This window comes from Gossypium hirsutum, chromosome D11 (assembly GCF_007990345.1).
Source record: "Gossypium hirsutum isolate 1008001.06 chromosome D11, Gossypium_hirsutum_v2.1, whole genome shotgun sequence".
Lineage (NCBI taxonomy): Eukaryota > Viridiplantae > Streptophyta > Magnoliopsida > Malvales > Malvaceae > Gossypium > Gossypium hirsutum.
This window is the reverse complement of record NC_053447.1, coordinates 12,598,611-12,742,789: the sequence shown is the minus strand read 5'-3', so window position 1 is coordinate 12,742,789 and position 144,179 is coordinate 12,598,611. Positions and strand designations below refer to the sequence as shown.

The window sequence follows — 144,179 nt, the reverse complement described above, 5'->3', positions numbered from 1 at the left end:
GTCAGAACTTCAACCGAGGCAACACCTGTCTCTTTGGTTTATGGGATGGAAGCAGTTTTACCTATTGAGGTGGAAATTCATTCTCTCCGGGTATTAGCTGAGTTGAAATTGGATGAGGCAGAATGAGTTCAATCTCGTTATGATCAGTCGAACTTAATAGAAGGAAAAAAGGCTAAAGGCTATTCAGCACGATCAGATGTATCAAAGGCAAATGATGCGAGCCTACAATAAAAAAAGTTCGTCCTAGAGAATCCCACGAGGGGGATCTAGTGTTGAAAAAGATCATTCCTATACAAAGAGATTTTAGAGGAAAATGGATGCCGAATTGGGAAGGTCCATATGTAGTAAAGAAAGCCTTTTCAGGGGGAGCCGTGATCTTGAGGGAGATGGATGGCAAAGATTTGCCAAACCCTGTAAACTCAGATTTGCCAAAAAATGGGGAGAGGCTAAGGCGAAAACCCACAAAGGGCGCTTTGAGACCAAAGGAAAGGGCGCTTTGAGACCAAAGGAGATTTGAGTTGAAAACCCTAAAAATGTGGCTTTGTAACACCTCTTACCCGAGACCGTTTTCGGAGTCGAGCACGAGGCATTACTTAGCTTATCTTACTAATTCGAAGCATAAAAACTTGGTTTGAAAATTTATTTCACTAATTACAGCAAATCTGTCCACCTGCGCAATAGTCACTTATTTAATTATAACTCGAGTTACAAAACTTGAAATTTAGATCCGTAAATTTTCCCTAAAACTAGACTCATATATCCTTTCACCATAAATTTTTCAGAATTTTTGGTTCAGCAAATTAGTACAGTTTATTAGTTAAAGTCTCCCCTGTTTCAGTGACCGACCATCCTGACCTCTTGTCACTAAAATTAAATTATCTCTTTGTACAGACTTCATATGGTGCTTCCACTTATTTCTCCTAAAAATAGACTCATCAAGGAATATATACATATAAATTATAACTCATAATTCCTTCTGTGAAATTTTTAATGAATTTCTAAAGTCAGAACAGGGGACCTCAAAATCATTCTGCCCTGTCTCACTAAAATTCAAATATCTAAAAATATACAACTCTTTTTCTTACTATATTTTGTTCATGTGAAAGTAGACTCATTTAGCTTTAATTTAGTATCTCACTCAGATTCTAATTCAATTTCCACCCTTTTTTATGATTTTTAAAAGTTACCTCAATGCATATATCCAAAAACCGTTCCATTGCAAATTTTTTAAAAAAATTCAATATAACCCCTTTATAATTATCTAACCTTCCCTGCAAATTTAAATCACAACCAATTCCAGTATTTCAACTACTTCATTTAAATACTAATGAAGTTCAGCCAATCAACCATTTCAAACTAAAAGCATGTATATATTTCGATATCTAACACAACCATAACATTCAAATTTATTTTGCATACTTAGTCATTCATACTAATACTTTTTTACTTCAATTCCCTATACATGCAATATAAATCCAAAAAGTTGTTTAACAAAATCTACCGGAGTAAATCTGGATAGTGTGATCGTTGTTGTAGATCCGATCCTCCGAAATATATATATACACGTCAATCTACAAGAAACAGTAGGCACACACCAGTAAGCTTACAGAAAGCTTAGTAAGTTCACAGGCTCATAATAAAATCTTACCAGAATTTCACTAACAACATTAACAAACAAATAAAAATTCAACATTTCCTGCCAACCACAATCTCAAATAATAAATATATCCAATCGAGCTCAATATCAGAAGTCAACTTCTATTCCGACATTTAGCTTCAATTGCACTTACAAATACCTGTCAAATTAAGGATAGTCTTACGGAATTGAGTACATCGTTTGCCCGGTGCCACAATTTACTTGAATATTTCACATTGCTATAACTCAGTATGGCTTTCTTCACGGAATTACCATACCTACTTTTCACAACTCAGTATGGTTTTCTTCACTGAAACACCATACCTACTTTTCATAACTCAGTATGGTTTTCTTCACCGAAACACCATACTTACTTTTCACACTTTGCCATGGATCCACCATGGACTTATCCGTCAATTCGTCGTTGGTTGCCAAACATGTGTACTCAATCCTGCGTATCCCTTAATTTGAACTAACAGTCTCATCTTCTTCTCATTTTTACCGTAATCATAATTCAGTAACAATATACGAATTTATACAATATATCATTTCCACATTAACAATTAATTATAAAAATTCAGCCATATGAATTTACCTGGGCCGATTTGTAAAAGTTGTAAAAGTTCAGAAACTAGTTCGATACTTTCTCTTTTCCGCGTTTATCTTCGGATTCCCGATATATAAATTTTTCCATTCATTAGCATCTAATTCAATACTAATTTACTTCACAATTTATGCCTTTCAATTTTCAAAATTACACTTTTACCTCCAAAATTTACAATTTTTACAATTTGGTCCCTACTCAATTAACCCTTCAATTGATCAAAATTTTCTCAATTAAAATCTTATCCAACCATTTTAGACTACTGAACAGCCTTTGATATTCATAATTTTAGTACAAAACCCCAATTCCTAACTTTTTCACAATTAAGTCCTAAAAATCATTTTCTACTAAAATCACTTAATAAAATCATAATATAATGAAATTAAAACTTTCAATATATATTAATTCATCATAAAATTCCAGAACTTATTCATAGTAACTTACAAAATCACCCATGGAATAAAAAACTAATGAATTCAATAGTTGGACCTAGTTGTAAAAGTCACAAAATATGAAAATTTCAAAGAAAAAGCAAGAATTGAACTCACATGGTGTAAAAATATGAAAAACCAGCTTGTTTCAGACCTCCTATGGCGTTTTTGCTGATAAATTATGAAGAGATCTCTAGATTTTTCACTTTTATCTTTGTTTTATATATTTAATTTGTAAAATTTCTAATTTTGCCCTTATTTCTCCTTACTTTCTGCTTGATTTTTCTTGCCCAACCGTCCAGCCCATATAATTTGGGCCTAATTGCCTTTTAAACCCCTCCTTATTAGTCACTTAAGCTATTTAATCACAATTTTAACAATTTTGCACTATTCTCAATTTAGTCCTTTTTAATTAATTGACTATCCAAATGTTATAATTTTCTAACGAAACTTTTATACAAACTCAATGACACTCCATAAATATTTTTAAAAATATTTATGGCTTGCTTATGAATTCGAGGTCTCGAAACCTCGTTTTAGACCCAGTTTACCTATTAAATTCTTTTTAAATCGCAAAAATTCACTAAATCACAAAATTCACTAATTCAAAAATTCTTCTAAATTCACACTTGACCCGTAATTATTAATTTATTAATTTTTAAGACTCACTATTCAGATTTAGTGGTCTCAAATCACTGTTTCCGACACCACTGAAAATTAGGCTGTTACAGGCTCAAATGTAGATCAAGTGGGGCATCCGGTGATTTTACTATGATTGAATCAGTGAGAAAGGGGACGCGACATCTTGGGGCATCAACAGAGTTCTGTTGGTCTTCTAAGCACATGTCAAACTCAGAATGGTCTTCAGAAAGTCTGCACAGAGAAGTTCAAGCTGCGATATCTGGGGCGCCTAGCCTTCCCACTATTTATATTAAATTTACTGTCTTGGAATATTTTATCCTTTTTTCAAGATACGTGTTTCCAGTCAATTTTTATTTTATTCTTATTATTCTTGATAATTTATTTATCTCGTATTTTATTCTCAATAAATTTCATCTTGTCCATTTTGATAGTCTTGTTCAAGCATTTTCCATTGAAACAACGATTAATGGGCTAATAATACTTTTACAAAGGAAGTTTTGCACATTACTCTGGAAGTTTCTAAATAATATAGGGACCTAAAACAGGGCCATTGTTTAGAATACACCAAGTGCAAGGGTTGAAATGTCTAAAAAGAAAAATTCTAAAGTAAGATTACCCTTTCAGATTTTGTTGTCTAAACACTGACTGAACAAAACAACAAGATGAGGTGTTGGTGACAAAGCTTCATTGAACAAATAAGCAGTGATCACCTTGCGATAAGAAGAGGTTTCCTTGGAGAAGGAAATCTTTCATTTGTGCATAGGCATTTGATATGACACACTGAGAATGGTATAAAGGACCAAAGTGCTTCACATTGTGATAAGAGAAGATTGAGAAAAGTCATGTTTTTCTACCCTTGCGTTGCAGTGAATAGATGATACAAATTTTGTGTCCCAGTGGATTAAACTCTGAAGTTTACAGTGGGGGCAGTCTGATTAAGTGTTTCATTGAAGATGCCAGCCAAGCAAGAAGGTGTTGTAGTATGTCAGTGATAAAATCTTAATAAACTTTGAGTAATGATAACCTAAGCGGGATCATTCTCAGAAAAAATAATATTCTACATTCATTCAAATGTCATTCATACACGTCTAGTTAGGAGCATTTGATTCATTCTGATCATGACATCTTAATCACTAGGCATAATTAGGTTCATAGATTGAATTATACAAGTCATGTTCCCCAGAGAACAAACCAGTGAAACTTCAGCCTTATCTCCCTGAGCAGCAGTGGAGTAGGTTGAAAATAGCAGATCTTGTCTTCCTGTATTGGCAGCGAAGTAGATCGAAGATACCAGCCTTGTCCACCTGAGCAGCAGTGGAGTAGGTTAAAAATGACAGATTTTGCCTTCCTGCACTGGCAGCGAAGCAGATCGAAGACACCGGTCTTATCGCCTTGACGTTGCAATGGAATAGATTGAAGCCACGACGGCGAATCTTATCTCCCTGGCGTTAAGACTTACTCGTGTTCTAGGCCGTGTGAGTATACTGGCTTGCACAATTTAAAAGATACAAGGGTCACACGCTCGTGTCTCTACCCGTGTGGACAAAAATAGGTCATTTTCCAAGCCACATTTCTCACCCAATTTGTCATTAACCTAACTCAACATTTTTGCACATCAATAAGTCATAACAAGGCATTCAAGTAAAGCTAAAATCAAGTCTTAAACATGTATTATCATAACATACAACCAATACACCCATAGGTAATTCAAATGACAATTTGAAAACATGTCAATCAAATTCCAAAATTTACTTAGATAGCCAAATACATATATGCATAATTTTACTAAATTTACCAAATCAACCAATTCTCAATATACTTATAATTTTCCATCATTCAACAATTCCAAACACATTCCAAACATGATAAGGCTACTTCTATACACACCAAAATATACCAAACACAAGTCATTCAAATGACTAGTTTCAACAAAACATTTATATACCAACATTGCCCAAAATAACATATACATGTCATTATAACCGGAATTAATTTACTGAAAATACCAAAAGAGTCGATGGATAGTGTGATTCAACTCCGACTAGTTTTCAACCCAAATGAGCTTCCGAATTACTATAAAATATGGAAAAATAACACGAAGTAAGCTTTTAAGCTTAGTAAGTTCGTACAACATAGAATTTAACTTACCATTTAATCACATTTAAGGTAAGCATACAAGACATATTCAAACCAATTTGGCCAAAAGCCTAAACACATAACCTCAACATGTTAGCCATTTAAACACATATAATAGCTCATAATCATGGATGAACATAGTCATTAAGCAAGTTCTACATACATGTATCAACCAAATCATGTTTCAATATATCAACTAATATCATTTCCATGTATATACCGGTAATAGTTTGTACCAAACTCATTTTGTCTCATAGCAGAACATTGCTCGTTGAACTGTTTAAAATATCGTTGGATACATGGGTAGTACACACGAAGTGTACAAAACTGTAATCCATCAATTCATATACATGTATGCTCATATGACCATGTAAACGGGAAGTTCTTCCGAGCTATATAACGGGAAGCTCATGTAAGCTAAATAACAGAAAGCTTATGCAAGCTGTATATTGAGAAGCTCATAAGAGCTGAAATTGGGAAGCTCATGCGAGCTAAATATCGGGAAGCTCATGAGAGCTATGGTGTGTCCGCTACACATGCGGGACTACAACCAAAATGGTAACCCTAAGGACATGTCATTTGTATCCTTCGAATTTCTAAGGTTCAAACGAGACTCAGAAATTATCGGATATGTGATTGATAATTATACATGACAATTGTACAAATCACACACAATAATATTCAATTTTAAAACATATAAATATACAATTTAGTTACACGAACTTACCTCGACAAGTGTATGTAGATATAAAGGCTACTAATCCGTTACTTTTCTTTTGCCTCGATCTAACTCCGTACTAGGTCTATCCAGATCTATACGAATGAATTTGACTTAATTTAATATAATTCATATTCAATTCTGTCCAACACACATTTTTGGCAAAATTACTATTTTGCCCTTATAGTTTTAATTTATTACAATTTAGTCTCTAGGCTCGAAAAATGAAATTCATATAATTTAAATCTTATTCAAACCTAGCTAATTTTTATACATATTAATAGCAGCCACAAAATTCAGAATTTTACCATAAATTTATCATCTTTTCAATTTAGTCCCTAATTGATAATTTCATCAAAATTCTCTTTACAAAAGTTGTTTATCTAACAAAAAAATTTCATTTTCTATTATAAAACTTCAAAGTTCAAGCATACTCATCCATGGCAAAATCCTAATACTTTAACGATTTTGCAAATTAATCCCTGAGATAGTTAGATTAAGCTATTACGATCTTGGAAATATAAAAATTATTAAAAAACAGAACAAAAATACATACCTAAATGAGTAAAAATAAGCTTGCTAACTTCAAGCTTCCATGGCTAGGGTTTCCATTTTTTTTCTTTTATTTGGTAAAAGATGATGATATTAGATTATTTTATTTATTTATTTATCATCATTTATCATTTTTTTTTTCTAAAATTAACCTTAATAATTTATTAAATTTCCAATGATGAATAATCATTCTTATCCACTAACTACTCTAAATGGTTTATTTATTATATTAGGACCTCCAATTTAAAATTTCATAGCTATTTAATACCTTTAGCTATTAGAATTTAATTTTTGCACTTTATGCAATTTAGTCGTTTTTATCAGATTAGACATGTAAACGGTAAAATTTCTTAACAAATTTTTTTTACGATATTTCTATCATACGATAGACCATAAAATAATATTAAAATGAATGTTCTTCTGACCTCGTATTTGTGGTCCCAAAATTACTGTTCCAATTTCACTGAAAACGGGTTGTTACATTTACCATAACATGAAAAGTCACCAGTAACCAAAGAGTCCATAGTGTAAAGATCTTTATAAAAATCCACAACATGATTCTTCGACACCTCATCATCGAAACACCAATCATCTTCAATAATAAAACCCTCAATTCTATTTTTTCTCCGCCTAGTCAATGTTTGACTATGAAAATAGCTCGTGTTTCTGTCACCATTCATAAGCCACATAGATCGAGATTTCTGAAACCACAATAACTCCTCGTGCTTTAGAACTTCCTCAATTTCTTGACGAAGTGTCAATTCCCGATATCGGAGCCCAGAAGAACTTCTCCACTCCAAAATTCTTTGTAGTTGACTTAACTCGGAAATCAATTTTCATTTATGCACAAAAATATTTCCATAAACCTGTTTATTCCACTCCTAAACTACTTCCTAAAAATGCTACAAATTTATACTAATATCCCCTTCATTACTCCAACTTTCTTGAAATGTTAATTAATAATTTCACAATGTAACAAATATTGTAATGTTACAATCTTGATAATCACATCCTATTACCATGATAATGTGCCAATCCCACCAATAAAGTGGATGACATGGGAGTTTGAAGGTTGTAATGAAGCCCAAGGTCCGACAAAGCAAAGATTTAGTCCAAAACGATGAAACGATGAAACTATACAAAGAAACGCAAAGGGACCATTCGGCATCCATTAAAGATGGAGGAGAAGACTCGTACTTGCAAAAATATTGGTTTTGGAAAAAGAAATTATATGAAGGATCCCTATGATTACAATTAGGCAAGACCCCCGAAAGTTTGGTCGATAAGGTGATCAATACCTAAATTTTGAAATTTTGCATTTTAAGTTAGTAACAAAATACAAAGGCTGAAGGTAATCCTAATTAATGATTAGTATTTTAATAGTAATTTTTATTTATCGCTGTACTTAAAACAAATAATCGAAAGAGAGCGAAAATAAAGCCATTTTTTGCGTAAAGATGCGTTAGTGACTGCGTCCTGTTCGTTTCCATCTCTTCTCTTTTACTCTCAGGCCAGTCTCCTTCAATTAATTAAATGTTTTGGATTGAACAAAGTTCTATATTGGTTGTAAATTTTAATTTGGGTCAGTCTGTTTTTATTTTAGCATATACTTTATAAGATTTTAAATTCTGGGTAAGTATTATTTCCTTTTCTTTTTCTCTTCTTGAACTGATGCCTTTTTCTAATAAAGAAATTCTTTTTAAAATTAAATAAAGAAAACAAATACATTTTCTGGGTATCTTTGGGGATTGCTAAAACATGAGTTGATTTATGTACCCAACTGTCAATGAAAAACCTGGTTTCCATGAGTTCATCTGAGTTTGGTGTAGAATATGATGAATGGTATCGCTGTTTGTTGAATCAATTTTATTTCTAAGTTCCCAGAATAACCTATTATCAAGGTTGGGATACTTGTTTCTAATGAATTGATTTAGATTTTTTTCCTTTTTGTGGAGAAATGAATTGATTTAGATTTGATTATACCTCTGTTGGCTAGTTTTCTTATATAAGTAATTCTTCAGGATTATTGGTTTCATGTCTTATAGCTGAATTAAGCCGTGAAGTTCCAGAATTTTACACCTTTCCAACACTTTTAATGAGTCACCCCCTTGATCTGGTACGTCTAGCTGCAACTCTCACACCATAGATTTTCAAGCATCTATCTTGATCTTTGTAATAAAACCTTCAGATATTATAGTTCTCACATTTATGATATTAATTCTATTTTCTTTTTACTATTTTTATCCAGGATTAAGCCTGGACAATATGAAGTTCAAACAAGGGAACTTGGTGGAGGTGTTAAGAAGAGAACATGATCCATACGGCTCCTGGTTTACTGGTAATATAATTTCAGCAGATGGTGACAACTATATTGTTAGGTACAAACTGCTCGTGGACCACGAAGAAAAACGAGTCGCAGAGAAGGTGCGAGGGATGGATGTTAGACCCCTGCCTCCAAGTGTAAATGGTAAGCGTTGGGCAGTTGGGGATATAGCTGAGGTGTTTGATACTCAGTGTTGGAGGGTTGCAAAGGTCGCAAAAGTGTTAAACAACAGCAGCCGATTTGTCATTAAGTTCTTTGGGTCCATACAACTTAAGGAATTTCATGCATCAAGTTTAAGGATTAGGCAGGCTTGGCATGACAACAAGTGGATAGTAATAGGGAAGGTAGATGACTTACATCATCATGCTTTTTCCTATATTCTTGTCTAAATGTGTATACTTGATTCTTGCTTGCGGTTTATCTTTACTCTTATTTCTTATAATAATCATAGTAGTTCTTAAGATTTGGTATTATGAGAGGGTTTAAAGAACAAACTTCATATGATAAGTCCTACCTAATGTGTTGAACCAACCAGAATATCTAAACCAGACTACATACATTGCAGGTTGCTGAGAATTTTACACCAAAAACTCCATACCGAGCTGGTGGCTTGCGTTTTAGGACATCATTGCATTTTAACACAACCATGCAATCTAAAGCAAGATATAAAGAGGGAGAACATAACAACGGTGAGGCTCATAATATCACCAAGTGGCTGTCTATGAGAGCAAAGAGTAAAGGCTCTGCCCATCAATATGAAGAATACAATATGGACCCCCTCTTTGGTAGAACCTTCAAGAAAAGGAAACCATCTCTATATTCTAGAGGCTGTGATGGAAAGAGAACTCTTCCTTCGTATAAGCAGGTAGATATTTCTTGCTCACATGTAGCGGTTGATGAAAACTTCATTAAGCAATCAACTAACAGGAATAGCAGAATGGAAGGCAAAATTCCTCGCTGTTTATATGATTCTTCTAGGCCTGTTTGGTCTACTGAAGATAATGATCAATGCTCCGTTGCTAGCTGTAGTTTTAACGGTGACTGTGTCATCCCATTCTCTCATAAATTGATGGACAACACACCTAATAATTCCGATGCTGAGTCAGCTTTCCCTTCTTTGTGTGGCAAAAGAGACTTGCCCTTGCCTCCTGTGAACAAAGTATACTATATCCATGAACTAGAGCTTCGTGCTTACAAGTCAACAATGGAGGCATTGTTTGCTTCAGGTCCTTTATCTTGGGAGCAGGAAACCCTGTTAACAAATCTCCGCCTCAGCCTTAAGATTTCAGATGAGGAACACCTACTCCAGCTGAGACACCTTTTGTCTGCTCAAGTTCTTTGATCTTGCATGTGTCTGTATCTTGCCTATGGAACTGCGCAACCATTGACAGTTTAGAGATGTGAGAGCTATTGCATCTAAATCTCTTGCAGGCAGAGCTTAACCTTCATGGGCCAATAACGGGAACTCATGCCTTTAAAAAATTGATTTGACTGAATAACTTGAATGTCACTTTGCTTTCGTAATATCGGTCGTATGTGGAAATAACTTTCTCCAATTCTTAGTTCCTGTTAATTCATCGCCATGTCTCATTCTCTGATGCTTTCTTAACTTTGAAATGACTGCATGAACATGAGCTGAAATTGTGCACGTTAATACCATGGATTTTCATTTCATGAATCAGAGTTACTGTCCTGAAACAAGTTCATAGAATCAGGTAATATATGGAACAACTTCGGGAAGAGGCAAAACAAAGAGAAGAATGATCTGTTTGGAAGCTCATATCTGCAGGAGATGCATCTGATATACAAATTTCTGAATCAGAAAAGTAAATTATACAATTTAATCTGAGTCATCCATAACTTTTTGGTATTGCACACTGTTGAAAGAGTCAATTGAAACATTTGTTAACATAAACAAATCAGCTGTAACATTTTAACATGTCTTGGGAACAAATGTTAGATTGCCTCAAATCAGAGAATCTGGCATCTGCAACCTTTGGCGTCTTGGGGCCCTTCAAACCATCTATCCCAAGATGGGTTTATAGGACCATTTGTTCTGTGATCAGAATAAACCCACGAATTAGAGGGAAATGCAACTTTATCTAAAACAAAAGATACAAGAACAAAACAAGTTGTAATTACAATGGGAGTAGTGGATCAGGTATTGTCTCCATGATAAGCAGCAACCTGAGAAGGAAACAAGAGATAGATATTAATTCCAATCAAACTGGTTAGCATACAACTTTTTGTGTGTTAAAATGATAACCGTTTAGATCCCAATATCCCATCCCTCTCCCTCCTACTTGTGCAACTTCCTTGGAAAGAAAATTATTATACTTACTCCTCAGACAATGTTGATACATTGTCAGTTCTCTCAAGCTCTTCCATCTCTTCCTGGAAAAAATGAAAAATACATGAAAGAATAAGACATACTAAACTGTAATGTGGTACCTTTTCAGCACACAGCAAAATTTTGAGTCACTAAAGTTTGACATTGCTCAAAGTAAGACATGTCAATTAGAAATCATCATCTGCCTAAGAAAGCAGTAAAGATGCGCAAAAATGGGCACGACAAAAGCTAAATTTATGAGCCTATGATCAGCAACTTCATACAAATTAGGCTAGTCTATGGGGTGCTAATGTACTAGATAATACAAGGCAAATTGAGGTACTCTATATAGGTTTTATTACGTGGTGCAAGTGCATAACATTGCTAAAAGCATGACCAATCAAAGTGACGGTTAGCAAGAACAGCAAGTCAAAGTCAAAGTCAAATAATAATTCCAAAAGCTCTTAGTCATGACACGGATTCATCCAGCCCTTTTTACACTGAATATCACCTTAATTCTTCAAATACGGGAAGCAATCAAGACCGACAAAGTTCAGAATTCAGATTATGGTGTTTTAAGAACTAAAGATTATTTCATTAGGTAAAAAAGGACAAAAAGAAAGAAAGTTTAGCACATCCCATATAGAGCGGCCATAACATGACTGATCTGGAACTTCATCCCGCCTCCAATTGGGACTTCCTAAACATCAGTATAACCTGATGAAGAGCATATCTGCAACATCCCTGGCAGATTTTTGCAAGTCCAAGAATTACTATTTTGCAAAAATAAATTACAGTACTCCAGCACAACATCTAAAATTTTTATCAAAAGCCTATTAAATTGGACCTCACGTAAGTGGTAAGAAAACTATTAACCACTCATGATACTAATTGCTAGGTAGGATACCTGAATTCCACAATGACAGTAGTGAGAGTTTTGTATGGAGCCGAGGTCTTTCACCCTGGAAGCTAGTTTTTAGGGCGTGGTTCTAAATTGCAAAGCCAACCCATAGGGGCGCTTGGATTCCAGTGGATAGTTGACTTGAATACCACATTGAATTTATAGTATTTTATAGGAAGTTTATTTGGACTTTTGACTCTCCTATCGAAAGCTAGCTTTTGGATGTGGTTGTCTCGTGTTCCCAGCCCAATGCTAAGATCTACCATGAATAGTTTTCCTCCTCAACTCAAGCATAAAGATCTTGGTTTCCAACTAAAACTATTACCCAAATGATACCACTGAACAAAATTTCATTCGGATATGAGAATTATGGAAAAAAAAAAGTTTACAAGAGGCAGCAAAATATAACTGAAGCAAAATCCAGAAATAAGAGGAAAAAGGGAAAAAAGAGGGAGAAGGAAAGCAAAAATAGAAACATGAAAAAGAAAAAGAAAAGGATAACCTCGAGGAACTTGGATTCTTGTTCGACACGCTTAAGTTCAGCAAGAATCCGATGCTTGCCTCTGGTATCAGCTGCAGAACCGGACAGTTGCTGTTCATCCGCCGACGACGCCGTTTCCGACTCCATTACTACTCTCGCCTGCCCTGCCTGGCTTCAAAGATCCAAAAACTCAATGCGGCTTGCTCATTCTAAAACGACAGCGGATCATTCCAGTTCTTTTCAGAATTTCGAAATTTTTTCACAGCACACCGTCAAAAGGCAACCAACTCTTTTAAAAACCTGCAGATCTGAAGTTATTACAAAGCTTTGATCTTTTATTTATTTTCCTTTCTATTTACTCACTCCGAAACGACTTTTTTTCTTCCTCACTGTTTTCTTCGAAAGCTGTTCTGCTTTTGCTGGTTTCCTAAAAAATGAACACACACAAAAATAAAATAATAATATTTGTAAACAATGGACAACCTTTTCTTCCTTTCCTTTCCTTATTCCTAATCAACCCATTTTGATAATCTTTTGGCATTTAATATCAAATGTCCCGAACTTGAAGTAAACTAATAATTGAAATTATTTTATGAGAAAAAGTGGAGAAATTGTAGCAGGCGGCCAGCGGAGAAAAATTCCCTTTTCGTTGTTGATAGGGAAAATCGGTCCACCTGTTTGGCAAATTCTCCTATCACTGCTGTCTATTTCTATTATACCATCATCTGCATTTAGACACTTTAGTCATTCCTTTCGGCTCTTGTTTGTCTCAATCCATTGCATTTCTTTTTTTCCTCTTTTCCCCCAGCCATCTCCATTGGGAATTTTTTGAGCACTGATACTAATGCAGAAGCTTTCACAATCACAAGAGTGCTATGCAAAATAACAAATTTCATTTTAAAGGACAAGCTTCTCTAACTGTTATTTTTCTTTTCACAATATTCAAATTGAATTGACTTTGGGTTAATTGGTATAAATTGGTTTGGTGTCATAGACATTATAAGACAATGTCAAAGATGTATTTATTAAGAGTGTCTCCAATAGGAAAAATAAATTCACAAAATAGGAAAAGCTGAACGGAAAATGCAAAGTTGAAATAGCACCAAAACATATGATTGTATTCAACAAGAAATACAAGAGTGAAAGCTTGGTAGGGTTCTTATTTCTATCGATGGGCACCTTAATTTCTCACTTTTTGCTTTCCTGGTTCAACCGACTTATGTGGAATCTAATCATTAGAAATGAAAAACGACAATCAAACAGACAATACAGTAAGAAAGTGGGAACAAACATTCAGAGGAAGTTATGGGACCAATTCCCCACAATGTGTGACTGTGAAGCACACATGATCAAATCAAGCCATTTGATTCATTTGAACCTCACCACCTTTTGATGGTGGTGGGAATTCTTCATAAATCGAATTCAGCTTAGATTCATATTTCTCCCCATCACCCCACAGTGCATAAGCTTCCTCTCCATGGATTGCGTCATCCCCGGTTTGCAATTCGTCCTCAGCTAATCTCAGTGGAATGATCAGCCTGATCAACAGACATATCACGCTAGTGGTGAATATGTTGAGGAGCACTACGAATACGATTCCTAGCAATTGAATACCGAGTTGCTTGAACCCGGCTGTGGTGTGACCTGTATGGAGTCCGTAGAAAAAACCAATGTAGTGTTGCCAGTTATCTACCAAGTAGAAAAGTCGGTTGAGCTTAGGCACCGCAAACAGGCCAGTCAGGATGCCTCCTAGGCTACCTGCTACGGCATGCGTGTGGAACACCGCCATGGTGTCATCGACTTGCTTGAGGAGCCCTATCTTCTTGTGGAGGACCATCATGGTGTACCATGGGATGCTACCAGACATCATCCCCATCAATATTGCTGCCCAACCTTGCACCACTCCTAACCAAAGCACGATGACAAAAATCTTTGGTTACTATCGATATATAAATGCATTGTCATGTCATGCATCTATAGGTAATATCGTGCACGTTATTATCATAGCTCATGGTCTTTTACCTGCTGCAGGGGTGATGCAAACTAAGCCAGTGATCATTCCCTGTGTGGCTCCAATCACTGATGGCTTTCCAAAGAAAATAATGTCAAGCATGAGCCATGTCAATAAGCTTGTGGCAGTGCAGACGTGGGTGTTAAGGACGGCTAACGATGCATCAGTGCTGACTGTATAGGGATCACCACCGTTGAAACCAGTCCATCCCATCCAAAGTAGTCCTGCCCCTGCCAGCATCAGCAGGATATTGTTTGGTGGGAACCTCTCCTTGTCCTTGGTGGTTCTTGGTCCAACCTTCACCAGTTTATACAACAATTGACTCAATTAAAAACCATTTTTTCTTATAAAAAATAGAATAACATTGATTGTGTAATATAATATTCTGGTCATTACCCAGTAAGCTGCAGTGAAACCAGCTACACCAGAAGACAAATGAATAACATATCCTCCAGAGTAATCGATAATGCCTTTCTTAGATAGCCACCCTTCAGGGCACCAGATACTGTAGGCAGTTATAGTGTAGGAAAATGTCAACCAAAGTGGCACAAACAACATCCATGCAAGGAAATTCATCCTTCCAAGCAATGCCCCAGCCACCAGAATCAAAGTGATAGCTGCAAACACAAACTGGAAGTAGATCATGGTTGCATTTGGCAAATATCCAAGAAAAGCCTGCTCGATGAGGTACTGAGCGTCCAAGGAAACATTGGGCATTCCTAGGAAATGAATGAACTTGTCCCCAAATGACATCCGGTAACCCCACCCAACCCAACATACAAGAACCGCTGCAAAGGCGTAAAGTGCCATGAAGGCTGAGTTCACAGCCCATTTCTTTTTCACTATGCTACCGTATAGGATTACGAGACCCGGCACACTTTGGAGACCCACCAGGGTAGCTGCAGTTAGCTGCCAAGAATTATCACCTTTGTTCAGCCAGGGTGGACTAGCCTCATCAGGGTTCAAGTTAGACGGCAGAGACATTTTGTGTTGGACCTGGTGTGTTTGTGTGTGAGGCTTAACAATTAAGACGTCGGAGTCCGGTATGTATGACAATAAATGATGTAGGCTCGGATGTGCTTATATAGAGCCAAGTACATTGGCAAAAAAGGTTTCAAAAATTGTTGTAACATGTCTGGATCATGTCGTCTTTGTAAATTTTTCTGTCTAAGCCGGCGCAGGTATAAAAATATATCAATGACCTTGTTGTATTTCATGTCTTTTGGTGGGTAGACTGGTGTTGTCTTAAGGGCTAAATGTGCCATTTCGAGAGTGATTTAAGGGAACAAGAAATATAAACGTCAGAATAAGAAGTTAAGATCTGAGGTGTTTTTTTCTTGTTTTATCATCGTATGGCGGGGAATCCAAAAGCTGTTAGTGTCAGGGAATGGATTCCAAATCAAAATTTACTGGAACCTTTTTCCCTTTTGATATTGTCGAAGCTTTTTATTTTTTATCGAAGATATTGTCCAAGAGTTTATTATATGATAAAATAATAATTCATTTACACCTTACACCTTCTTTCCCTTTTATCTGAATTTCTCATCTAAATTTATTTTAGTCTTTAAATTTGAAATTTTTAAATGTTTCACGATTCAAACCATTGATTCCCGATTCAATCGATTTGATCGATTCAATTACTAAACTAACAACAATTAAATAATTAATTAAAAATTCATAATTTTTTTAAAAAAATAAAAATTTTATGATTTTTATCCCAATTTTTTAAACTTTTATTAATTTTGAGCAGTTTTCAATTCAATCAGTTTAACCAACCAATTTAATTATATTTCAAGAATAAATCTAGTGCATTCATTTTTCTTGGACTAATGATTGTTGGACTACGTCCAGGCTCAAATTAATAAATTTAATGGGACAAGGCAATAGGCCTATGGCCCTAGAGTTTTTCTCTTCAAAGACCCAAACTCTTCATTTTACTTTTCTAATTTTTAATTACAATTTGAGATTCATTCTACTTAAAAGTTTCATGTATCAGGTTAGATCAAAGTCGAGCTCAGATTAAATTTAATCAAAATTTTAGATCTGATTAATAAGCTTAAATTCGACGTGAAAATGAATTTAAACTTTGTTTAAACCCAACCTATTTTATATGTGCTGAACTCGGATCCGACCCTTATTATTATATATTTTTAATATATATAAAATAAATTTAAAAAATATATTATATAACCAATCAACTTAGCAATATTTGGATGATCAACATGAACTACAATTCTGAGCTCAGATAAGAAATCGATGGTTATCTCTTCCGACGGACCATGGTTCAGCCGCTTAATCGCAACGAGGTTTCCAGTTTTCAATTTCCCTTCTGCATACCCTCCTTCACCTATCCGAAAAATGACACCAACATGTTTTTAGCAAAGATCATTGATGTTTTCTTATATAAAACAAATGAATGATTTGATTACCACAAGTTGCAGTCGTGTCGGAGAAAGCGTTTCGATGTTGCCGTCTCCGTGTATTGCGAAACCGAAAAGGTTCCCATCTCTTCTTTCAGAGGCTTTCTTGGTTAGTTTGATGTCAATTGGTGTTTCACCACTACAAGTGGAAAATTTTAACAAACAGATAGTGTGAACAAATTGAATGAAAAGCAATTAAAGAACAACATGGCAAGAAACAGCAATGGTTACAAATGCATCATATATATATATATGAAAAGAGGCCTAGAAAGATCAAACATGAGAATAAATACATAAACCCAAAGCTGCAAAACATAAACAAACGAGGGACTCAAAGGCTAAATGTCCAAAAAGGATGCATTCAAAAGTACCATAACGAGCAGAATCTTTGGTACCTGAGAAGCCATAAAAAAAGAAGAAGAAAATTATTCAAATCATCAAATGCTAATTATTTTATGAAAATAAACCTTAAAATTAAACTCAAAGCATCCACACAATATACATATATACACATATAACATCAAAGCATAAAAACATATGAATATTCTAAAATTCTTTGAGAATCCAATGCTGCAAAAACACAAACAAAATGAAAAAGAAAAAGAGAAGCAATATGCAAGAATATACCATAAATGAGCAGAAGGTTCTTGGGTACCTCCCATGGTTTTTTTTTTGTTTTAAACCAGGGAGACCAGAGAAGCAAAAAAAAAAAGCGCTAAAGAAATATGAAGATACTTTAAAAACAATAGCCAAAGAAATTAGAAAGGGGAATTAGGAATAGGGAGGAGTCTGGGAATAAGGTTAAAAAAAATCTAGGCAGGCCAAGGAAAAAATTTTACTTCGGTTTATATTTTTAAGTATAAACTTAGTTTTTGAGTTTACATTTTTGTCCAATTTCTTTTGATCTTTAGCAGTTTGACATATGGACAGATATATTTTATTACTTTTGTCAAAAATTTTTTTAAAAGGAAATTGCTAACTGAAATATTAGACAAGAAGTTGATTTGTTCAATTGTGGAAATGAAGTTAAACTTAAAATGAAAAAGAAAGGAATGAAAGATTATAAAAGAGGAAGGTTACCATAAATCATCTCTTTCGAAGAATTTTCATGTATATGTCATTCTCATTTCTCATTAGAAAGGAAGAAAAGTAGTTGGAGAAATGAAACAAAAAGAAGGAAATATAAGTTGGATTAGAAACATGAGGAGAGTAAAGAGTCCACGAACCACGATTGACAAATAAGCGTATTGTATAGCCAACATCAGCTGATTTACTGCTCTTACTTCACTACATTTGAACCATTAATTCCTAATCACAAACATAAGCACAATAATTGATTCAAGCTAGAGTAACAAACAATTTCTAACTACAGTGAATAAATAAATAAACCTGCAGACTGAAACCGCCAGAGAGCAGAGTCCTGTCCAAAAGCTGTGGTGTCCGTTTCCTTTAAGTCTCAACCAAAGTTGCAGAAAGCCAGACGCTAAAATACTAAACCTAGCTAGCCCAAAACGGTACCGTTTTTTGCTCCAATCTCGTTTACCTTAAGGTGTTTATCTTGGTAATTGATATTTTGCTCAAATCTTTCAGCAAGTAAATATTGCAGCTTTTAAAATTGTGGGTTTTTTTTTTCTTGCTTAATCCATGGCTTCTTCCATGCTTAATGGAGCAGAAAGCTTCACTCTCATTAGGGGGGTAACCCCAAGAAGGGTTGATTTTTTTGGGTCAGGTTTTCATGGGAAACACTTATCTAATTTGGGTTTAGCCTTTAGTGTGAGGATCTCCAGGCCAGGAACAACAATGGCTCCAAAGTGCGGCTTATCAGCATCAAGGCCAGCTTCACAACCACGATTCATACAACACAAAAAAGAGGCTTTTTGGTTCTACAGGTTCCTCTCAATTATATATGACCATGTGATAAACCCTGGTCACTGGACTGAAGACATGAGGAATGATGCACTTGAGCCAGCCGATCTCAACAACAGGAACATGATTGTTGTAGATGTTGGTGGTGGAACTGGTTTCACTACTTTGGGTATCGTTAAGCATGTGGATGCTAAGAATGTTACAATTCTCGACCAATCTCCGCACCAGCTTGCCAAGGCTAAGCAAAAGGAGCCTTTGAAGGAGTGCAGGATAATTGAAGGTGATGCAGAAGATCTCCACTTCCGTACTGATTATGCCGACAGATATGTGTCTGCTGGCAGGTACATTTTTCCAACTCTTTTGGTGTTACTGGAATTTGTTTGCTTGAAATGCACTGACTATATCTTTTCACAATAAGATGTAAAATTTTGGGGGTTTGTGGTTGGATGGTGCTCTTTGTAATTGTTATGCACGATGGCTTAATTGGCCTTGTCATTATAGATTGGTTTTATTGTTCTTGTCTCAACGATATGGTTTTGTAGAAGATATTGTCAATTGGGGCATCTCGGAGTATATAATCTATAATCATAAAATATGGTAATTTGCTAGCTGGTTTGCATGGATGATTTATTTTGAATTTAAGGGAGGGGAGATGGTAACTTGGTGAAGTTTTATTGGGATCATGCTGTTATGTTTTTCAGCATAGAGTACTGGCCAGACCCACAACGGGGCATCAAGGAAGCATATAGGGTATTGAAACTAGGAGGAAAAGCTTGTCTGATTGGTCCTGTGTACCCGACATTCTGGTTGTCACGCTTCTTTGCGGATGTTTGGATGCTTTTCCCTAAGGAGGAAGAGTACATTGACTGGTTTGAAAAGGCTGGATTTAAGGATGTCCAACTCAAAAGGATTGGCCCTAAGTGGTATCGTGGAGTTCGCAGACATGGTTTGATCATGGGGTGCTCTGTAACTGGTGTCAAACCTGCATCTGGGGACTCTCCTTTGCAGGTAATCACTTTTTGATGTGGTCAATGGCTCGCTGCATCATTTAGTTGAACTTTTTCTCTATTGTTGACCATGCATGTATTGTATATCTTGTACATCCCGTATTATGAGCAAAGGATTTGATATCTGAGGTAAGGGTATTGTTCATAGTTCCCCTATGTTAGCCTCCAGTTTAAGGACTCATAATCATAAGCTATAATTACTCTGTTGGAACTGCCTCAATCTCCTTGTCTCCAATATTGTTGAAATTCTGGTTCTGCTTTTGCTGTTTGCTCAGCATCAACTCTCAATCACCGGTTTATAAATATTAAATTTTCTTCCCCTTTGTAACTAGTAACTAAACATAAGTCACTCCCCTTCCCTCTTTCTTTCATAATATGAAGTCATTGTATCGAGTACATTCTACATGGGTACTTTGTGTGTGTGGTGCAAAACAATATCCTTCGATATTGCAGGTTACTTAATCCTTTTTTCTATGAGGCCTCCGCTTGTTGGTTAAGGCAGAAGTCTTGGGTCTTTGAATATCTAAGTTCGAGTTCACCATACGCAATTGCGATATGTGGGTTTCCAGTCCTACCATGTGTGAATTTTGTCCGGTTTGGTCTGAATCTTTCCAGTTCTTCATCCACGTACTAGTTTGATTCTACATTGTAATTGGGTGGACTTTTATTTGTACTTGTATTGTATTTGTAATAGTGAAACTTTCAGAAAATAGCATTTCATGTAGACGTGAGGCCTATTTTATCGTGTTACTAAACTCTCTTGGCTTTCATTTATCATTCTTTTTCAGCTTGGCCCGAAGGCAGAGGATGTATCGAAACCAATAAACCCATTAACATTCCTGTTGCGCTTTATACTGGGTACCATGGCAGCTACGTATTATGTATTGGTCCCTATCTATATGTGGTTGAAGGATCAAATTGTGCCGGAAGGTCAACCAATCTAAACAGCGGCCGTACCTGCTGCTGCCCTTCCAAGTTGCCTATATTTCTTTAGTCATAGCGTATGTAATGCAAGACATCTTCTAGCTATGTGTTTTATCATCTAATATTATCCTGTTCTTAATTCAGATCTTCAAGCCTGTTTTCGTGTAACATATTAGCTTTCTGTTTTCTTTGTTCAAAGCTGAATTATCATAGATAAACAAGAGATTAGAAAATAAAAAAGTCCAGAGATCAGCCTAGGGATCAATTCAGCAGATCAGCCTCTATGAACAAGTTTACCACAATAGCTTTCTGAAACATACTAGAGGCAGAGGGGGTAATTGGCAAATGTTTGTGGTAGCATTTTCATTACCCATTTCGTTTCTTACTTTTTAAGTGAAGCTTGTTGCCCTTGTTTAATTTGCATCTCCCAAAGCCGTCTGGTTTTTTACTACATGGCAGCGAAATATGAGCCTCTGATACGCAAGTTCAGTACATCCGTTAAAATTGTCAATAAACAATGCGGTAATCAGTTTTCATAAAATTAAAAAAAAAATCATAAATACAAATAAATAATAACAATTAGTTCAAACAATTTTGTAATGGATCTTTTACCCTGTCTAGTCAGTCTTGTTTACTAGTTCAACAATTTTTCTCTTACGTTTTTGGGTTTTATGGTATGAGTTAAATAGATTGGATATTTGATTTTCGGTTCAATCGGTTGGTTCGATTTGAATATGATAATCATAATTAATATCGATATAGAAATTGTAAAGTAAGGAATTATTCTTGTTGATATAAAACCAATTAAAATCCTTTTCTAGTATTATTAAATAATGAATAGTTTTTGTTTTTGGAATGACCGAAGTATTTTTCATTCGAGATTTATGATTTTCATCTCACAATAAAAGCGCAATGTGTTGATCACTACACTCTAATCAATAATTTTTGATTTCACATAAATTGATTTTGTCCATCATTTAAAATTCGTTTAATTTTTCTATATCTACAAAATAAAAGCAAATAGTCTTAAATCAAATTCCTTTAAGTTATAAAGCCAAAACTATAGGTTTTCTTCTTTGAAACGCGTAAGATGTTCAGAACCCCAAAAAAAAAAAAAGACGCGTAAGAAGGAAACATATGAGAGGGGGAAAAAGTGATTAAATGAATGTTTGCTGAATATGGTTGCCAATATTTGCTCCAATTACCATTATTTTTGGTGAAGGAAAGAAATTGCATCCGTGTGAAACCTGAATCCTATGCTAGAAAATTCTTCATGCTACAATAACCACTCTGACCAGAATTAGTTGAATGTAGCATTTTTTATTCCTTCCTTTTTAAAATAAAGGAGGAGAAGGGAGAGTCAAAATTTATATGATTATATAATTTTTAAACACGATTATGATTATGATATGAGAAGAAATAGAGAGATATAAGATCTACTTCATCGAAGATTATGATGTGAACCCAAAAAAAAGGGTAGTAATTAAAGATAAAAAGTCATGGTGTAGCTGAATTTGGGTTGGAATGCCAAGTCCAAGACACAGAATTTGATGGAAATTCTAAACCTTTTTCCTGGGAGTTGATTCAAGGCTTCAATACTTTTCTGAAAAAATTAATGCTTTGAATGGAATTCAAACTCAAGCGTGTTTGAATATTTCCAATTCCTTTTGGCTGAAGTATACCAACTCCCCTATTTATATTCTATTCTTCCATTCAAGGAGGCAACTAACTTATTCCTCTACCTTTCATTTCTTTCCTATTTCATCGCTAAATCCAGAATGGCAGATACATTGACAGAAGATCAAATTTCTGAGTTTCGTGAAGCCTTTTGCTTGATCGATAAAGATTCAGATGGTACGCACATACTGCCGTTTTCTGTCTTAATCAGTATTAGTGAAGATTAAGTTTACCCTTCACACCTATATTTTGAACATTAATGCAGGGTTCATTACCATGGGAGAGTTGGCAGCAGTGATCCGGACATTAGATGTAAACCCTACAAAGGATGTTCAAGGCATGTTCAGTGAGGCTAATGTTGAAGGAAATGGGACGACCATCGATTTCAAAGATTTCTTAAATATTATGGCAAGTAAAATGAAGGTAAATTTTAAACAATTTTTATTTGCAAGTGATGCTCTTTTTTTCTTTTTAAGCTTAACAAAGTGGAGAATGAAGCATGGACATAAATGTGACAGGAAAACTTGATGGATGAACTACAAGAAGCTTTCAAAGTATTTGACAGAGATGAAGATGGATTCATATCAGCAAACGAGGTAAAAACATTGCTTACCCATCACTTATCTAATTTGACAAGTGGAGGGAATTCATATTGAATTAAATGCCATGCAGTTGAGACAAGTGATGATGAATCTGGGAGAAAGACTAACAATGGAAGAAGCAGAGCAGATGATAAGAGAAGCCGACGTGGATGGAGATGGAGTAGTCAGCTATGAGGAGTTTGCAAGGATGATGATGATGGCCTTCTAAATACCTCTAACTCATTTTCCAGTTATTCTTTTAACCTTTTTTTTTTTGTTGGAGAATGGAATTACTTCTCCTATATCCTCACCTTGTACCATACTGCAAATAACTGTCCTTTTTTTATCCTCATTAAATTTAAATTTAAGTTAAATTAAACCTTTAAATGAAGTCAAGTTTTTTTAATTTTGTTTTCTTTGTCCACGTTAGTCCAATTCTAAAAGTCAAGTTTTTTTTTCTCTTTCCCTTTTACAACATGTTTAATTTGGGGAAAAAGAAAACACTTTCGCTTATTTATTAAATGGTAAATTATTATTTTTGTTTGGTTGAATGTAATACCTATTTAATAGGACGGTTATTATTTTCCTATTCCTTATCTTCCCGAAATAGCAATTCTTTAGTATCATCCTAGTCCATGCAACATTAAATAACAAAACAAAATTAATTTTTAAGTTAATCCTTTAAAATTTGGACTCAAAAAATATAAAAAATAAAATATTTGAATTGCTTTAATATAATTTAATATAAAAATAAGTATATTAAGTAATTATTAAACATGTTGTTAAATTATATTTAATAAAAATCCTATTAAAATTTAACAATAATAACAATTATCATCTACCTAACAAAAAATTATGCTAAGGATACTCTTATCATTTCAGTTTTTTTCCTTACACTATTACAACATCTATTTATTCAATTAAATACAAGAATACTATTACAGTTCTATTCCATTCTATTCAACTAAACAATTGAATTTCTAATTAACTCTATTACATTACAGTGCTATCTATTCTACTGAGCCAAACGTGTCGTTAATGTTTAAACATTGGGATTATTATTTTTTTGGCAAAAAAAAAAGGTTAAGAGTGCAAAAAGCCCTCAAACTTTTTCAAAAAAATAAGTAAGCCCCTGGTTTTTTTTTGCACTCAATTTGGTCTTGGAACTTTCAAAATGCATAAAAAAGACCTTCAAACTTTTTCAACAAAAGTAATTAAGCCCTTGATTTTTCTTTTTGCATTCAATTGGATACTTGAACTGTTAAACGCATCAAAAAGGCTCTTTGACCGTTAACTTTAACAGTCAACTGCCCCTTTTTTCAATTAAAGTTATCCTGTGTCATAACCACAGCGTGACATGTGGCAAAAATTATAAAAAAAAATAAAAATTATAAAATTTTAATAAAAAAGTATTTAAAATTTATGAAAAATTAAAAAAAATTATAAAAATTGTAAAAAAATTATAAAATTTTATCAAAATCATAAATAATTATAAAATACATCAAAAAGACCCTTTAACCATTAACTTTAACTGTTGTTTGTTAAAGCTAACAACCCCAAATTTTTTTTCAGTTAAATCCATCATGTGATGCAACACAACATGACATATGACGAAAAATAATAAAAAATAAAAATCAATAAAAGTTATAGAAAAATTATAAAATGTTTCTTTTAGTATGATAGTTTTTATAATTTTTTTACGAATTTTATAATTTTTTACATTTTTTTATAATTTTCTTACGACTTTATAAAAATTTATATTTTTTTTCTATATTTGCATATATTTTATTTTTTTACGATTTTTATCATTTTTCCTAATTTTTATATTTTTTAAAATTTTTAAAAAAATTTAAAATTTAATCATTTTTACAACTTTTATTTATTTTTATTTTTTATCTTTTTTTTTCCATATGTCACGTTGTGGTTGTGGCACAAGTGGGTTTAATAGAAAAAAGTTAAGGGCAGTTCAAGTATTCAATTGGATGCAAAAAAAATAGGGACTTAATTACTTTTTTTGAAAAAATTTAGGGTATTTTTATTATATTGTGAAAATTCAAATACACAAGTAAGTGTAAAAAAAATAGGGGTTTAAAATTTTTTTTAATTTGAGAGCTTTTTACTAAGCCCAAAAAAAAATTGAAGTTAATAGAAGTAGTGATATAATAACCATTTCATTACAATTTAAAAAAAGTATATAACATGTATAAAAATAATATATAACACGACAAATAAATTGTTTTATAAAGTTTAAGGTATAAAACTCACAATATTTAAAAATTCCGAATATTAAATTTCCATTTTGGCCAGAGGAATATTAATTACTTACTAAAAGAAATTAATTAACATATAAGTATATTAGATTTATATCCGTATAAGACCTACTTGATTAAAGTTTTTTTTTCTTTTCGGTATTTTTTAAGTGTTCGATTAACGATTTATATTCAGGATTCATGATTGTTTCTCTTAAAAATATCGTTTACAAAGTTCGAACTGATGTTTTCTTTTGAATGTGCAATCTGCCATACTACTGCTTCTAATACTTGTTACTTAAGGATTATTTTGTTCTTAAATCTAGAATAAATTACAAATTCAATTATTTATGTATGATCTAAATTATATTTTGATTATTAAATTTTAAAAAATTACGATATAATCACTAATGTTATCTATTTATTTTGATATAGTAACTGAATTGTTGCCCGATATTAACGGTATGGCCATAAAATTAACATTTGAAGTCCACAATCTTTTCATATAGGTTATTTAATTTAATTAAAAATAATCTTCTCTATTCAACTATTTAACATTTTTTTAACCACTTAAATTTCTTTTAACCCTTAAAAACCTATTTTGTTGAAGGAATCTAATTTTTCATTAATTAAACATATTTACCTTAATTACTCTACTACATTGAAATTTAAATCAATCATTGAATTCTTCTCTTTTTTTTTTTTTCTTTTTTTTTTCTCGAGAAAAGAAGAGGAAAAAAATTTCCAAACATGTTTTCCAACCAAACCGTCCGTCTTCGAGTTTCAATACACCTTCCTCCTTGAAACATTAATGTCCCAATCTTCACCTCCAACTCCAACTTACCTTCCCCCAAATTCACACATTTAGCTTCCATTTCTCCTTCCATATAACTTCTTCGACTAATTTGTCAATTCCTTATAATTTTTGTAACATAAAAGATCAAATTCTTTAAGTAGAGAATTGTTGCAGTGTTATGTAATGGCTTTTTACTACAACAATCATGATGCGATTCCTCCATCACGTTGTGCCAATATTGCGGTGCGATAGCTTTTAAAACCGTTACAATACGGCCGTTACTCTGTTTTGCGGCCATAATTGAATACTATTCCAGGAGTTTAACCATAAGATTAACATGCAGTCCATGATTCGTCGAGCTAACATGCGAGCTTGGGCGCCATTGTGCATGACTTGTGTAATACCCAATTTTAGCCCGGGCTCACATATGGAAACATAATTTTTAAGGATATGCAATTTTAGATATGATATGCAATCCAAGATATGATATATGCAATCTTAGATATGATATGCAATCTTAGAGATGATATATAATCTTAGACATGATATGCAATTTTAGAATATATGATTTTGTAATCTTAGAGATTTAATTTATAGATACCCTTTAATCTCAGCCGTTGATGTAACTGATCTATACCGTTGGATTTGGGGATGCTCAGCTATAAATAGAGGCCTCTCCCTTCATTGCAAAAAAAAAAAGAGAAAAGGGAGGGAGGAGAAATAAAAAAAAAAGAGAACAATTGGCAGCTTTTTAAAGATGGCTTACTATTTTTTTCGTTTGATTATTTTTTACTTATTTACGATTTTAAAAAAAAGGAGAAGGTGATACCACTGCGAATTTTATTTATCTATTTTTATTTAGCCCCTCCGCCTTTTAATGTTTTTGTAATTAAGTTTTTTTTTTAATTTACCCTTTTATTTATTTTAAATTCCAATTTAATCCTTTTGAACGACACCGTTTTAGAGGAGAAGGGAAAATTTCCCTTCCAGCCCCTCTATGTAACTCGCGCGTTCAAATTAGTCCTTTTACTTTTATTTATTTGTGGATTTACCCCAGATTTTTTAATTGCAATTCAATTTAGTTTTTTATGTTCTTTTTATTTATTTTATTAATTACTAGTGTAATTATTATTTTTATTCTAAATTTTTTTATTTATATATATTCCTTTTATATGTACACATATATTTTTTTTTAAAAACGAATATTTCCTTTTTTTAAAATGAATATTTTCATATATATATGTATATATTTACGTTTTTAAGTGATTAAATACTCACCTTTTTTTTCTTTTTTAAAATATACTTATTTTTTTTCCTTATTTTCATAAGTATATTATGTGTTCTATTTATATATAAATTCTATAACCTAAAATTTTATTTGTAAATTATATGTATATGTTTAATCTTCATAATTTCCATGTGTACATCTTTTGATCCTTATTTATTTGTTTGCTATCACATCCATTGTATAATTGTGTTTACATTTAATATTTTGCATGTCATGGATTACCCTTTTTTTTTTATTTCGTTTTATTCATTTGCTTATATTATTTTTATGTCGATGATGTATTTATTATTGTTATTATTATAGCATTTGTATGTATAAAATCACGTTACATCATTTTTTACTCAAATTTAAAGATAGAATTTTTTTTTTAAATTGAGATAATGTTCGTATTTAGGATTTTCAAGGGAATTGAGCCCTAACGTATTGGGTTCCGATTTTCTTCGTTAAATCCGACAATCGAGTATTTCTCTTCAATCAAAAAAAAATAAAAACTCATTATTGGGAATTCAACACGTTGTGTCCTAACGTATTGGATGCGACGCATTGATTTCTCGAAATGAAGATTTTTTTAAAAATAATAAAGGAAATATTCTGAGTTTGGGATTTTAAAGGAATTGTGCCCTAACGTATTGGGTGTGATTTCTTAAATCTTAGATAAGTGGATGTTCTTTTAAAGTAAAGGAAATATTCCGAGTTTGGGATTCTAGAGGAATCGTGCCCTAACGTATTGGGTGTGATTTCTTAAATCTTGGATGAGTGGATGTTCTTTTAAAGTTTTATTGTACAAGTATTTTGGCCCAATTCATTTTGGGGAAAATTAGAATGCTGTGCCCTAACGCATTGGGTGTGGTATCTTCTTTCTCTGAAATAATAAGGGTCTTAATACGTAGCCTTTTAAGTTTTGCTAAAGGTTACGTTTTTTTCCAAATTCTCGACCTTAAGATACTAATTAATTAACTAGGTACCAATTTTGGGATTTACGAGGGTGCTAATCCTTCCTCGTACGTAACTGACTCCCGGATCCATTTTTCTAAAACTCGTAGACCAAAGTCGTTTTTTTAGGTGATCCAATCACACCTCAATAAAAGATTGGTGGCGACTCCCAAATTTTCATTTTTTTAAAGTCGACAACCTAAATTTTTTGTTTTCAAAAAATGGTTTCGACAGCTTGGCAACTCCACTGGGGAATTATTTTTTTTAAAAAAGAAGAGAGTCGAGCCACAATGTTGATTAATTTTTGTCTTACGGTCGAGAAAAATAATTTTTTTAAAAAAATCATAACATCCTTTCGCATTCATTATCTTATTCCTTAAATATTGTTTGCATTATACATTTCATGAGTTGAACATTTTTACCCTTTTAAGTGGGAGTGAAAAGCTATGCCTTCGTGAGGTTTTCACCTCCGTGTAGGGTAGTGGATTGTTTCCGGGATACATCCGTACCTATGTCTTTGTGAGATTTTCATCTCCGTGCAGCCATAGGGAAATGTATTCCCCTGAACCGAACTCGATCCATATGAGCCTATAATGGGTGAGGATGGAGGAATCTGCTGGTTCGGGTACCTTTACCCTAGAAGCCAAACTTCATATAATGAACCTTAGGAATCCACCCTAGGTAGAACTATACTGAACCCTAGTAGACATCCGATTAGGTGTTTTACTGTTTATTGATTATATATTATATTATTATATGACACTGACCTTTTGTGTTTTATTTTGTTTGCATGACATGGCATTTCCTTTCATCATAAAAGGCGTCAGTTCAAATTCGGTTGCTAGATAAAAAGCTTGACATGGAAAAAGGGTTTCTTGATAAAGTGGAGGACAATGCGGCTGTTTGAACTTGGTTTGAAACAACGCAGCAAGAAAAGGGTGATAGCCTGGCCGATGGGTATGTATCAGAATTATGGGATTTTACTCGCATCAGTGTAACTCAAAATAATTTTCAGGAGTTGAAAGAAATTTGGAATCAATGGAATAATGAGGCTAGGCAGTTATTTTACGACAATTATGGGGACTTGCCTTATTTGCTTAATGTAAAGGTAGACAAACATTTGTTTCGAGCCCTCGCCCAGTTTTGGAATCCTACTTACAGTTGCTTCACGTTTGGGAATGTTGATTTGGTACCTATGATAGAAAAATATATGGCTTTACTCCGATGTTCAAAGTTTCAAGTGGATAGAGTTTACTCGAGAACGGTAAATGTGCCAACCTTTTCAAAGAAGCTGATAGGTATAACAGAGATGAGTGAGTAGTGGGTCGCTGCACGAGTTAAGCAAAAGAGGGACAACAAGTGCATTCTTTGGAAGAGCTAGAAACGACGCTGCAAAATTGTGAGATCCAGATCAAGCACTTGAACGCAAACGAAAGTAGTAATAATGAACAGCTCCACCACTTTCAGAGTCAAGTTAGGAGCAGAGATCATCTTATGAAGGAAGCTGTGGTCTAGATTCGAGAAGTAGTTGATTACGTACAGATTTTAGCAGTACAGGCTGACATGCTGAGTATGAAGTATGAATTAGAATCGGATCGGGGGCAAGAATTAGTTTTATTACTTAGGAAGATCAGAGTTCCGGGTACTAAGGCAAAGTCTTACTTGTAATTCGCTTTATGTAAAGAAATTTGCTTTCTAGTAAGGTTTTCTTATATGGAATTGAATCAAAATTGACATCTTTTTGCATTCATGCATTGCATTACTTCATATGCATTTAAAAACATTAAAAGATTCTAATTAATTTACATCATTCCTCAGTTAATCTGGAAACCAACCAATCAACCGAACACTGTTATAGTACCCGAGCAAAGTCAGGAGGCATGGACCAAAGATTGGAGAGAATAGAGCAAATGCAAATACAGATGCAAGAGCAATTGACTGAATTTTAACAAGAAATGAGGAACCAGATGCTAGAATTCCAAATAAATATGAGCCAGCTAACCCAGTTATTGGGTAAAGGGAAAAGCCCAGAGGCTCACTTTGGGGATGATAATAAGGACCCTATATATTATCTAGATTTTACCTTGATAAGTGTCCAGGCCCGACCAGACACATGTCCACAAGAGGCACTCTTTACTATCAGATCCCGACAATATCTGACTGGTACATCGACACCAGTATATCGCCTGACAAACTCAAAATTCAATCCTGTTGCTCTTGACAATTCATCAGAAATAAAACAGGTGAAGGTAGAGCACCCAGATACTATAAAAGCCTCAAGGAAGAAAGGGAATAAGGGGGAAAATAAAGACAGATATAACAAGGGCCACTCAAGACCAATCGTTGTGGGCCGGTTAAAGATAGAAACCACCAGCCATCAGGTTTCTTTAAAGCAAGAATCATATGTGAAGCCAGGTACTGAAAAGCTCCAGTTCACGCTAATTTCAATGTCGTACAAGGAGCTGTATCAAAGCTTATTCAATATGCATGTTGTTGCTCCTTTACATGTGAAACCTCCACAGCCCCCGTATCCTAAATGGTACAACACAGGTGCACAATACGATTATCATGCGGGAATTACGGGGCACTCAATAGAGAATTGCATTGCCTTCAAAAAGCTAGTTAAAAAATTCATCAACATGGGTATTATCAAGTTGGATGACTCATCTAATGCAGGAAATTCGCTACCCAATCATGATTGATAATGGTATGAATGCAATATATGAAGAGGTGTTGAGAAGTGTTCACATACGGAGACACAATTGAAAAGGGACCTTGTTAGATGTCTGCCCTTATAAAATTTGGGAATGTTCTAAGTAATTGGATTGCGGAAGAAATCTCTGTAGTCTTTAGAGCTTGTTTAGAGTAATGTTCAGAACATTCTTGTTGCTTTTAGCCTAAAAACGATAGGAATTCCTTTGTGAAATAGGCTCATGTCTGAACATCATTATTCTAATAACATACATCTTTGCATTTGAGCCAATATTTTTTCATTCTTTGCGAGTAATTATTCTTTCATTCTTTTGGATTTTCTTCCATATCATTCTTTCGTTCATAATTATATTGTATAAATAATCATTCGTAAATTCACATATTTTTTTGTATATTCTTTTGCAATTACTATGGGTCCTCAGATATCAATGACATGAGTGACGCTGCTACTGACTCAGAATCTCCTTCTGAGAGAGACATGTGTTTAGAGGGATCTCATAATTTTGAAGATATCATAGATCGTAGCCTATTTCTGGACCTATTAAGGATGGTAGAACAAGTCAGAAAATGGATCTCACCCTACAAAAAATTATCAGGGTACATGACTTCTCCTTATGTGGGGCATGGAGGTCATTTGGTCGATCTCGCCAAAAGAGTCTGACGGTCATCAATTCATCTTTGTGATCGTCAATTACTTTACTAAATGTATGGAAGCTGCTTCGTATGTCAATTCTTGAAGAATCATATAGAATGCCAAAAGGATCATATCTGATAATGTACTAAATTTGAACAACAGCACAATATTAAAAGTTTACAGTCTGTTCACGATTAATGCTATATTGCCCAAAGAAAAGATGGCAAAAAAAAAAGAACTCTGCCGGGGCAATGACTTTCTCTTGGGCCTATCGTGGTTTTGCCTATTGAAGGCAAGATTCTTTCACTCTGAGTTTTAAGATCTAATTGAAGAGGAATGTTCAAAGTTATCCATCATGGTCAAATGCGCCAAAAGAAAATGATGCGAGCTCACAAAAAAGGTCCGCACTAGAGAACTCCTTGAGAGGGACCTGGTATTGAAGAGGATCTTTCCCATACAAAAAAAAATATTATCCAAGTTGAGAAGGAACTTATATTGAGGGCCTTATCTGGAAAAGCGTCGATCAGAAGGGATAACAAGGACATGCCTAATCCTATGAGTTCAGATTCAATCAAAAAATATTTCAAAAAAAAAGAGGAAAAAGAAAAGGAAAAAGGAAAAAAAGAAAAAGTAAAAGTAAAAGGAGAGGCCAATGTGAAAATCTGCAAAGGACGCCTTGAGACCAAAGGGGATTTGAGTTGAAAACCCGAAAACGGCGGCTCAAATATTGATCAAAATGGGGCATGAGGTGATCAGAGCAGTTCAAATTTTTATCAGATTGGGGCATATGATGATCTTGCTATACTTGAATCAACAGGAAAGGGTAGACGACATCTTGAGGCATCGACAGAGTACTGTAGATCTCTCAAACACATGTCAAACTCAAGAGGGTCTTCAGAAAGTTTGTACAGAGAAGTTCAAGCTGCGATATTTGGGGCATCCAATTTTTTTTATATTGAATTTGTTATTCTTGGAATACTTCATTCTTTTCCAAGATACACATTCCCAATCAATTTCTTTGCTATCCTTATCTACTTTTGTTGATAATTTATTCCTTTCGAGCTATGCTCAGAACCAATTGTATTCTCATCCATTGTTATACCCTTTTAGCAAACATGTTGCATTGGAATAATGATTAATGGACTAATAAAACTTTCACAATGGAGGTTTTGCATATTACTTTAGAAGTTTCTAAATAATACAGGAACCTGAAACATGACTATTGTTTAGAACGCACCAAGTTTTAAAAAGGTTAGAAATCTGAGAAGGAAGAGTCTAAATAAAGACTATCTCTTTAGATTTTGTTGTCAAAAAACATTGATTGAACAAAATGAAAAGACGCCAGGTGGGTGACAAAGTAATGATCACCGGGCAATAGAAAGAGGTTACCTCAGGGAAGAGAGCCTTCATTTGCGCATGAGCCTTTGGTACGACACCCTGGGAATGGTGTAAGAGACCAGAAAGATTTAGATTATGTATCCTTGAGTTGTGATAGGAGAGGATTGAAGAAAAGCCACATACCCTTGGGTTACAGTGGGAGAACAATGGTATGAATTTTTGCGCCCCAATGGATTAAACTTTGAAGTTTACAGTGGGGGCAACCTGACTAAATATTTCTTCAGAAAAGCCAGCCAAGCAAGAAAGCGTTGTAGCACGTCAGTGTTAAAGCCTTAATAACCTTCGAACAATGACAACCCAGGTGGGATTATTCTCTTAAAAAAACATTCATGCAAACATCATTCGCACATGTCTAGTTAGGAGCATTTGATGCATTTGGATCATGTCATCCTAATCTTAGGCATAATATAGGTTCATTATACAGGTCATGTTCCCCAGAGAACAGATCAGTGACAATTGTAGATCTTATCTCCCTAAACAGTAGTGGAGCAGATCGAAGACGGCGAATCTTATCTTTCCAAGATAGTGGGAAGCAGATTTAAGCCACCAAGCATTGTCTCCCTGAACAGCAGCGGAGAAGGTTGAAGATTGTAGATCTTATCTCCCTAAGCAGTAGTGGAGCAAATCGAAGACAGTAAATCTTATCTTTTCAAGATAGTGGGAAGCAGATTTAAGCCACCAAGTCTTGTCTCCCTGAGCAGCAGCGGAGAAGGTGGAAATTGTAGATCTTATCTCCCTAAGCAGTAGTGGAGCAGATCAAAGACGACAAATCTTATCTTTCCAAGATAGTGGGAAGCAGATTTAAGCCACCAAGCCTTGTTTCCCTGAGCAGCAGTGGAGTAGGTTGAATATTGTAGATATTATCTCCCTAAGCAGTAGTGGAACAGATCGAAGACAACAAATCATATCTTTCCAAGATAGTGGGAAGCAGATTAAAGTCGACAATCCTATCTCCCTGAAGTTGTAGTGGAGCGAATTAAAATCACAGATCTTATCCTTCTGAAGTTACAGAGAGAAGATCGTATCTAGTCTTATCTCCTTGATGTTGCAGTGGAGCAGACTAAGTAAGCAAGTCTTATCCTTCTAAAGTTACAGTGAGGCAGACTGAAGATGGCAAATCTTATCTTCCTAAAGTTGTAGTGGAGCAGATTAAAGCCGACAATCCTATCTCCCTGAAGTTACAGTGGAGCGGATTAAAATTACAGATCTTATCTCTCTGAAGTTACAGAGAGCAGATCGCATCTAGTCTTATCTCCCTGAAGTTGCGGTGGACAAGACTAAGTAAGCAAGTCTTATTCTCCTGAAGTTACAGTGAGGCAGACTGAAGATGGCAAATCTTATCTTCCTGAAGTTGCAGTGGAGCAGATTAAAGTCGACAATCCTATCTCCCTGAAGTTGCAGTGGAGCGGATTAAAATTACAGATCTTATCTCTCTGAAGTTACAGAGAGCATATCGCATCTAGTCTTATCTCCCTGAAGTTGCGGTGGACAAGACTAAGTACGCAAGTCTTATCCTCCTGAAGTTACAATGAGGCAGACTGAAGATGGCAAATCTTATCTCCCTGAAGTTGCAGTGGAGCAGATTAAAGCCGATAATCCTATCTCCCTGAAGTTGCAGTAGAGCGGATTAAAATCACAGATCTTATCTCTCTGAAGTTACAGAGAGCAGATCGCATCTAGTCTTATCTCCCTGAAGTTGCAATGGAGCAGACTAAGGAAGCAAGTCTTATCCTCCTGAAGTTACAGTGAGGCAGACTGAAGATGGCAAGTCTTATCTCCCTAAAGTTGCAGTGGAGTAGATTGAAGCACTAATTCCTATACCTCTGAAGATGCAGTAGGAAGGAATGAGGCTATTTAAAGAGGAAGAGTACCAAGATCCAGTAAGACCGGATAAAATCGGGCATTTTTAAAGTCTTTGCTTCGTCCCTGTTACACAAGAACGAGCAAAGAGGGGCAGCTGTAATACCCAATTTTAGCCCGGGCTCACATATGGAAACATAATTTTTGAGGATATACAATCTTAGATATGATATGCAATCCAAGATATGATATATGCAATCTTAGATATGCTATGCAATCTTAGAGATGATATATAATCTTAGATATGATATACAATCTTAGAATATATGATTTTGTAATCTTAGAGATTTAATTTGTAGATACCCTTTAATCTCAGCCGTTGATGTAACTGATCTGTACCGTTGGATTTGGGGAGGCTCAGCTATAAATAGAGGCCTCTCCCTTCATTGCAAAAAAAAAAGAGAAAAGGGAGGGAGGAGAAAAAAAAAGAACGATTGGCAGTTTTTTAAAGGTGGCTTACTATTTTTTTCGTTCGATTATTTTTTACTTATTTACGATTTTAAAAAAAAGGAGAAGGTGATACCACTGCGAATTTTATTTATCTATTTTTATTTAGCCCCTCCGCCTTTTAATGTTTTTGTAATTAAGTTTTTTTTTATTTTTTTAATTTACCCTTTTATTTATTTTAAATTCGAATCTAATCCTTTTGAACGGCGCCGTTTTAGAGGAGAAGGGAAAATTTCCCTTCCAGCCCCTCTATGTAACTTGCGCGTTCAAATTAGTCCTTTTACTTTTATTTATTTGTGGATTTACCCCAGATTTTTTAATTGCAATTCAATTTAGTTTTTTATGTTCTTTTTATTTATTTTATTAATTAATAGTGTAATTATTATTTTTATTCTAATTTTTTTTATTTATATATATTCCTTTTATATGTACACATATATATATATTTAAAAAAAATGAATATTTTCCTTTTTTTTAAATGAATATTTTTATATATATATATGTATATATTTACGTTTTTAAGTGATTAAATACTCACCTTTTTTTTCTTTTTTAAAATATACTTATTTTTTTCCTTATTTTCATAAGTATATTATGTGTTCTATTTATATATAAATTCTATAACCTAAAATTTTATTTGTAAATTATATGTATATTTTTAATCTTCATAATTTCCATGTGTACATCTTTTGATCCTTATTTATTTGTTTGCTATCACATCCATTGTATAATTGTGTTTACATTTAATATTTTGCATGTCATGGATTACCCCTTTTTATTTCGTTTTATTCATTTGCTTATATTATTTTATGTCGATGATGTATTTATTATTGTTATTATTATAGCATTTGTATGTATAAAATCACGTTACATCATTTTTTACTCAAATTTAAAGATAGAATTTTTTTAAAATTGAGATAATGTTCGTATTTAGGATTTTCAAGGAAATTGAGCCCTAACGTATTGGGTTCCGATTTTCTTCGTTAAATCCGACAATCGAGTATTTCTCTTCAATCAAAAAAAATAAAAACTCATTATTGGGAATTCAACACGTTGTGTCCTAACGTATTGGATGTGACGCATTGATTTCTCGAAATGAAGATTTTTTTAAAAATAATAAAGGAAATATTCCGAGTTTGGGATTTTAAAGGAATTGTGCCCTAACGTATTGGGTGTGATTTCTTAAATCTTGGATAAGTGGATGTTCTTTTAAAGTAAAGGAAATATTCCGAGTTTGGGATTCTAGAGGAATCGTGCCCTAACGTATTGGGTGTGATTTCTTAAATCTTGGATGAGTGGATGTTCTTTTAAAGTTTTATTGTAAAAGTATTTTGGCCCAATTCATTTTGGGGAAAATTAGAATGCTGTGCCCTAACGCATTGGGTGTGGTATCTTCTTTCTCTGAAATAATAAGGGTTTTAATACGTAGCCTTTTAAGTTTTGCTAAGGATTACGTTTTTTCCAAATTCTCGACCTTAAGATACTAATTAATTAACTAGGTATCAATTTTGGGCGTTACGAGGGTGCTAATCCTTCCTCGTACGTAACTGACTCCCGGATCCATTTTTCTAAAACTCGTAGACCAAAGCCGTTTTTTTAGGTGATCCAATCACACCTCAATAAAAGATTGGTGGCGACTCCCAAATTTTCATTTTTTTTAGAGTCGACAATCTAAATTTTTTGTTTTCAAAAAATGGTTTCGACAACTTGAATGAACTCATGAGGGTCCGCATTGTGCAGCCGATGGCCGGATTGCATAGCGCCACATGGGCGAAGACTTAAGCCTTGCTAATGGGACTAAAGTTTGCACATGAGGAGAGCTCTGCAACATAGAGATCGAGAGTGACTCTTATGCAGTAGTTCTGAAACTCAATTATTTTTGTAATAATTTGATCTGTTGAGCTATTTGTTAAATGAGGTCTGAACTTAGGGGTTTTTTTTTGTTATCTTTAAATATGTAGTCTGAATGGGTAATAAGCTAAAAGATTCTTTGAGCCACATGGGCTTAAGTGGGTTAGAGGACTTAAGGTGGCTTAAGGATTAATGAATTACCCAATGAACCTTTTATTCAAAGAAAAAAAAAACTACTACCAAGTTTCATAATATTATATTATGTTTCATTCTCCCCTTTCTCTCTCTTTCGGTAGTTTTATGGTAAAGCAGCCATTGAACATTGTGAAAAAAAAAGGTCCAGACAAGGGAAATGTAGAAGCTATCCATGCTTGAAGGGATAAAGATGGGATCTCAAAAGTACCTACCAAGTAACCTTTTAGAGTTGGGAGAAACTCTGCGACTGAAAACCCTAAACATTAACTTCTTTGGGGCTTTTGACATTCCCTCCAACACCAACCACACATCCCCAAACAACCAAAAGAAGTGATGAATGGGGGAATATGCTGTACCACGTACTTGGTCCTGTTGCATGGCTCAACCTTCTATGACCCTTTTTCTTTTTCTTTTTTTTATCCATTAGTCACCGGGACAAATGATTTAGATTGCTTAAGTTTTTGTTCATATTAGATCACGGATTCAAACATATCCCTAATAAAAAAATGCTTTGATCTTTGTATTTTTCTGCTTAATGTGAGAAGTAATTCAATCCCTCTAGAAGATGTGGACTAAAACCTGCAACCGGCTGCTGCGGTTGCACCCAATTGACACATAATATGAAAGCAGAAAAAAGGACAGTCAAACTCAAACCCAAGCCTTGAAAAAGTTACCAAAAGATAAAAAATTAAAAAAAGGCAAGAAAAGCAAGAGTTAAAATAGAAAGATAGAAATGAAAATGCATATATGGGGCAGCCTGCAATAGAAGATGATCTAATGACGTCCTTTCTTCAGTGATGATGGAGAAAACTGGAAATGATGATGTAGTGGTGAATATCTATCAAGCTCGTGATCCCAACAACAGGTGAAGCTACCACATGATCCCATCTATCCCTCAACAGAGAAGGAAGTTTAGATCATGCTGGCAGCTTCAACTGCTTGTAGGTTCACGCCACCCTCGTAATCTAATCATCCACCTCTTCAACCCAAACAAACACATTGATCTAATCTACTCATCTCAATAATTATCAAACAGATTAATATGAGAGAAATAAGGGCATATATATAGAGACAGTGAGAGAGAATGGGGGGGGGATTTGAGTGATTTTGATGATTTGTTTGTTGATTATTTATAAGCAAGAGTAGTTAAGTTATGATGAAAAAGCTTAGGAAATAAAGTATAGTTTATAATATTAAAAAAAAGAAGAAAGAGCAAATGATAACAGAGGGCAGTGGGCAGTGGTCCAAAGTGAGACAAAATGAATATTATGATGGCCACGCCAATGCCATGCACACAGACAAAGGGCAGTGTGAAAGTTCTAAACTTTTTCACACGGTCTTCCCTCTTTATCTACATGACTAGCTACTTCATCTTTTCATTTTCTTAAAATAATATCTGCTATCTCAAAATACCAATTGCTGACATTGACTTATTAGTAGTAAACATGCTATGCCAATTTTTAATCAGTTCTTGTAATAAATTCTTGGCCAAAAAAAATGGTTATAAGAAATTGTAATTGATGATCTGTTTATAGAGGTGATGAAAATTTAATCCATGCTTCTGTTTGCATCCAAGCAAAAGAAAAAAAGAGACATAATCTTTGATCAAGCACCTAAGAGTCTAATCAATAAAAAGTGAGAAAACAGGTTGATAAAAAGATTGTAAAGTTGTAATGTCCTGATTTTCACAATCTTTTATTATTTGCTTTTGGAAAACCTAACATTTACTATGATATAATTCGTATAATAAATACATATTAACATCAAATAAGTCAAACTATTGGTTTTAATGCGTTTGATGGTAGGGTTAGGCACAACTATACCTGCTGATGTATGTGCAACCCGCCCTGGTTGGATGATTTGTCTAAAAAATGAAATATGAAGTTCGAAAAATGAGTTTGAGTAAAATTTAGCACTCGTTTTCTATATGGGTCGGCATTGGGTAAGATTTTTTTTATTAGAGTCCGAGCCCAGCTTGAATATATTATGTTAAAAAAATATTAATTCTACATGTTAAATAATAATTATATATATTTATATTAAATCATTAACCCGATAACAATTAAACCCATTATCCAAAACCTAAAAAAAGACCTTACCACTAAATAATCCAACCAAAAATATAAAATTTTAAGAATTGTATTTAATATAATAAAACATTATAATATTTATTTGTGTTTTTTAATATAATAAAATATTTATTATATGTATGGTAGTGTTTATTATATAAATATTTTTTTACATGTTAGAAAACTTTTATTTTAGCCTTTTTTTAGTGTATTTAGTATTATATTTTTTTTAAATATTTTTAAATAAAAATTAATTAAAAAATTAAATATGGGTGGATCAAGCCGAGCTCAAGTTTACCTTTTTAAAATTAGATCAGGCGTAAAAAAATAAACTCATTTTCGGGCCGAGCCTAAACTTAAAAAATAATCTAAATACTTTAAATGAATTCTGATCCGACCCAACTCATTAGCGCATGTAGGCAAAAGAAACCAAATAGAGGCATGCCATTGCAAAGTCAACATCATAAAGGGTATCCAAAAGCTAGAGTTGATTTATCATTACTTTTAAATAGATAAGAAAAAGAATTGTTGCTTAGAATTTGGCCGAAATGCGGTTGCCAACAATGACTTAAAAATTTTCATTTGTAAATGTAAAGAGAAAAGTAAGAGGAATGCATATAGATTTCCACTTCCCAATATTCAGTCTTACAGAACATCTCCTTGCTCCAGAATTTCATTTTTGATTCAGCCGAGAAATTTACTTTGGCTAGTGGAAAATCATTTTTCATAATTGAATTTCAGTAACCAAATTGGTCTCCTTCAACTGTGGCCTTTCCAGTTAATTATATCGTTCTTCGATTGGTTGTTTTATGTGGGATTAAGGTATAAGATTACCAAAGATTGGTAAGAAAAAGAAAAACACAGAGTGGCATATTACCAGTTCAATAACATCATTTGACCAGATATAGAATTGAAAAAACCAGAGGGGGAGCTATTAAGGCAGTTGATGTACGGCATTCACACACGCACGCACGGTGCTGCAAATAATTTATATCCCATTCAAATGTAAAGAACAGCTTCACCTGGTGATGTGTAAAAAGGAAGGCATAATAAACAAGGGAACAACGAAAAGCTAAAGTTAGCAATTCATGCTTTCACCCTTCACCTAACCAAAAATATAAAGTAAAGAAACAACTTGCTCACCCTCTTCTTTTTTTCCTTTGCTGAGTAGAGAGATTGGATATATGGAAGGATTCTTTTAGGAACTGGTGCATTTTAATTTTTTGAAATTATTTGGATAATCGTAAAATTAATTTCATTAATTCATTGAAATTAACCACTTTACTCCAATTCATCAAAGTTTAGTATTTCGATATTATTTTGATTATTACTTAGAATTAAGTCGGTTGGTTTGATGTTACATTACAACTTGTAATGTTATATTCTAGTGTCACGGGCCAGAGTGCAAAGCCCGTGACCATTGCACAAGATACGCCCCATGGAGGTCTATCGATTAGATGGGGAACATTTAGCCCACGAGAGCTGGCCCGATTCAAAGACCTATTGGAGAAGCCTATCAGATTGAAGCCTGGTTGGCCCGATAATGATGACATGGCAACTTAGGCTGATATGGTAACTAATCTTAGAAGATAGAGGGAATCATATCTTATAAAGATTAGATTAGATTTGATATGGCTTATCTTGTAAATCCCTAAAATAAAGGGATACTGTTAATCTCGTCCGTCGATGTAAATGTATCTTGACCGTCGGTTTTGGGGGAGCTCAACTATAAATAGAGAGCCTCCCCTCATTTGTACTCATTTCATTATATTCTGAATTCTTAAGAGTAATAAAGTTCTGAGAGCATTTACTCAAACACCTTGTGTGCATTTTTTTCTGTGGCATTCTGTTGTTATTTAATTTAGCTTCTTTTGGCATAAATCGCTTCCGCTCTTCAATTGGTGCCTTGGAGGAGTTCTATAAGAATCCTCACTTGAGTTAAGGCTGACTTAGGCGAGTTTGGACGAACGGATCGCCTAAGGCCGCACGGTTCACGAGAGAAAAACTCTAACCCCGTGACAGTTGGTATCAGAGCTTTTGGTTCGAAGGCACTGTTGGGATGTCGAAAGAAGTTGTTGGTCAGAGTGAGCCAATGGAGACCCGAGGAAGGGCCAAAAAAGTGAGCCGATCAAGGGACTTATTGTCGGCTTTAAAGGATCGAGTTGTCACTCTCGAGGAGTCCATGAGGGACGCCAAGGAGAGGATCGACGATGTCGATGATAGACACAATGATGGGTTGCGAACATTGCAAGAGCAGCTCAGGGAATTTGCATGGGATACTATCGGTTCCTCGGAGAATAAGCTGGCTGAGAAGGATGATGCTCTTGAGGCTATGGTGATAGCTTTGAAGGAGGAGATCAATGAGCTTAAGAGGGAGCTCAAGATTTTCAAGGCTGCCATAGGGAATGGAATGATGGCTTCAAATCCGAAGCCACAAGCGATGGATGTGCCCAAGCCGAAGGCATTTAAAGGGGCAAGGTCTGCAAGTGAAGTGGACAAATTTCTTTAGGCCATGGAGCAATACTTCCATGCGATGAACATCGAGGATGATGTTACAAAGGTAAACACTGTTGTTATGTATTTCACTGATGTTGCTTTGTTATAGTGGAGACGTAGGTCCACTGATGTGAGACGTGGTGGGACCGAAATTGGGACTTGGAAGGAGTTCCAAAGTGAATTTAAAGCACAGTTTTACCCTGAGTGTGCCGAGGATGAAGCTCAAGCAAAGTTGCGACGGCTAACGCAATGGGGTACGGTTAGGGAGTATGTGCGGGAGTTCAGTGAACTCATGCTCCAGATCTCTAATTTGAACGAGAAAGAAGCATTTTTCTCCTTTACAGATGGGTTGAAACCATGGGTGAAGCAAGAATTGCAACGTCGAGGAGTTCGGGAACTTACCAAAGCCAGGATGGTAGCAGAGTCCATAGTGGAACTTGCTCCGAGAAGGGACAGGTTTGAATCTTCCAAGCCCAACAGGAGGGGCAATGGTGGGTACTATGAGGAGGATAAAGATGGATAAAGCTATGATGGCAATGGTAGTAGCAGTGATGGTGATGATAGGAAACCACGAAATGGGAAGTGGAGACCTAATAGCCCGAAAGAAAGGAGGAGAAAGTTACGGTGCTACTTTTGTAAAGGACCGCACATGAAGAGGGACTGCCCAAAGGTATCTTCAGTTTCAGCTATCAAGAGAAGTGACGAGCCGAAATAGGCGAAGCCTATTGAGGAAAGGCCATCGAGGGTCAATTCGATGGTGCTCATTCCTGAGAAGAAGAATGGTAAAGAAGGGTTGATGTTTGTAGACATCAACATTGCGGGTCAGAAGCGGAGTGCTTTTATTGATACGGGAGCATCGGACTTGTTCACATCGGAAAAGGCTACAATGAAGCTTGGTCTGCCGATTAGGAAATCAAATAAGAAGATCAAAACAGTAAATTCCGAGGAGGCCCCAACTATGGTGTAGTTCAGAATGTGAGCTACAAATCGGCGAATGGAAGAGCAAGGAAGACTTTGAGGTAATCGAATTAGATGATTACGATTATGTACTTGGCTTAAACTTCATTGACAGGATTCAAACAGTTTTGTATCCATGGGCCGATCAAATCCATATTATCACCGGTCCGTTAACAAAGATTGTTGTGCCGGTGCATCGAAATATGAAAATGGGGGCAAAGGTGTTGTCGTCAATCCAACTAGTCGAGGATGTTTCGTATGGGAGGAACATCGACTCGATAGAACGGGTAGTTACGAAAGCTCCTTCGGAAGTGTTAGTGGCGCAAGAGTTCGATATGAAGCCTGCAGATTCGACTGTGGGGCCGACACCTTTGGAAAATGTGGGTTGTGCATCGGGCTTCAAGAAAAAGGGAGTGATGCAAAAACAATCAGGACGAGTAAATGCTGCGAGTAAGGTACATTGCGAACACTTTGATAGTGTTTTGAATTCTGACTTGTTAGCTTGGCAAGGTCGTAGGGGCCCTTTCGAAGTTCATGAGCAAAGAGACCAAGGGACTGTGGGCAATACAAAGCCAATATGTAAGAATCAAGATCATTCAAGAGCGAACAAGTCAAAGTTAAGGCAAGGTAGAGCGGAGACTTCTTGCCAACAAGATGTACCAACGAGTGCAACGGTTCAAGTGAAGAGGCAACGAAAGCCGAGGCAAAGGTTCCGAAGGAAGGGACAACCTGATTGCAAGGCAAGTCAGGGAAAAGCTAAGGCAACGAGAGGGTTCAAAGGTGAATCAAGTCAGGGCCATTCGGAAGTCACAACGAGGGCGTTGCGAGAATGGGTGGGGGAGAATGTCACGGGCCAGAGTGCAAAGCCCGTGACCATTGCACAAGATGCGCCCCATGGAGGTCTATCGATTAGATGGGGAACATTTAGCCCACGAGAGTTGGCTCGATTCAAAGACCTATTAGAGAAGCCTATCAGATTGAAGCCTGGTTGGCCCGATAATGATGACATGGCAACTTAGGCTGATATGGTAACTAATCTTAGAAGATAGAGGGAATCATATCTTGTAAAGATTAGATTTGATTTGATTTGATATGGCTTATCTTGTAAATCCCTAAAATAAAGGGATACTGTTAAGCTCGTCCGTCGATGTAAATGTATCTTGACCGTCGGTTTTGGGGGAGCTCAACTATAAATAGAGAGTCTCCCCTCATTTGTACTCATTTCATTATATTCTGAATTCTTAAGAGTAATAGAGTTCTGAGAGCATTTACTCAAACACCTTGTGTGCATTCTTTTCTGTGGCATTCTGTTGTTATTTGATTTAGCTTTTTTTGGCATAAATCGCTTCCGCTCTTCAATTGGTGCCTTGGAGGAGTTCTATAAGAATCCTCACTTGAGTTAAGGCTGACTTATGCGAGTTTGGACGAACGGATCGCCTAAGGCCGCACGGTTCGCGAGAGAAAAACTCTAGCCCCCTGACACTAGTATGAGATTACATTCTTTGAATTCTCAACATTTTATTTATCTCTTAATTTTATTTTATTAAGTATTATCAAGAAATCATAATATAAAATTTAATATCATTATAACCCCTTTCTTATAATATCTAAACTTTGGAATAGAATCTGAAATTAAAGAAAAAAATTATCCTCTATTCTTTTTATATTAATCAATATAGTCTTTTTTTCTCAAAAAAAAATCTATAATATCTATTAAGACTAATTCCTAAAGTTCAACTGTTCCAACGATGACACATGACATGGGATTCTGCATATAAGACTTACTATGGGTTATGTAAAGGTTTAACAGTCGAATTTTCTAATGAAAAATAATTGTATGAAGCAGTGGCGCCATCTGTATTCCTTTTCTAATTGGGTATGAATAAATATTTTCATTTTTTCTCATATTTCTTAACAGTATTTAGTTTCTACTTTCAATTTATTATTAATTAATTAAAATAAGAAACCCTAAACCCCCCACAGTTAATTCTAATTATAATTAAAAACCAAATCTTTTTTTCTTAACTTTTTCTCTCGTAATTTTGAACACCAAAATATAATTTAATTTGTAATATAAAAACTTCATAAATCAAATATAATTAAATTTAAAAATTAAATATCATAAATAAAATAAAATATTTTTATTTAAATATCATCAACTAGATTGCAATCAAGGTTGAATATATTCATATTCTCTACTGCAAAATTTTCAAAACAGAGCAATGACAGATATGACTGAAGCCTTTTAGGATAATTTCTTTTACTAGTTGTATTTAACATATTACCTTATGGTAATTCATTTCAATTCAATTTAGGCTTTAATTTTGTAATAATAAAAAGATGACATGGGAAGCAAAGAGATTCATCTCATAAAATTAAAGTGAAATGAAAAATGAATCTATTAAATTATTATGAAAGAAAGTAAATATGTAAAAGACAATTCTATAAAAAAAATAATATAATAAAATTTATTTTAACATGATATTACATCTCGTCAACCAAACACTCAAATAAGGAGATTACATTTCATTTGTAATCTTACATCTTATTGTAATCTAAAATTCAACAAATCTAAGGCACCCTAAATATTATTATTTTTAGTATTTTAATATGTTTTTCTTTCTTTAGTTTATTTTAATTCCCTATTTAAAAGTTATTAACATGTTTTGATTTGTTATGGTATTTTGGTTGAACAAATAAAAACATTTATTAAAAGATATTGAGTTTAATAAATCGAATTAATCAAATTTATTTTGATTTGATGAATTCGTTCATAATAAATTTCAATAAATTAACAGAATTTCGATCAATAAAAGTTGGGGTGGTTAGGTTTTCTAGCAGCATTATGAAAATCATGAAGAAACGCAAAGCTTCATTTGTATAGCACCTGATGATAAAAAAAAAAAAGGAAAGGTGGGAATTTGAGAGGTGAAACTTTATATAGGCTTGGAATAACATAATAGGATGGAACAAAATCTGGAGAGGAAAGGAGTTAGCATATTGAAATTGGTGCAATCGTGGGATTTGCAAGCAGAAACAGGTACAACAGCAAAATCGAATTCAACAGGTAGAAGGCTCTGAAGGGTAAACCAGCGGCTGCAGAAACTCACCTTGTCACACTGCGGTTCAAGGTAAAATTACTAATCAAATTCTCCAAAGAATTCAAACTATGATTCACAATAAAAATGGGAATTTTAGCCGAAAGTACTACACTCAAAAAATTCCTATAAACTATCCCTTCGTCCATTATAACCAGACCAATTCCACCAAATGATCCAGTTCTGATGCAATTTTGTTTTCTGCTATACAACTTCATTACACACTGTTAACAATTCCATGTATTTACATGCAAAAGACCAGAAGAGAGATATTTTCAAAAGCAATATCCCCCGGTTGCCAAAAATACAACAAAAGAGTCCCCTGTAATTCCACCATCGCAATGGAGAGCTCAAGCCATTAAATGCTTTCTAATTTTCAACATAAATAATAATATGCAAGATTGGAGGAAATTTTCCCCACCTCATCCCTATAAATTATCCCAGCTTGTCCTGTTACAATACCAGGCCAGCCCTGTTTTGCTTTTCCTTTTCATGTTATATGATGAACAAAGAACCACTTCCTCTCACAAATGCTTGCACAGACCCGATTAGGGTTTTAACACAACCAGGAGCTGATCCTAGAGCTGAAAATCACACAAGTGCTACTTTACAATCATCACCCTTGATTGAAAGAGGATTTCAAGCTCTCATCTGGTAATGTCCAAGACAGCAGATGCCCACTAGAATCACCACTCAGCAACTGCTTCAGGCCACTCGTTAAGTGAAGAGCAGTAACTGGATGTTTATGGAACTTCAGGACCTTCTGGAGCACCAATCTGTATTCTGGAGACTCGCCCAAATCTAATCCTCCTGTTCCAATCATATTTGACTTGCTGTTGGTCTTATCTTGGTCAGTGCAGTGAACCATATGCCAGACCTTAATAGCCCCACTCTGGTGACCCGTTACATACCAGTTTGTGTCCTGCCAATCAGAGAAGGTACAGCTTGTAACAGAAAGTATAGAATCAGATGGCAGCTGGGATGTATTAATTACTGCTAGACAGTCCCCATTGATGCTCCAAACAGCAAGCAGAATTCCAGCAGCTGTCACAATTTCCCCAGATAAATCATTCACGTAAACTGCAGAAACTGGTGCTGGGAACTCAGGAAGCTGCCTAACAAATACTAATGAGCTTAGGTCCCATATGATAACAGTGCAGTCATCTGATCCACTCACAACCAGCATGTAAGGCTGACTGACACGAAGACATGTGATTTTAGCTGTATGACCACAAAGCACTTTTTCCAACAGCAGTCGTCTAGAGGCACGGGGGCCGTCCTCACTGATTCTCCAAACAGAAACTAAACCATCATCGGCCCCAGTCACCAAAATATGACCATCATGACTAACACCAGCACACTGAATTTGGTTACCACCATGAAGATTCTCATGTGTTGAAAGGAGGCGATCTTGGTCATAGCCCATAAATCTCAAGCTGCGATCAGGAAACCCCCATGCAAAATATTTGGCATATGTTCTAGGTTTAAGCAATGTGTTTGCCCCAGCAACAAGAATTTTCTCATTGAAAGTGACAATTTGAGAAATGGAAGAAGAGCTTTTCCGTATTTCATGTGGAACAAGAAAAGCTGAATGCTTCAGCGGATGAGAAGGAAGCTTTCTGTCAGACCGCCTTTTCACATGGGGTTTGAGGAATAGTTGCTTAGGTGTCTGTCCAAAATGATTGATCTGAGCTAGAATGGAGGCTTTCATTGAAGGATCTGTAACCGAGTCTATGTCTACACTTCCTTCATATGTGTAATGGTAGAAAACATTAACAGCTTCTTCAGCCGCCTGTCAGTTACAACAACAATAAACAGAATTAAAGAAGAAAACTGAAAAGATTTAAGACATTATCTTGGAATGACAACTTGGCATTGCTTATACAAGGGGCAGTACATGAAGTCAGACTAGGAAAAGAAAGAGAGAAAACAAACATAATACCGACTGACCCAGTATAACTTCACAGCAATCCAGAAAAGGACAAAGCAAATTATATCAGCAGGAATTGCATATGACAGAAAACTTAAGAACTTTAATCATCTTTTTCAAGTGTGCATGTGGGTTAAAATGAGTAGCAATCTTTACAAATTACATGAAATGGAGGTTTAAATATGCTTCACAGATGGTGCCAATACCCACCTTTCCCCTTTGTTTATATCCAAAAATGAGGTCTATCCAATGGTGCAGATTTTCTGAGACAAAATCAGATTCTAGGGCCTCTCTATGCTTCCTGATGAACTCCCTAGCACTGCCTTTGGCCCAAGGAGGTAGGACAACATCTCCAACCTGGGTAATACAAACAATGGAAAAAATAAATGAGAAATTAGAATCAAGTTTATTTTGGCACATTATCAAACAACAGAATAAAGATCAAATTTAAGATTTAAAATTTTAACAAGACCTTTTCCCCTGACTGCTTCTCCCCCAAGTCAAGGTTGAAGCGATTTTCCAAAAATTCAGGCATGTAAAAGAATTCTGGAATCAGTTCTTTCACATCTGATGTATTACCCTTCCCAGCAGCACTCAACCAAGTGTCTCTTATGCAATTGAAAAGACGATCAGCATGATCAAATTGGCCACCCTGTAGCTTCTGATTTTCCACACTAAATGGAGGCAAGCGAAGAAGATAAAAGAGAACAATGCCAGCACTAGAATAATGGGAACCATAATGAAATTTTGGGACCTCAGGGTCATCCCAGCTTTCGTATCTGAAAAACAAAAAGAGAACTGGAACGATAAGCAGTAACATAGGCGGCATGCAACTTCATATTTAAAGACAATGCAAAACAAGCATGCCAGCCATGATATGATCATTCCAAAAACGGTGAACATCTACAGGATAATTATTAAATTGTTTTTTTCCTTTTAAGCGGAAGGATTTTGGAAAATATTAGAATTGACCTTTTCTTAAATTCCTCTTCCCCTTCTGGTGTCTGACAACCCATTGGTTTGTCAAGTTTGCGGAAGGTTTTGGGATCTGACAAGTCCAGATTTTCACTCTCATAGTCAGCAAGAACCCATGGAAAGACTGGGTATTGAGTAAGATCACTGTATCCACGTCCCGCCAAGGTATTGAGATGCATGAGGTACTGGAAATTGCTGATTTCTCCATTTTGCCACCTCTTTGAGAAAGATTTAGCCATTATTTTAAAAAGACGGCCACCCTCACTGCTTTCCTGTTTTGTAGATCCTGAAATGGTCGTATCCAACCTGGTACAAGGGAAAGAATAACAAATGTGAATGATCTTTTCCAAGATTTAGAAGATAAAGAAGAAAAACAAACAATTCAGGGATGAAGCTTAAGTGCAGCAAAGAAAAGAACATCAAAAGAAAAAAAGAAAAAATTCATTGGCCAAAGGTAGATGATAAATGGAAAGGCAAACAACTCTGGAATATACAGGAAAGACAAAGGGATGCCCTTTTGTGTAACATGAGTATTGCAGCTTGCTTTTGAGAAGCAGTTAATACCACATTGCAAAGCCATTGTAGAAACATAATAAAAAGAAAGATAGAATAATGAATTCCAGGTTACATACAAGCTGTTCCTCGGTAGATTCATTGCAACCAGATTTTTGAATACTTCATCTCTCTCTCTTTTGTGAAACATCAGGAGATCATTACATCCATCCATGCTGAACAACTCAACAGCAACAGGACGAAGCTGGTAATCACGCTTCAAAATCTCATGAACACTATCAAGCTTCCACATACGCCAAGCGTGAGGTAAATTACCACTGCTAACCACTTTCTCCTTTCCCCAAGCACCACCATTGTAGGCCCAGGCCCTGCCCCCTACCAATGTCTTGGGAGGTGAGGGACAGGATGAAGCTGATTTTGACTGGAAATCCATACAACCCGTAACATCCTTCTTTACACCCAATGCCTGATCAATAACAGAGAGATCATCTTCGCATTCCTTCTCACATATGCAGCCAGAACTGTCAATGTAAAAGTTCTCTATTACATACAAACAAAGCTCCCCAATCAGAAATATGCCATCATGTTTGTCAAGACCCACTACTCGCTCACAGTTATATCTGAATCTTATCTTTTCAAGAGGTTCCAGATAAGGTCTGATTAAATATTCACCATTATCATTTAGTTCCTTATCTGATTTATCCTCAGCAACTTTGACTTCATCCATTTTAACAGAAGATGACACCCTAGGAGATCCATGTTCAGATTTTCCAGGTATGCTCTCAGATATAGGGACAGAGACTGCACTGGATTTCCCACCAAACTCAAGGGCTGAGTGAAGACTAGCTTCTTCATTCCCACTACTAGCTCTGTCATAATTCCATCCATCTCTAACAGATGTTACATCCTTCACATCATATGACTCTTTATACAATGACTCATCATATAGCTCAGTGTCAACACCATTCTGTTCAACACTATCATTCAAAAGATTAAATATTGCTTCAGAATCAGAGTCCGAAACATCAGGACCATCCTCATTTTTCACTTTGGAGAACTCTGTCTCGCCTAATTCCATCTGCCAATCAAGAACATTTTGGATACTATCAATTCTCAATTTACAGCGCTCAAGCTTTTTGCGCATCCTGTATGGACCCTCAATGGGGCAAAGTTGCCACTGAGGATCTTCTGGCATAGAGGATTGACGAATTGGGAATATTCCACGTTCGTGTACAAGTTGCTGGAGATGGGTTTGCCATTCACTCTCAGCATGGAGAACCCATCCATACTTATCCTGACGGACAACTCTTAACTCAGTGGACATTGTATCACGAACCACCTCCAATGCATATCTCCTTTCATTCACTTTCTCCCAGTGTTTTAGGTCAACCTTTGAAGTATCTCGTGATCTTCTTCCCATTTCCCTCTTACGACGACCTTCCATGCCTTTAATTCTTACTCCAGGAAATTTTGCCGAGCCAGCAATATACTGCACCCACATTATTGCTGCACATTGCTCCAGTACTTTATTTACCATCTGTTCAGAGTTCTGAAACCAATCAAAGAAAGACGATAAGCTTCCAGTCAACAATTTGTCAAAACCACCATGCAGTACATCTAGGTGCTGTCCTTGGTTAGGTTTAGAGACAAGCAAGTCTTCCAAAGAAGCTCTTCGATGAACCAACAAATACTTTATAACATCAATTGCCATGTTCTGAACATTTCGCCGCTGGTCACGAAGTAGAGAAATTAAATTTACACAGAGACAACAATTTAGATCAGTATCAAAATTGCTAGGACAGAATATAATTCGTCGGTGAGCAACTAATAACTGCAAAACCGTGGAGATATCAATCCCTGGATCTTCTAGAGAAGAGTTTATTGGCAATTTTTTCTTAGATTCCATCAGCAGACCCAAGGAGGAAAGGAGATCATCTTCTCCTATAGTGATCAGGAATGATGGTAGGAAGCAGTACAGTATCATCCTATTTGTATTCTTAAGAATTGAATTTACATAAGCATCAAGTTGTCTGCTTCCTCTTGCAATAGACAAAAGACCCTTGCCTGTTGGAGCTGCTTCTTCAATTCGACCATCTTTGTTTGCTAATTGCAACATTGATAACAAAAACTCCAGAGTTTTCAGCACACCACCAGGTTGGGGAAGAGCACCCATGTAAACACGATCAACAATCATCCAGCATAAAGCGTCTAAGTTTGAGGACCATTTAGTCTTATCCAGCTTTTTATCATCTTCTTCATCATCACGCAAGAGACGCCTTTCAACAAAGTTCATTAATCTAGTAAGAAATAAACCTTGGAAAACCAACATGGATTCAGCTTCAACATATAGTGGAACCATTTCCAAGATGCTCTCCACAACTTGTGCTGCTTTTATTTGCTCTGTTAAAAAGTCAGCAAGCACTTCAGCTATAAAATCCAACATAGCAGTTGCACCAGCAGAACAAGGGCCACCACCATAGCCAGAATCATCCATCTCCAGAAGAAGATTTGGTGTAACAGAAAATGTCATATTTGCAACTGTTGGCCCTTGAGAACCACACTTCAAGTCTGAGGATTGATCAAAATCACAAACAGAAGAGTCCATGGAAGTTGGGGTGATTATGGGATTTTTGGATTCATTCTGGTTTACACTTAACCAAGAAGTCAGAGCAACCAGGGGAGATGAAGAGGGAGAGTGGGGGATTTTGGAATTAGATTTCTCAGATAAAATAGGAGAATCCGGGATAACAAGAGATGCAGAACTCTGGGAATCTGGTGGCTGAATTGTAGGATTGTCTTTGATACTGTGAAAATTGAAGTCGTTTGTGCTTGAAGTGGCAGAAACCTGATCAACACTATCACCTTCTACGCTCAGAATAACTTGTACATCTTCCTGCAATGATTTGTTTAGTTCCTCCTGAGATGAAGTATGCTTCATCTCTTCTTTATCTTCGGCCATGTAATTCGAAGCGACAGGCATCTCTTCAGAACTTGAACTGACCTGTGCTTGAGGGAAACTTCCAGCACTAATTGATGTCTTGGAAGACTGTTCCTGCTCAGCAGGCAAGCTAGAGAATGTATTTTGTGAACTAGCATCATCACAATCATTTAAATTCCTCTCTTCTGTCTTTGTAGAGAGCTCTCTTGCCATCTTCACAGTGTGAGCAGACCTACAAGACGACACAAACAAAAATAAGATTTCTTGTGAAACAGATTGGAGATCGTGTCAGCATTAGTTACATTAAAATAAATATCTTTTAGGGAACATTATATAAAGATTAAATACGTCATTAATGTAAAACCAAATGTCCAAGTATAAATGGAGAATCAAAGACAAACCTAACACAAGAAAAATAGAGGTCAATGCAGCTTTCTAGAAACTCAGCTTGTCTGCAAGCAGCAGAGAAGGGAGGGCACATCTTTGCCAAATCAACCATAAATCTCAGAACTGATGTTGCAGCAGCAGGAGCAGATGCCTCTCCACCCATTAAGCGTGCAGCATATGTCTTGTGCATGAGAGCTTCACCTTGAAGCTCCCCAGACATGTCTACATTTTCCTCCACCAGTTCTGCAACAAGTTGGGAAATATTTCCAGTTTGGCGAGCAAGTATTGACTGCATGCTTAGCCTATCAAAGGTAGATTTTGCCATAACAATTATAGATTCCAGTAGTTCTACAAATTTCAACTCCACATGGCCTCCATCACTTGGCATTAGTGCATGAAAGTCCAGCATACGGACTTCTGGCAATCTTGGATAAACAGGCTTCCCAAATATCAGACAGAATAAGATATAGTATATATCAGGAGAATCATAGAAACTGGGAAGCACACGCATTAGACCTTGATAACCTCCACTTGTGCGAAATTTAAGAGCAAAAGTGGGAGAAGATGCCAGACACACACCAAGAAGAGTCATGATCCATCTCATACTAGTAGGATGAACAGCTTCATCAAGAAAATATGTTATTAATTTAGAGGAGACAATTTTATGCCACTGCTCAAGCATCTCTTCTGTTTTGATCGTCACTTGAAGATCTATAAGCATCTCCAAAAGCATATTCCTGACTATGACATGCTTTCCCATGGATTCACGCATTATTTGATGTTGTGGTTTCAGCTCAGGTGGATCAAATGTCATAATAACAAACCTAACCACATTTTCTAGTTCAGATGCCAGGAACCCATCTTCCAATATGACCCCAAGTAGTACAACTAATTTTTCCAAAACAGGAACTTCAACATCACCACGCTGCAACGTTACCAGTAAATGCTGAACAAGGTTGATTCGTCGAAGAACCGTAAGGTTGTGATTCCTGTACCAATGCATGGAAACAAGATGCTCTAGAAAATTTAACAGTGCAATTTGAATGGAAACCGGGGCAGTTACCCACAGTGTCCAGTCAAGCAAAACATGTTCTACCATATCCGCATTTGACAAGACAATGCAATTTGAAGTTTCAACAGACATATCAGTATTTTCTAGCTCCAAAATATGACTTAATGAATCCTTTGGGGCAGAAAAATCATCCATGTCAACAAGAGATCCAACTGAAGATGTTTCATCACGGAACTTTGTGAAATTAAGATCCTCGAAGCCAGTTTCATGAATGGATGCAGTAGGTGATATAAAAGTTTGGATTCGTTCCACTTTTTTTGGTTCAGAAAATGATGCTTCACATGCAGCAATCTGGAAAAATATCTCAAGACACTGCATATCAAATAACGACATCCTTCGACGCAGGAATAAAGCTAGTAGATGGTATCCCCTGTATGTTTGCATGTCTTTTACATTTTGAGGATTATGATGAAGTGAACAAGCAAGAAATGAAAGGGCCATATGGAGCATATCCTTAGTCTCAGCAGCGTCAACAAGTGCCAAAATGACAGACATCCCACCAATAGGCCGGATGGTATCACCAATCACACATTGCCTACAGATATAGATATCCCCATTAAGACGCCCAAATCGTGGTATACCTGCAGAGATAAGGGATGGAAGAATAACTTAGTTAAGATGAATTCTCACACAGTTACACATAGAAGGCAGAAAATGTTATTCACCTCCAATGGGAGAAGCAGCAGCTGACAAGGGATCGACCAGATTGAGCAAGAAAGATGTACCAGATGCTCGAACAGCCTCCGCACATGTTCCATCAAATGCAAATATGAGTTTTTTCCCAGAGAGCTGAAACGTAAGGTTTCCCAATCTATCCAAATCCCACACAATTCCACTTCCATCTGCCTTAGAGTTTTCCTGCTTGCTTGCACTGTCAAGTTTTTGCATTCCAGGAGGTACAGCCAATTCAGCATCTAATGAATCTAAGATAGCCATGCTACCACCACCACAAGCCTGGTTGGGAACAAAACGGAGAAGATCTGCATCTTGGAAAAGTCCTCTATATCCTCTACCAAGAATGTACATGACACAAATACAACCTGGTGTGAGCACTTCCTCAAAGAGATAGCAAGAGCGGAGTCTCCATGTAAAGTCACTAACCCTTGCACAAGTAACTGGAGTCCCAATAGCTACCTGCAAAGGTTTTCCAATGGGAGAGGGTGAATATCCTAATTTTCCTGTGTGTCTTAGCTTCCCATCAAGATAAACATAGGCAACACTAGCTTGGAATAGTCCAGCAAGAGCATTTGGTTTGCTATGAACAACAGCAAGGTGATGCCACCGGCCTTCTTCCAGTTCTAATCCAGAAAATGATAAGGAGCAAGAATTGCTGGTGGCAAGGGTAAGAACACCATCCTCTTGAAGATAGAGTTCTGCATAGAAAGTATTCTCATTATTTACTGCACCAACAGAAAATATCCGGAGGATACGCTGGTCATGATGCTGCGCATTTGAGCCACTTTTCCTCTTTGAAGGACCAGATTTGGCAGGATCAATTTCTTTTGCTTGTGTTCTCAAAAAGTTTTGAAACTGAAACCAACAAACAAATGAATATCCAGCAGCAGGAGGCCAAGATCTTTCTCCCATAGACACCAGAACTGAAGCATGCCCAATCTTGCTCATGTCCATCTCAACAAATGGAGCCACAGAAACATTTTCCAAGGCCGTATCTTCCATGAGAATTAACCTCTCCATCATATCAACAATTGTATGACCTGACTTCATCAGCCTCATTTGCAGAATATATCTTACAAGTGCTTGGAGTTCAGATGCAGACAACCTATCAGCAGAAATCAAAACCTTATTCAGAAAATAATAGAGGACAAACAAAAGTAATGTTTCCAAGACATGAACACATGGCGTACCTATATGCCCCTAGAATCTCTACAATCTTCAAAGCATAAGAGAGTAACGGCGATGAGCTTGAAAGGAAGGGTTGAATTGTCTCCAGAAGAAGTTCCACACAACCTACATGCATTGCAAAAGAAGTACTAAGAAATTAATGTGTAATTCAGAAAGAGCATAAAGGCAATAGAAGATTCTTTCTCACCTACGGAGGTGAGATTTTCTTGATTGAAGGGGCCAGACCGAGCAAGTTTCCCAATAAGGTCCAGCACTTCTACTTGCACCTTAGGAGTGAAAAGCAACAATGAACGGATCAGAACTCTAACAGCACCAGCATTGTATATACGTTCCTTGTCAGGATTAACCAAACCAGATGGCGTGGTCAAAACAAAACTAGTGGACTCATTTTCAGCCATATCTGCTGATATGGCACTCTCTGGTGTCATGAAAGGTGGAAGGACAACTTCAAGAGCAAGTTCCAACAATAGATGTATCACTTGCTTCTCATAATCCACACACAGCAAGCCAGACTCGGATAGAAGATCATAAAATGTGTGTGATGATATGATAGCATGCAGTTTTGTCCTATTAATAGTATTACCACACACCCCTGCTGTCATAAGGCGCAATAAATATGTGAAGACTCTGATGTAAACTAATAAAGAAGGTTCTTCTGAGTGACCATCACCCTGAAAACTGTGGAGGGTGGTTAGCAGAAGAGAAAATCCAGTGGCTTCACCAAAGACTCTTTGAGCAGCATTATTTACTCCTAGAATGCGCCACAAGGTTCCCATTGTATCACATTTTGCATCACTTTGAAGCTTGTATTGATGTCCTGAATCACTTGTAACCATTCCACTCTTTAAAACTTCAACAAGTGATCCTAATTCTTCAGGATGACCCTGGAAGAAGAACGAGAAAACAATTATGGTGTGATAAATCACAAATGCATAACAATATCAGTTCACTCATTCATGAAAACATTCACAAGGACATTTAAAATTAAACAAACTGGAGCTTAAGATCAAAGGATGTTCATTAATGTAAAATTTAAAAAAAAGGTTAAAAAAGGGAAGAATAACATGCTTGAATGTAAGATCTATGACAAACAGATGAGCATGCATCATAACAAACCTGCATAGCATCTTCAGTGATCAAACATGACAATATCCGTAGGACACCAGGGCGATGAACGCTGGACACCAAGAAGGGAAGAACTGTGGTCAAACCATTGGCGGATCGAAATGCAGCTTGGTTGGCTTCAGCTTTCTTCACTAATGAAACCATACAATCCCAGCCAATAGCAACTGTACTCTCAACTTCAAATATAGGGAACTTTCCTGAACCAGATTCCATGAGCTTGGGTGAAGTAATAATAACATCCTTGTTGTCCAAGTGTTTCTGGAAGCTGCTCGAGCTGGATTTTCTCTCCAACTGACTGGCACCACCACCATGCTCGTCAGGACCCAAAAGAAACTTATGTTGCTTCAGATCATCTAAAAGGACTTCCAGCACACCTACTTCTCGTAGGACTTTCTTGTATTGCTGATCAAACGATAAGAGCTTTACAAAAAAAGAAAGGATGGTGAGCTTTAATTCGGATGCAATTGGTTGCTGCAATAAGCAACATAGAGAAAGCAGCTCTTGCTCAGGAACGCAATTCACCACAGTCACAGCATATTCAAGAATTTTCAGAATTATATCTTGCAACGCTGAAGGAAATCCAGCCATATTTAATATCAAGAGAGGAACAGTCCTCAATTGCTGACACAACTTATAGTTTTCAATATGACTTGAAAATATTTTAAACATTCTGTTTAATACTTCTGCCTGCAAATCCCTGCTTTCTGCCTTGAGAAAAATGTCCTGCAACATCTGAACAGCTTCAAGGTCTTTAACTTTATTATTTCCCTGTTCCCATTTATCACCAAGTCTGTCGGTAGTTGATGTCTGACTTATGCTATGACCACAGGCCTTGGTGTGAGAATTTTTTGACGTTCTGTTTCCAGCAGGACCTGTTTGAGCTAGGTTAACAAGAATATCAAGTAGCCTAGTCAAAGTGGGTGAGAGATGTTCACTGGAAGGGTCCTCTTTTCCCATGAAATCCATCGCCAGAGCTTCATCAAAAGCATGACCCTGATCGTTGTCAACATGAGGCTTCAAATAAATAGATTGAATGCCTTGATTCTGTGGCATTGAAGACAGAACTAGAACAAACTGAACAAGGAAGTGATAACCATGGGCATTACGTATATCTTCCCTAAGCCTGACACCACTGGCCTCTACAAATCGAAGTTCATGATATCAGCAATAAACACAAAACAAGGACAAATCTCGAATAACAATCATCAAACGAAAGAGCAGCTAAAAGATTATTTCTTTCCGTAGCTAAGACCACAAAGCTTACCATACATTACAAAATCCATACACTAACCATAGTTTTAGAAAAACAATTCTGCAAGAAAAATTCACAAACCAATTACCTGGTCTATAGGACAATTCCACACATTCAAGTAACAAGTCCACAATCCTAACAGTGTAGGCAGGGTCCCCGCAATCTGGATTAAAATCCTTAACAGCCATTAAAAGCACTTTAATCTGCACAACAAGAGAACAGCACGTGAACAAATGAAAAAGCACATTTTTTTATCAATGACAAGGCAACAAGGAAAAAATTGACCAGACACATATTGACATAAAATATAAATAACAAGATTACTGAAAGAAAAAGAATAAAACAAAACAGAATTATCGAACTTGGTTGCATGATGAGCGTAATAGAAGTATATAGAAAAAATAGCTGTTCCAGTATATAGGTCATATAAAAAAATCCAAAGAAAGCAGAAAGCAAAGCAGATAGAAAGAAGACACTTGAAAGGCAGAGTAAAGGCTCCTCAAAATAAATATCTCAATCTCTCACAAGTCACCAAGTGCTTATTATCAGAACCCTTCCTATTTCTGTCATGAAAAAAACTGGAAGAAAAGGAGTTGTTCCCAAAGGCACCATCTAAATTGTTGCATCAAGGTGAAGCTATAAAAAAAATAAGCAGGCAATAAGAGAAAGACATATAAACACAAAATTGAAACAAAGTACCGAAGATTCAAAGAGGCTTAGCTATATGGTTGTCTACATATAAAAGAACATTTTTGAATAAAATTAGAAGGTTTACACCCTCATGGTTTATGTTAAGCCTTTGTCTTAAAAAAAAAAACCGCATCAACAATAATGGAAATAAATACCAATCAACATTGTTATTTTTCTCACGAGATCGTCTCTCCAATGAATTAATGGAAACTAAAACTCTAAAGCAATGAAGTAGCTGGTCGATTGAGTTACAACCATCATCGCTAGATATGAGTTGGTCGGTTGATGCCCAAACTCAAGGGAAATACCAAAAAAAAAAAAAAAGTAAGAGACTTAATAAAGCATCCTACTGTTTTATATTCACAATTGTGCACACACCGATCATCCATCGAACTCCTAAAAAAGCCACTGGAACTTTTCTGCCATTAGTTAACACAGGACCTACCTTCACTGAAGGCATGAACTCTGCTACTCTAAATTTTGGCCTAAATTACTCTACAAATCAATGCATAATTCATACCTTACTGCCAATATTATTCTTCAGTCTTCACAGTTAAACCCAAAATCAACTATCAGAAAGCCTTAAATGCAAAGACAATGTTTGATCCAATTACTAAGGATCCACTAAAGCATGGAAAATTATATTTAAAAGAAACTAAAAGAAATGAAATGGCATTCAGCAAGCAACATTTGTTCTTCAGATATACTCTTTAAATTTCCCACAAAAACACATACCAGCTGATGTTTGTGAATGTATTTGGCCGTGCTTCCATCATCATTGACCAAAAGAAGTGCAAGGATCTAGAGGAACAGCAAAATTATACCAGTTAAGAATCAGCACGTGATGCTAGCATGAACCTGATTCAAATTAACAATTATATAGTAAAGCAAAACAAATTTACCTGCATAGCATGTCTATGAAGTTGTATGATGTGCAGTGAAACAAGACCTTCCTTATACTTAGAGAAGACTGTTACAGACCCGTTGGCAACCATCTGAAATAGCAACATCAGAGAATCATCCTCAATCAAACTCTGTGCTGCTAAAGGATGGCTTGCCAATGCTTTCATAATATGCACCACACTTCCTTCTACCTGAATTAATAGAATAAGTTTCAAGTCAAACCAAAAGGCTTTATTCAAATCAACTGTGTTCAAGACATGACTTGTTTACAAGGTAAACTGAAACAAAATTGAGATTTCCCAAAAAGGAAAGATGTAATTAGATATTCAAAGAATAGATTAGTCATAAATGAGAAAACAAAAATCAGCCTTGTGCAATAAGATTTCTTTTAAAATTTTAATCAACAATAATAAAGAGAAAAAGCACACACACGTGCCAAAACATATGTAGCACACATACATGCATACGTATATATATAGAATATGTATAAAACAGTTCGTAGTTCAAGTAATCTCGAAAGTAAAACCACCTCAAGTCGGCGGGCTTGCCCAACATCAGCAGTGGAATCCTTTTCAGCTAGCATTGGTTCCTCAGTGTAATTAATTTTCAGCCTCTGGTTGGCCTCATCAGGACACAAAAGAGCATTCAAAACATGTATGAGACAGCAAAATATCCCAGAATCAAGGAGAGATTGTTTATCAATAGGCTGCAAACAACAGAAAAATTAACAATTAATGATATTTAAAAGAACTAGGATGACATGATTCCACCTATAGAACAACAACTAAGCTCTTATAGATTAATGAGTTATACCCCAGACACAAGGATTTCAACAGCAGTCAACAAATTTGAACCGGGACTGAAGCCACCCTGCAAATAAGCACAAATAAACGAAACTCCAAACCCGAAAACAACAGGGATATTTTAGATTCAGAGATGTAAACACTTGGATCACAGGGCCAAACCTCAGTGACTTCCGAGAAAAACCGTAGAACTTTCAGTACATCCAAAGATTTTGTTTTGCTGCTAATTTTTAACTTTTCAATATCCGTTACAAATGCTCTTCCCACAACAAAAGAGAATATATGTGTTTCTACTAACCTGTAATTAATTAAAGAACTTAACATTAGTCAACTATTAATAGCACTAGATCTACAGTGCAGAGCGGGTAACCATTTGGCAAACTGTAAAGAAACAATTTAACTATTCCATAAGGAGAGAGATAAAAGAATTATTCAAAAGGCGCAAAAAAACTTATAAGTTGACAATTTCTTAATGAGGTTTGAAGCAGAAGCTGATGAAAATTTTAAATATTACAAGGACTTTACTTTTATTACAACAATCCTCGTCAGACTTAACTAAACAGCAAGTTTCTACATAGTTTGAGTAGTCAAAGTTTGTTTTAAATTGCATAGGATGGGTCTTAGTAGCTAAAACTTAAAGCCAACAACATAAATGATAAATCTGAACAATGACAGAAAATACAGAGGACATGATCTTTCTAATGGCAACAAGATCAAGTCCAAACAAGAATGAATCATAAAGTACGACTAAACATTAAGATGATGAATTTTGAGGACAAACTTCAGAGAAAGGCCATCTCCACATTAAAATATTTTCCGACGAAACATGGCAAAAATATATTAATGTTACAGAAGAAAATTTTCCCAGTAATTAAACAAACATGTGAAGAATGGATGGAACAGAGCAACCAATGAAAGCAGTGCTTAACAACATGAAAGTGTACATATAAGCTGCACTCAAAGATCAGAAAAGAGTTGAACTCCTTGATTCCAGACCCAAAAAAAAACTATACAATATTGAGAAAGCGGATAGGAGGATCAGCAATCATACAAGGTGACTAATTGAGCTACATTGGCATGCTGCTTGACTAATCTACAAAAGGCATCTATAGTCAAATTCAAGGCCGCTTCTTTCTCCTGCAAAGAGAATAAATATGTAAGGGAATCAAGATGCCACATAAAAGAGTGTCAGGAGTTAAAACATAGATGAGAATGAACCTTTTCAGAATTGGATGAGCGAAACTCTTCCCAGAATCTCTTGAAGTCCAACTCCAATTCATGTTTGTCTCTGCTGTCACAAGTAAATATATATATAGAAATAAATTCACATCCATTGAGTGAAAGAAGTGGAAGCAGAGAAAATAAAGCACTTTGCAAGTGTAAAATGTAATTTAATTTTATGAGCGGACTTTAAAAAAAATCTGGTCAGTTAATCACGATAAAACGTAACGGGAAGATGAGTAGATCAGATACCGCATAACAACAACAATGAAGGTGCCACCACATAGTATATTCTCATACTCAACACATTGTTATAACAGGACTAAGAAAGAAGCTTGCACTGTGCCCCATAGTTTCATGGCAAAGTAAGAATATTTTGCGACAAAGAGAAAAAGGAGATAGCAAGACTCATTTGTAACTAAAGAGTTTCTAACATATAGTGATAGATGATATTAATGTGACATTTTATGACAATACAAAGTCCAAGCCTAAAAATTTAAGAAAAGAACACAGCCTCACAGTTAAGACTGATCTCAATTACCTCCCATTTAGATCACTTGAAAATAGGTGTCAAGTCATTTCAAAATGCCAAGGAAGGAAGTTAGGAACATGAAAAGATGGATTCAATAGTAAGTGAAACATTTCGACATAAGAAACAAAGAAAAGATGCAACAAAGCTTAGAAACTAAGGGGCTAGAAAAAATTTATTAAAAAAAAAAGAGATAACAACAACAACAATTAATAGAGAAGTAGCATTCATCCTACAGTTAGGCCATTATATTTCCAATAATTTCTAAAAAATTCTTATTTTTCTTCCCATCACACTAATAGAACTGTCCTCCAACACCAATTTAGGTCCCCCCCCTCCTCCTTTGTACTAGACTTATCATCAACTTTTATAGGATCATTCTATAACTCATATTGTCACTATTTCTTCCCTTCTCGTTTGCTTCTATATTTTCAATCTCTTATGACCCTTAATATAAGGGGCAATACAGAACTCCGGACTTTGTTTGAGTTAGCTCAATTGTGCAGTCTTAAACTAATAGAATACTCTTTGCTTGGGCAAATAAAACAATAGCCACAAAACTATGCATTGGCACCCTCAAATTGAGTTCAACCATGCACACTAGCACATCGAACAGTACCCAAAAAAAACTTTTCACATCTAAACTTAAATCTTTCAATCTTGTTTATTACAGAAAAAGCAACAGTATACTTAAAGAACATCTCATCAAAGCTTATCTTATCAAAAACATAAAGAAATCGACAAAGGCATTCGATATAACTGAAGGTGTACTTCTAATTTACCAAAATACATTAGATCAACGTTAAAAAGTGTCAACTGCAAGTAAAAAGGATAGAAGAAGATTAAAAATAAATAAATAAAGCACGCAACCACGACTCTACCAGTTCATCTCCTAAATTGAATCATCATTGACTGATAAAAATGCAAACGGAGAAAAAAGTCAATAAATTTTCAAAAGTTCTGAAATAGGAAAAATATAATAAATCGAACCTCGATGGAGAGGAAACGTAGTCGTAGAGAGTTGAGGAAGCATTGGTATCGCGATTGGAAGACGAAGCAGCAGCAGAAGACGAAGAAGAAACAGTTGTAGAAGTGGCAGTTGGAGTAGGAGATTGAGCTAAACCGACTTTTTCCTTGATGTCCTTAAGCAATGATACCCATTTCATCTTTTTCCCTTTGGATCCTTGAAACATTTACATGCGCCTCTCTCCTCTCATCCGACGCCGCCGCCGACGCCGCCTCAAGCACCAGATCCCTACCTCCTAGAATCTCGTCAAGAAGGATCTCATTCCACCTCCGTCTCCGATTACTCAAAAAAACTCCAATAAAACTACATTCAAACCCCCAAAACAAAATCAAATAAAACCAAACCAGAAAGAAAAAGTGAAGAAAAAATTAACTAGAAACTTAAAGAAACCGTGTCAATACAGCTGAAAAAAAGAAATGCAATTATCGGATCTATCGGGTTATGAAGACGCTTCAAAGCAGACCGGGATCTGGGATTAATCTGCCCTTTTTCTTCTCAATTCTCCTTTTTGTCGTCTTATTTTTTTCTTTTTTTTTTCAAATTACTAGTCGTTTTTTTTTTCAACCCTAAAATATATATGAGCTAAAAATAAAACACGACTTCGGTTAAGCATAAAATAATTATGATCATCGACTCTTAAATTTATTTTGTCTATTTTTTTTCTCTGTTGGTTTTGGACGGCCACTCCCCGCCTTGTTTATCGTTCTATATCTTTCCTTCTCTGCAGACTTTTCACTCTTATTAGTTAAATTAATTTATATTGGGAGAAACATATCATATCGGAATTAAAATTTCATGTTTTTTGGTGATAAAAATTTTTTTATGTGCAATTTAAAAACAATTTACTATTACATATTCACACCGTCTTCTTTTTTATAATATTTTGAGATGGGAAATATTGTTACTCTCCCCACGTCAGCATAGGATCCAAAAGCCACGTGGCACGTCGAGATTGACGGGCAAGACGTGACGGCTTTGTTCCGGCCTTTATTTGATTTTAAATCAAGGATAAAGCCCGTTTTGCCGGTTTATTAGGGATTTCATTTTCCAAATGGTATTCCTTAATAACGAAGGCAAATCAAATAATAGATAACTTTCTTTAAAGTATTTCCACTTACAAATCCAAGGCATGCTTTTGTTTTTATATAATAACTAATTCATTAATTACTATTATTAATTTTAAAAAATTAACGGATAAAGCTAAATTTCAAATTTCAACTTTATACTAATTTATGTAATATTTCAATCAACTTCCGTCATGCATCAAATGGTAATGAAATGCGTTTAATAATAAAAAGGAAAACTGCAAGGCCTTTATTAAGACGGTTGTGGCTTTTAAAACCCCGGTCATTGCATTAATTATCACATCTGGCTGTATGATTTACTTTCCTCGTGATATATTTTATTATATGTTTATAGTAAATAATAAAAAACAGATAAACTATGTAATTTTGCTTGTTTTGGAGTGGACATTCCTTGCTTGTATGTCAAAGCCAAAGGATAAAATTAGGTGCATTGAAATCCGACAGAGGACCTAATTTACGGTTGTGGCTGGTAAATTAGCCTTAATTTTATACCCAAGATACAGACAGCAGTGTAGATTTAGGGTAAATGAGTCAAGTCCTTCATTCCTTTCACCCCAAGTTCCTTTTTCCTTATGGAAAAAAATATAAAGTAGTTGAGATTTGCGAAGCAGTCCCCAGAATCTGTCAAATAAGATGGCAATTCAAGTGTTGCATGACTGCCAAACTATCTGAATATGAAATCCCCCCCCCAAAAAAAGATTAATTTGAGGTCTTTTTCATGTTGCCGTGTTGCTCTTTACGCATGGTAAAAATATGGAGGGAGTGCCGCTTATGCGATGATCGTTTATGTATTTTTTTAACCAGTAACTTGGAGGAAAAACAAAAGGTGTTTAAAACAGACATTCAAACTTGGATATGATTAAAATGGATAAAACCAATCTCAATAACAAGTTGGATTTAGTAAAACGATTCAATTTGAGGTTTCCAAACTATTAGGATAGTTTATATGCAACTGTATATGGATAATTGATTTATTCTGTTACTTCATTCAAACCTTGAAAATTAACAAATTCTGGAATTAAAAGAACAGAATTAGTTGTATTTAAATTGTGATATATATGTTGTGGAATTTCATTAAGACAAATGTTTAAAAGGAAACTAATGGGTCAGCAAAAGTTTGCATGTGACTAAATAAATGGAGAAATAAATTTTAAGAAAGGAAAATCGCATTGGCTGGTGCAATCTAATATGCTTTACATAATTTGTTTATCATTACATTTATTGAAAAATAAAATAATAGAATTTAAACTCCTCTTTAAATAAGAGTTGGAGACATAGCAGGCATGAATGTCTTCCCCCCAGTCATACACACGTATTTTTTTTAAAATTAGATACGTGATTTGCATATATTAGAATTATAATGTCCCGCCAGTCCCGTGATGATCGCCCGTTAGGATTTTAAACAATTTGTCACGAATTAGTACTTTTTCACAATGGAACATTCGCGTGTTGCCCACCGGCAAAAGATATATGATGTTTTTCCTTTTTGTTTCCTAATGTGTGTGTGTGTTTTTTTTTTTATAATTCTAGTAATAATGGAACAAATTCTGTCCAAATAATAATAATAATTGAGTAATTATTATATAGTGGCATTAATAATAGATTAATTTGTTTCATAAAACAAATATTGAAATATGTTTATCATCTTGAAAAAAAAGTTTATGGTTTTTTAAATTTAAATAATTTTATATAAGATAATTTACATGGTTTAATTTTTCTACTTAAATGTTAAAAAAATTCGTAAAATAATTAAAATTTTAATTAGACTGTTAATAAAAAATTAAATTAAATTAATATTTAGTTTAAAAGTTAACAATCAATTAAATTATTGAAATATAATTTTTTGCCAATATCTCTTATAGGTCATTAATTGGTGACGTGGCAAGCTGACAATTAATGTGGATAAAATGACCGATTTTGACATGAAAAATGCTAATGTGGCAGCTTCATTGATTTTTAAATTATCTTATAATGACCTAATTTATTTTTTTATTATTTTAGGTGGGTTTTTAACATTTAAATATAAAAATTATTAAAGTATTTTAAAAAATTAAAAGCATATAAATATATAAGTATAAAATTTATAGAATAATTTAAAATATTAAATGTTAAAATTTTATTAAAATGTCATAAAAATTAAAAGAATATAGAAAAATACATACACAATATTAAATTTGTATTAAAATATTAGAAAATTATAAAAGTTTTAAAAACATAAACAGCCGTGGAAAAAAATTTGTTATCTTGAAGGTTTGGTGTCTGTAATTTTGGTAATAAATAAATGGGGAGTTTGAAATATGATGATGATGTTTGGATTTAAATAAGATGTCCATAAAAAAATTTCAATAATAATAAATTTAGTGTTTATTGACATGAGGTGAGTGATGTATAATAATTTTAATTTTGGGAATATGATCATGAGAAGTTATTAAGGATGGAGTCTATGATGTGAGGTGTGAAGGAAAAGAAAGAGTAATTTTTAATGTTTTATAAAATTTAATTTTTTTTTAATTTTATAGTTTTTTATGAAAAATATTAAAATTTTTATTTTCAATCATTTTTTTATCATTTTAATAATTCTCTATATTTTTATATTTTCATATTATGCTCTTACTTTTATTGTTTTTATAACATTTTAGTAAATTCGAGATTAAAATACTAAAAATCATCATAAATTATGAGAAAAAAAACTAATTAATTCATTGTAAAACAATTGAAAAGTCATCAAATTTTCACATCAAATGTTATGTCATCTATTGTGTCTTTGTTTTTTCACATCACCACTTAACAAGTAATTAGGAATTTTAAAAAATTATATTTTAGGAGTTACATTTATTGCTAATTTTCTATTAAGATGTTAGTAAAATATAAATTTCAATTAAAAGCTTAATTAATTTTATAATTATTTAAGAGTTTTTTAGCATTAAAGTTTTTTTCTTAAAAATTTGAATTGATTAAACAAGTAAACAATTTCTTTTTTTTTTATGAAACGGATGCGATTGATTTTATTCAAAGATAATCAATATTGTCTTAATTTTAAGAGAAGATAAATCGTTTTTCTAAAGAATTGATCCCATAAAATTATTTATACTTTAAAATATATAATTTTTTTTAACTTATTTCGACATAACTAAGAGATTAAATTATACATGTTTACCACCGGGAGAGAAATTGAGTAGCGGATGGACTGACTGGAACAACAAATATACTGTAGCTTGCATATATTTACTACACCATCAGATGAAATTCTACACCTGCTGCATGATCACTATCAAATTTGGCTACTTCCAGAACGATTGCTAGTAATTTCGCTTTGCTTCTTATAGTTTACCAAAAAAAGAGATATTTTTTAGAAAGTAAATAAATTTTGGGTCAATCAAAATTAGATTTTGGAAAACAAATATGTTATACAATAATGTTTTCATGAGATAACGACAAGCTGGGATATGGATTTGATGAAGTTTTAAAATGATTAATATATTATTTAATATTTCAATTTATTTTAATATGTAATTTAATATTCAAATATTTTAGTCTAATAGCCAAGTATGTCTTTTATCTCCATTACTTAGACAAATTCTTTTAGGACGCTCATAATATTTTTGGCATAAAACAATATCTTATAATGCTTTATAAAAAAAATATTTTTTTATGAAAACAAATCAATAAATAAAACTTGAAAATATTACTTGACCACGTAAAAAATCATAGTTAATTTATTAAAAATAAAAACATATTAGTTTTTAAATTTTTATAAATTTTTTGGGTGATAGGAAGATGATATCATATTAACCACGTGTAAAATATTCATTAAATCATATAGAAAAATTATCGTCATTTAATATGAGTATTTGTTTCTTTAACAAAATAAAATATTCAAACTTAAAGTAGTGTTTAATATGATGGAAAGTAATTAGTTGGAAAGTAATTTTAATATTTGATATGTCAAATTTTATTTATTTTCATTGGAATCTAATTTTTCCTTACGAGTTACTTTTTCATGAACATGACAATGTAATTCCCATGATAAAATGTGAAAAAACTTATTTCTCATGTAGATTGGAAAGTTAAAAAAATTAAGACAATATTAAACCTTAATTTATATTAGTTCAAGGTATTTGTCTAGTAATAAACGTAAAAAAAAAGAAAAAAAAGCTATTGCCTCCTTTCTATTACTTGATTTTTCTCATTATTTCAATAGATTATTCGTAAGTAAGTTTTTTCTCTGATTTTTTTTTGCATCTACAAATTTGATCTAACATGAAATACATTTTTTTTTGTAAAACATGGGTAGAATTGCTCCATTTAAGTTGTGTAGAATTTGTGGATTAAACCGCCTATGAGTTAGCCTTTAGTTAACCAAAACGTGATTTCAAGTTTTTTTAAATTTTTTTTCAAAACAAATTTTATATCTCCATGATTTTATATATGCATTATTATGTTTACAAAATACATGCAAGACAAATTTAAAACAATTTTGCTTTCAATTAAAATTATAAATTAAAAATAATTTAAAATTTATCAATTAAATTTTATTATTAGATATTTAATCCAAATATTTGTTAAGAATAATTTTTATAAATAAATATATATTATTTTTTATTTAATAAAAGTAAAATCGCAAACTATTAGTATTTAGTGAACCAGACCAGATAATATTACTTTCTTGATATTTTAATCAATATTTTTTAATATATATCAAATATTGTAAAATAAATTTTCTGATAATTATATTTTAAAAAATTACATTTCAACGAAATCAAAATACGATAAAACAGCAAATATTACCTAATTATCAATGAGTGATTCACATTGTTGAATAAGTATAAAATTTCTGAGTTTTATGTATCTCTCTAGATTACTTAAAAATAAAGGAAAACGAAACCTATGTGTCAAATGATGGATTGACGTGGAGTGAGTTAAGTGTCAAACATTCCAATCTGCGCGAGTGGAAATGGTAATGAGAGGAAATTTTGAATAAAAAAATATTATTTAAAAGTGGAGAGATCAGTGATGAGGTCCACCTACAATGCAAAGCGCGTGAAAGTGGAGCCCACGTCTATGATTTTGGGAACATGAGATGGCGCGGGAGTCGCGGCCTAAAACTGGTTTTAAGCTTTTTCAATTTTCACATTTGCTGACCTTTTTTTCTTTTTTTCTTAGTTTTTTGCCTGGTTGATTAATAACATTACTCGCGCAAATTGTAAATAGGGTAGCTTGAAAGATTCAATTTTTGAATTGGCCTACCTTTAAGCATTAGCTCTTTAATTTTATCAACAATTTAATTATGCCTTTATTGACATCTTCTCTCTTGTTCCTCTTTATTGACATTTTTTTTCATTTTTATTTTTTTTTCATAGTTGACGACAATAACATAATTTTATATTTGTTCCTATTTATTGACATTTTCTTTTTGTTCAATTTTACTGTCACTTGCCATTTGACAATACCATGGAAGTAGTACCACCGGATCTAGCGACCAATTTGCTAATTTGGGAAGTCATTGATTAATAATTTAATATCGTAGACAGGAACTTGAGGGTTAAAAGATTCACATTGGTGGACCATGCACTTCGGCCCACCTAAACTTTGTTTAAAGAAGTTGTTCCGCTTGATTTTGAAATTTGAATGAAGTTAACATTTGATTTGATAATTTCATTTTTAAAAGAAAAGATTAAAAATAAGCATTAATTTGATCAGATTTAAATACGATATTAACATGTTTTATGTAATGAAGTAGAATTGTTGCAAGAGATGTTTTTCAGCAAATGAAAATGGATAAATGATAATTGAAGAAAGTTAGCCCCATATATAGGTTCAATAAATTAACCCATCGAAGTAAAATGGTCAATCACATTACGAGTTATCATTGAATAAAGATAGCACAATGTCACAATAATGATAAAATTTCAGGTGGTCTACCAACCATTAACATATAACATCATATTTGGTCAACTGCTGATGAAATGACTTAGGGTGACTCTAGCGATATTTTGTATGAAAACAAAATTTCCCACCCTAAAAGAAATTGAAACATTGTAAATGGACCAACGTTCAACAAGATAATGCCACACGATGTTGTTGTGAATAGTGCCACCCTTTTAACTACGGTTGCAACTAATAGAGAAATACCCAATACTCTTATAGAGAGACGTGCAATATGACAAATATATACAATCAATAAGACATTGATGAAACTAAAAATCTAAAAAAGTTTGGGCGATAGAGAGGAGATAAGCCAACATGAGAAAGGCCTCTAGATGAGGCGTATTCCTGGTAATGCATTCAAGTTGATTGGTGCAAGGACGGTCACCAAGGTCAGTGACTGATAAGTAGGTAATGTTGAAGGCGGGGTATCAGTAGACAGCATAATCAGAACATAATGAGTTGCAACAACTGGCATAAAAGTAATTAGGGGAGTAATCGTTGGAGTAGGAGTCAATGTTGTTCTGCTTGGTGTAGTAATAGTGCCAACCTCTCCACTAACCTTTTGGTTTTTTAAGAACAGAGCATCCTCCCTATCCAACTTTTGCAAAAGTATTGTACAAGTCAAATCCACTAGATGCTTTCAAAGATAACCGTCACATATGATACAATTTTATTAATGTTTCTGAGTTTCTAAGCTTCCCAAACTCACGTTAGACTATATCTAGGCCATACCCTAACCTAAAGCTAAATTGAATTGTATTAAAAAAACATTCATGATATGAGAGATCCTCTTCAAACTCCCTCCTATAAATATCCCATTTTCTAATATCAATGGGGATACAAATAAAACTACTAGCCATCACTCTACTAAAATCATCACCTTAAACCTCCATCATTAACGGCTCTCCACATCAAGCACTTTGTAATCCACCACCATAGTTCCCCCAACACCTCATGTAATTTAATTATTATAAAAAAGCCCCATCATAAATATAGAAAAAAATAGTTATATCATAAGATTTAAACTTGAAACACTTAAGCTTCATTTGTTTTTTTATATAATTTTTTACTCACATCGTGGGTGCGTCATAAACTAATAACTTATAAAGTTCACTTGGATGAAAATAATAATGTTTGCATGCAAGGAGGGGTGCTAAGACTCCGATCTTCTTCATTCTTTGTATTTTTTAAAATTGTTTATATTTTTAATGTTATTGCATTTAAAAATAATAAATAAATTTTATTTTTAAAATCATAATTCAATATATATTTTTATCTCAATCTAATATAAAAATTTTGAGTTTGTTTGTATAATCTAAGCTACCATTTAAGCCTTTAATTGAGTTGGTGTTACGAATCAATAGGGCACTAGATTAGTTAGGAATGTTACGAAAATATCTTTTTGTGTTTAAAATAATTTATATCATTTTAGTCTTTTTATTAAAAAAATAAACAATTTAGATGTGATGGGATTTAAATCCATACCATTTGCGTTGATAAAAGCTTAATTTAACCACTTAATAAAAGTTTTATTTTAATTTATTTTATACACTCTAAGTTTATATTGCATATTTTATTACTTTCATCAATTGTATTTCTATATTATTATATAAACCCATGACTGAGTCAACTGAATACTAATTCAATTAGAAAAATTACGAAAATGTCTAAGGGACATTACTGGAGAACATTTTCACCTTTTTATTTAAAATAAATAACTAACTTGCATATGATGTAATTTGAAGCTATGACACTTTATTTGCATTAATACAACTTTAGTAACACCACTTAATCAAAACTCTATCTTAAAATATTTTGTACATTTTATTTTTATTATGTATACTTTATTATGTCTATCAATTGTATATATATTTAATTTTTTATTTTAATCCATAGATATTTTACGTGTATTATTATTAATTAATTTTAAATCATATATTTTATTATTTATTATATGTTATATATATTAACACGTGAACTTATTAATATTTTCGATGAAATGTTTAAAAAGATTACACGCTACATTTTGCAATGATAGATGCCAAAATCTCAAATACCAATTACCAACTCAAACATGCTGAGGTTTTAGATGACACCTAACATGAATGGAATGACTTCCGTAGCAAGTAAACCAAATACGTGGCGCAGGAATTTAAGTTGAAATACTTGATTTGGATTAGCTTTTTTGTTTTTGTTTGTTGGGGAAAATGAGATTAAAAATTCACCCATCATTTAAAAAAAGAAAAGAAAAGAGAAATGGAGGCATCATGTTGCCCTGCCTTGCTCAGTAGGCTCAACTTCCCAGTAGACTATATATATAAAGGCTATACAATGCACCTGCAATCCGTGGCATTTTCTCAGCGTCTTTTGTCGTAGCAGTTGAATAAAAGGGTGAAATTGAAAAATACTTGTTTGTTTCATGCGCAGGGCATAATTATTGCATACTTCATCATTAATTTTTGATTCTCGAGTGATCTCCAATGTTTTACTTACTGGTATAAAAACCTTAATATAATAACATATTGAATATCATAAAGTTGGGATTCAGTTCTAAGCAACTGACGTCAACGGAGCTGAACAAACGTCGACTGTAACCAATGTGAACAACACTCGAAGCAGCCATAAACTACAAGAAAAAACACTTGTGCTTTCACTTGCTGTATTCACCAACACAACAAAGAAACGTATGTGTTGGTGGAAATTGAAATAAATACCAGAAAAAATTTATACTTGGATTTGGTTTATTTAATTATTAACCAAAACAATAATTTTTTAAAAAATTTATCCATATCTGTAAATATAGATAAATCTTATTATGAAAAAAATACTACAAAGTCGTGAGTCGTGATCCGGTTCGGAGTGGGACCATTGAAGTCTCCTTTGGGCAAATGAATAGCCCATTGAAAGGCCCAACAAGCCCAAATAAACTGAGCTGCTTTTTACAATTCAATTACAAGCGAATCTAGTAAGACCCTGATGGAAGCTTTTGACTCAGTCAGCAGTCAGTGCTCCAACAGCTAACCCGAAACTTAAGGGTTAAAAAGCTTGTTTTGTTCTTCGCTATGTTTGGTTTCTTCTTCTTCTAGTTTCTGCTAATTATGCAGTGGCATTTACTTCCACTTACTGATTTGTTTTCGTTTTTGGATTGGATGTGTTGAGGAATGGAAACTGGAAAAGTTGCCTCCAAGTGGAATCCTTCTAACGGCGGCCTTGACTTTTGGAGGTTTTCTCTTTCAGTCTTTCCTTCTCCTTTTTTATTTATTTATAATAATTTAATGTTTTTCTTTTAGAAAAGTCTGGAATTGTTTTGTTAAGTTTCTCTTCCGAGTTAAAAGAATGTCTATTCTAAGCTTCAAAATTATGCAAGTGAGTTTGAACTCCAAAATGGCTATCATTTCGCGTTTGTCGCATATACATCTATGATTAGTCAATTCATAGTTTTTATTAATAAACAAGAGCTCATGAATAATCTTGATTGCCATATTTGAAACTTGGCTTTTGGGATTCAGTTGTTGTTAATGGCGTTGTGCAATTTATTTGATTAAGTTGAAGTGCTTATTGTATTATTTTTCTTGTTTATGAATGGTGATTTAGGAGCGTGTAGGATCATTCATGATGTAGGATGTTAAAGGTGTCACCGACTCGTCTCTGTCTCTTTCTAGATATTTCTCACAAGTTCTATCATTTCTAAATTTATCCTATAATTAAAATGATAAACAATCTATTGTATACACCTCTCATTTCATAAGTGTAGTTTGGAAGCAGCCAATCAAGTAATTAAGTTTATGTATTTCAATTACTTTCCTTGTTCACTCTCTTGGTAATATTATCTTTTTGGCATCTATAGTTAGTTACAATTATATTTCATCCCATATAAGTTCACATTCTTTCATTTTAGTTCTCCCTTAGTTGTTAGCTAAGTTATTATCATTTTTATCAAATGCTCTTTCAATTGTTTTAACAAGTGGTATCATAGTATGGACCATATTCAAGTGTGCTTCTGACATACCTCATTATTTGACGTACTGCTTCTAAGTGAGGTTTCTTTGGTTGTCAGGGTGAGATACGTCAGACTCTCCACCGGTTGTTTGTGTATGTCAAAGATAGCGATTTTGTTTGGCCTCAAATAATGAGGTGTGTCAAAGGCACACTTGATTATGGTTATACTTTGAGAGCAAGGTGTCGTGTGAATTAGTAGGACATTATGATGCAGGTTTTGCTTGGCAATCATGACACAAGACTATCAACCACAAGATCTGAGGTCCAGTATCGTCTTTTGGTGCAGTACGAGATAAATTACAGTGTTGCTATCAAGCACAATAGCCCGAATACAGAGCAGCAGCAACAGCAACAACTCAAAAATGTAGCTGCTTAGTACAACTCTTGAAATATCTAAATCAACCTGTTGACCATGCAGTAAAAGATGTATTGTGGCAACCAGTCAACAATTTGGTTGGCCGAGAATTCAGTCTTTCATGCACAGACGAAGTATGTAGCGATAAACTCTCAATATTCGCATGAAAGTACTTAGCAGTGAAATTTAGATGAAGTGCATTCAGACAGAAACAAAGTTGCCAATCTGTTTACCAAAGGACTCAATGAACACAAGCTTGAAGAATTTTGCAAATGACTTGGAATGACCTTAAGGGTGATAATGAAAGAGAAAAGTCATTGGGGGGGGGAGAAGGTCACTGGTTTCTCTCTCTCTTTCTAGATATTTCTCACAAGGTCTATCATTTCTTATTTCTAGATTTTCCTATAATTAAAATAAATAAAATATCTATTGCAAAACAGACTTACGAAGCCTATAAATAGGCCACGCATCTCTCGTTTCTCAAGTGTAGTGTGTAAGCAACCAATCAAGTAAATGTATGTATTTCAACTACTTTCCTTGTTGGCTTTCTTGGTAACATTATCTTTTTGGCATCCATATTTGGTTGCAATCATATTTCATCCCCTATAAGTTATCGTTCTTTCATTTTAGTCCTTCATTATTTGTTATTTAAGTTATTTCATATGTACCCTCCATTAGTTGCAATCACATTTCATCCCTTATAAGTTATCGTTCTTTCATTTTAATCCTCCTTTAGTTGTTATTTAAGTTGTTACATGTATATATATTTGCTCCTTCAATTGTTTTAACATAGGGTATGTTGTCTAAAACTGCATTGGTGTTTCATAGTGATCATAAAAGCTATGAGAGTAATTCTTACATTCTATATACATAGAGGGTTATGATGTATTTTCTCTTATGGATGACAGAACCATGATCATTTTGTAATGTATTATTTATAGGTTCCATAAGCATTTCCCTCTTTTATTGACTTTTGTAAATAGCACAGCTAAAACGCTGACACTTTTTTGCAGCTTTAATTCTAATTCAGAAGAGCATCAACCAAGAATCTAACACAAAGTGATGTGGATCACCTTTTCTAGATGCTGCTCCACAATAAATCTTTATCTACCTATGTTTTATAATTGCTGAAATCTCTGTAGTTATTTTTTGCAACTGTATGTTTTCAAGTTTTCATTGATATGATAGATTTTTACTTGGTACTATTCATCCTTCATTTTTTTCTTTCTTTTAAAGCATTAATATGATGGTTGAATTTTTATACTTTTGATTCTTTTTCCAATTATAAAAGATGAGAACGAAGAGAGGGTTAAACTGGAAACTCCAAGGGAGGCGCATTCTATTGGTCCACGTATTTCCTTCCATCTCTAATGTTTATTAGGTAGCTTCTAAAGAAGGACAAGGTACGCAGGGAAATTCTGACTGCAATTGCTTGATATGCACAGCCTGCAATTTTGGATAAAATATCCTTCTATTAATTTGCGGATGAGCAATGCGCAAGCTAGATCAAGCACTCACTCTGACCCTCATCAGAATCTTCAATGTATAGTCTTTGAAAGGAAACAAGGTTTGTTGTTGTTGTTGTTGTTTGCCCCCACCCCCCCTCATAAACTCATATTACCCAGCAATGCATTCTCAGCTTTGATATAGGATAACTGTAATTTTTTCTTTTGAGGGGGGTGTGGGAGGGGAACTGTTTTGGTAGAAAGTGTCCGACAACTGTTTTCTCTGTGACATTGGAAATATTTTTTGGTTTTGGATGCAAAATTCAGGTGTCTCATGTCCGTGGTCTTTTATCCCTTAAGTTAGTTACCCTTCATTCTTTCTTCACTTCTCTGTATGATTATCCAGTGATCTTATTAATTTCTTTCAACTAACATGATATTTGATCAGAAACAATCTTCTTCTTATGTCTGATCATGTTATCTGCAAGGGGCTGCAAGCCACAACATGAATGCTTATGTTTGGCTTTGACTAGACTCAATTCAATTTAATTTAAGCATTATCATTGGCATAAAAGTGGATGACAATTGATAATTCATAATGCTTGTGTGCAAGGCATAAGTTGATGTGACAATTTCAATTCCTTTTAACACAAGCATATATAGGATGACAGAAAAAAGAATCTTGACCATGTGCTACTGGTTAAAATTTCATTGTCATACTCATAATTTCTAAGGTTGCTTCATAAGAAGTACAACAGATACATAAACCCTAGCTGAGGTGGTTGTTTTCTTTTTCCTCTCTTTTGGTTACTTGTGATGGCCGTGTTGGTTGTTTGCTTTACTTGCACATAATTGTAAATAAAGAAACATGTTTGTGGGTTCAACGTTCCTTGTCTTCCTTGTTTGATCCTTGCATCTATTCTGTGAGTTTTAACAAGCGAAGCATATACTATGAGGGACTGAGGGCATCAGTTCCTAATACATAGTGATAAAGAAAAATTATTTGAAGGTGAATTTTATACTTTTCAAAAGATTTGGGGAACTTGGTAATGTCCTTTTTTTGATGATTTCGTTCAGTAAAGTTTGACTAGTAACTTCACCGTAAAAACTTAAATGTAGCTAGCAGTGTTCCAAGCTGCCTGTTTGGTTTATTCTGCAAACTCACCAACCATTATATATATTTCTTGCCAATATGTTATTGTTCAAGCTCTTAGTCCACCACTAATAGCAGAGTTGATTCGTATGTTGCATCTTATTATTTATGTACCAGCTGAATGTCAGAAACCAAGACCTACCTGCCGCCTTACATGCTCAGGAGTCAACCTCACTGTTAAAAACCATGATAGATGATGCATTAGGTATATTGGCTAATGCATTAAACTGCATTGTTCTTATGTTTTACAGCTTGTTCTTTTCTTTTATTGAAATGTACTGCAATCTGTGCTTGTTCAGTTGTTATTTTCTTCTTTAATTTTCCCAAGTCCATCAACAACTGTGTCAAGTATTCCATTTTTGAAACTAGGACAGTACAAAGTACTTCTCAAGGGTTCTACTGCTATGTAGATAGAGGAGAGGAATCTAGCAGAGATGCCTTGTAAAAACAGTCAATTTCTGATAAACATGCTTTCACCAAAGCAAGAAACGACAAACGTGCTGAGAAACCTATCATACAATGTATTTGGTCATTTTAGCTTTTATATTTTCTTTTAATTGATAAGGAAATGAAAGCTACTGATTTATTTTAATTGATAGGAAATGAAAGGTGTTGATATGTTCTGCAGCCATTCTTTGTGAATTAAACTTCAAAACCTTTTTATCAGATCATGTAAACCATTACTTGGATCAGGCTAGTTGGAGAAAGGAGTTGAAAGGAAAGGAACAACATCATAACTTTCTTTTGCATGAACTGGCATCCTATGGTCTTCAGGCTCTTCACGAGCTAGTTTCTCTAGTTCATGACCATGTTAATGGTTCTGATAAAAATCAACCAGTTTTGTCTAATGAAGAAATTGTTTGATGTGGTCTGCTGACAAATGAGCAAAACAAAACTTTAATGACTGAAACATTTTCATTTACAAGATGATCCAGTGACAAAAATTGACGGGATCCTTGAACCAGGCATCTTTTTGGATATATTTCTTGCCATGGTGGTGAGTTGCAATCCCCTCTAAAGAATATTTACACTTTTAGCATGTGCTTGGGATTTTTGTTAATGCTATTTTGAATTGGTGCTTATCTAAGTGAGGCTTCTGTCCTGTTTTAACACTTGTGAAAAAACTAAATATGAGAAGATTGAGTTCTGCATGAAGGAACTTAAAACAATAGCATGATGAATGGATTACAGGTTACCTATTGGTTGCATTCATTTTTCTACCTTTCTAGTTCTTTTGTTGTTCTTACTTTTTTATTAAGGAATGGTAATCCATTTGCGCGTTGTCAATTTCCAGCACAACTTCCTCTTAACTTGGGAAGCTCTAATACTGCACTTGCTTTCACCAATGGATGCAGAACTCCTTACACGTAAATCTATGACATAGATAAGCAGAACAAGGAAGAAGATTGGTACATGTTGATTTCTTTTCTTGTTTTCTGATGTAATTATTCTTTTCTAATGTATGTAATGGTTTTTGGCGTCACTATGTTATTCATATTCATGGTTTTTGGAACAAACACTATCAAGTGTTCTATGGTGTTTTGATAATCTATTTGCAGCAATAGATGCCATTCTAAATGGGAAAGAGTCATTTGCTTGCCTGGGGATGCTTTAACCTTGAAGAACCGTTTCTTTCAGAACAGAATATCAGTAGTTATCATGTTATGGTTTCTGAGATTTGAGATGTCATCTTCAATGAGATATTCTTATAAGAAAAACCTTTCTCCTCAATTTCGGGTCTAACAAATGTTTCATTTAACTTCACTTTTCATCTGTGGGTGGGGTGGATGGTTGGGTGGTTTGAACTGATTGGAGGAATAAATGCAATCATCCTGAACTGCAGTTGGTTACTAAATCAAATCAGTCCATCACTGTGGTTTACTGTGATGGGCATAATTGGAGTTGCATAAAGGGTTAGAAAATTGTTTTCAAGGTTAAAACCACATAGATGCTTGCTAGGTTAATTGTTTCCATTCTTCCAGCAGTTATAATCTCTGTTGACTAGCTTCTTCAGTTATGAGGTAAGTGTTGAAAACCCTGTAAATTGCGTGTTTCTTTTTGACAAAGAAGTGGTCACCATTTGGTTCTACTTTGTACTGCTCTAGATAGATTATTTCAAATAATGTTATTCTTGGACCATTGTGCCTAATCATGTTAATGTTTATTTCCATGCATACACATCAGAATTTAGGCTCTACTGGTTATTATTTGTGCTGTCTTTCCTTTCTTACAGCTGGGCAGAACAAATCCAATTTATTTTGAACCCTCATCCCCCCCGTCAAAGAAAAAAAAAAGAGTAGTCTTTATCTTTCCTTATAGCTGCACTTCTTTTCATTTTGTTCTTTATTCTTTTCCATCATTATTTCCCTAGCAGGAGTGAGTGCCTCATTGCTTTAGCATGTTCTACAATGGCACAGATCAACATTATGCAGGTTGACTGTAAAATTCTTCCAGGCTGGTCCAATGACATTTTAGTGCATACATTTTGAAGATTTTGGAATTTTGCTATGAGAAAATTGGTGATCCAAAATTAGCAAATTTTGCTGAAATCTGATGCATCCAACCCATAATATATTAGATTTATAAACATTGCATTCTTAGTCTAACACTTTTATATTGCAGGTATTAAAAAATGTTAGGTTAAATATTTGGAGGCTGGATTTTAAGGCACCAAAACTGTGTGTTGGGCGAGACATTTTGACACATTTTTCTTTATGGAATTGGTCCCATGATGATCTCGAGATTGTAGATTGGTGCATACTCATTTCAGAAGCTTTCTGTCGCAATCAGTACTTTTACATGTGAGTCATCAACAATTTTATAGAATATGAATCATCATTAGTGCAGCATATCTCAGTTATGCTTAGATGCTGTATGATTTAAATTACAAAACTCTTCTGTTTCCTTATCTGAATGTTCCATTAAGACTGTATAGGTTGCATAAACAACAATTTTAGGAAGAAACTCTCGTGCATAAACTAGATGAAAATGGTAAGCACAATGTGGGTTCTGTTAATTAGCTTGAGATGAATATGTACTCAATTGCTCCCTGAATTGCATTGAGAAGAAGGAAGTAGAGGTAGAGCAGTCTTCCTATAAGTGGTAAACTACCAACACACGCAATAAAACCAATCTGCATTTTTTGTCTTTTAGAATGAGCATGGAGATTGCTATAATGCTGGGGATTAGAAATGACTATACATTAGTGTCTTTGATTTAGCTGCCTCTCTTATGACAGTCTTTTGCTAAGCTTCTATTAGCTAAATTCTAAATTCTATCCATAAGTTTTTATGGATGAAAATAAAAAAGAATTGATGAAAATGGGATTTTACAGTTAATGCCTTAAGCAGCAGTGGATAAAGATGCTATTATTGTTATTATTATTATTTAGAATGAAGAAACCATGCAAGTATCTATTTCATGTATTCATTGTAGTGCAAATGTTAATATCGAGGGGGGCGTGGAAAAAGAGGGGATTTTGCAGCAGAGGTTAAAAGAAAAGAAAAGAAAAGAAAAGAAAAGAAAAGAAAAGAAAAGCATAATAAAAATAAAAAAGAGAAGGGTTTGGTAATTATTAGGACTGGAAGGGTGAAAGTAAGGTTTGTTGAGATGAGATTCCCTTATGGAAGGTGACATAAGCAGAGTGGTATTTGAGAGAGGAAAGGGGAATAGAAGAGAAGCTTTTGGTTTGTCTGATTGTAGTGAGATTTTAAATAAAAAGAAAAAAAGAGGCAGTCTTTTTTAGTAGGCAAATGGGATGTATATTGTACCTTAACCCTGCAACTCTCACATATACTTTCTAAAAGCTTGGGGATAATACCCATAAGCACTGAATTTCCACTTTCATTAATCCCAAGGCTCCTCTCGGCTTTTCTTTCTCTCTTTGGTTGAATATTTTAACATGGATTGTCAGAATCTTTGTTTTTTCCTTAATAACTTAAAGTTGTTAAAGAGTAGGTAATGGATTCTATTGATTCCCTAACAATTGACTCATAAACCATTTGTTACTAAGCAAAAGTTGAGCTTCTCTCTTTAACCTCACTTTGGTGCTTTTACCTATTTGTAGTACTAATAATCTGTGTGTAGACCGAGCCAGTGTAAAAGCAAGATCTCAAACATGCAGATGCAGGGAAAGAAATTGAGTTGGGAACAAGCACTTAAATTTAAGTTCTTGAATTTCATTTTTGAACTTCAAATTAGATTTGAGATGAGTCCTTGATTAGATTCAACATTTGGTAAAAAAAATTGCTTTTATTATCACGTTTGATTTTATTCAAACTAACTCAATTATTTGAATGGAAATTTTTATATGATAATTGAAATAATATAAAAAACCTGATTTAAGTTCTCGAGTTACTTGTAACAAATATATATATGATTATTCAAATTTAATTTGCTTGATAGGGTCAATTCGATAATCGATGAGATCAAATTCAAAATTTTATGTTGAAGCAAAGCAAATGGATTGGATTAGTTTGTGATTCAATCATAGCAAGGAGAAGAGGCCAGCATGAATGTTGAGCAGCCAGCCAAAAGCTGTTGGATATGGGGACGTGCACAGAAATTGATAAAAGGCCTTCAAGGAAAAATGTTGATCCAAACTTTGAAGGTTTTAGGGAGCATCTTTTTCATAACCGTTGACATTTGTTTCCCTCCTCATCTTTTGGTCATGTAAGTAGCGGACCACCAACACACCAACTGCACAATTTCACACACCACTCAACTTCGCAGACCTTTTCACTCGTCACGCTTGCAACATGTCTTTACACAGCTTCTTTACCAAAAGCCTACTTAAGTTTCGTATTATATTATTCGAAAAAAAAAGAGAGAGAGAAATAATTCATTGGAAATTGATTTCACATCAGTATTTAATAGGTTTTCTAAGTGTGATGGCTAGCTGAGGTGGACATAAGAAAAAACTGATGTGATTGATTTTGGGAATTAACAAACTACTTCAACACTATAATAATGGTGTGGTCTGGTTATTATTTAGTCAAGCTTGCAATTCAAGTACTCTGTAATTTAATTTAATGTCTAATTTTTATTAGTAGAAAAATCTACGATTCAGATAGAGATTGATTAAAAATAATTGAATGCAAAAATTGGGTTTATTTAGTAGATAAATTAACTAATTAAATCCTAAATGTGAGAATGAATTGAGCCATCCTAGTCGTGGATGTAAATGATGTTCAAATTGGAAACTATCTCTTCAATATAGGTTAGTCAAAGGTATTATTATTTATCAAGGCGTTGCTTTCGTGGCTCTCCTATTGGACCTAACTTTTGTATCATCTCTCTGGAAAAAGATGGACAGAACCTGCATTATTATCAGTTAATTAATTCAGATACAGGCTGCTGCTCTGCAAATATTAATATTTAATACTCACAGACATCCAAATTTAGGGTTACGTATAATGGTTCATGTAGGATCACCCAATTTCTTGATGAATGACAAATAATGATGATTATACATTTCAAACATTTAAACTATCGTTTTCCATTGGGTATTTAAAAAGAAATGGGGGGAATTAGTGATGAACATTCGTGTTGGTAGCTGTGTCCTCTTTTTGTTGTAAATGAAGGGTACAATTGTAATTGGCGTGCATGCATGACAAGTATGGCAATTTCCATGAAACGTGTAGGGTCGTCATCATTGAGAGAGAGAATAGTCGCATTATCACATGCAAGAAAGAGCAAAGACCGAAGAATATTCTTTCCATTACTTGGTTTCTTAGGATCCCAAAAGTTTAGTCACCATGTCCCTTGAATATACACATAGCAACTTAAAATATTAATCGTGGCTGTAAGTCTTAATTTTCAAGTAGTTTCATGTCGAGAGAGAATCGATAGTCGAACTTATCATTGACTTATCGAGCTAAGAGCCTGTTATCGGCAAAATTTCCAAGAAATTTTTTTATAGGATATTCAATTTTTGCTGGTTATAGCTGGTAAAAAATTAAACTTCAAACTTATTGATGGCTAATTCACAAACCATTCGTCTTTTTTCTCCATTCTTTCAACCCAAAAAGTCGACCTGACATAGACGCTCAAGATGAATGCAACTTATAAATTTTAAAAAAGAAGAGCAGAGAATAAAATTAAGTAGAAATGGGATTTTTTGTTTCTACCTTAGTTTCTCTCGAATTGGTTATAATAATAAATATGATTCATGTCATGGAGAAGGCAGAAAATAAAGTTTGAGAGGCATTTACATAAATGGTTTTACATTTGACACATAATTTTTTCCAACTTGTAAAAATACAAAAATGCCACTACCATCATCCATTCATACACACATACATGTCTTTTTCCTAATTAAATAAAGGATTCCGACCTTCATGAAACATGTTTGCCACCATTAAACATTAATCCAAACATCGAGAAGACAAAACAATTTAACAAATGCAAATAAATTACTTAAAATTTCTTTTTTTTCCCGGGGGGTTGAAGAGGAGAAGGTGGCTAACTACGTACTCTTAAGGATTATACGTCGCCCTTAATAGAGAAGGGCATTGTTGTCATTCTAAAAGGGCTATCTCTAAATTATTATTTTCCCTTTTTTTTATTCATTTTTTTTTAACAATCACCCCAGGTTTCCGAAGTAGCGGCGTAGGGCTCAGGGAATCCAAAACCTTGGGGCCTCAACAGGGGTTGGCCTCTCTCAAAGTGCTGCAACTCCACTCCCCCGGTGTAGCTTAATACATCTCTCGGGTTCATGCTAAGGTTAACGTTCCCATTGCCACCTTGATGGTCCCTGGTCAATCCTAGAAAGTCCCTGGTGAAACGGTCGCTGTTCTTTTGCCACGTGGCCAGGTCTGCAGCCGTGAAACCCGAGAAATCTGGGGATAAATGAGTCGCCATGCTGTAGTAATAATTGTTGTTCTTTATCTGCGTGGCGGTGGCACCAACGGTGGTAGCCTTTTGAAGGAGTGCAGTGGCTGACAACTGAGGAGTGGCCGACGTGGCAGCAGCATTGGAGGGAGGATTGTTGCTGACGTGGAGGCTTTGGAAAGGTGAGGTGAACAGGGCCTTTGGAGGCGGGAGTGGCGGTTCTTGGAAGTATGGCGTGAAATGGTGAGACTCGGGCTTGACTTGAAGTGGGTCATTAGGGTTAGGGTTAGAGGTTTGAATAGGGTCCCATGGATTTTGGTAAGGGAAAAGCGAAGATGGGTTGAGAGCTGGATTTGCGGCGGCGGCAAGTTGGTTGGCAGAGAGTCTTGCACTTTCTTCAGCCAATGCATCGCAAAACGCTCTGTGAGTTATGAAGCTGTCCTTCCTGCACGAGTTTCACAAGCCTTAAGCCTTTTGACTTGATCATTAATAATATATGATTAAGCAATAATAATCTGCAATTTGCATTAACAAGCAAAGGATCATGTGAGGAAATGAATCAAACAGTTGTGAAACAAAGAGAAAGTGAAGGTGGGATTTTGACAGAAGAGAGGAATAGAAAGAAAGCTAAAAAAAAAGTATAAGCCTAGGATCGTGCATGCGCATTGGATAGACTTAAAATGTCATAAAGTTTACAGAAAGATAAAGGAGAAACTACCTTTGTTGGTCAAATGTAAAGGTCAAGTGAAAGAGAGACATATGGACGGCAGTGAACTGATGTGTATGCATGGCAAAGATGGCTCAAATTTTCAAGAACTTGATAAAAATCATGATGGAAAGCTAGTGCTCTTTCATGCATGTACACAAAGATATGCAATTGAAGCATGAGTCTAATAGATGGAGGGGAAAACAAAAACAAAATCAGCAACAGATATTTTTGCAGATTTATCAGTTTTACATCATGATGAAAAAAGTTCAGAGTTTCAGTGATTTCTGCAAGTTAATAATGGCATACTACATGAAAATTTTCGTCACGGATTTCTCAAACTATGAAATCCCAAAAGCAATTATTAAACTTCTTTTGCTTTTTCTTTGGATATATCCATCATTGTTTTTGAGACTGCAGTCCCATTCCATTACAATCTAACCAACGGGAAACACACAGGGTAAAAGATTGCATGAGTTTGGTCTGATAATAAACCCATGTTCGAAACTAAGATCATCCTACAGAATATGATGAATGTTCCTTATCGTTTAACTATCTAGTTTAATTTTTTTTCAGATAAGAACATGGCATCTGGTTCAGATTTCAGAGATATATTGCTTTCAGTTTCTCTTGCAAGGGTTACCCAGTAACAGACACTTGTCTTTAATGGTGTCCATTTCGATGAAACGTATAACCTGGCACTGCATTTAAGTTCCAGATATGTTCCATGCATAGCTTACCGGCTCTTGTGTAAGAGAAACAACTACAAGAAAACAAAAACCTCGACCCCCCTCTAAACAAACAAACAAAAACGGCCCTAAAGATACAAAAGACTTCCCACATGAAACTGAAGACCAAGAGTTGTATGAATCCTCCATTAAAGTCCAAAGGGATGAATAGCAAATAAAAGAGATAAAAGAAAAAGTGATCAAACATTTCAATTAAGTGTTTTTTTTTGTTGGGAGAAAAAAAAAGGATAAAAAGAGATATACCTTGAGAAAAGGGTTCCGCAATCACATCTGTATTCTCTTGTTCCACAGGTCTTAGAATGAGCCTTCCAATCTGATTGAACAGCATAGATCTTGGAGCATTTCTCACACTTCCATTTTTTCTCTCCATGTTTTCTGCAATAGTGTTTCTTGATGCCAGTAAGATCACCTAAAGCCCTTGAAGGATGGTGGTGGACACATGTAGGCTCAGGGCAAACATAGGCTTTCTTTTTGACCTCTTTGCTGTTTCTTTGCTTCAGCTTCCATGGAAGGTTATGTCCTCTTCTATGAAGCTGAAGGTTCTGATCTCTCTGGAAACCTTTGTTACAGATCTCACATATGAATCTGTTGGTAGCCAATAGCGTCTTTGGAGATAAAGCAATCACTTCAGCATCTGGGTCTGTAATAGAATAAAAAATATTAAAGACCAAAACATGAAGCCTAAATAGAAACACCGGAAGAGATAAGACGAAAGTAGTACCAGGGTTCCCAGGGAGGCTTCTTTTCTTCTTCATTTTCTGTGGCAGCTGCTGGTGAGTAACAACAGGATTTAAGCCACCAAAGTCTTGAACTCTAGTACCAGAAGAAACATTAGCTTCCTCAGACAAAGAAGTAGAATTGGACATAGTTGCAGCAGGAAACATGCCTGAGAAGAAGAAGAAGAAAACTCCAAAGAAAGAAAAACAAGAGAAAACCCCGAAAGACGAGTCTGATACCCTCTCTTTGTTTTGTTTTGTTTTGATATGTTGTTCAAAGAGTGACCACTTTTGCACCTTTGAAAGGAACAACCAAGAAAGACCAAAGGGGTCGGTCAGAAATATAGAATCCCCCAGCTCTGGTGACACAAACTAAACACATACAGCTTTGTTAATGAACAGGTGGCAGTGACATGTAGATACAGGAAGGCATCACTCGTTGGGTGGCAAAAGCACAATCTCGTGAACAGATGATGATGGGTTATTCTCCAAGTCGCTATCTACCCATGGATTACTCTGAACAACCTGCCAACGCAATCCATATATATATGTCTTTCCTGTATATCTATTATCTGTTTCTTAGAAAAACCACCAAGAGCTGAGAATTGCTCTCCTCATGCAATCAAAACATGAGGAAATGAAGACAAAAAAAATGGGTTTTTTTCTCTTAACCTCCACTACCTTAGAACCCTCTCCATTAGTGTGTATATAAGGGTTCACAGATATATAGATTGAGGGAGAGTAAGTAAGAGAGAATATTATAAGAGAGAAAGTTTCTGTGGCAGGGTAGAGTGCAGAAGGTGATGATTAAAGTGGCAGACTAAGGAGAGATTAGAGAAGGGGTGATAAAATTACACCCCAAAAATATTAAAATATATAAATTTCCGGGGTAGAAAAAGCAACCCAAAGGGAAAAAAAATCTTAGAACTAATAAAAAGGAAGGAAAGAGAAAAGAGGCAGCTCAAAGCAAGGACTAGGAAGTATCACTCAGCCCACTTGATTCGGATTTTTCTTTTTTTGGTACTAAAATTCTCTCAATTATTATTTTAATAATAATAATTTGTTTTCTGAACTCAGACGTCGCATCGGCACTTTCTACATATTTTTCTTTTGTTCCCCTTATGAAATACCCAAACCATTTGAACGGAATGATAATATTAAAAGGAGGCATTGAGATGATCATTTTAGAACAATGATCAGAAACTTAAAAAAAGCTTCGAGGGGGTGGTAAAGGCAAAGGGCTAGCTTGAGAAATAGCCTTTTCCAATACCCCCACAACTAACATGATTAATCAATTGATTGACTCTCATCACCTTTTAAACCTGGCACTGTTAGTAGATTGAATGGCTAATGTAAAAGCAACTCATATTTTCCAAAAATTAATTTTAGTAGCTTGACTGCACCATGTCCACATTGATGCTCAAAAACTATATATCTTAGATTGAGTTTGTGGAATCTTAATGAATATCTTTCACAAAATTAGTTCCAAAATGCATGTGTTTGATGATTTTTATCCCCTTTTTATAATTCTTTCTTTTGTTATTACATTACTCTCTTACAAAGTGCTCAAGCAAACCCCACCAAAGGGGAATTTGGAAGGCCTCTCTTCTTTTTCTCCTTTATATAACTTTAGTTATTCCAAACCTAAATGTAAAGCATGGGGAGATAGCATCAAATTGACCATTCTATCCCCTTAATTAATTTGTCGCAACCAGCTGGTAATATCTTAGCTTTGATTGTTTTGGTTTATTAATGGATATAAAAAGAATGCATGTAAAATATAAGGAGGGTTCTCTTCCTTAGAGGGCATGCGTGGGCATTGGCAGCAGATCTTAGTCCGAACTATGACTTCGAGACAGGGGCAGAGGCAGAGGGAGCAAAAGCAAACCATGAAACCAATCCCCATATATATTAATTATCATAAAAAATAGAGACGTGCATAAGAGATAGGACCCATTTTTGCATTTCGAGAGACCCTTATGAAACAATTAGATATACCATATCACCCAAACATTATATGTATGTGTTCTTCTTCTTACATATTAATTACTTCGGAATCCTATGGGCAGGGGGTTGTTCTCATATCCGGCCTTTGAGTGAGATTCATGATAATTATTTATATACGCCACCTTGCGTCTCTTCTTGGTATGGATCCTATTACCACAACTTAACAAACTACATGTACCCGTCATCTCTCCAATCCATTAATGTGGAGTTTTTTCACTAATAAAAGCCTTCAAGCTAATCTAAAATACGTTAATAATTAGTAAGATTTAAGCATGCAGATGTTATACATCTGAATTATTTTTTGACTGTCCAAGGTAGCTAAAATCTTCCTTCTCGTAAATAAAACAAATAACAGCCAAAAAGAAAAAAGGATTTGTTGGGACAAGAAGTTTGGCTTGAATATAGCCTTTTGGCAAGAAGATATACATATATTGTTGAAGTTCACCACCAACTCAGTTAGTGGCCTAAAATCTTGGGCATATCAGCAGATGAAATATTCAAATTAGTTTCAATAAAGTTGTTGAATGGTTAGCTAAAATCATTGTTTAATATTTGATTGTGATTTTGCTTTTGAGTTATCCTATTTTTTAGCTAAAGTTGTTGTAGTTTCAGCCTGTATGAAGGATGTAAATCAGTGATAAAAAGTGTCTTGAGTTCTTGATTTTCATTGAGTCTTTTGTATACAATTCATAAAGTGTTATTGAGTGTGAGTTTCTTTTGTTTTTGTTTTTGTTTTTTACAGCAAATCTTCCCATTTAGTCTAACAAATATATATCGAGAGAAAGGAAAATGGAAGCCCCATTTGGCTGACTTGTTATAAAATCTTGAACTGATAGGTAGAGGACAAAGTTGAAATAGGGTGGTCTTTGCTCTAATGTTAGTCTGCTAGTCTTTTTGGAAGCCTAACTTAATATATTGAAAATAACTATTCGACTTTAAAATCTTGACTACAAACAAGTGCCTAAAAACATTAATGCTAACAAACCAATTGGACCCATTCAAACTCTGGGTTTTCAAGTTTTTATAACAAAGAAAATCCCACCAATTAGGGTGTAGGGATTGCCACATGCTCATAGGGAACTGGCCAAAATCGCAACAACACAAATAAAAGAAAATTTTAGCTTTCCAAGCTATTCTAGTATTCATGCAGAGTTATGATAACCATCTAATTATAGTCTTTCTATTGGCAATTCATTTTAGTAAAATATTTCTACACACACATATATATATATATTGCTCTGTTTTGAATGTGTAGAGAATAGGGATTGGGAAAGAATGGCAAAGCCTAGTTGCAAAGGGGGGGGGTCCATGCCTGATTCACGGGTTCCTTCTATTACCAGATTCTCGCATGCAGTTTTGGCTCACTTGCCGTGCAACAACACAAACAAGGTTTACTCAAACTTTGAGCTTTCCTCTCCGTTTTCCTGGAAATTTTGTTATCATATTCTCATGTGTACTCTTTATGTTACCGAGATTCCGTTACCTAAACTCAGCTATTTTTATTTTACCTTATATAATAAGCTTAAAGCATCAAATGTCACATGAACGGGATATATAAAAAAAAGGATTGGGATTCAGTAGTCAGCACAATAGCGTTGAGGCGAGTATGAGGCGGCAGTTCTGTTTTGTGGCATACAAAAAACAGGAGTTCCTAGATTAAAGAAGGTCCCAGTCGGACTGAAAGAGGTGGCCTTAAATTTCAGAGCCCAAACAGAAGGTAGGGCTCATTTATATGGGTACGAACGTGGGGCCGAGGACGATAGGATAGGGCCCACATTGAGTTCTACTAGATGAGTCAGGTCTCACGAGAAAGCTAAACAGATAGCCCTTTTATTATTTCTTCTTAACTAATTATTTTTTCTTCTTTTACAAAAAAAAAAAAAAAAACGACAGTTTCTGTTGGTAGTCACGACTCACGAGCGCTGACTTTTTTTACAGTTGGACTCCAACCTTTGTGTTCGATAAAAAAGTATAAATAATCCCATTTTCAGGAAAAAATGAAACCTATAGTATAATGAATCACAACTCGACAGATTAAAAAAAACAAAATTACAAGACAAAAAATATTCTTGCAATTATACTATGATGGTGCTTGTTTGTCTATTACCCACACTCAAATAACGTATATAAAGAAGTTAATTCCTAAAATATGATGGTATGAGAAATATTTTTTGTACAAAAAATATTCTTGCAATTTTCCTTTTGCGTTAGAATCATTTCTATGAAATTTATAAGAAAAAATAAAAAACTAAATCTATAATTATTAATCTATTAAATACAGTTGCTTAATTTGAAGTGAAGATGCATAATCTTAAGACAAGTAAGCTTATGTATAAATTGAAATTTGAAGGACAATATTTAAGGTATTTCTTACTTCTTCTTTTTTTGTTGAAATAGAAAGGAAAAGAGAAACATGTCTATTATTAATTTGTATCATGTTGGTGTTATTTTTAAGTAGTCATAATATTCAACGTATTATATATTTATATGAATTTATAAGTTTATATTAGATTTTTACACATTCATCATTTGTGTTATGTTTATATTTTTTTTGTACGGTGTATTAGTTATTCTTTATATTGTATTTGTATCGATAAAACTACTATGGAGACATTTATATTAGAAGTCAAATTGTATTTTGACTATTTTTTGTAAAGTTGAAGTGCCAAAAAGTCATTATGTCTTTTTTTTTTTGATACAATATTGGGGGTAGGGAATGGAGATTACACAATTTAAACTCGTGCCAAATGGGTTCTAACAAGAACTTTAACTATCGTTCCATATAAACTAAGATATGTTTATGTTATTTTTATATCACGAGTCCTAGCTAGTTATTTTCATCATGTTATATTGATATCCTATAATGCTCAAATTTAATCATCTATATTTAGAAAATTCATAATTTTGTACAAGATATTCTATAATGATTGCAGTTAATTATTCATCTGAATTCTCTTTAATTTTTTTTATTGTACAAATTTAATTTCAAGTCTAATCACATATTGGCAGTGAAGCGATTGTGTTGATTGTGGTTAATAATCAGTAGAAGAGTCACGGATGAGACGAGGGCAGAAGTAGGACCATGCTATCAAGAATTCAAGACTATTATATTATTGTAATGACATGATTACAAATTTATTTGCTCTTTTTGCCCCTCCATTCACGGTCTTGCTGGTTTGCACTAATGTACATGTTATCTTCATCTTCAACTTCATTATATCTACCTGATCCTAAGATTTTTGTGGACTTCAATCATTTCTGAAAACTTGAATAACTTTTTACCCCCCCCCCAAAGTGCAGAGAAATTCCACAGATATCGTGTTTTCCATCTTTTAGAACCCATGTTAAGATCAGGCAGTAATAATAATGATGGACATAGAAAAACATCGCCTTGTCCAAAAGACAAAAACTCACATGTCATGCATTGTTTCCTTGGAACAGAACCCCTTTGCAACGCTAAACCATAAAAGAGGTGTCTCCATTTCTCATCTAAAAACACTGATAAAAGGTTAGCAACTTTATGACACAAGTAACAAAAATGGCAACTAATCTGGTCGCACACACCATGCACGTGATTATGGTTTAAAATGGTAAATTGTGTAGCCAAAGGCAAGAACCAATAACCCTCATGTTAGCACACGTTATCGATCATATGATGTTGGGCAGACATGGAAAACAACTAAAATTTTATATATTTTCAACATGTGCATGATAATTAACCTAATGGGACGAAGAAAGTGAATTGGGTTTGATAGTTTTAGTTCCAGATGGTTATATTGTATTTATGGCTTCATTTTGTTCCTATCTTCTCTGAGCCTGGGTAGATAGATATTGTGTTATTGGGCCGAAACAGTACTGGGAGTTACCTCACTTCTTATTATTCTGACACAAATATTTGAATGTGTCAAATTCTTTTAGACTATAATAAAAATGGTTCATCAATATTGTGTATAGTGATACTTATTAAACAATTAAAAGTTTTTATATAAAACAATAGTTAAAAAATTTTAAGTTGATATGCATGATGTATATAAATAGAAAATAAAATATTAAAACATTTATAAATTATATTTTATTTTTTAAAACCATGAAGGATAAAATGTGGGAATTTGGCTCTAATCTGTCGTGTTCAGCTGAATAGCAGGAAATCAAAAAGAAAAGTACATGCAATTATCTGATATAAAAATTCAAAGAAAAAAATCCGTAGAAGTAAAAAAAGTATTTTTTAAAGCCTATAATATTGCATGGAGCTCATAATGTTGGGCCGCGAATCTCAATCAATATTAGAAAAATCTACTTTTGTCCTTTCCCTTCAATGAAAGGTGGGCCAACTCTCATATTTTTGATTTTGGAGAAAACACTCCAAAGAAAACTTTTGAATAAAATATTTCTTTTCCAGCTTTGTTTGAGCAGATTTTTGGGTAATGGCTAATTATCTTGGAGATTTTGAGTGCCTGTAACTAGTATGATTAAAATTTTAATATTAATCTATTTAAAGATGTCATCTATCCTCCTTACTTTAAAATGTTAATAAGAAAAAAGATTTTTTCTTGGACCACAAAATGTAACAACATATAAGTTTTTTGTGAGAGTTTCGTGGCAATCATGAAGAGTGTTTTATACCTTTTTCGTGAATGTCCTATTAGATTTAGAGTTTTATTTACCGGTTTACTCTTTAAAATTTTGAGTTTTGTATTCGAGATTTTAGGTTAATTTTCTTCCTATTGTACTTTGTTTACTCATTTAGTAAAAAATCGAAGACTCTTTACTCGTATTTTTCTCTCTTTGAAGATTTTCCACATAAAATATTTATATTCATTCTTCTCAACTTTTATTATCTCTTCCAACATAATGTAATGACTTTATACTGTAATTATTTGTTTGTTTTGGGATACTATGGCTTCAATTTCAAAGTCAGCCTTGTTTGCTTCCTTGGTTTTTTATAAGCTCGGTTTCTTTTCATCGAAAAAATATTAGTATTAATTTTTTTTTAAAAAATCCTCTTTGATAATTGATACATATTGATTATAAAAAAATAAAATAAAAATATATGAATCATGTGCAAAAACAAGTGTGTAAATTTTTTAAAACAAAATCAAAGCTTTATTAAAATAAAAATATTTTGAATTTACAAGGATGTTATGTGTTAATAAAATAAGATTGTAATCTACTACATATTCATATTCTATACTCATTTGATCCATAACAGGGGCGAATCTAAGGGGCTGATAGGAGTCCCGGTCCCCTAAAATGAAAAATTTTTATTTTAAGCTTTTTAATATTTTTAAAATTTTAAATTAATAAAAATAAAATTACACTTTAACCCCGCTAAGCTAAAAATAATAATATTTTAATTTAATCATTTAAAAATAATATTTTTACTATCATATAGTAAAAATTATAATTTAATTTTGACCCCTAAATAAATTTTCTTCTAGACTTTTGCCCCTAATACATATATTCCAAGATTCAGAAGTAACAAAAAGAAAATGTCATGCAATACGTGTTGGAGTCCCAAAATGATTTTCGAAAGAAATTATGAGGACGAATCAGTGTGACTCAGCGGAAATCATGACTCTGATCGTTTCACTGTTTATTGCAGGGTCAATTTTTAGCCCCATTTTGGAACACTTCCAAATTTCAATGGATTTGTGGCGCAAACTAGTAGCCAACATATCCGTCCATGCAATTTCAGCCACAAAAAAATGAGAAAATATTTGACAACCATGAAAGTCACTTTTGAGCATATGATCATGTATGTTATTCTTTATAAGGATATAGACAGCACCCAGACGAATCAACAAAACCATAATAATAATAATAATAATAATAATAATAATAATAATAATAATCTCAAGAGTTTATCAGGGAACTCCGGGATTTTATCTATTTTAGAGGAGAATTGAGCAAAAGCAAGCAACGAATTCATTTGATTGGTATTTGCAGATATTACCAGTTGAGAGCTCTGAAAGTAGGTGAAAAGATTGGAAAGCGACCAATGAGAATCCAATAGCCGTTGCCATGAAAATATCTTCGTTGGTACAATTGTTAAGACCCCATGATTGTTCATTATCACCGACCACGTCTCTCTTTTACTACTGTCTCATAAGAAAGAAGACACCAATTTAAATACATGAAATATGAAACCGACAAAAAAGTTCAAAATAACTACCAAGTGATCATTGCTGTGTTTTCTTGCAACTTGCTCCTAATTTTGTCCATTTTCAACTGCTTCAGGAGAACAATCTACACTCATTTAAGGCCAAGAAAACAATTAAACGAGGGTAGCAAATTAAATTAATGAATGAAATATTTTCTGGATAGTACACAGGGTGTTTTTCATGGGGGTAAACGAAAGAAGGGGGAAAAAAACCAAGAACCTTGAAACCAAGTCATGACGGTGACCACCAAAGGTCCTATAATCTACAGCTGCAAACCTAACCAGAGATGGAGAAAGATAAGCAGTGAAGTTATTATAAAAGTGGGGAAAAAATGGAATGGCAGATGAAGAAAAGAGGTTAGAAACACCAGTAACAAGAGAGATTTTCCACGGGTACGGTTCTTGGTATGCAATTTCCACTATCCTGTCAATAACAAGAAAGCATAAAAGCAATGATGATGATGATGATGATGATGATGACATATCTCTTTTTTGAAGACCCGTTTGATGAAAAATATTAGGGATGAAGTAAAGGAAACATGCTGGATGTGATAAGATCTCCCACCAAAGAGAATCTGTCACCGAGGGAATGCCATTCTAGTGCTTATAAGTAGCTATTCTATGGAATTCTGTACTTTGGACTTGAACCCAAATAGCCACCGGTCAGCCAACACATTCACATCCACATCTTAATCTCTAGCAAGTTCAGTTCCTGGTATATCTAACTCTAAAAATTTCTCATTCAATAATTCTTCCCAAAATCCTTCATCAAGTTCTTTGTCATGGCTCTCTCGATGGTCAAGCCCATTTTGGGATTCCTCTTGCCCCCTTCTTGTCCTACCATACCCTTGCATTTCCAGTGCAAGTGCTTCCAATTCTGTTACTTGGTATCCATAATCACCAAATTCTAAAGTTTTAGTTTTAACAGGATTCGTCCCATCGCTACCTCGGCTTGATTCACCTACGTCTACAGCAAGAGGTCGTTGATCGATTGGCCGCATCCTTTTCCTAGACATGGCTTCTTCAAGGTCCTTTGTTCTCTCCTTTTGTTGCATTAACTGCTGCAGAAATGACGGATTCTGCATTGCTCTTGCCAAGAAAGACATCATTTGCTGCTGCTTCTTTTCTGTGCATTGCAGCCTTTCTTCGATGGCCTGAATATGAGCTCGAGTGCTCAGTTGCTGCTGTCTTAGCGTCACTAATTCCATCATTAAGACCTGATTGTCACGCCTCAAACAATCAACTTCTCCATCTAGTCCAAACCTGCCAACTTCAACACAAGGACCAAGAGCTTGTTGAGATGTTGGGAGCTGAGATGTTGTGGTCTTCCTTCTCCTAATACTCTTTAGAAGATCCCTTTGGCCTCTGACAAAACCTTCATTGGCAAACTCCCATCTGTCTGAATCAATCTTTCTAAAACCCTGCAGGAAAATGAAAAATTCCAAACTAAGTATCAATCATCAAAGATTCAGGGCAAATTAAATCACACAATTACCAATCAAAAACTTGAGACAGAAGAGACTAAAAACTTGATTTTAATTTCATTGACGACAGAGACAGACTAAGTAAACGATTCAATCACTTGACAAAGAGCATGCAGACAATACACTTAATAAACAAATCTTTTATTTCCGAGTCTTGCCATCCAAGAATGATTGAGCAAGGTCCCACTTCCAAAAGAACCATTGGGGGTGAAAAAATAACAACCAAAAGGACCAAGTGAGCAACCATTTTTGCTCCAGAGTTTGGACTCGAAACAGGCTTTAATCCCAGAGCAGTTATGAATTAGTTCACGTAAAATGAAAGATAGCTGAAACAGGGAAATTTTAGAAGACACACACACACAAAAGAAGAAGAAGAAGAAGAAGAAGAAGCAGTAATGCAGTAATATTTGGGAGAAATAAGGATTTAAAACAGAAGATTCGAAATTGAAAACAGAAATTAAGGGATAAGATAAGAAACACTTACATAAGTATTGAGCTGCCTAACAAAACTAGAGAAATTATTGTGCTTGAAATATCTAGGGAGGAGATTAGTGGAGAAAGAGTGAGGATCCCATACAATAAAGCTGCTGCCTCCGCTGCTCCAAGAAACTATGTAGTTAGTACTAGGATCATCCACCATGTCGAAGGTCTTGGTAAGGAATGGCGGCGGCCCTGAATCGTGGAGACCCTCTACCGGTTGCGGCGGCTCCATCATCCGTGGCGCATCATCGTCGGACTGTGAATAACTTGAACTCGGATACTCTTCCTTTACCGGAAAATATGGATTCATGGTGGAAAAAGGAACAATCTTCAAAGAACACGACTTGATGTAATTCCTTGTTGAATTTGAGTTGTTGGTTTGGCGATTTATAAGTTTACCGCTGAAGATTTGTTTTGATCAAACGCAGAGGGGTCGAAAGGAAAGAAAAAAAATTGGGAACTTTAAAACAGGGGACGGTTCCTGTACTCCAAACTAACGTCTTGAAAGAAAAAGAAGAAGGTGAATCCAAAGAGAACTGATACGATTATAGATTTTATTGTGGTGGACGGATTCTTGTTTGGGAAGGTAGTTTATGCCGTTATAGTCCAGTTACGGTAGTTATATAAAGAAAAAGGAAAGAAAAAAAGGGAAAAGCTAATAAATCCGAGTAAATAAAGGGATTAAGTGCAGATATTATGTAATATAATAGATTAGATATGTCATATGTGTATAGACTATAGACTCGCACCCTTTTTTTATTGGGTTTATTTGAGTGTAATTATAATAATTAAATATAAATATGCTTCTTCTTTCTTTTTTCTTTTCTACAAATGAATTTACATCGTGTATCCTTTTCCTTCATTGGATTTGGGCTAGCAAGAGTCAGCGAGATTAGAAAGTTCTGGAACTTGAAGGGCAATGTGTGGTGCGATACCCATTTTTACTTTGAAATTACTTCCCAGCAACCCTATAGAGGAGGGTAATTGAAGGTTTTTTTCAGTTAAACGTTGGCTGTTTTGTGAATTGAGGTGCTAGGTTTATGTAAATTATATAAATTAATTTTTTAAGTTTGGGTTTGAGTCGGTCTAAAAAATGAGTTTATTTTTTTTTGTTTAAGTCCAACTCAATTTAAGAAAGATAAATTTGGGCTTGATTTGATCCGTTCATATTTGATTTTTTAAGATTAGTTTTTATTTAGAATGGTCAAATAAAATTGGTACTCGAACTTATCCACTTCTTCCAGATTGGTACTTATGATTCTCTTTTGTCCCGGATTGGTGCCTGAAAATTTTTTCGTCAACTGAATTGGCAGCGTTACCCAATCACGCACTGTCACGTGGCGTCTTCTTGTACCTCTTTTCTTATTTTTTGTTTTTCTTTTTCTGCTGCTTCTACACCTCATCTTTTTTTTTCTTCTATCAAAAACCTTCAAAATTTTTCCTCTTTTTCTCACCATCCAATCACCACCAAAATCACATCTCTTAAATTCCTTTCGTTTTCATTCCCATTTCCCAGTCACCATTAACCAACCCGCACCACTTCCCCTCCCCTTTTCAAACTAACCCACAAAGATTGACTCTCCTGATCGAAATCTTCAAAATTTTTGACAATCTTAAAGACCAAAATTTTCTCATTTCAATTCATTATTTTTCTAAGAAAAAAAATTAGAGAGAAAGTGAAGGAAAAAATAAAACTATATCAAAATTCAAAAATCAACCCAACACCCAATTTTCCATTTTCGTTTCTTTTTCTAGTTCTTATACAGTTCAAGCTTTTGAGGTAGTGTGTGCTGTTTTTTGTTTAAATGTTTGCTCTATGTATGATAAAATGCCTACCTAAGACTATCAAGTTCGTTTAACAAAAAATGAGTATTGCTTTTTCATGATCATTTGGTGAATTTAGCACTAAAATGGACAATGATAGCTTGGATTCAATGCTTGAAAACACCACTTAGATGAAGAAAGAGCTAAAACACCACTTAGATCCATCGGTTTCAAAATCTCAAATTGAGAGCCAACTATTTTAAAATCATGTGGTTCTCGAAAGATAATATTGGAAGGATATGTGATGGGAGTCGAAACCACCAAATATAAATTCCTATGACAAAATAACAGAAATAGTAATATAGAGCAGTAGGGTTAAATCCACAGGGATTGACTATCTAATTTTGCCTTTTCCCATGACCAGAATCGCTGTCACGATCATAGTCGTGCCCACGACCTGTGCGTAGCAATGTTGAAAAAATAAAAATGGGGAGGGGGTTTAAATTGATAAAGATAATAAAATAAGGAAATGCAAAGTGTAACACCCTTTACCCGTATTCGACACCAGAATAGGGTACGAGGCATTACCAGAACACATACACTTGTAAACGTATTTAACCGAGTTATAAAACTTCATCTAAATTAAAACTTTCAAATTATTAACATGATTTTATAATTCTTAATAATATATTTTCAAAATATTATATTCATAATAAATAGGACCTACGAGACCCGATACATATTCATGCAATTCACAAGTCTTAATAATTCAATGCTTCATTTCCATTTCATTCAATTCTCAAATTACTCATGTTCACAATTCAAATCATTAAGTTCAATACTAATACGTATTTATCATTTAACTCAACGTTTATTAATTATACCATTCATTAACATATTTATGAAATTCTCAATTTTTGTAATGAAAATATCAATTTAGCTTATATAACAACATCAATTCAACTCATCATCCTGGTATAAATTCACTACGACTTATCCATTTACTATAATTCTTTTGGGCCCATTTGTCACTTACCATCCTTAATCAAATTAGGGAACAGTTACGGAAAGTTGAGTACTTCACTTCCACTTTGCCATAATATAACTATGGTCTTACGTATGATCACTTATCACTTGTCCCTGATCAGATAAGTGTAGCTAAGCTACCACTTATCACTTGCCACTTGTCACTGATCAGATAAGTGTAGCTAAAGCTACTACTTATCACTTGCCACTTGTCACTGATCAGATAAGTGTAGCTAAAGCTACCACTTATCACTTGTCACTTGTCACTGATCAGATAAGTGTAGCTGAAGCTATCACTTATCACTTGCTACTTGTCATTGATCAGATAAGTGTAACTGAAGCTACTACTTATCACTTGTCACTGATCAGAAGTACTCAAATTCGACGTTTCGCTCAATTTGATCATTTATTCGGTTTTCGTATTGTTATTTTATTCTCAATTCATTAACAAATATATCTCATCATACATTATATAATTCATGAAATTAACATGTAATCATTAAATTTCAGCCATCTGAACTTACTATTTCATTATCTTTCCACACTCGTTTCCTATGCACATCACACAAGGTATAAACATATCATTCAACCATAGTCGCAAGCTAGTGTATTTAAACATAACTCTTTTTGGAACTAACCACATGATAAACCATTTCACTAGAGATTACATGATCACAACTAAATATGTTACCATTTCAACCACTACTTGGCCAAAGCCTAAGCATGTGTATGTTAGCCAAATACACATATAGTATAAACATTATAAGCATGGATGAACACAACATTTATTCATGTATCACAATTACCAACATGTGTTAATTCATAAACCATTCATGACATTACTTCATGCCAAATCATATACCGAATATACCATACACATTCTATGAAACTTTATTTTCACACATGAGCTTAGACCATGACCAATAATGCACAAATATAAGTATCATTTCTATTTCATCGTTTATCAATTATAATCAAGCATATGACCAATTATACACAAATCATTCATATATTTCCCAATTTTCCTTCTCCTCCTCTCCATTCTACATCCTTAATGTGTATAACACATTTAAACAACATTATCCATACTATCACTATTTTTCCTATATGTAAATTCAAGTTGTCTGTCTGAGTCAGAGTCACTAATTTATTTATATCTCAAGCTACAGAGCTTCAAATTAAGATCCGTTAATTTTACCTGAAACTAGACTCACATATATTCTTACCATAAAATTTTCAGAATTTTTGGTTTATCAAATAAGTACAGTTTATTCTTTAAAGTTTCCCTTGTTTCACTATTTGACAGTTCCGACCCCTCTTCACTAAAAAATAATTATCTCTTTGTATAGAATTCGGATGATATCCCCACTTGTTTCTATTGAAAATAGACTCATTAAATATTTTAAATATATAAATTATAACTCATAATCATTTTTATACAATTTTTAATGATCCTTCCAAGTCAGAACAGGGGAACCCGAAATCATTCTGACCTTATCTAATAAAATTCATTATATCTCATGATTTACAATTCCATTACTTACACCGTTTCTTCTATGAGAAACTAGACTCAATAAGATTTAATTCCATATTTTTTTCATCCTCTAATTCAATTTCCATGATTTATGTTGATCTTTCAAAGTTAACCTACTGCTACTGTCTAAAACTGTTTTAGTGCAAGATGTTGATAATCAAATTTATAACACCCTCCTTTCCTTTCTCTACAATATTTTCTATCAATTCCTCTTGTTTCCCTTCACAAACATATCAAGAACATAGAACCTTATATAATAAAACCCTACATTAACATCAATTTCATACTTTTTCAATAATATTAAACTTAAAAATATATTGAAACCTTGATGTTCTTACATTGCTCTATTGATTTCAATCTTTAACTTGATTTTCTCTCTCCTCCAGCTTCTATTTCTCGAATCTAACTTGATATTCTAGCTCCCCATAGTCTCCTTAACATTTTTCTCTCTTGGTAGCTATGGAAATTCTTTTGATTTTTAGGTGAAAATGATAAATTTTTGGTGGAAGGACCAAATTGTAAAGAAAGCAAAACTTTCTTTCTTCCCTTCTCTTCTAACGTGAAATGCATGGGAAAGGAAGATGATTCTTCGATCTTTTCTTCCACATATATATATACTAAATAAAATAATAATAAAATGATAAAATGTCATTTAAAAATTAAATTAAAATATTAATAAACTAATATTTATTTATTTATTTAATCTAAAATATCTCCAACATCATCATTATTTTCTAGATTTCTCTTTCTTCTAATTGACCATTTTGCCCTTTAGATCTTTTAAAATTCCATCCTTAAGTCATCACTTAATTTGGTAAGATTACGATTTAGTCCCTCATAATTTTTCATCTATTCAATTTGGTCCCAATTCATCCATTTTCTTTAGTTTCTGGATTATTCCAACCTTAAAATATTTATACTATTGGTCCTTCAACTTTTCATATTTACATTTTAACCCCTCAAATTTTGAGTATTTACTCTTGGATAACAAAACTTTTCTCACTTTTGCAATTTAATCCTTTCTTTAATTAATATGTCATAATATACTTCCCAATGTTGTCATAACTCAAAATTCTCCTTTTTGTCACTTTACTTCCTTACTATATCAAAGATAATATCTTACTGTAAAAATTTTCGGGGTATTACACAAAGTGTAATAAAATAAAATAAAAACAGATTCGAAATTGCAAAAAAAAAAAAATAAGCAATTAAAGTAAACTGGTAATAAAATATTTTTAAGCTTAGCCTTAGCCTCGGTGTACTCCAATCTTGAATCGATCCTTGAAATAAATTTTCCTTTCCAAGCGATAAGCTGGTTATAGCAATCGAGGATTCATAAAACTGCCAACTCTTCCTCCCGTAGTCGATCCCAGTATCACCTGCAAATCGACCCTTATCGAATTTCTAACCACGTGGCACGTATCTGTAATTTAAGACTTCGACAACCTTACAATCTGAAAAGCCCAAATCGAATTAACGACCTCAACCGTGTGGGTTGTTTAAATCCGATCACTATTTCCCTTAACGGAATCCAACTAGCTTTCTCCAATTGAACACACCAATTTGTTCACAGGACTTTGAATACAACACAGCTGACTCAACTTTCCAATTGTACGCTAAACAATTCCAACCCAACACACTTTCTGAATTGAAGTCGAATTAACTTTGAGGGACGAATTTGTACTATCCCATATATTGGAGAGATAGCGAATACCGAATTGTAAAGTATTTAGTGTAGGTTCATATCTCACGATTACTTTGTCGAAGTGATATCCGAACTAAGGCTAAATAGGGTTTAATTAATTATGGAAAGAATCATACTTGAAAATAAATGATTTAAATGAAATGATGGAAGATGGACAGGGGAAGGGGAAGGGCCTTGGAAGGTAATTAAACTAAAAAGTTGAAAGTAAAAGGAAAAGAATTGAAATGGCATAATGAAAAGTGACGCAGGAAGGGAAAGAAAATAAAAGAATTTGATTAATTCCAAAAGTCAAAGTGTGTGTTTAATTGGTTGTAGTCATTAGTTATTTATACACAGTTTTGGGCAAGTTTGGTTCGCTGTATTGGATTAGAGGTGTATTGGATTAGAGGTGTAATGGAATAGAGGTGTATTGGATTAGAGGTGTAATAGCAAATCAACTGTTTGGTTGAATGTAATGGAATAGAGGCGTAATAGTAATCTTGTGTTTGGTTGAATGGAATAGAGGTGTAATAGCATAATGGAAAAAACTAAAATGACTAGAATACCCTTAGCATAAATTTGTTTAGGTAACTGATTATTGTTATTGTTATTAAATTTTAATAAGATTATTAATATAAATAATAAATAATTTAATCATATTTTAACATAATTATTATTAAATATATTTTTTATAATATATAATTTGATAAAATATATGAATTTATTAAAATTATAATATATAATATTATAAAATATAATTTAAAATAATTATTATTAAATATAATTTAACAAAAATATATAATTTAATAAAATTCTTAGTATTAAATATTCTTATATGAATTTACTAAAATCATAATATATAATACTATAAAATTATTATTATTAAATATAATTTAACAAAAATATATAATTTAATAAAATTAAATATTCTTATGATTGTATCAACAAACTTCATCAATTTCTTCTATCAAATATTAAAATATTTGAACTTGACTTTGAATAATGATTTTATGATTGTTACTTTACCATCAGCAACCCAAGTTAAATTTACTTAACAACATAATGAATTAGGGTTTTTCTTCATATTCCCAATTATGTATTCTGTTTCCCAATAATGAATTATGTATTCAATTTCATTTTTGTTTCTAGATTTGACTTGCAGCAATTTTGGTCTTCAATGTTGTTTTCTTCGTTTATTTTAACTTTTTTTGTTATATTTTCTGTAGAAAGATGGATTTTTTATGATTAAACTTTTAGACATGTTTATTTTCAATTTTTTCCACGAGCATTTAGATAAGAAAAATATTAAAACTATTCAAAAGTTACTTGTTTGCTTCAAAACGAATTATATAAGGACTAAATTGCTCATTTTTATATTAGAGGACCCAATTTGCTCTTGAATTTCTAATAGTTTAACCAACAAAAGTCTTACATGACCTAACAAAAAACCTCTCCAACTAAATTGCACGCATAACTTGTTTAGCAAAGTTCATTATATTGTGATACAAGAAAACTGATCTGAGGCAGTACATGAACTGTCCTCTTTCTCTTCCAATGGTCGGCACAACTCATCTACTTCTTCCCTGCATTAGTAAACTGATCACTTAATTTGCTTATATAAAATTCAACATGCAAATACTATACACATGCTCTTAGACATGCTAAAGAGTAAAGACTTCAAAACATGGGGCATATACCATATACACACTTCTAGACATGTTCATTAGTGGTTTAACACTACTTTCTTTGTTTTTGGTTTGATTGCAGTTCTTTATGGGACACATACTTTCTTTGTCAATGCGAAGATATCACCTACTTTAGCCTCAAATCTTTGAACAAACATTTTGCAAATTACATGGTAGGTAGTGCATTAACTTTTCATATTAAAAAAACCATGCAAATGATAAAAGAAATCCACAAAGTTTCTAAACATGTTCCATTCCAACACAATCAAAACCGAAGCATGTGAACATAGCAGGATCTTGAAACAGAAGTAAGTCATGGCATAAAAAGACAGGAAAATGCACAAAGAACAAATAAGCACAGATGTGACTACCACACAAATGATGCAACTAACAACATCAGTAACAAAACATGGAAACCTTAAGTTTAGTTGTTAAAGTGACATACTTGTCTTGATTAAATAGGTCAATGATCTGTGTTCTTCCATTGTCATGGTTGAAAAAGATGAAGAGGCTCCAATGCATAAGCCATATTCTACTCTGAACTTGGTTCAAAGGTGATGAGAAGCTCTGCAGCAAAAAGACCAATAAATGAGTCAACGAATAATCGGAAAGCAAATTGTCAAAATAAAAACCGAATAATCAATGGGGATATAACCAAAACCTTGGAATCGATTATTTCTTTCAAACGATTAAGTTCTTCAAGAGCAATATCCCCACAATGCACTCAAGCTCCTTTCGCTGTTAGTACATAAAGCCCGATACTGATACAGATAGTCAGCAGCACCAGAGTAGTTGCCACACTCAAATTGGAATTTTGCATACTGATATAATGCCTCTATTTGATCTGGACCAATCTGTTAAAAAAATAATTTTATCCACCATTAAATTAAAAAAAAACTTCAATTAATTCAAACCCAGGCAAAATCAAAACTGTAACAACAAAGAGCATGCTAGAATTTTAGCACAAGAAAGCATATGCATCTATTTGGTTATTCTTTATATTTTCCTTAAAAATCACATAATGTTATGACTAATACAATTTCACACTTGAATGGGTTATTCACTAAAAATCAAGAAGGGGTTAAAATAACATAAAAATAACCTTAAATTCATGAAAAAGGGGGGAACAGACCTGGTAGCGGTCATTAAGCATCTGGAGATTATACTGTTTATCAGCACGCAGTTCCTGAACAGCGTTAGCGTTTTGCAAGAAAGTAACGAGAGGAGCGGCGGCATCTTCCAAAGCTTTGAGACGAGCGACAACCTCGACTCTCCTATCGACCATGTCCTGAGGGACATCATCGGTGCGGTACAGGCTCTTATGGAATATTTGTCTTGTTCAAAAGCTCGATCTTTGCTTTCAAGATCTGTTCATCTGGGTATAGTTGTCGCTCTTGCAAGAACTCCAGCAATGGCTGTAAAGTAAAAGAAAAGAAAAGGTTGAGAGACAGAGGGAGCAAATCGGTTGAGCAAATCGACAGAAGGCAGAAGGAAGGAAGAGGAGACGCAATAGGAAAGCCAATCAGGAGGGTAAAACAGGGAGGGTAACCTAAACTGAGCTTTGGGGATGTATTACAAATCGGTGAATTTCACCGATTAGGTCAGGAATGTATTACACCCGTAATAGCATTACCATGAACCAAACAAGGGAATAAATGAGGCTTAAGTGGGACCCACTGATTAGGGGTGTATTGGCAACCAAACATGTAGTGTTAAAACTTAACTAGATTTTTCCTAAAAAATTTAAAAATCAAATTTAAACTAGAAATTAAATTCAAATTAATTTCAAAATTTTAACAATATAAAAAATCTCTCAATCTTTATCTAGCCACTTAAAAAAATATATCTTTAACCTTTCCATCTTTATCCAGTCATCTTTGATTCTTCAATCTTTCAATCAAGCCATTCTCTTTGCTTTTTGTTCCAATTTAGCCTATCTTTGTAAGAGTTTAAACCAACTTTATTCTTGATAAGGAAAACCTAAATTTATTAGCATTTTATTCGATAATTAGCCAAAATAAATATATTAAAATACAAATTTATCTTGCTATCAATATATTAGTTTTAAAGGCAGAGATTTGGAGGAAATAATGAATTCCGCCATTGATGAAGCTGGAGCAAGCTCGACGAGCGAAGTAATGGATGTTGTTGAATCTTTAAACCCAAATTTTTCATTGGAATCTATAATCTCTCTCTCACGCACTTTTTTAAAAATATTTTGTATTCCTCTTCTATTTCTTGATCGAATTAATGGGTTTGCAGGATTTTATTCGCTTTCTTTTTTAGCTATAATTTCTTCTCAAATAAAAATAGCTCTGGAATACATTTTGTTTTGTTTTGTCGCCAGGAAGAATCAAATGATAAAACTGAAATATTGAATCTTGGGGCATTACTTTTGACTGTTCACAAAATGGAAAGTTTATTTAATTTTTTTCTACTATTAGTATTATGCTTGGATGCTCAGTTGTATTCGATTTCTTCGTGGTCTCTGGGTTGTTCTTTGAAAATTTTAATTTCAAATGAGCAAAAGAGAGCTTAACTCTGGTGCCATTTTCAGGTCGAAAAGGAGGCCAATTGTCGGCAACGATGGAGGTAGCAACTTGGGTTGAGGAAGGAAGAAGAAAGAAGAAAAAACAAAAAAGGAATCAAAAAGAAAAATCATGTCATTTATGTCATGTATCCTAAACTTGACGGCGTTAGACTCAGGTACCGATTTAGTTGACGGAAACAAAATTGGATACCAATCAGGGACAAAAAAAAATCCATAAGTATCAATTTGGGAGAAATGGACAAATTCGAGTTCCAATTTTATTTTTAACCCTATTTAAAAATATTTAAAAATATATATAATATACTAAATGCACTAAAATTGTTAAAATAAAAGCTTTCTAACACATTAAAAATACATAAAAAAATTATTTGTATTAAAAAAAGACTACTATAAAAATAATAAATATTTTATTGTATTAAATATAATTTTTAAAATTTTATATTTTGGATTGAGATATTTAGTTGGGTAAGTTTTCTTTTAGATTTTGGGCAATGGGTTTAATTGTTATTTGATTAATAATTTAATATAAATATAAATATATAAAATTATTATTTAACATAAATAAATAATATAATATTTTTTAATAACATAATATATTTAGATTGGGCTTAACTTAGGTCAAAAAGTTTTTGCCCAAGACTCAGACCATATAAAAATAGCAAATCTAGTTATGAATACATAAATTGTTATTGTATTCTTTTAGGTTTTTTTTTTGATTATTTTTAATTTTGTTGTTTTTAAATGTTGGTTTAGAGATTCGAATTCAGCATTTGTATATAAAAAAGATAATTCAATTTTATGTAAGAAATGCAATATGTTAATATATTGAGTTGTGATTGTTATTATCTTGAATGTATTTTTGGGATTTAATTTGAAAGCACAAAAATTAAAATATATATATATTTTTAATTTAAAATAATATAAATTTTATAATTATTTTATATATTGTTAGTAAAATAAAAATAAATTGTGGTTTTTATTATTTTTAATATGTTATAAACGCATAGAGTAGCATCTCAAAAACCACCGTAATTATTTTAACTTTTCTGGTGTATAAGGGATAGTATAAGGTAATCATCCTTCATGTGTTGGTAGGTTGACTAAGTAAAAATCATTGGTCAAAGAAATTAGAACTGAGAAATGAGCTAGTCATTGGTTCTGTTTTCTGTTTGTTGTTTGCAAGGCTTTTTATGAGGAGGGCTTAACTCCTTTAGAGTCGTTAGGGTGTCTCCTGCAACAAACTGAGGCCTCTTTCGTGGGTGGTTATGGTATGGTGAAATTTTTTATATTATAGCTATAGTAATTAATACCACCGTCATCGTTGGTTTTAATGGTTATGGTATGGTAAAAATTTTTATCTTACAGCTATAGTAATTAATCTCACCATCATCGTTGTTTTTAACCTTACCAAAGATATACACACCACCGATCCAAATTAATCCTGAATGTTTGTGGCGGCGGTGGTGGGATGACACCAAGTGTAAGAAAATTTTGTCTAGAGTAGATTTTTAAAAAAAAGAGATGGATCAAAATGATACTCTTAAATACCAAATTTTTCTTATATAAAATCATTCCTAAATAGACATGCACTCATTCTTGGACATTGGGCATTTTTTGAAATTTTGAAATATTTTGAGGGAAAAGTGAAAAAATGAGTGGACATCCTAAGGAAGGGTAGGATGCTGGTGGGACGACACCAAGTGTTAGAGAAATTTTTGCACTAGATAAGTTCCTAGGAAAGAGCGGTAATGATAGGATGCTTGTTGGACGACACCAATGAGGTGTTTGGTTCGCCGAATATAACATTATGACTCGTGATATTACATTTTAGAATGAGATTATGATGTTTAGATTTCAACATGCCAGTCATCCCTTAATCTCACATTACGACCATCCTATAATATGACCCATTTATTAGGTAATCTTAAATTACGGGCGTAATCTTAAAATTTGTACTAATTTGTCTTTCCTTTATTTTTTATTCTAATCAATTTAGGTTTTTTCTTAAATAAAGTTTAATTTAAAAAAATCTTAACAATAGGCCAGTAGATACCATAATTACAATTATAATCATTATATTTTATTTAATAATTTATTTATTACTATACTAATTATGTTTAATGTTGCAATCACTTTTTATGAATTATTATAATTTTGATTTATAAATTTATTTCAACACAATATATTTACTTATTAATATATAAATTACAATAAAAAAGTAAAAATTGTAATAATTTATCGTAATTTTATGAAAATTGAGAATAAAAAATATTAAAATAACTAGTTAAAAAAATCCTAAAATAAGTAAAATGTGCATCCAGGTAATCTTACATTTCTTCAACCAAACATCGGAATCTTAAATTCATGCTAAATGAATCAAACAAGGTAATCACATATTCCAACCGTAATATCACATTCTCGAAATTCTATTACGGAACGTAATTTAAGATTCTGCAAATCAAACACCCCTCAATTGTTAAAGAAACTTGTGCACAATGTAGGTTTCTAGGAACATTTCAAGGAAAAGTGAAAAATTGAGTAGACAATTTTAAGAAGACAATTTTAAGGAAAAGTGTTGGAGAAATTTGTGCATCAGGTAAGTTCTTGGGATGTTGGTGGAACAACACCAAGTGTTAGAATGTGTGCCACATAGGTTCGCATACCAGATAGGTTCTGAAAAAAAAGAGTAGGTCACAATAGACACTCTTATGTGCTAAGTCTAGTATTTATTAGACAAAAAAAAGTGAGTGGATATTTTTAGAAAATTTTGAAAAATTTTAAGGAAAAGTGAAAAATACAAAAAATAAGCTTGAGTCTTTAAGAATAAAATTCAACAAGGTGGAGTAAAAGAAAATACTCAATAAAGAGAGAGAGAAAGTGAGAAGAATGTTAAAACTAACCAGTTCAATTCTTATATAGGCTTTAAAACCTTCTAACCCCCTTCTCCCTTAGCGATGTGAGATATAATGAAAATTCTCATTTTTCCAACACCAATTAAAATATTTTCAGCTTCCGACTTGGATGTTGGGATATGTTGATATTTTCTGCTTCCAAAAACAAATACTAAATAAGCATTTTTAGCTGCTGGCCTTTTCCTTTATTAATCAAGCCATTACTCAGAAAAACATAATATTGAAACTTCCACAATTTTTGGCGTACGGAAACTTCATATATAGAATCAGAGACATGAATTGCACACTATTAACGCGTCAAATTGTAAGCCTTTTGATTTTTTGGCAGAAGAAGATTAACATGGCATTGACCAAAAATTCTTACAGGATAAATTACAAAGGTAACATATCATGTTATGATGATGATAATAACTACTAATGATATCATTCAATGCAAAATCTCTTCCCCCTACCATGCTTTTTTCCATATATAAGTTATAATTTCCATTTTTTTCCCTTTCGCATTTTATCCAAAAAAAACAAGAGAGAGATTCATGGTTCATGGCTGTTGACACGGCTGCGAAGTTCCAACATTTCTTGATGGTTAGGATCAACAGAGAGAGCTGCTCGACAATCTCGAAGGGCAGCCAAGACATCACCAACATGCTCATGGAAGGCAGCTCGTAGGTGTAGAAGGTGAAGGTCTGCTTTAAATGCAATTGCCCTTGACAGTTCTGCAATGGCTTCCTTCTCCTTGCGGCTATCCATTAACACTGTTTGATCAACACAACCAAAACAGCCTTTAGTTCGAAAATTTGCTAACACGGCCTTTATAATAATACATGTATATGTTCTGACCTGCAGCTCGATACCGGTAAGGATATACCCTGAGTGGATCTATTTGAGTGACCATCTCAAGATCTGCCTTTGTGAGGTCACGGTCACAGTACTCGGACCTCTTCTCATATGCGGATGCATTATTTTTAGCCTTTTCAATAAGGTTGGTCATTTCAACATATGCGGTGGCCTTATCATTTTTGAGAAAATGGACACGTGCAAGGCCTTGATGGGCTCTCGTGTGACGAATTTTAAGGGCATTAATGTAGCAGTCGGCTGCTGAGTCTAATTTCCCACAATCAACCAAGACACTTCCAAGATTATTAAGAGCCTGAGAAAAGAACTCAAACCAAGATTAGACATGCTGAAAACCCATGTTTTTCAACACCAAAATTGGAACCACGGACAATACCAAGCACAACATTAGAATCTTTGGTAGACTGTGGTAACCATTTAGCATCATTAGGGCAAACTCAACCAAGTTAAAACGGAGTAGGTTCCTAGCAAAACTACATGAAATTTGTAATGATGTAAGCCTTGCTATATATCAAGGCAAATATGGTAAAGTGTAGTTACATATAGCATATTTTCTGATGAAAGGGGTAGGGAAAAGGAAACCTTACTTGACCTTTCCGAAGATTATCTGAGGGGCATTTCAAGGCATTTTCAAGCAGTGAAATAACCGTTGAAGAACAAGATGAATCGAGACTAGAGTCAGCCAATGCATACGCTTTAAGGAAGAACGCCTCAAAGGATCTACTAATTTTAATAGACTCTTCTGCCTTTCGAAGCCCTTCCTCACAGTGACCAGTATCATATAGGATCCATCCCTCGTAAACCAGGCGTTCATGCTCACTGGATGCATGTCTACGAGCTAATTCTAAACTTCGCATAGCCGCATCAGGACAATTCAACCTGATCAAGTGAAGCCACAAGTTCTTGCAAGTCATTTAAGCATGATACAGCAAACCAAACTAACGGCAATGGGGAGAAAATGATGAATTGAAAGGGGGGGGGGTGAGCATATATAGTGGATAGATGGGGAAGAAAATGGATGCTATAAAATGGCCCCCGGGGGGGGTGAGAAAAGCTGCAGACCTTTAAATTAAAAGATATTCTGTCAGAAGGTCCATAAAAGACTGGAAGTATGTATATACCTGAGGAGAAGCAATGATTGTCTGAAGTATAAAACACCTTTTGCCCCACCAGATTCAAGCATCTGATAGATTACGGAGAGAGATCCAATATCATCAACAGAAGACCACCTATCATACAACTGCATCCAACAATCTGCAGTTGTCCAACTGCCAACATGCTCACGCACAAGCGTACGGAGATGGGATGCTGCCACTCGTCCCTCAAACATTCTGTAATCTGGGGAAAGTGTTAGAATTGCCTGAACATCACGAATGGCTGCTTTGTAATCCTCAATAGCTAAATAAAGACAAAATCGGAGTTCCATGCATTCTAATGCAAGTTTAAACCCAAGAACACGGTTGATCTCAGCAAGAGCAGCTTGAACATTCTGTTTCATCATTAGGGAAGCAGCCCGATACATATAGGGGTATGTGAGAGTTGGGTCAAGTTCGGTTGCTTTCTCAAGGTCTTCTGACCTTTTATCACCTTCACAGTATAATGACCTTTCCTGATACATCCACCCCAGTGGGTTAACAGAAGAAATCACGGAGCTGAGCTTCTCATAAGAACAGAGTTTATGACCCTTAATGTAACCCAGTCTAGCCAAACCAGCAATGGAGTAAACATGACCCAAACTCACAGCTTTCTCAAAAAGACCTTCAGCTTCATCATACTCTTTCCTCAGAAGCCTTACACATCCCAACTGATGAAAAGCTAGCAATTTCTCTCTATCAGTTTCAGCTGATTCAATCAATTGTTCTAGGAAACAAACAGTTTTATCAGATCGGGGATCAAGGTTCATAGCTACTTCACTTAACAAACAATACAGAGAAAATGAGGCCTGTCCAACCATGATTGATCTCTGTTGTCTATCTGCATGGCTAAATATTTCCACCACCCGTTCATCATTCAAACAATCAGGCAGTTCGTGTAAGAAAACTTGCAGACATGATGCTGCCAGGACAGGGGAATTCTGTTCAATGGCGTATTCCATAAACTCCACAGCATCATCTTTGGTGCAAACCAAAGATGCAAGTTTCCTATCACAAGCATCTTTGAGTCTTTCGCAACAAAACTTATTTGAAAAAACTAGAATTTCCAACAAAAGATCAGGATGAACTTCACTCAAACTGCCTGTGATGCTGAACTCACCAATTGTCCTCATACCCAATGGGGAGATATTGTTTTCAGATAAATCTATGTCCTGAGAAGACGACTCAGTGAAGTACCCATTAAGCATAGCATGAAATGGGGCCGAAAGAGAAGCAATCTTCTGCCTATCACAAACTATTATCTCATCACCAATCTTAAAGTTCACATTTTTCAGGCTCTTGTCCCCATTCATCACAACAGTCTCCTTCGAACAGCCATTCACCTCGACTTGAAGCTGAGAAACATCTACTGGCCCAAACTCTTGTGCGCACTTATTGCAAGTCGCAAGCAAGTCAGCAATAAGTTCTTCTCCTTGCTTTTCATACCTTAACCATGCCCCAAAAACAAGCTTCTCATGGACAGTGCCAGCCCTCTGCCAAGCAGAGCGGAGGCTTCTTCGCATCAATTTGGTTTCTCCAAGGCCCCTAAAGATCTGAAATTGTAATAAATAAAGAGTCGACCTCTCTTGAGGAGAACATGACTCCATCTCTTCATGAATTTGAGCTAAAACCTCTACGTAGTCAATAGGTTTAAAGAAGGGCAATATCGGTGGCTCAGGAACCTTGATAAATGATTCTCTACAGCAAATTTACCAAAACAATCTCAATTCAACTTTAAAAAAAAAATGGAAACTAGAAGAAACTCATTAAATCAAAACAAATACTTACATGGATGAAGAATTGGTATGGGAAGAAGATAATTTGGAAAGCTTCCCTCTTTCAACTTGGAGCCAAGACTGAGGGTTAATAGCATTAAGCTGTGACTCTTTACATGAATCAGAGGGAAAGAAAGTCCTCATCGGGCATAACAGATTAAACAAGTCCCAGATCTCCACAATAACCAAATAGGGTCTTCTTGCTCTTCTCTCTTTCCCAAACTCAAAAAACAATCACAGAAAATTTTTGAAGAAAAAAAATCCAGAACAGTTCCCTTTCTTATTTATAATCACACTACTATTATTGGGCTAAAACACCCTTCCCTCCCATATCACCAAGCAACAAAACTTCCATTAAAGACATTTAATACAAGCCAACAGAACACCAGAAACAAACAATCATTCACTATGTTTTCAGTATGGAGCATCTATTAAACAAACCGGTACAGTCTATAATTACACACAAGAAATTAAAGGAGAAAAAATGATTCTGTCCACTGTAAAAGAAAAATCAACTAGTCGAGGGTGTTAAGACACATCCAAACTTAATCAATTACCCAATAACAATTAATCGAAGATCTTTACCTCAAAGACAACCAAACCCAAAATAAAGCCAAAATACCTTGAGAAACACACTCTTAGTTGTGGAGAGTGAGAAAGAGATAGAAGAGAGTTGGAAGAGGAAAAGCTGAGGTGAGGCTTTGGAGAAGGCAGAGGCAGAGGGAGATCAAAGTTTGAATCAAAAGGGAACAAAAAAGAAAAATAAAGATAGAAATTCCTGAGTGTCCACTGTCTCAACTTTCCTATGCTGTTTGTAACGTTTCTTTTGTTTGGTAAAAGGGAAAGTTATATCTTGTTTTTTCTTTTTCTTTTCTCACTCATTTACGTTGGACACCAGAAATACAGCTTGGAAGAAAATACCCCCCAAAATAAAAAACATAACTACGCTTAAATAATTATAATAAATAATTGTAATAAAAAAATTGAAAGGAAAGAAAGTGGGATGTCAGAGAGAGACAGGCAGATTAAGATAATTTTAGTGAAGGATTATTGTATAGTTGTCTCATGTACATCAATTTTTATGATAAAATAAAATAATTTCAGAATTAAAAAAAAAGAATAAATAATTTCAGTACAAGTTTTTGAGCCGAAAAATATGGAACTTTTAAAGAAAACAAATGTCATTTAGTAATATCTTAAATCAATTTTCAATAAAATTAGATTTATTTTTTTAGAAAAAATTAGATTTATTTAATTCATAATACTGATTCAATTAAATATTATAATAAAGATTAGTATTTTTTTTTAAAATAAATTCATTAAATGAATGGAACTATATAGTTCAGAAATAAATAAATAAACCCTCGTCATAGATGGTGGACACCTAATGCGATAAGGAAATTAGCCCCAAATGGTTCAAAGTGGTGAGCGAAAATCGACAAAAGAATTGAGCATTTACCAAACTAGAGAAAATCATCCCTAAAATTACTTGTAAAACTAAAATTACATACATAAACAATATTAAAAAACGTGTTACAAGAGCAAACAAAAACTTCTAAAACTGAAGACTTATTAAACAATAGACACTATTATTATTTTTCATTATTCCACAATTACACACGATTATTTTTTAAATATTTTACTTGTCAATCTCTCACTTTGTTTGTAGAATCTAAAAATTCTATTACTAATATACCAATTTTTTTCTCTCTTAATAATATAAATTTATAAAAAAAATCTTTTATTTTTTTAAATAACAGAAAATTTTAATTATTTTAAAGAGGGTTTCCGAAATGCTTCATAGCAAAATAATTTTTTTTTTTTAAAAAAGTATGATTGAAAACAAGTGGTAAAACTACTATTTTTTAAATAATTTTATTAGATTTTGATCATATTAGTTTTTTTTGACAAATATTTAAAATTATTTATAAGCTTTCCTCAATCATAAATAAGAATACAATACATTTTAATACACTCGAATTCATATCCTCTTACACCGACAACAATGCTTATGTTAATCGAAGTAATTGTAAGTATGATTAAATAATAATAACAATTGTGTCAGGCGAAAAACCGCAATTTATTTATTGTATAAATCAGGCTGGATCCTATGATTAGAGCTTAAAATTCTACCAGAAGACATCTCAAAGTTGGCAATGGATTTGAATTACGGAAAGCGGAGATTGTATTTTCTTGCTACTCTTTTTTTTTTTATACAAATTGATTACTAGTTTTGAAATATTTCATTTTGGGAGACAAACAGAACAGACCCACTAAAAATTTGGGCCCACGTGGATCATATCCAATAACCCAAAAAGCCATTTAGTCAAAACCTTTTCTTTTTGCTCTCTCTTATTTTAAATTAATAGCGCTCTTCTTTCGCTCTATTTTATATAGAAATCTTTTAGGGTTATTATTATTATTATATATAATATACATTTATATTTCATTTATAAGTAATTGGTTTGTCATTTGCTATTGCATTAATGGTTAGCAGAGTTCAGTGATTGTTTTTCAATTTGTTAAAAATAGCATAATATATTTTTCTTTGTAAAAAATATTAAATTAAGAGAAGTCCCTAAACTATTAACTAGGAAAGGTAATTCCATACAAAATTTAGGATATAATATACTACTAGTCACTTAATTATTATTTATATTTTTATACCCTCATCAATTATGAAAAGCTACAAAATGAACTCTCAACTATTCAATTTTGCCTTCTTTTGGTCACCATATGGCTAATGGTTTCAGCTTTTAAAATTGACTAAATAACAACTTTAACATTCAAATTTGCTCATTGAGTACCTTCAATATTTTCACATCGTGTAATTTAGTCCTTTTTTATAATTTTGTTTTTCTTTGTAATCCTTTCACTTAAAGAGCTAAAACAACAAATTTATTAACTAAATTTGATTGCAAATATACAAAAAAATGGAAACACTAAAAATTTTAAGATTAACCCTTAATATAACAAAAATAAAAAGTAAAACAGCAAAAAAAACGAGACCAAATTATAGAAGGTGTAACTGTCGAGGTTTAAAATTTTTTTTAGAATCAATACTAAAATGACACAATTTATAAATATTAAAGGTTAAAGTTGCTATCATACTCATTTTTTAAAACTAACGTCATTAGCCAACTGGTGATCAAATATGATAAAATTAAATAATTAGATAACTAGGTTTATAATTAGGAAAAAAATCATAATAATTGAATGTGTGTTAGTATACTTTATTAAAAAAAATTGCTAAGATCCCCTATATGCACAGAGTCTATTCGACGAATACCAAGTTTCTGTTGGCCAACCAATCAGCAATGGAAACATACTTTATATTCTCCAACGTCAATATCCGGGGAGAAGAAAATAGCATGTGAAAGGAGCGATATGTGTGTTTGACAAATGCTGGAACCAACTCATTTCGGCCAGGCAGATTGACCCACTCACTACTCCTCACCACCCACCCTACGTCCACCCAACAATTTGGGTTTTAATTCCAATAACTTCACTCGGCTATTTTGGACTATTAATAACATTATAAAAAGAATAAAAAGATCTATTTTTCAAGCCTAAAAATTAGAGTTAAACTTATTTTGAATGTTCTACATTTATATAAATTCGTATACATACTAATAAATGATATTATTATACAATATATAATAATATTGTGGTCTAAAACTACTAATTCTAGAAAAAGAAAATTACTTCAAAGAATTGAATTTGAACATAATCATGATAATAAGTGATCAAATCCGAAACCAAATCCACTGACAAGACAAAGCTCCAATCTTAAGTTGACCTGCTGCTGCATGTCGTTTTAATGAGCAGTAAAAGCATGCATAATGAGACAGGAGGAGATGATGAAAATAAAAAAGGCATGGTTCAGCTCATGGACGGTGGCTAAGCTTTGAGGTGTAGACTTTAATGACTGAAGTGGTGGGAATCACTCCCAAATTATTTGATCATTACATGGCGTCCGCTGGTGGGTCGTCACCTCCTGGCCGTGTTACGGATTTCTTTTTCTTTTCTTTTTGGAGATTAACCACGTTAAATCATGAATTAGATAAGATTAAAATATGTAACTCTCTAAATTTAGAATTTATTCTTTGTATTTTTATTTTTAGAAATTTACTCCTTTAATTTTTCATATTTCATTTTTTGTTAAATTTATTGATGTGACATTTTAAAAAAAATTACTTGTTAGCCATATCACTAAAAAATAATTTTATAATAAACTTGATTTGACAAAATAATTTTAACAATATTAATAATTGAACTTGAATTTTAAAATTTAAAAAATAAAAGAACTAATTTCCTAAAAATAAAAGTATAGGGACTAAATTTTAAATTTACAAAAAGTACATAGACTTATAACATATTTTAACCCATTAGACTGATGGATGTTGATGCCATCAAATATAAATTTCTTATGCTATAACTAAACTAAACAATAGTATGGAGAAATAGGGTTGATCCCACAGGGACTTGGATTCCTAATATCGTTTTTCTGCGTGACCAGATTTTAAAGGCGTGGCAGTTATCATACCCACGACTTGTAGCGTGTTGTGTTGAAAATAAAACGAATGTGGTTTTAATTGATGAGAGTTAAAAATATAGAAATAAATAGAACAAAATAATAGTTGAATTATAAATGCAAAATAAATTTAAATAACCGAAATTAAATTAGATAATCAAATATGCAAATTTTAGCCTTAGACTTGGTATATTCAAGACTTGAATCGATCCTTGAAGGTGAATTTTTTTCCAAACAGTAAGTTGGTTATAGCGATCAAAGATGTCTTAACTGCCAACTTTTCCTTGGGTAGTTGATTTCGGGACGCCTTGCAAACCAACCATTATCGACTATCTAACCGCTTAACACGCGTCTGTAATTTAAGGTCCCGGTAGCCTTGCAATCTAGAAGAGCCCAACTTGAATTAACAACCTCAACTGCGTGAGTCGTTTAAATTCGGTCACTATATCCCTTGACGGAATCCAGCTAAACTTTTCCCACCCTGGACATGCCAATTTGTTCACGGGACCCCAAATACGGCAGACGACCAACTCGTTTTCCCAACTACACGCCAAACAACTCCAACCCAATGCGTGCTTTTTGAGTTGAAATTGAATTAACTTTAAAGGACGATTGTAACTATCTCATATTCTAAAGAGATAATGAATATTGTGTTGTAAGGTTTTAGTACGGGTTCATTTTTCACGATTCTCGATCGGAATGATAACTGACCTAAAGCTAAACGGAGATTAGTTGAGCATGAAATTAATCATACTTGATTGGATTATAAGAGTGGATTTTAATGAAAGATAATAGGTGAGAAAGGGAGGGGACTAAAAGGGCAATGCACCAAAATATAAAAAAGAGAAAAGAAATGGCAGAATGCTCAAATGCTATTGACGGAAGAATGTGCTAATTGCCTTTTAAATTCAAGTGTGTTCTCACACCACAATTACAAGCTTTTATATAAACCACTCAAAGAACCAATTTTACATGATTTACGCCTAGAATAATGCTTAAAAACCAACCACTAAATTAGATTATTTCTAAATATAGAATTTGCCAAAGTCAAAAGTCTTATATTTTTTATCAGCCCAAAAATAATTCTGTAATTTTCAATTCAGCCCCCAATTTGTTTTTATTCTAATTTAGCCCGATTTTTGCTTCTTCTTTTTTTAACTTTGGCATTCCAATTGCGTCTCTGATAAAATTTAAGTAAGAAATCTCAACCTTAGTAGCATTCTATTCAAAAATTGACCAAAATTAGGTACATTAAACATAAAAAATTAACTTGCTATCAAATTCCCCCTACTTAGCTGATGTTTATTCTTAAGCATGCTATGCATTCCCATACTACAAACCATTCAATAATTTTCCCCAAAATCAAGTCTTATTCAACAGTCATGCGCAATGCAAACAATTTAGATGTAGCATTAATAAGAATTTGCTCAGTTTAACCAACAAGTGTTTATAAAATTCTAACAATATACAAAATCAACTATTTCAATAAATTGAAGCTCAATAAAACTTGCAAGACAATTGTTTTCGATCAAATTATTAAACAAGTTTGGGACATAGTCGAATCTTTTTACTCGAGATGAGATGACAATCCAAGCATCTCACATCAATTACTCAATTTGATATGTCTCCAAACCGATTATTTTTCCCTATTCATGGCAACTCGTGTAACAACCCTATATCCGGTCTAATCTTACAGACCAAGTATAAGGCTATTACATTTGGTGCCAAAACGGTTATGGCTAGACATTATTTAATTAAAACATTTATACATAGTATTTTAACCTACCAACCATATTTGCAAACATACTTATAGTTTCACTAATTCATTTCATATATATACCAAAATATTTCTAGCACTTCAAAATAGATAGAAGTTCAAGAGTCTACATTTTAGTCCCTAATACATGTGAACATAACTGACTGCCTATGTACATGCCATTCAAAATATGGTACCTACTTTTGAAGCTCTTGAAGATGTGATGAGATGAGAGGTCTTCTAATCCGACTCTACCTCTTCGAATCAAACTGTACCTACGCGTTAAAATTAAACGCGTTAAGCCGGTGAAGGCTTAGTAAGCACTATAAGAATAAATAGATAAATAAATCCTAATAAAATATTTCAAACTCATTCCGCTAATACATATTTACAAACATATAAATTTCTTTAGCTATGTTATATATTAATAAAATTTAATATATCTTTTGTAATTATAAAACTTACCTTAATACGTTAATGATTCACTTTTGTTCACAACTCATAATCTTAGCCCAAAGTGGATTTTATAGAACACACCGGATATACGGAACAAATACAGAGGTGCATTATTATGAACTAATGGACAGAGAGCACTAAAGTGCTATACAGAAAGCACAGATGTGTTAAACAGAGAGCATTGACGTGCTAATAATCAGAGAGCACAGATGTGCTAAACAGAGAGCACTGACGTGCTAAATATCAGAAAGCGCGCTAGAGTTCCTTAATGGCATGCCACTAATATCCTGGTAGTTTTAAATTCCATCTACTTGGGCATTAAAACTGGATCTCATACATTTAAATGCTTTACAAAATTATTTCGAAAAAGATTTCTCATTTCTCCGTCATTACAATTTAGTGCTTATTTCACAATTCACAAATATCACACCTTTTCTCTCACACACACACACACACACACATATATATTCACAACATTTAATGTTCAAACAATATATCATCTTATATTTTCCATCTATAATTTTCTTTACAAATTTCATAGTTCCATAATCTTTTATTTTTACTTTACTTTATTTTATTTCTAAATAATTATATACTATAATATAGGCATTTAAAAAAAGAATTTCTAAAAAAAGAATTCTTGTAGTACTTACAACAAAAAGGTTGAGATGATGTCTTCCTTCACTCCTTAGCCTTCTCTTTTCCTTTTTCTTCAATTAGGTCCTCTCCTTTCTTTTCTTTCTCTTCAATTTCATATAAAACATATAACATTTATATATTAGAGAAAAACAATCAAATGACTTTCCTATATTATTTAATAAAAATAAACATGTATGATACAATAAATTCATCATTTCTTACCTTAGCTCACATTTCAATTTAATTCATAACTAAAATTATTTCTATTTCTATCACAATCTATACCTTATTTTTACTTAAATTCTACTTATAACTTAACTTAACTCTCAAATTTTCACTAATAAACCCTAATTTCAAATTTCTTACAATTTAGTCCTCATTGCATTAAACTTATAACTTATTTCACAATTTAATCCTTTTCCCAAATCTAGTTTGAATTTCCATCAATTCAATCTCTAATTCATCCATTAGTTCAATATAAACTACATTAAAAAATTCTACTAACTTTCAAAATTTTAACATATACCTAATAGTATTTTATTCTAGGATCATAAAAACTCAAAAATTACAAGAAAATGAATTAAATTGACTTACCAATTTAAGTTTAAACCCTTGAAATCCTAAATTTTCTTTTTTTCTTTTTCTTTCCTTCTCTTTTCTGTTTCGATGGCTTTGTTCTGTTTATTTCTTTCTATTTCTTTTTCTGTTGTTTTATATATATAATAATATAATATTATATAATATTATAATCATATAATATAATAACACAATTATTAATTAAGTAAATATAATATAATATAATATATTTTAAATTAAAAATATCTTAGATTTTTCAACGTTAAACCGCCTCAATTTATAATAATGGCATATTTACCTATTTAGTCATTTTTACTTTCTTTAATCTATAATTAAACTTTCACACTTATTTCAATCTAATCCTTTTTTTCCTAATTACTTCTAATTAAGTCAAATTCACCTAATCAAAACCTAATTAGACACACAACTAACTTCGTAAATATTTTTAGCAGAACGGAGTCCCGGAAATGTATTTTTTTATTTAATCCATTTAAATCAAATTTGACCATATAATCAATGAAATATTTTTATCAAAATTTTCATGCAACCTTCCTATCATAATATAGACCATACCATAATATTGAAATTATTTTTTTCTAGCTAGGATTGGTGGTTACGAAACCACTATTCTGATTTACTAAAAATGGGTCATTACAACTCGGTTAGCAAAGTGTTTACAAGTTTCGATTCATCACTCGAATCTTTTGACACAAGGTGAGATGACAACCCAATCACCTAATCTTGTTTACTTAATTTGGTCACATTTCTGAAATCTTCACTCATAACTAAGTCATCAGTGGAGTAGTAAAATGACTAAAAAGATATACGAGTACTTTTATTAAGCAAGTTTAAAGAACTAACAATTTTCATGGGATGTTGATTTAACTATAATATTTTCAATTCTACAAAACACTTGTCAATCAAACTAAGCAAAGAGCAATTATTCATGAATCACCCAACCATTTGAATTAACTAAACATATGAATTAAAGGCTCAATTTCAAACAAATTAAGGAAAAATTTCAGTATAAGAATTAACACATGCAATGAAGAGCAAATAGCATGGCATGTCCTACAAATCTCCCTACTTAGCCCACATTGCCCTCAATGTGCAACAATAAAATATAAGAAAGAGAAGGGTCAAGTGTACTCCCCGTGTATGTTCAACTTGGTTGAGGGTGGTGGAACTGATCGCTTTGCAATATAGCGAGGATATTTGAGATTTGAGCCTCCATTGTGTTTAGGCGAGCCTCGATGCAGTTTAGTTGTTCCTCCACAGCAAAAAGGGGTTGCTCCTCTTGCTCCCTAAGAGTCGGATTATGTTGGCGAAAAACTCTATTGTTGTGAGTAATTTGTGTACCTGGGGGAACAAAATAATACGAAATGAGGGTGCCGACAAGCAAACCCATAGAATCTAAACAATATTAATCTCGATTATCCATAGTATATACACATGTAAAAGATGATAAATCAATTCTGAATAGAAAATTTTGTGTGGCTAAATGTATGATATATAGGTTGATATAAATGTATGATATATGCGGTTTAGAAGGATTTAAGTTAATTGGTTTCGAAAATAAGGTATCAATACCTCGATTCTATAAAACCGAGCTATAAATATTTTTATAAATATTTATAGAGTATTATAAAGGTAGAATAAAAGTATTGTTAAAAATTTTTAACGTTTTGGTAGTTAATTAATTAAGAAGGACTAAATTGAAAAGGTGTAAAACTTGCTAATTAAAGAAATGGTGATTAAATGGATTAAATGTTAAATGAAGGAGGACTTGAAGGGTAAATAAGCCTAAAATGGGAAGGCTGGACGACATGAGTATAGAAAATAAATAATGAGATAGTGTGAACTAAGGGCAAAATGGTAAATTAGTTGAAATTAGAAATAAAACAAATGACCAAATTGAATTCTAGACATTTCTTCATCAATCTTTAGCCAAAAACAACCATAAGAGAGCTTTTAAAGCTGGTTTTTCATATTTTTACTTCAAGTGAGTTCAATTCTTGCTCTTTTCTTAATTTTTTATATTTTTAAGACTTTTACAATTAGATCCAATTATCTATTTCATTAGTTTTTGATTTTATTGGTAATTTTGAAAGTTACCATTGATAAATATTGAATTTTTTTGATGAAATATCATGGATTTAGAGCTTTGATTTTATTGTTTGATGATCTTATAAAGTGATTTGTATAGATATTGATTTTAGGACTGAATTGTGAAAATGTTATATATATTAGGGTTTGGTATTAAATTCTGTTGATCAAGGGCTGTATGATAGCTTAGAATATTGAGATAAACTATCAATTGAGAAAAAATAGCTCATTTGGTAGACTAATTAGTAAAGGACTAAATTGTAAAAGTTATACAAATTAGGGTAATCGTGTAATTTAAAAAATTAAAGGGTATTAATTGTGAAGTAAATTGAAACTGAAATATGTGTTAATGGATTGATAATTTTATATTTTAGATCAAGAGCTCGTAGACAGTCGTGAAAAAGAGAAATTAACAGAATAGTCCATGAACTACTACAAATTTTACAATTTAACCCAAGTAAATTTGTATGGTTAAACTTCAATATTTATAATGAATTGATGAATGATATTATGTATTTAATATATTTTTAAAAAATGAAGTGTTGTTAAATTTATTATGTATTTAGCATATTATTGAAAAATGAAATATTGTTAAATTATTAATTGAAATGAATATCAGGTTAAAGTAGAACACGGGATTGAGTACCATCGTTGTGTGGTGAATAACAAAGGATGAATTGACGGTAATTTACCCAAGCAAATTGAGGTTCAACATTTGTTGCGAACTTTCGTGTTTACTTTTTGTTTAACTCACACGAGCTTCTGTTAACTCATATGAGTTTTCATTTAACCATAATAGGTTTTCATTCAGCTCTTATGAGTTTCCGTTCAACCCTTACGGGTTTTTGTTTAGCACTTAAGTACTTTTGTACAGCTTTCGGGCTTTCGAATACAAAGTACTCATATCCGTAAGGCGTTCTCCGATTCGGTAAGGGTTGGTAAGTGAAATTGTGGAATTAATATTGGATGAATTATTGTTATTGTTGGTATTGATCTGAATTAAGTGTATTCATCGATTGAAATTGTGATTGGCTGGGAAAGTACATTGAATGAATTTATTTTAGTTGATGTGTTATAGTAGGTTCAGTAAGATTTTTATTTAAAGCCATCGAACTTATTAAACTTCCTTTAGCTTACTTGTGTTGTTTAATGTTCTTGTAGATTAACGTGAGGCCGGGAGATCGGATCAACACATCAAGCCACACTATCCAACTTAATCCAGTAGCTTTTGTAATGAATACTTTGGTTTATATGGCATGTATAGGATTTGTGTAGAAATGAAGTACTTAGAAATATAGTTATGAATGATATATGCTTGTATGTATGTAAATAGTAGTAGATGTTGATAAATCAATGAGATGGATTAAATAGGTAAGTTTAAGTAATTGAGCATTTGTGATATTATGTTATGATTAAAACATGATTTTGACTTGTGTTGATTACTTGTTTGGGAAGTATTGATGTATTGAAATGTTGTGTATAGGTTTATATCAAAATGGGTGAGAAAAAGGGCCTTAAAATGGCCTATTTTCATCCACACGGGCAGAGACACGGGCGTGTATCTCAGTTGTGTGTGACATACGGCCTAGCACATGGACGTGTGGTCTGGCCGTGTGTCCCTTGCATCTCAAAATTTGGAAACAGAATACCCAGGTTTTTGCACATGGCCTAGCACACAGGCGTGGGGCTTGGCCGTGTGACCCTTGCATCTTACACACGGCCTAGCACACGGGAGTGTGGCTTGGCCGTGTGATCCAAGTCAGAGAGTTACACGGGCATGGAAATGGGCTAGGACACGGTTGTGTGTCTCACATCAAATGCCCACACGGCCTAAGACACGGGCGTGTCTCCTGGTCGTGTGAGCACACAGCTTCGCTACACGAGCGTGTGTCCCCTGCAACCAGGGGAATTTTTAAAATTTTGATAAGAATTTTTTGAGTTTCTAGTTTAGTCCCAACTTTCTTTTAATATATATTTTGGGCTTCGAGGGCTCATATAAGGCACAATATGAGTGAATTGTGTTCGGTTTTTGTTATGTCTATTAAATGATATGAAATGTTCATAATTGACCTGAAAAGTTTGGTAATGCTCCGTAATCCCTGTTCCGGCGACGGATAAGGGTTAGTGGTGTTACAATCAATCTGAATCCATGTGTACAAGACATTTACAAACTTTCATCAGGGTGATTCTAACATATAAGTTCACATTCATTTCTTTGCAATTTAATCCAGATCTCACATTTTGTACTGAATCATAAACCATCTAAATTTCAATCAGCATACATATATTTATAATTTAAATACACAATAATTAAAAAGACAATTATCTTGTATGAACTTACTTGAAAAAAATAGTTAACAAGTTGAATTACAAGGACTAATCGATAATTTTATCTTTTCCCCAATTATCCTCAATTCGATTTAATTCTCGATCTAAATAATAGTTCAATTAAATTTATCAATACCAATCATTTTATAATATTTCCTATTATGCATGAGTCAATTCAATTTCATCTTTTGAATGCCCCTTAAAGTTATTTATTTTATTCAATTCAGTCCCTAAAATCGAAATTGACATAACTTTCAAATTTGAGTCTCAATTTCGAAATCGATCTCAATTAAATCCTTCTATAGCCCTCTATTATCAATAATTATAAAAATATTTCATCAATTTTGAAATTTTTGCACGTTAGTCCCTATGTTCAAAAACTAGCAATTATACTTTACAAACTAGTCCTTTTTTATTTCTAAGCTTAAAGTCTAACAATTTAGAACAAATTTTATCAAGGATTTATCAATGGAAACTTTTAGAAACTTTAACAGTTTTGCAAATCGATACATGGGCTATTTAAATCTAACTCCCACGACCTCAAAAACATAAAAATTACAAGAAAATTACTTTATTGAACATACCAATTGAAGGACTAAAGGTGAAAGCTTCAATCCCTTTCTTCTTCCTTTTTTCCGTAAGAATGGAAGATGAAAACCAAATAGCTTTTCTTTCTTTTATTTTTTTATCTTATATGCTTATATTCATAATTAATTATAATTAATTTAATTAAAATTAATTAATTAAATTATTAAGCATAATTAGTACATTCGGTGGGTTCCAAACAACATCCACCACCATTTAACATTTAAAAGAGGGTCAAATTGCTCAATTGGTCCTTTAGGTAATTAAAAACCCATAGCGATTACATTTTACCATTTTTATAATTTAGTCCTTATTCCTTAATTAACTATCCATTTGACAAAATTAAGGGACCAAACTCTAATTAAAATTTATAATAACCACACAAATATTAAAAAATAATATTTATGGAATCGATCATTAGAAATGGGGTTCTAAAACCATTATTTTTGACACCACTGACTTTTGGGTCGTTATATATGTTGCGACGAGAAACCTTCAACGCGACATCAACCATGTATTTTTAAAAAATACAATTTGATCCTAATTCGACCTCAGGTTAGCTTAAAGTTTTTGTCAGCTCGTATAAGACCCAGAAACGATTTTATATCATATAGTATGAATTATTAATTGTATAAATTGAACATAATTTGATCGCAATTGCTTCAACAATGAATATGACACCTTACAACTCGGATCTGGTGACCAAGTCAAGTATGGGGTGTTACAAATATTATGCTTTACTCGAAAACTATCTAACTTATTAGGAGGAAAACTAAGGATAAAAGAATCCTAGGTGCCCTCAAGCTAGACATGAACAAAGCAAATTATAGGATTGCGTGGAACTTTTTGGAAGTGATCCTGAGATTAGTGAATTTGATGATCATTGGATTAAGTTGATCATGAAATGCGCGTTGTCGATGTCATACCAAATTCACATCATTGAGGTCAATAGGTGGTTGAAAACAAGGTGACCTTTCACCTTACTTATTCGTGTCATGTCAATATATTCTCTCACTTCTGGTTAGCAAGGCGGAAAGTGAAGGAAAGATTGGAGGCTTGAAAATAAGTAGAAGATGCATTCTCATTAATCACCTCCCTTTTGTGGATCACAAACATATCATCTTTAAGGTGAATAAAAAAACATGTCAAGCTATAAAAGTCATTTGTAATCAATTTTGTGAATTTTTTGCCTTTGTATTAATTTTGATATATCGAAGCTGATAGCCAATTAAAATTGTCATATCCCAAATTTAAACAAATATTCCAAAGCATTTTACATGTCAAAGTCATGATTGAAAGAGGTAGATACCTTGGTGTGAATTTAGGAGACTTAAATAAACAAGGTAAGTTCTTTCAACATCTTTGATTCAAAATGGAATCAAAACTATCTTGTGAAAGCTTAATTTCTTGGCTAAGGAGGTAGATTAACGTTGATTAAATCGATACTCTCAAGCTTGACAATTTATCAATTATCTTGTTTTCAAGTTTCAAAGAATATTTGTGAGAAAATTGACCGACTCAAACGTGTGGGAGAGATGGCATTAAATAACTAAATAAGGCATTGAATGGAAAAAGGAAGCTCAAATTGAGAATATGAACAATCATGGTGGTCATGCCCCTTGGCCCATTTTTTCAAACCTCCTACATCAGAATAACTGTATTTGGACAAACGATCTCTTACTTCGATGGTGAAATTTAACTGAGATGGAGACATTCATTAGACAAAGAATTTTTTTATTAAATATGCTTTCTTTGCATAGCTAAATAGAGATAGAGGAGATGAATCATCCCCTACAAATGCTAAAAGAGAGTTGGAAGAAACAATGGTCTTTCAAACTATACCTTTTATGGTAATATTTTCATATGTAAAGGTTACTCGTCCAGGCTTGAAGGTCTGTTCGAAAAATGAAAAGATTTGGAAAAAATACGAGGCCCAAAAAATGGGCTTGAGTAAAATTTAAGGCCCATTTTCTATATGGATTGGGCTTTGGATAAGATTTTTTGGCCCAAACCTGACCCAACCCAAATATATTATGTTATAAAATTATTATATTAATTATATATGTTAAATAATAATATATATTTATATTTATATTAAATCACTAACCCAAGAACAATCAAACCCATTACCCAAAACCTAAAAAAAACCTTACAAACTAAATAAGCCAACCCAAAATATGAAATTTTAAAAATTATATTTAATATAATAAAATATTTATTATATTTGTTTGTAGTTTTTTTTTAATATAAATACTTTTTAATGTGTTAGAAAAAAAATATTTTAACGGTTTTTAGTGCATTATATTTAAAAAATATATTTTTAAATAAAAACTAATTTAAAAATCAAATATGAACGGCCTGAGTTTAAATAAAAAGATAAGTCCAATTTTCAAACCGAACCAAACCCAAACTTAAAAACTTGATCTACATACTTTAGATGAATCCAACTCAAATTCAACCTGTCCCTGCGGTGATGAACTCTAGTTTTCAACCATGCTCTGCCCATTAAAGTTGAGGTGCAATTGAGAATGAACAATGCTGTGTCATGATGCTTGCGAATCATTGAATCACCTATTCTTGAGTTGTGAATTTGCGAAGGTACTATGGAATATTTGATTCATAAGAAAAAAGTTTTATTTGAAAGAATTCTATTAAATCCTATGATGTAATTCAATTATTTTTATAAGATTACAAGAGTTGATGTAGAAAAAACTAAGAAAAGGTTGAGATCATTTAAGCCTTAAATTTTGAGAAGAAAGAATATGGACTATAAAATTAACAAACAGCATTCCTCTTTTCATACGAGAGAGGAAGAATTTTAGACAAGATGAAGTAGAGAGAAAAGAGTGAAAATGAAGAAAATAGTTTGTAAAAAATAATAAATATGATATGAGTATATTTGTATTTTCAGTTACCTCATATTATACTTTAGAAAAAGTGAAATCATCTTTTTGGTAGGAAAGTAGCCGACACTCACTCAGCTGACTACTGTTATTGTTGTATTAAAGTCTGAATGATGTTTCCTTACTTTAGGCATTGAGCTTGGTGGATCATTATTTGCCTTGGCTGGAGATTAGATGACCCTTAAACCCATAATTAATGCCGTTTACCCCAAGTCATAATAGCATTATGTAATTGCAAAACTTTTCTCTTTCTTCCTTTCCTACAATTTGTAACCATATGATGATGCCCTTAACACTGGGCTAGAAGATCCCCCCATCCCCTACTTCTTGCAGGGACATGTATGATGATGATGATACAGGCCTTGTATACATATCTAAATTGGGCTTGAGTTGTACAGATCATTAGACTATAGAAATGGTTAAGCCACCCACCCAGCAATATTTCAAACTTTCTAAAATCTTAATAAGTACAATTTTGAATTTTTTTTGTACTTGTTGCTATTGATGTAATATTGAAGAGTTAATTGATTCAAAAAAAAATTGTACTTGTAAAGATTTGAACCAAGATTCTAAGGAAAAAGAGCAAGCATCTTAACCAACTAAGCTAAACTAATTAATTAACATATTATAAAAATACTGTTATTATCTTAATTATATTACTTATGTTCTAACGATTTATCGGACCTATTCCATACACATGTCAAATAAAAAAAAATAATACAACAATTCTGTAAAAAAAATCCGGTGTTTACTTCAAATAAATAAGGAAAATAATGATTTGAATGTTTCAAAATTCAATTTTAAACAGAAAAAATCGAAATTTAGGGCAAAAAAGGATCTTTTTCGACGAAAAGTGCGGCAAACCGCCTTCGGCTATTTGTCAACGCGTAGATCTTGAAAAGTTATTCGAAAAAAAAAAATTCGTCTCAATTGGACAACCGAGCGAAAGTTATGGCTTTTCAAAGTTTTCCAAGCTAAAAAACATAAACTGTTCATGCCACATCAGCAAATCGCGTCCTAGGGGGCGCGATTTGTGTCCACGTCAGCAAATCGCGCTTACGTGGACGCGATTTCCTGGCGCGTACCCTGACATTGCGCTGACGTGGATGCGATTTCGCGGAAAACGGACCATTCCGGTAAATAATTACATAAATGACCCATTTCGGTAAATTTTGAAAAAAAAAAGTTTTTTTTGGTAATTTGCCTGACTTTTTCCTCCAATTTTTAAAATGAAATGAGAAGGATGAGTTTTGACCTGTTTTTGTATAAAATAGTTGTACAAAATTTTATTTGATTTAATTTTTTAGGGTATAACTTATATTAGAATCATTTTAAAAGTGTAGTTTTTAGGTACCAATAAATTAGTGTTAAGTTATTAAATTTTAAAGGTAATAAAGTATTATTATACACTCATCTATATCTAATATATTCTCAAACTTAATTTAACTTTAATTAAATTACTTAAAATAATTAATTTTTAAATTATAAACAAACATCTTCTCTTCTTTTACAAGTTTTAATCATTTTGTTTTTTTTCTCTATAAGTTAATATTTTTTATTTTTGTGCAACCAATTTTTTTAAAAAAATAGTAATTTTGTGTAATTTTTTCATGTCATTGACACATAATTTTGGTAATTATTTTACCCTAAACCCCGAACCCTGAACCTTGAAGTTTAGGGTTTGGATTTGGGATTTATAGTTTAGGGTTCGGAGTTCATGGTTCGAGTTTAAGAGTTTGGAGTTACATGTTACAAGCTTGGGGTTTAGGGTTCAAATGTTTGAGGCTACAAGTTTGGGGCTTAGGGCTCAAAGGTTTGAGGTTATGGGTTTGGGGTTCAAGATAAAAAAAATTACCAAAATTATGTGTCAATGACGTGAAAAAATTTGTTGAAATATCATTAAATAATTGGAAATGGACCATGAATAATGTGGTGGGAAGATTCTATAAACTAATTTTTCTATGGATGAGTGTATAATAATAATTTTATATCTTTAAAATTTAATGATGTAGTAAAATTTTATTTGTGCCTAAAAACCTTAGTTTTTATATAATTGTAAGTTATTCTCATATTTTATTATTTCAATTAAAATAATATTTAATATTTACGTTAATTTTAATAAATTTTTATATAATGTAAGGGTATCATAATCTAGTTTTAAATGTTTGGTTGCTTTAACTATATATTAAGTTCCATTTTTCGAATGTTTGTGAGCTTAGATTAATCCCTCTCCTTGCTTATCTCTCTCAAGTTGCTACTCTACTTTACAAACGAGAAAGACAGATCAATAGTGATACTTAGGAAAAGAAAAGGTTATCAAATTAAAATAAAGGAAGTTGACTAGAAGAAACTAGGAATTCACCACACACAGGAATCTTGAAAAGGAGGTTCACTAAACTAGGAATTGGCATACTCTTTATGTCAACATCTACTGTATTGATCCTCCATGCAGCTTTGGCCTCAGATGCCGTGAGAAGAATTCATCAAAAACTGAAGAAAATCTTACCAAGTATTTCATTAATAAACAATGTTTTTGGCTGCGGTTTGCACAGTACAACAATGTGTACAATCGTGACAGATCTGTTAAAACTGTGATGCCTTCTAACCAGGAATTTTGTTCCAAAACCTATTATAGATGGGCCTTTGCATATAACAGAAAATATTATTCCGTTGACTTAAGGAACAAGACAAGTTTCAAACTCATGTTGGGTTCATCTTGTTTTTTTGTCTGTTTCCAATTGCCAGAATATGTCGCCAGACAACATTATCATGTTCCTTGAAGAGCCAGGGCTGCCCCATTTGCCAATTCCCAATTTGAAGGTGCAGTATCCATGGTAGCTCAACCAGTCGGGGTTGCACTTAAACTAGACAGATGTAACTTAACCATCCCATAAATGCTCAATATTGACAAGTGATAACCATAGTTTGAGGTGAGGTAGGGTCAAAACGATTCATTTCTAGATCGGACAACGATTAAAAAGCTGCTTATAAAGTAGGCAATGCATGTTAGTGGAATGGGTTCTTCCTTCTTTAGAGAGAATACAAGATCCTATACCATTTTCTAGTTTGGACCACAGGAATATTCTTATCCATATAATGTCTCTGTGGTGCTTATTTACATATTCATGAACGTGGGTCACCTGTAAAAGGACAAAGGGTTTACAATGGAGAGACCTAGAGAGGGATCCAATATGGAAAAAAAAGTTGGTTTTTATTCAGAGGTGGACAAGAAATTAAGCACCTATGTAGCAGTCAAGGAAAAAAGTTGAAGTGGTATGGACATGTGGGCTAGCTAACACACTTTGTGTGATGGGAAAAAGAGGAAACATGAACATGTGTAATGAGATGGTTGTATATATCAGCAAACAAGTGGTTGTTTCTTTCGATCTTAGTGTTTCCAAATTCGATTTTTCAGCTACAGTTATGTACAATTTTTTTTATTATTTCTTTTAAGATCATTCCCTTCTTTATTCATGATCATGATCCGTGGGCATAGATGATTACCTCACCTTTTATTGAAACTTTACTGTCCTGTTCTTATTGGAAGCTACTAAAATTCTTGCCAAGTCAAATGTATTATGATTTGTGTGTAGTGCCAATATTTGTTAGCCAAATAATGTATGGATAAAGCGTTTGGTTTGAGGGGATGAATCTCAGCTTTCAAAGCTATCAGAAAAACTAACCAGATGCCTCAATGATTATCACTTGCCAAAATAATTAGGATATGCTTATCCAATTAGTAAAACCAAGAAACTGAAGAAAGAAGTTGATAATCCATTTAGACGTTCCAGAATGTTTGTTTAGGACAGTTGTTCAGAACTGAAAGTGAAGCATAAATGGCAACAAATAATTTCATTTTGCTTACGGCTAATCCCTTCACTCATTACTCTAAACAGATGGTTAGTCGAAACCAAATGCAGTACGTAGCTCGACCCTACCCAGTCTATTGGGTTTGACATATGTCGTAATTATCTTTTTGGGCACCTTCAAAGTTTTACCACTCTTAAATATGTCTTTAGAGTTGATTCAAACTCATTACTACACGTAAATTAAAGGCGCGCTTGAGGATAAAACCTGTAGAGGATCAAAAAGGACAATTTCAATCTATGCTTTCACGACACCATCTTGGCCAGTGGGCTGAGATCTTAATTATAAGCTTTTGTTTTCTTTTTTTCTTTTCTGTTTTTTAATGAGGTAAAGAATGTAAGAACCCTTTGCATTGTCATCAGAAACAGATTGAAATTTTCATTTAGAACTGTTGTTGTTTCTAACCATAAACCATGTAATCATAGTTTTGATTTATATCTGGGACCAACACTAATTAGGTCTACTCAGCGATGATGACAGAATTGAACCATGAATATAGTCTTTACTCAACTTTTGCATTTTCAGTTTTTCGGGTGTCATCTCTCTTTGAATATGACTCAATCATTTCACATTTTAGACATTGATATGAGCACCACTCATTTTCTCTGAAGCACCCAGCAGAGAAAATCCAACCACAAATGGTGGTCGGTGCTATTTTATATCACGCCTCCCAGAAGGCTAAGTTTCCCACTATGATTATTTGCAGCTACAGCAACACATTGATATTACCACTACTGGCATTCACATCACTGCTGTCTTGTGCACCACTAGTAGGATGTGGATGTTTACTCACGCACCTTTTGGTTTGATTCAGTATGTGCTTGCAATTTGTTTTTCACTTCGTAAACATACTTTTCTCTGTAAAATACTCAAAAATCTCTATTTATATTCTCAATGGATTGTTAATCTTCACTTTTTCATGATTCTGTATTTTTAACCTCCTCTAATACTTGCGTAAACCGAAACGCACAAACAATTGTATAAATGGATGGTTTTTGAATTCAGGATATAGTCTAATTAGTTCATGAATAATTATTTTAACATTTGTGACTCTAATTTCAAAATATACAATTTATTATTATTGGAGGGTTTTCTTGTATACCGAAAGAAAGCAAAAAAAAAAAAACCCTGACGATGTAGGGGAAACTCCCCCGAGTAAAGAAACTGTGCATGCAGCATGCAGATTGGCTGGCAGACAATTGCAACTTTGTTTTTTCCAGCACCTGTCAACAAAGTAGATGTGACAATTTGTTTGGGACTGGATCAGCAATTTCTATGTCTACCTGCAGCCGAGATACTGACATAAATTATTATTAAGACTAATTTTAGTAAATATTATTAAGGATTTTCTAATATATAATGAATGAGGTTGGTGGGATATAATTATAAATCTTGAAATTTAAACCTTGGGTAGCAGCTTTGATAATTGTAGGAATAGACTTGAGTGTGCTAATTATTTATAGTGGGATTGAAATTAGAGGGAGTGTACTGTATATGGGATAATTAGGTGCTGCCACTGCTGCTCTAAATAAGCTTTAAGTTAGGCCCACCAATAATTGTATCGAACATAGAATATACTGTTAGAAAACAAAATTTTTGTTTAAAAAATTTGGAAATTTTACGGAAATAATATTAAAATCATAATTTATTATAGGTCTAATTTTATTTATGTAATTGTGCCGATTTCGGCATTGGGAAACCAAAATAAAAAAAAATTCAAAAAAATATTTATTTAATTAAAAATTTTCAAAATTTAAAATTTGATATTATCTAAACCAGACTAGACTAGTTGGATCAGAAATTGGCTGGGGTATTGGTCCGGTTGAGACAAAAAACTGATCGACCCGTCTATTTCTGGTCCAATTGGTCTAGTCTGATTTTTATAACATTAAATTTTGAATTTTTGTATGTTTTTAAAATATTTTTAAACATTTTTATTTTTAAAATTTAAAGATTTTTTTCATATTTTAATTTTAATTTTTTAAAACTTTTATATTTTTAAAATATAAAAAATAATTTTTAAAATTTTTAAGTATTTTTATAAGGTATGGACCAAATTGACAAAAAAAATTATTGTAAATGCTGAGGGCCCAAAAAAGTTTATAAATATTAAAAATCGGTTGACCAATGAACTGGTACAGATTGGTTGACCAAGCTAAAAAATTATTTAAATTGACTATTGAAGCAATATTATAATATTATAATGTATTTACTTTGAACCAATCAAGTTAGTCAATTTGAGAACTAATTTGAAATTGGCTTAATTGCAAGTTCAATCGATTTTTTAACTAGGTTTGATACTTGGACCAATTTTTAATCCAATAAATCTAATTCTAGATAACATCAAATTTTAGAATTCTTCTATATTTTTAATTTTTAATTTTTATATATTTTTTAATTTTAAAATTTTTAGTTTTTAGATAACATCAATTGTGCCGATTTGGGCATTGAAAAACCTAAATTTTTTACTATTCAAACGCATCATTTGAGTAAATAAAATTCGGTTTATTATTTGGGTAATAAATTATTATTTTAATATTATTATTTCTGTAAATTTCTCAAAAAAGAAAAAGTCTAAAGTGAAATTTGAAAATAAAATAAATAGATATACTTAAGTACAAGTCAGCTCCAATAAATGTTTATGATTTTCTCAGACGCCTTATTTGGTAGAAGCATTACAGGTTTATTATACCATTTCCTTTTCAAATAGGCAAAATCTGCTTCTTCTTCTTTTTTTTTTTTTAATTTTCCGATATATCCATCTAAACGAGTTCAGTGATTAATTCTCTATATTTTGTAGACCTATTAATGAAATAGACATTGACCACAAATTTTAAAATTTCTCATATTTAGGACAAGAATCGAACTCTTACCCATTAATTAAGATATAAAAGATCTTTGTCAGCTTACCTAAGCCCGTGATTTAAGCAAAAATTGCTGGATAATAATGCATCAAAGTCTAGATAATCATTCTTCCAAACAATATGCAGCAATCAATTATAAGGTATAAACTATAATTTAATTTTTGAAAGTTATAAATTAATATAATAATAAAATTACGTTATAAATTTTTAAAAGAAAATTATATAACACCAAAAAGTTTCTTGGCGTTTATTATGGGAAAAAGGTAAAACAAAATTCAAAATTCAAGGGGTGATTTAAGATTTTATCTTCCTAATGTCAATGCAAGTTTAGGTGATGTCACTGCAATCATCATGCTGTTGACACGTGGGAGACTTCTAGGGTTATGACCCTCGACTCCATTTCATTAGGACGGATAGCAAAGCAACCGCACGCGTGCAGCAGCTTCAACAGTCAAGCGCCCTCCACCATGCATTTAATATATGTGGTTAATCTTTTTTTTTTATAAAGAATTAATTTAATTTAGAGAAAATTTTTAAAATTATACATTAATCTTAATTTAATGTATAATTTATTACATGAATTTTAATTTGATGCAATTATATTTATAAAATTTTAATTTTGATTCAATTATACGTATTTTAAAAAAATAAATATATCAAATTATTTTAGATTGGATAAATATAATTATTTGTGTATATAATATATAAACATAAAAATATTAATTTTTTATTATATATAAATGATTGAATTATCAGTTTCTTTTTATTATTTCATATAAATTGTTAAATTATTAAATTTGAAGTCAACAAATCAATAATAAAGTTTAACAACATTACTCAATTGAAGTTTGACTCAATTACAATTGAATGCATGTTGTTACCATAAACAAACAAAAACATCCACACATACATGTTGTTGTTAGTATTTGTGTCTTTGCAACTTCAGCCGGGTTGACAAAATATAAACATACATTGCTTTCGTTCTTGAAATAATGGAAAAAGAGGAAACTTGTTTGAGGTATTAGTTTTGGTCAATGTTATAGTGTGTAAACTAAAGGAACCATTCACACTAATAAGCAATAATTGTAATGCGAACGTCACTTTTGGATGAACCCTAAAATTACAAGAGGCTAAGGTCAAACCATTCAAATTTGTGTTGGGTTTGGCCTCTTTTTTAAGTTTAGACAAAATAAAATACTTGGGCTATCTATTACCGACGTTGTTGTATGTCATGTCAGCCATCAACTTTGAGCACTGAAACAAGTATTTCGGCGAATTTAACACCATCCAAGCTGGTGATTATCGTTTTCAATGGATTCATATATATATTTTTTAATAATTTCATTATACACAATATTTAAAATTATTCATAATATTTTTTTAATTTATAAATAAAAAGATAATATACTTCAACATACTTAAACTCATGTTTTCTTACATAAATAATAATATTTATGTCAATCGAATTAAGATCTAATCGACTTTTATTTTTATTTTTTTGAGAATAAGACTAGATTATTGGAGTTTTATTGCATGCGAGACGATAGAACCAAAAAAACAAAAACAAAAATTGCAGCAAAAGGATTAAAGTCTTGTAAGAAATAAATTAAGTTTTGACAGATAAAAGCATCTATAGAAGGATTCAATTTTTAGTTAAATACATTAATCAGACGCCCAAAACAATCCAAGTTAGATGTAGTGTTATGTTTTTGAACAAAAATATATACATATACGAACACAAATTGGATCAAGCAAGTGTTTGCCTTTTTTAAATGGTTTAAATGAACCACGTTTTAATTTTTAAAGTACATTGTTTTCTTATTATAGTTTTTTTTTGTGACTTTTATACCTAAAGTATTTTTTTCCCTTATAAGTTTTACTCCAAAACTTAATCCTCATAAAAAAAAACTGATCAACTAAATCATGTGATGTATCTTTAATTTTTCATTAAAATTTGGCTCTCCATTTTAATTGGTTAAATGAAATGGCACAATTTAATTGGTTAAAGTTTTTTTAAAATATTATTTTCAAATATTATAGTTTTGAATGTTATAAACACATATACAAATATATATGTATTTAAATTTATTGTTTATATAATTAATATTTTAATAATAAATATATAGTTTAAATTATAAATAAATAAATATGAATATTTTAATAATATAAATATTTATTATCCTGCTTCGTTTCATTTATCATTTTCTGCTCTCATATTTGTATTTCTATCGTTATCTATATTTATATTAAGCTTCTAATTGAGTTGGTGCTACGAGTTAACCGGGTACTAATTTAATTTAAAAAATACCTTTCTCTATAAAAAGTAATAAATATTAAGTATTACTATACCTTCCCTATTCATTGCGGGTTGGTTATTCGTCAACATAGGTTTAGCTTATGATGTGTTTGGAAGCCCTCGTCCAAACAAGTAATTTACAGAGAGCCAGCAAGGAATTCCATTAATAATTGACCGATTTAATTCTTTGGAACAACTCGATGAATTTAGTAGAACTTTTTAGGAGGTCCTAATGACCATAGATCGAACCTATCCAATTTTTACAGTGCGATGGTTGGCTGTTCACGGACTAGCTATACCTACCGTTTCTTTTTTGGGGTCAATATCAGCAATGTAGTTCATCCAATGATAAACCTAATTTGAATTAATTATAGAACTATGACATAAATATATAGTTTAAATTATAAATAAATAAATATGAATATTTTAATAATATAAATATTTATTATCCTGCTTCGTTTCATTTATCATTTTCTGCTCTCATATTTGTATTTCTATCGTTATCTATATTTATATTAAGCTTCTAATTGAGTTGGTGCTACGAGTTAACCGGGTACCAATTTAATTTAAAAAATACCTTTCTCTATAAAAAGTAATAAATATTAAGTATTACTATACCTTCCCTATTCATTGCGGGTTGGTTATTCGTCAACATAGGTTTAGCTTATGATGTGTTTGGAAGCCCTCGTCCAAACAAGTAATTTACAGAGAGCCAGCAAGGAATTCCATTAATAATTGACCGATTTAATTCTTTGGAACAACTCGATGAATTTAGTAGAACTTTTTAGGAGGTCCTAATGACCATAGATCGAACCTATCCAATTTTTACAGTGCGATGGTTGGCTGTTCACGGACTAGCTATACCTACCGTTTCTTTTTTGGGGTCAATATCAGCAATGTAGTTCATCCAATGATAAACCTAATTTGAATTAATTATAGAACTATGACATAATCAAACCCGAACGAACAAAATGTTGAATTGAATCGCATCAATTTCTACTTTGGGTAATTACTCATTTTTATACTTGCTATTTTATTTTCCAATTATTTCTTCAATAAAGAAAGAAAAGTGTAGTAGAATACTAAATAATAGTAGGAATTCTCTTATCCCATTCGGACGAATTGTATCTCATACTTGTCTATAATAATATAATTATTGGAGTTAACTTGAGATTCACGAGTTTTTAACCTTTTAGTTTAGCCATTTCAACCAAGACCTCACATGGTTTTAATGTAATTTTTTGATAATAGATTTTTTCTTACCTATATCATGGGTGTACCATAATTTAGTTTTTATTAAGAGTTTAACTGAGTTGATTTTACCCATCAACTGAGTTCCAACTCAGTTATGAAATTATCAAAATCTCATTCCTTTTACAAAGCAACAAATAATATTTTGAGGACATTTGTATATTTTTATACTTCAATAAATCTAGAAAGTACACACGTAATGAAAATCACAATATTTAAACCCAAACATTTTGATTTATACCGGTTCAACTTTACCATTTCAACTAAAACCACATTTTATTTTTATATGATTCTTTTATAAATCTGTTACATAATTTTTTTTCACTCATATCGCGGGTGTGCCATAACCTAGTTGTTGTTGTTGTTGTTGTTATTTAAGTATTTGACCAAGTTGGTGTCATCCATCAATTGAATCTGAACTCAGTTGCAAATTTACCCAAAACACATTCCGTGTACAGAATAAGAAATATTACAATGAGAGTATTTTTTTCCTTTTTCAAATTTCTATAAAATTTATAGAAATAACCACATGATGAGGTTTGAATCTAAAACATCTTAATCTTTAACATCTTACCTTTATTTAGAAAGTAGGTTTGCGTTTAAAAATATAATATAATAAACAGTGAAATATAAGATTTGGAAATAATAAGAATAACAATACATATAATATATATGAAATAAAAATTTAAAAAATTAAATGGTAAATAAGAGGAAATTTAAATAGGTAAATACATAAAATTAAGAATATTAAATGTATTTCAATTGTTTATCATGATATTATCATTATTTTTAAATTGGTATGGAGTTGACTTGTGACACTAACTCAATTAATGACATTATCAATACATATAAACAATGTATGAACCAATATATATATATATACAAAGTGGGTCTTTTTATATATCAAAGTATCAAAATAAAACATGAAGTGATTAAAAAAATATTATGCTAATGGATTCAAACTTCAAACCTTAATATCCATAATTTTTTATTGATTTTTATTAAAAATAAAAAATAAAAATACTCTAGCAATTATATTGTCACATCCTAAGATCGGGGCTGGAAGGTTTGGCTGTGCGAAGTGAAGGTTCAATAGTGTTTCGACAAACTGGGATAATCAATCAGTTGGGTGAACTAGGGGTTTGCTAAGATTCAGGTAAGCTAGGTGTTCGCTATGGAAGTTTCAACAAGGGTGTTTGCTGAGCAGCAGTGTACGCTAAAAGAAGTGGTAAGGGGTTTGCCAGTTTCACTACGAGGCAAGTTCGCTAATGTGTTGGCAAGCTAGGGGTTCACCAGATTGTTTGGCGAGCTGAGGTTTCCCAGTTTGTGTGGCGAACTGGGTTTGCCAAGTTGCGAATTGGATTTTCCGATCAAAGATACAATTAGACTCAAATTAGGAAAAATTGATTTAGTTTATTTAAGAATACTTTACGTGTAAGTAACATCTTTCCTAAATCAGATAAAGTAGCTAAAGATATCTAAGACTCTTAGGTCTATAAATAAGACCCTTGATTCGGTGAAAATATTTATTGAATATTCTACTGTCAAGCCTCTATTCTAAACATCCGTTTCGTAGCAATTCGGGTAAGTTCTTGTGTAACAGCTCGTTTTTAGTGAAATCGGAATAATGGTTTTGAGACCAAAAATCTAAAGTCAAAAAAATTATTTTAATATTATTTTAATATCAACAGCATGATAATATGATAGTATAAAAATTTCGTTACGAAATTTTACTGTTTGTATGCTCAATTGGTGAAAAAGGATTAAATCTCGTAAAGTACGAAAGTTGTGTTCTATTAGCTAAAGGTGTTAAATAGCTATATAAACTTAAAGTGGAGGTCCTTATGTGGTAATTAGACCATTAATTTAGTTCGTGGATGTGCATGGCTTGGTAATTATGAAAATTTTAAAGTTAGGTAAGGTTAAAATGGTAATAGTCAATTAATGAATAAATTAAATAAAACAAAATACCAACACATTTGCTTCATCTTCTCCACCGAAAATACAAGGAAGAAATAGGTTTTTGAAGCTTAAAAATTCAGCCAAGTGAAGTCCTTGCATGTAAGTGTTATTTTGCCCAGTTTTTGATGATTTTTATGTTTTCGGGATCGTTGTAGCTTAACATTGATAACTAGGGGACTAATTTGCAAAACTATTGAATATTTTAAGTTTTTCCATTGATTAATATGTTAGGGTTTTGAGGTTTAATGGAAGAAAATGAATCATTGTTGTTAATTAAACAACTTTTGTTAAGTGAGTTTTGTTGAAATTGTCAATTAGGGGTTAATTTGTGAAATGTGAAAATTTTGTGTTAAATGTGTGAATTTTTTAAATGTATGGGCTGATATAAGCATATATAGAATTCAGATAGGCTTATATGTGGATGAAATTGCATGAATTTCATTTTACGAGCCTAGGGACTAAATTGTAAAGAATTCTAAAGTATAGGGGCAAAATATTAATTTTGCCATAACATGATTTTTGGATTGAATTGTATAGAATGAGGATTAAATTAGTTAAATTTGATTATATAGATCAAGAAAAGCAACATTCAGAATTAAATCGGGGAAAAGACAAAATAGTGGACTAATCTATCAATTTTTTCCATACTAATTCGAGGTAAGTTCGTATGTTTAATAAGCATTAAATATATGTGTTTTAAATGCTTTATTATTATATTTGTGATTATACGACTCTACAAAAATATTCGACGAAGTTTCGGCGACGTAAGGATCCCGATTGAACCTTAGGAATAGATATGATACAAATGACATGTCATTAGGGGTTACCGTATTTTGGGTGCTAATCTCGTACGTCCTACCGGTGGCTGAGTTTTCGGCATGTGTTGCGGTTACTTTACAGCTTGTGTGAGCAGCACCGTATAGCTACGTCTTGACTGACAGCTTGTGTGAGCAAACCCAGTTATGGCTCGAGAGAGAGCATTGATACGAGATATGAGATAGTGGTGGTTTTGAACACATATTGGCACTTAGTGTGCAAGATACCCGTGTATCCGATATTATCCTAAGTGGTTCAACGGGCACCGTGTTGTTACGAGGATAATACGAGTTCGACACGAACTAGTACATGTATTTTTGTGAAATATGAGAAGTGGTATATATTGAAATATGAATTCATGGCCAACATGGTTGATGATTATGTGTTAGACTTTTGGGCCAAATTGAGTTGTATTATGCCTTATTGTAGCTTACCTAAATTGTGGTTGATCGGTAAGTTGTATTTTTAGTTATACGAACTTAATAAGCTTAATTGCTTACTTTGTTTTATTTTCATGTTTTATAGTGCTTCAGAAGCTCATTCGGATTGGAAGTTGTCGGAGATTGCATCACACTATCAAACATTTATTTTGGTACTTTGGACTTTATATTTTGATTAAATGGCATATGTAGGTCATTTTGGCTAATGGTAGCCTATATGTTTTGGTCATGTATTTAGCCATTTGATTTGGCTTGTTTTGATATATTTTGTGATGTATATACATGTGTAAATGGCCTTATTATATATGGTGTATGGTTGCCATGTAAATGTCTTGCTTGTGAATTGGTATTTTGGATACCAAATGGTTGAGATTGATGAGTGGCATATATGTTAAGTTTTAGGCACAATGATGCATGTATGTGTTAGACCATTTAGGTATGTTGAGATACATAGTTGCATGCTATTAAGTGGTCAATTGAGATGCTTGTGGACATCATGATGTATGTGTGGATATACATATTATAAGCTTGATATTGGTTGGTTTTGAATGTCTAATTATGTCATGGTTGTATACAAATTGTTGTGTTTAGGTTGGTACCAATTTGCGTGAGAAATATGGCTTGGAAAATGACCTATTTTTGTCCACACGGGCAGAGACACAGGCGTCTGTCACACACGGCTAGGTGACACGGTCGTGTGTCCCCTGATACTTCTTTAGAAAAACAAGTTAGTAGCTTTACATGGCCTAGCACACTAGCGTATGGCTTGGCTGTATGGTACAAGTCGGTATACCCTCTAGTTTTCACATGGCCTGGCAGACGGGCGTGTGAGGCTATTTCGAAGGATACATGGCCTGACACACAGGCATGTGGTCTGGCCGTGTGACCCAAGTCAGTATGCTCACTAGTTTGGGCACGGGCAAGGCACGGACATGTGGCCCTATTTCGAATGCCCATACAGCCTGGCCACACGAGCGTGTGTCCCTTATACCTTTGAAAAATTTCAATGTTTTCTTAAAAATTTCTTGAGTACTCGATTTAGTCCCGAAGCATTTTTAATGTCTAATTTGGGTCTCGAGGGCTCCTATTAGGGATTATATGAATGAATTTGAATGTTGTATGTGATTTATCGAATCCTGCGAAATTATGTTTTTGTGCGAACCTATATTTGTGTGTTGGTTTGCAATCTCTTGTAATGATAAGGCATGCGAGTTATGTCTAATTGTGATGCAAAGCCTTTAAGTGTGATGCGAATCTGTAAATATTTTTAAGTGTTGGAATTACTCTATTGCATAATAGGGAACTTTTGCATGCAAACCCTTGTGTTTTATGAATA

The 144,179-nt window shown here is 33.4% G+C and overlaps 9 protein-coding genes and 2 long non-coding RNA genes across 30 annotated transcripts; 4 read left to right on the top strand and 7 right to left on the bottom strand.

The window, feature by feature from the left end:
- The first annotated feature begins 8,125 nt into the window (after positions 1-8,125).
- On the top strand, positions 8,126-10,619 carry LOC107924250 (uncharacterized). 7 transcript variants are annotated; one of them, XM_041106098.1, is made up of 4 exons: positions 8,132-8,229; positions 8,741-8,835; positions 8,968-9,386; positions 9,608-10,619. In XM_041106098.1, exons 3-4 carry the CDS (start codon positions 8,985-8,987, stop codon positions 10,382-10,384), a joined length of 1,179 nt encoding a protein of 392 aa, XP_040962032.1. In that variant the 5' UTR covers positions 8,132-8,229; positions 8,741-8,835; positions 8,968-8,984; the 3' UTR covers positions 10,385-10,619. The 7 variants fall into 7 exon arrangements, with proteins under 7 accessions (XP_040962031.1, XP_040962032.1, XP_016710097.1 ...); XM_016854608.2 differs by having other exon boundaries at positions 8,132-8,351; positions 8,765-8,835; XM_016854606.2 differs by having other exon boundaries at positions 8,145-8,351.
- Positions 10,620-10,808: 189 nt separating this feature from the next.
- LOC107924251 (guanine nucleotide-binding protein subunit gamma 2) lies at positions 10,809-13,273 on the bottom strand. The gene is made up of 4 exons (XM_016854611.2): positions 12,775-13,273; positions 11,384-11,436; positions 11,185-11,229; positions 10,809-11,098 (listed from the first exon to the last, which is right to left on the bottom strand). Exons 1-4 carry the CDS (start codon positions 12,898-12,900, stop codon positions 11,014-11,016), a joined length of 309 nt encoding a protein of 102 aa, XP_016710100.1. The 5' UTR covers positions 12,901-13,273; the 3' UTR covers positions 10,809-11,013.
- An 823-nt stretch (positions 13,274-14,096) lies between these two features.
- On the bottom strand, positions 14,097-16,232 carry LOC107924249 (ammonium transporter 2 member 5). Its single transcript, XM_016854604.2, has 3 exons — positions 15,161-16,232; positions 14,776-15,061; positions 14,097-14,658 (listed from the first exon to the last, which is right to left on the bottom strand). Exons 1-3 carry the CDS (start codon positions 15,746-15,748, stop codon positions 14,108-14,110), a joined length of 1,425 nt encoding a protein of 474 aa, XP_016710093.1. The 5' UTR covers positions 15,749-16,232; the 3' UTR covers positions 14,097-14,107.
- Positions 16,233-18,499: 2,267 nt separating this feature from the next.
- On the top strand, positions 18,500-21,124 carry LOC107924420 (2-methyl-6-phytyl-1,4-hydroquinone methyltransferase, chloroplastic). Of its 2 annotated transcripts, XM_016854866.2 has the most exons (4): positions 18,500-18,698; positions 18,957-19,391; positions 19,752-20,058; positions 20,846-21,124. In XM_016854866.2, the coding sequence occupies exons 2-4, from the start codon at positions 18,985-18,987 to the stop codon at positions 20,999-21,001; spliced, it is 870 nt and encodes a 289-aa protein (XP_016710355.2). In that variant the 5' UTR covers positions 18,500-18,698; positions 18,957-18,984; the 3' UTR covers positions 21,002-21,124. The 2 variants fall into 2 exon arrangements, with proteins under 2 accessions (XP_016710355.2, XP_016710354.2); XM_016854865.2 differs by having other exon boundaries at positions 18,668-19,391.
- A 1,536-nt stretch (positions 21,125-22,660) lies between these two features.
- LOC107923286 (calmodulin) lies at positions 22,661-23,630 on the top strand. The gene is made up of 4 exons (XM_016853491.2): positions 22,661-22,835; positions 22,924-23,081; positions 23,177-23,254; positions 23,331-23,630. The coding sequence occupies exons 1-4, from the start codon at positions 22,760-22,762 to the stop codon at positions 23,466-23,468; spliced, it is 450 nt and encodes a 149-aa protein (XP_016708980.1). The 5' UTR covers positions 22,661-22,759; the 3' UTR covers positions 23,469-23,630.
- A 22,715-nt stretch (positions 23,631-46,345) lies between these two features.
- Positions 46,346-64,288, bottom strand: LOC107923612 (protein SPIRRIG). 3 transcript variants are annotated; one of them, XM_016853794.2, is made up of 20 exons: positions 63,852-64,229; positions 63,414-63,753; positions 61,892-61,964; positions 61,725-61,810; positions 60,836-60,971; positions 60,684-60,740; positions 60,400-60,576; positions 59,870-60,061; positions 59,703-59,768; positions 58,366-58,480; positions 57,017-58,164; positions 56,088-56,784; positions 55,903-56,005; positions 54,703-55,817; positions 52,980-54,618; positions 49,760-52,810; positions 49,125-49,433; positions 48,625-48,931; positions 48,363-48,509; positions 46,346-48,014 (listed from the first exon to the last, which is right to left on the bottom strand). In XM_016853794.2, the coding sequence occupies exons 2-20, from the start codon at positions 63,614-63,616 to the stop codon at positions 46,839-46,841; spliced, it is 10,797 nt and encodes a 3,598-aa protein (XP_016709283.1). In that variant the 5' UTR covers positions 63,617-63,753; positions 63,852-64,229; the 3' UTR covers positions 46,346-46,838. The 3 variants fall into 3 exon arrangements, with proteins under 3 accessions (XP_016709283.1, XP_040962030.1, XP_016709284.1); XM_041106096.1 differs by having other exon boundaries at positions 61,892-61,961; positions 63,852-64,228; XM_016853795.2 differs by having other exon boundaries at positions 61,892-61,961; positions 63,414-64,288.
- A 9,144-nt stretch (positions 64,289-73,432) lies between these two features.
- On the top strand, positions 73,433-82,420 carry LOC107922825 (uncharacterized). 3 transcript variants are annotated; one of them, XR_001691442.2, is made up of 4 exons: positions 73,445-73,686; positions 74,521-78,412; positions 78,710-80,216; positions 81,820-82,420. It is a non-coding gene; the product is annotated as an uncharacterized lncRNA (long non-coding RNA). The 3 variants fall into 3 exon arrangements; XR_005921105.1 differs by having other exon boundaries at positions 74,521-78,824; positions 80,038-80,216; XR_001691441.2 differs by having other exon boundaries at positions 73,433-73,686; positions 74,521-80,216.
- A 1,330-nt stretch (positions 82,421-83,750) lies between these two features.
- Positions 83,751-87,593, bottom strand: LOC107924791 (protein indeterminate-domain 12). Its single transcript, XM_016855384.2, has 3 exons — positions 86,423-87,593; positions 85,945-86,341; positions 83,751-84,691 (listed from the first exon to the last, which is right to left on the bottom strand). The coding sequence occupies exons 1-3, from the start codon at positions 86,583-86,585 to the stop codon at positions 83,992-83,994; spliced, it is 1,260 nt and encodes a 419-aa protein (XP_016710873.1). The 5' UTR covers positions 86,586-87,593; the 3' UTR covers positions 83,751-83,991.
- Positions 87,594-91,510: 3,917 nt separating this feature from the next.
- LOC107922744 (heat stress transcription factor A-6b-like) lies at positions 91,511-97,208 on the bottom strand. Of its 9 annotated transcripts, XM_041103868.1 has the most exons (6): positions 96,553-97,191; positions 94,953-96,005; positions 94,805-94,861; positions 94,597-94,670; positions 94,378-94,522; positions 91,511-91,913 (listed from the first exon to the last, which is right to left on the bottom strand). In XM_041103868.1, exons 1-2 carry the CDS (start codon positions 96,856-96,858, stop codon positions 95,274-95,276), a joined length of 1,038 nt encoding a protein of 345 aa, XP_040959802.1. In that variant the 5' UTR covers positions 96,859-97,191; the 3' UTR covers positions 91,511-91,913; positions 94,378-94,522; positions 94,597-94,670; positions 94,805-94,861; positions 94,953-95,273. The 9 variants fall into 9 exon arrangements, with proteins under 9 accessions (XP_040959802.1, XP_040959798.1, XP_040959804.1 ...); XM_041103864.1 differs by having other exon boundaries at positions 94,805-96,005; XM_041103870.1 differs by lacking the exon at positions 91,511-91,913 and having other exon boundaries at positions 93,980-94,522; positions 96,646-97,208.
- A 6,698-nt stretch (positions 97,209-103,906) lies between these two features.
- LOC107923193 (uncharacterized) lies at positions 103,907-105,795 on the bottom strand. Its single transcript, XR_005921104.1, has 4 exons — positions 105,374-105,795; positions 104,903-105,095; positions 104,687-104,808; positions 103,907-104,139 (listed from the first exon to the last, which is right to left on the bottom strand). It is a non-coding gene; the product is annotated as an uncharacterized lncRNA (long non-coding RNA).
- A 4,166-nt stretch (positions 105,796-109,961) lies between these two features.
- Positions 109,962-114,390, bottom strand: LOC107923972 (ETO1-like protein 1). Its single transcript, XM_016854196.2, has 5 exons — positions 113,478-114,390; positions 111,678-113,387; positions 111,144-111,435; positions 110,542-110,851; positions 109,962-110,456 (listed from the first exon to the last, which is right to left on the bottom strand). The coding sequence occupies exons 1-5, from the start codon at positions 113,606-113,608 to the stop codon at positions 110,236-110,238; spliced, it is 2,664 nt and encodes an 887-aa protein (XP_016709685.1). The 5' UTR covers positions 113,609-114,390; the 3' UTR covers positions 109,962-110,235.
- Between the last annotated feature and the right edge of the window lie 29,789 nt (positions 114,391-144,179).

Excerpts from the sequence above, each read along its gene's own strand:
- LOC107924250 (XM_041106097.1), top strand. The coding sequence starts at position 8,985 with ATGAAGTTCAAACAAGGGAACTTGGTGGAGGTGTTAAGAAGAGAACAT. Across the intron at positions 9,387-9,607 it reads AGTGGATAGTAATAGGGAAG|GTTGCTGAGAATTTTACACC; the intron begins GTAGATGACTTA and ends CATACATTGCAG.
- LOC107924251 (XM_016854611.2), bottom strand. The coding sequence starts at position 12,900 with ATGGAGTCGGAAACGGCGTCGTCGGCGGATGAACAGCAACTGTCCGGT. Across the intron at positions 11,437-12,774 it reads AAGAATCCAAGTTCCTCGAG|GAAGAGATGGAAGAGCTTGA; the intron begins GTTATCCTTTTC and ends CATTTTTTCCAG. Across the intron at positions 11,099-11,184 it reads CCTGATCCACTACTCCCATT|AACAAATGGTCCTATAAACC; the intron begins GTAATTACAACT and ends TTCTGATCACAG.
- LOC107924249 (XM_016854604.2), bottom strand. The coding sequence starts at position 15,748 with ATGTCTCTGCCGTCTAACTTGAACCCTGATGAGGCTAGTCCACCCTGG. Across the intron at positions 15,062-15,160 it reads GTTTCACTGCAGCTTACTGG|GTTGGACCAAGAACCACCAA; the intron begins GTAATGACCAGA and ends AAACTGGTGAAG. Across the intron at positions 14,659-14,775 it reads TTGCATCACCCCTGCAGCAG|GAGTGGTGCAAGGTTGGGCA; the intron begins GTAAAAGACCAT and ends TGCTTTGGTTAG.
- LOC107924420 (XM_016854865.2), top strand. The coding sequence starts at position 18,829 with ATGGCTTCTTCCATGCTTAATGGAGCAGAAAGCTTCACTCTCATTAGG. Across the intron at positions 19,392-19,751 it reads AGATATGTGTCTGCTGGCAG|CATAGAGTACTGGCCAGACC; the intron begins GTACATTTTTCC and ends TATGTTTTTCAG. Across the intron at positions 20,059-20,845 it reads CTGGGGACTCTCCTTTGCAG|CTTGGCCCGAAGGCAGAGGA; the intron begins GTAATCACTTTT and ends ATTCTTTTTCAG.
- LOC107923286 (XM_016853491.2), top strand. The coding sequence starts at position 22,760 with ATGGCAGATACATTGACAGAAGATCAAATTTCTGAGTTTCGTGAAGCC. Across the intron at positions 22,836-22,923 it reads GATCGATAAAGATTCAGATG|GGTTCATTACCATGGGAGAG; the intron begins GTACGCACATAC and ends ACATTAATGCAG. Across the intron at positions 23,255-23,330 it reads GATTCATATCAGCAAACGAG|TTGAGACAAGTGATGATGAA; the intron begins GTAAAAACATTG and ends AATGCCATGCAG.
- LOC107923612 (XM_016853794.2), bottom strand. The coding sequence starts at position 63,616 with ATGTTTCAAGGATCCAAAGGGAAAAAGATGAAATGGGTATCATTGCTT. Across the intron at positions 60,062-60,399 it reads GGCAAGCCCGCCGACTTGAG|GTAGAAGGAAGTGTGGTGCA; the intron begins GTGGTTTTACTT and ends CTATTAATTCAG. Across the intron at positions 52,811-52,979 it reads CTCTATTTTTCTTGTGTTAG|GTCTGCTCACACTGTGAAGA; the intron begins GTTTGTCTTTGA and ends GTCGTCTTGTAG.
- LOC107924791 (XM_016855384.2), bottom strand. The coding sequence starts at position 86,585 with ATGTTTCCTGCTGCAACTATGTCCAATTCTACTTCTTTGTCTGAGGAA. Across the intron at positions 86,342-86,422 it reads AAGCCTCCCTGGGAACCCTG|ACCCAGATGCTGAAGTGATT; the intron begins GTACTACTTTCG and ends ATTCTATTACAG. Across the intron at positions 84,692-85,944 it reads TGCGGAACCCTTTTCTCAAG|GAAGGACAGCTTCATAACTC; the intron begins GTATATCTCTTT and ends AAACTCGTGCAG.
- LOC107922744 (XM_041103864.1), bottom strand. The coding sequence starts at position 96,858 with ATGAATCCATATTTTCCGGTAAAGGAAGAGTATCCGAGTTCAAGTTAT. Across the intron at positions 96,006-96,552 it reads TTAGGCAGCTCAATACTTAT|GGTTTTAGAAAGATTGATTC; the intron begins GTAAGTGTTTCT and ends ATTTTCCTGCAG.
- LOC107923972 (XM_016854196.2), bottom strand. The coding sequence starts at position 113,608 with ATGAGGACTTTCTTTCCCTCTGATTCATGTAAAGAGTCACAGCTTAAT. Across the intron at positions 113,388-113,477 it reads CATACCAATTCTTCATCCAT|AGAATCATTTATCAAGGTTC; the intron begins GTAAGTATTTGT and ends AATTTGCTGTAG. Across the intron at positions 110,457-110,541 it reads TTACCGGTATCGAGCTGCAG|TGTTAATGGATAGCCGCAAG; the intron begins GTCAGAACATAT and ends TTGATCAAACAG.